Below are 144,179 nucleotides of genomic sequence, written 5' to 3'. Positions count from 1 at the left end.
GAGCATCTTGGTTCTCCAAGATCGATTTGAGGTCTGGATATCATCAGGTAAGGGTGCGAGATGAGGACATCCAGAAGACAGCGTTCAGGACGCATTATGGACATTACGAGTGTGTGGTGATGCCTTTCGGGCTCACCAATGCCCCAACAATGTTCATGGATCTCATGAATCGAGTGTGCAGGCCGATGTTGGATCGGTCGATGATCGTATTCATCGACGACATTTTGGTATATTCGAGATCTAGAGAGCAGCATGAGGAGCATTTGAGGGAGATCCTCGGAGTTCTGAGATCGGAGAGGCTTTATGCCAAATTCTCCAAGTGTGATTTCTGGTTGTGAGAGGTCCAGCTCCTAGGGAATCTCGTTAACCAGAAAGGGATATTGGTCGACCCGGCCAAAGTTGAGGCAGTGATGGGTTGGGAGGTGCCGAGGTCACCCTCCGAGATCAGGAGTTTCTTAGGATTGGCAGGTTATTATCGGAGATTTATCAGGGATTTCTCTAAGATTGCAGTGCCACTCACCAAGTTGACCCAGAAGGGTGTCGCTTTTTCATCGGGCCCCGAGCAACAAGCCTCCTTTGAGACGCTTCACCAATAGTTATGTGAAGCCCCTGTGTTAGCCCTTCCGGAGGGAATGGAGGACTTTGTGGTATACTGTGATGCGTCGATCTTGAGGTTGGGAGCGGTGCTAATGTAGAGAGGGCATGTGATCGCATACGCATCGAGGCAGCTAAAGCCTCATGAAACGAGATATCCCACCCACGATCTAGAGTTGGAGGCAGTGGTGTTCGCCCTCAAAATTTGGCGTCAATATATGTACGGGGTTCGGTGTACGATATACACGGACCATAAGAGCCTGAAGTATTTGATGGATCAGCCTAACCTAAATATGCAACAGAGGAGGTGGTTGGATGTGGTCAAGGATTATAATTGTGAGATCCAGTACCATCCGGGCTAGGCTAATGTGGCGAAGAGCGCCCCATTGCGAGATGTATGTTTGCGATTGACCGTGATGGTTGCGGTGTTGGATACCATTCGTGGAGCATAGGCTGAGGCTGTGAGGTCGGAGAACTAGAAGAGAGAGCGAGTTGTTGGGGTGGTATCGGAGTTCGTTACCGATGGTCGGGGGCTTATAACATTTCAGGGGCGTATATGGGGTGCCAATCTCGATTGTTTCAGATCAAGATGTGCATTTCACTTCCAGATTTTGGAAGAAATTCCATGAGGAGTTGGGTAAGAGGTTGCATTTTAGTACCGCATACCACCCGCAAACTGACGGACAAAGTGAGCGGACGATTCAGATGCTCGAGGACATGCTTCGACATGTGTGCTAGACTTCGGCGGAAGCTGTGACACGTATTTGCCCTTAGCGGAGTTTTCCTACAACAACAGCCATCATTCTAGCATTGGTATGCCGTCCTTTGAGCTGTTATATGGGATGAGGTGTCGGACCCCCATTTGCTGGGGAAAAGTAGGACAGCGTGTGATGGGAAGTACAGAGATTGTGCTGCAGACGACAAAGCAGATACAGTGGGTCAGACAGAGATTGTTAACCGCTCAGAGCCGCCAGAAGAGTTATGCAGATAGACGACGATCCGAGCTTGAGTTTCAGGTCGATGACTATGTTCTCCTATAGGTAGCTCCTTGGAAAGTAGTCATCCGATTCAGGAAGAGGGGTAAGCTACGACCCCGTTATATTGGGTCGTTCAGAGTAATCACGAGGGTGGGCAAGGTAGCATATCACTTGGAGCTACCTGCTGAATTAGAGCGGATTCATAATACTTTCCATGTGTCTCAGTTGAGGAAGTGTATAGCCGACGAGTCGGCGGTAGTGCCATTAGAGGACATTCAGGTGGATGCGAGCCTGAACGCGGAAAGACCAGTTACGATTGTGGATCGGAAGATCAAGGTTCTGAGGAACAAGGAGGTGCCTCTGGTTCAGGTCCAGGGGCAGCATCGGAAGGGGTCGGAGCTTACGTGGGAACCGAAGCGTGAGATGTGTGTGTAGCATCCGAAGCTATTTCAGGTATGAGACTTCGAGGGCGAAGTCAGATTCAAGTGGGGGAGAATTGTAACATCCGGAATTTCAGGTATTATATTTATTCTTTTTATTTTGAGTTTTGAGGAAGAACTCGGCGAGTTGGTGCGTAGACTCGCCGAGTAGAGACGCGATTTCTCATCCGGATTAACGACCGGACTTGGCGAGTCAGTGCTGTTTAATGAAACCCTAATTTCTTGGGTTTGGGGCCTATTTAAAGGGCCTTATGGCCGTCATTTGTGCTCACCAGCCCCCAGAGCGAAACCCTAGTGCACTTGTGCGTTTGGAGTAAGAGAAGGAGCCATTATCAAACTTGTAGGTGTTGTCTAGCAAGGGAAAGGAAGTTTTAGCCAAGAGGAAGCAAGGGGAACAACTTCCTGAAGATTTGAGGTCCAGAACATCACATTTGAGGTACCATTTTCGAACCCTTTTCTGTTGAGGTGATGTTCATGTTGATTTAAGGTTTATTGAGCCCTTTTGTGGCTAGATCTAGTGCCCATTTGGTCCCTTAAGCGAGTGAGGTTCTGTATCTGGACCCTTGGAGGTCCAGAGTGTCTCTCTGTCCAAGATTTTTATGAATCCATGGAGGTTTTGGTTTGGGATCTTTGTGTTTGAGGTCAAAACACCATTTATGAGTCATTAGGTGTGATATGAGCGCTAAGATATGAACTTTACGTGATAAATAAGCTTGGAAGGACTGGATCTATGAGTTAGTGGAACAGATCTGACCTTAGAAGATCGTTTGGGGATGTGCATGGAATGCACTCGCCGAGTCCATTGGCAGACTCGACGAGTTGGTGCGGGTTGTTCATAGATTTCGAACCAGGGGTTGAGTAACCGAGTTGGGTGAGTGACTCGGTGAGTGGGAAGGGACTCAGAGGAAATGGGGTCCTCGTAAGGACTCGGCGAGTTGGGGTTGACCATTGACCATTGACCAGAGTTGACCGGTGTTGATTTGATAGGGTTAGTCAACCTTAGTTGGGAAAGTGTTAATTAGAGATGTATTGTGTTATAGGAGGACTATAGCTCGGGAGATCGAGCACTAGTGATTTCAGGGATTTACGAGTTACCGAGATACGCGAGGTGAGTCTTCTCACTATACTTTACCTTGAGTAGGTAAATAGAGTTATGTGATACAGTGCTTTATATATATTGTTTGTTGTGCTGCATTCTTCTATGTGATTTATGTTGTGCATTCTTGTAGAGTTAGAACCTGAGGGTTTACAGAGTTTGGGTGCACGGAACCACAAAGTTATAGCCTCGAGTGGCTAATATGTGTTATATGTGTTATTTTGGGGAACTCACTAAGCTTTGTGCTTACAGTGTTTTGTGTTATGTGTTTCAGGTACTAGTGATAATCGCGGGAAGGCGCCGACTTGATCAGTACACACACGGGATTTCATGATACGAGATCTTGGGATATTGTTATATGTTGTACATTGAGTTTCAAACAATGATGTTTTTATGATTTATAAATGAATTATGTTTTTATAAATGCGAAAAATTGTTTTGGAAATATACTGTGTTACAAAAATTCACAAGATTGACAGATTGAACATCGGAAGGGTCATTTTTTGCTTCATGAACGTTGAAGTTGATAACTTCACCATCAAATTTCATACTTAACGTTACGTTGTAGACACCAATATTTTTTTAGAAGTTATAAGAAAAGGTCTACCCAAAAGTATGGAACTTGAACTTGGAGAGTCATCATCTCCCATATCTAAGACATAAAAACTGGTCGGGAAAACAAATTCATCAACTTGCACTAACACGTCCTCCAATACACCTTTTGGATGTACCAAAGACCGATCGGTAAATTGGATGATCACACCGGTTTTGCTCAATGTTCCTACACTAATTGATTTAAAAATAGAATATGGTAGGACATTTATGGATGCACCTAGATCGAGCATGGCTCGAGGTACATAAAGATTCCCCAATTTGCTTGGCACAGTAAAGACACCGTGATCATTGCACTTCGGGGGCATCCTCTTTTGCAAAACCGCGGATACATTTTCCCCAACTTTTACGATTTGGTTTCCTTTCAATTTCTTTTTAGATACACAAAGATCCTTAAGGAACCTTGCATATCTAGGTACCTGCTTGATGGCCTCTAGGAGTGGGATGTTAATGTGAACTTTCTGGAACATTTGCATAATCTCACTCTCCTCCCGTTCTTTCTTCGTGCTCTTTAATCGTTTGGTAAATGGAGTAGGTGTGGCTTTAGACTCAATCACGAAGGGATTTTTTTCGGTTGTTTTATATTCCTTCTTCTCTTCTTTGGTTGCCTCTTTCACCACTATTTCTTATTCTTTTTTATCAACCGACACTTTTGGACCATCTTAGCTCTTTTTGCCACTCAAAGTGATGGCACACATGTTGTGCCTTGGATTCGTTTCAGTTTGGGCGGGCAACTTTCCTTGAGATTCTAGTTTGCTTACGAAAGTAGCAAGCTATGAAACTTGTTTCTCTAAGTTCTTTTTTCTTGATTTTGTTTCTTGTTGGAAAATTTGGGTTCTAGTGGTCAAACTCTTCACTATGTCCTCTAAGGACATACTTGATGAACCTGCTTGTTTAGGAGGGTGTTGTGGCTGCCTTGGCTGGAAGTTATGTGGTTGAAAAGATGGTATTTGCTGGTATTGATGTGGTTGACTTGGTTGATAACTTCCATGTTGATATCCTCCCTAACCTTGATTGTTGTTCCATCTTTGATCACCCCGTGGCCGCTCATATCCCTTTTGATTTGACCCATGAAAGCCTCCAATGGCTTTTGCTTCTTCATAATCCTCATCTTGAAGTTGAGGGCACATGTCGGTTGGGTATCCCACTTGAGTGCAAATACCACAAGGGCGTGGTGTGGGTTGTATACCCTGTCTTTAGCTAGCATCATGACCACTTTTGTAAGCTCATACAATTGAGCTTCAATTTAAGGAGTTTAGACTTCCTTTACACCTCGGTTGCATCCGTGTACCATTCTTCATCATGACTTGAATGCATAAAATCTTCAGCCATGTTCTTGATTAAGTTGTGGATGTCGGTTGGAGTCTTATTGGGTAAAGATCCACCACTTGAAGCGTTGAGAAGTCGTCTTTGCATTGGAGTCATTCCTTCAATGAAATATTGCAGAATTTGGTATTCAGTGATTCCGTGCTTTGGACAACGGGAGCAAAGTTTATTGAATCTCTCCCAATATGTGTGAAAAGTCTCTCTCTTATTTTTCTTGATTCCAATGATTTCCCTCCATAGGGTTGAAGCTTTCATCTCGGGAAAGTATTTATCCAAAAATAATCGTGCAAGATCTACCCAAGTAGTAATCGTCCCTGGTGGGAGGTCATAAAGCCAATCTTTTGTTGCATCTTGCACTGCAAAGGGGAATGCCCTAAGCTTGATTTGATCCTCCGTGACATTGTATGGTTTCATGCCCACACACACAACATGGAACTCAGTGAGGAACTTGAGAGGATCTTCATTTTCCAGGCCTCTAAAGGTTGGAAGTAAGTGGATGAGCCCGAATTTCAGTTCTAGGTTGGCGGATGTCGGAAATGTGATTCAAAGAGGTTTTTGAGTAACCTCTTGCCTCGACCATTGACGGAGAGTTTGTTCGGGCGGTGGGTTTGGAGGTGGATTCCCTCCATGGTTATCTCCCATGGTGTGAATAGTGGTTAAAGTTTATGTGGGTGTAGTGTTTGGGATATTATAAGTATGTGAACATGGTGGAGTGGCATTTTTGGGTGAGGATGGTTGAGATGAGAGTGATAGGCGTACTATTTCGGATACGGACACACTTGAGAGGGGTATGTCATCCCAAATGTTGATTGCTGGAGAGTTAGATGATGAAGAAATCCCAGAGCTCGGTTTCTTCTTATGAAGCTTGGCTTGCTTCCTTAACTTCTTTGCAGTTTTCTCTATCTCTGAATAAATTGGAAGTGGTGTACATGTACGAAAAGATCTAGGCATAAACAATTAGTAACACCGTGTCCCCGGCAACAACGCCAATTTATTAGGCGTGTCAAACCCAACAAATTAAGGGGTACGATATACTCCAAAAGAATCCCACTATATTGCACTAAAAGGTAGTACACGGCAAGTAGGGTCGATCCATAGAGACACAGGACAATCGGTCTAATACCTCTTTGTGCAAGGTGCTTGTTCACAAAAGATTAAAGAGGGGGGGTGAGGGTTTGAATGCAATGATTAAACAAACAAATTAAAAACACAAGTGATCAGCTAAATGAGCGAATTAAATTCAGAGTTTGTAAGGACTCCAACTTCATGTATGACAACTTAGCAATGTGATTCAAAGATGGCATGATATTTGTTTAGTTCTATCTAAGTTGTTACTTAAAAGTGTTAACAAGCTCTAACACTTCCCATTCCCCACATTAATTAACCAAAACAAGCTCTTTAATTAACCCTAGCCTTACTAACCTAATATAAAAAAGCTCTTAGAGTTAGATTAAAAGATTAAATGAAGCTTTACGTGAATGTTCCCAACAACACCCAATACTCCTCACAAGCTCGGGAGTGTAAGAGCGTATGAATAAGATTTACACTAAATTCATTCAATAAAGATCAATTTAATGCTTGTTACTTGTTCAATTTCACAAAATAATTACAGATTTTTGAAAAAAAGATAACTTGAATGACCTAACCCTAATTCAAATGGCCAATAAGAATCACAATTAGAATCAAACATTAGATTAAAGCAAAATCAAATTCACTAGATAGAAATTAAGAACAAACATCAGGTCATATGATTGAAGTCACTACCAAGAAGTCAAAACATGAAATTGGAGAAACTAGGGTTCTAGCCACACATGGCTAGAAAAAGATCACAAGTTTAAAAGATGGAAATAATGTGCAATTACAACTTACAAATACTAGAAATAATGTTTCCAAATGATTACAGATCAAACCCTTGCAAAAACCTTCGAAAATATGTTATGATATGATGTGTGTGTGTAAAAATGACCCTCAATTTGTAATATGAAAGATAGGAAAAACTGTCAAAATGTAGTTTTTGGGTCGAACACGGCCTGTGTCGAAATAGGCTAAACTGACACGGGTCGTGTTCAGCAGCCAGCACGGTCCGTGTTGATTTTCACTAAACTGACACGGCCCGTGTTGAGCATGGTCAATAGCTTCTACTTGGTCAAACACACCTCATGCCCACTTTTCAGTGTAAATTCAACACACCCCGTGTACCTCTCTGACTCCAATTTCAAACTTGATTTTTCCAACTTTTCCGTTCTTCCCCTGATCATCCCGAAATCTTCACTAATGCTTCCCGGCACTTCCCAAATCGCGTTCCAACCTCTGGTTTACCTGAAAAAGACATAAAAGTGTGCAAATAAGGTTGTTCTAGAGACTAACATGAATATGATGAAATGCAAGAAGAAGGAAGAACAATTATGCTAAATAGATGTATGAAAATGGACTAAAAGGTGTGCAATAAGGTGCACAAATTGCACCTAAAAATCACCATACTGAAAGGCAACAACCGAATGTCAAAACATAACAAAGGGTTCTATCATACTAAAATCTTCTTAGAATTTTTTTTGACTTTCCTTGATTTGAGTACGATCACGTGCTTTCAGTAGTACGAGTCCAATACTACCTTACATGCCTATATGTGATTTCCTCAAGAATCATCATGAATCCTCTAAGTCACTCCCCTATGACTACATTCATAGGTCCTTGTGCTAAACAGCTTACATAATGTACTAATGTACTTCCTAATCTCTTTTATGAACTCTCTTCTCACACGTGCCTGTAAGGTCTCTGTTGATACCAAAAACCACTCCATGAATGCAGGTCACACATAATCGCAATAAAATAAATGTTCAAATAGATGTTTGTATGATAAGGCCTTAATCATACACAAATAGGCAATAAGGTTGAATCAAACATTCTAAGGCTATCCAGTCTTAACTATGTACTACCCTAGCACATTCATCAAATAACTTCCAATATCAACAAAACCCTAAAGCACCTAAGTAATCCACATATAACAAGCATATAAAGACATCTATCTTAACGACCATGTACATTATGAAATCTTGAGCAGATCCTTAGCCCAATTCTAGCATGCAACTCATGTAACAGCATACTAAAGCATGACATTCATATATGTGTGTTTTGGGAATTATTTACTTAAGCTCGACTGATTGCATGCATCGCACCCCTTTCCTTTATAAAAAAACTTTTTAATTTAAAAAAATTCTTAATTTTTTTTTTAATTCCTCAGGAGTATAGATACATTATGAATTGCCCCCGAATCCCTCAAACCAAGGCTCTGATACCAACTTGTAATGTCTCAAAAATAATAACTAAAATATTCATTTTTCAACCACCAAAACAATACAATCATTTGTTCAAAAGCCAATCATAGAATAATGTATTCGCAACATCAGAGTCAAAAAGATAAATCAATGATGTGGAAGTAAAACACTAAGGGATGCAGTGCGATTAGGTCGGGCCCTTCCCTTTGGAACCAAAAATACCTGAAACATTTAAACATAAAACCATAAGCACAAAGCTTAGTGAGTTCCCCAAAATAACACGTACCATACATAACATCGGGCCCCTCTTACAAAACTAATGACCACGCCCTCATACAGGCCCCGCCCACATCATGGGCCCAGTCCAACATTGTAACACCCCAATTTCATAAGTGCAAGTTCAGGGTACTTGGTGTAATTAAGGAGGATCGACTCGGCGAGTGGAGTCGCAATTTTGGTCACGTGTTTAGTGACCAACTCGGCGAGTCGGCAGGCCGGACTCGGCGAGTCCGTGCTGGAATGAGAAACCCTAATTCCTAGGGCTTGCATCTTATTTAAGGAGCCTTAAGCCCCCATTTCGGCCCCTTATCACCCCTCTAAGGACCAGAAGCCCTAAAATCATAAGATAAGAGCCTTGGGAGCATTTTGGAGCTTGGATAAGTGATTTAATAAGGAAATCTTCACGACTAAGGAGCTTTGATCAAGGAGGCTTGAGGAGATTTGGTTTACTCTTCAGTTGGAGGTTGTTTCGAGGTAAGGATTCGTCATCTTGGCTTTATTCCTTCTAGATCCACCTTTTTGGAGCTTTAGGGTTTGTTTGGAAGAATTTATGTAGAGATCTTGATGCATGAGTTAGATCTGGAGTTGAAACTCCAGATTTGAGTTCCATATGGATTTCTATGTGAAGAAATCCCTTTGATTAACCATGCAAAAGCCAGCCCTAATGAGTTAAGTTACATGTTAACTTGGTTTTTGATGAATGGGTCATGGAAGCATGTAAAGGTAGCAACTTTATGTTGCTAATGAACCATAAGGACCCTGATCTAGTGTTTGGAGTAAGGGAGTGACTCTGTGACTCAAGATTATGGAACTTCACGTTTGGACTCGGCGAGTCTGAGAGATGACTCGACGAGTCGGACTAGAGATTAGGAACGAGTCGCGTAGTAACTTGGCGAGTCACATGGGTGTACTCGACGAGTTGCATGAAGATAGGTAAGAACTCGATAAGTTGGAAGAACAACTCGACGAGTCTGTTGAATATTGCCTTAGACTCGACGAGTCTGGTCATCGAGTCCTAACCTTTTTCTGGTTGAACGGTGAATCGGTTAGTCGAGGGATGACTCGGTGAGTTGAGCGAGAAGAGACTCAAAATTGTGGGACTCGGCGAGTCGACGGGGCGACTCGGCGAGTAGAGTCACACGGGAAGGTTGACTTTGACTGAGGACTTTGACGTTGACCAAGAGTTGACCAGTGGACTTCCAAGGGTACTTTGGTAATTATTTGTATTTATTGAGTTCAGGCTTTTGGTATTGATCAGTGGTGGAGTTCGTTTCGGAGGTTGGAGCAGCGTGATCTTATCTCTTCAGTCAGCAGTTGCGAGGTGAGTTATCCTCACTATATCGACAGGGTCTAAGGCACCAAGGCCGGCTCTTTATCGGATGGAAATTGGGGTAGTTGTTGTGTTATTGATTTGCTATATGTTTGCATCCTGGTAGTTAGGATGGTATATGTTAGAGACCTGGTTAAGGTCGGAATCCTGGTATATAGGATGATGCTATGTTAGTGACCGGTTAGGTCGGTGTCCTGGTTAGAGTGTGCTATGTATGTGATATGCTAGATCGGTTGATTAGTGATGAATTGATATATGATTATATGTATATGTGCACATGGTTGATTGACTGGGGTTGGGTTGAGGTGGGTCCTGCTTTGTGTTGTAGGTCAACATACCCAGGGCGGACCGGATATCCCGAAGGCCCAGCGAGCTGTCTGGATAGGCTGTAGGCCCCACGAGGGCGGACCAGACGTACCGAGGCTCGGAGAGTGTACCAGGCCGAGTGAAGGCCCGACACGGGCACACCAGTCATACTGTAGACTCAGAGAGTGGACCAGGTGGGTCGAAGCCCCGGTGCGGGCGGACCGACCATATTGCATACTCGATGTATGTTGCTAGACTCGGATGGTGGACCAGGTGGACTGAAGGCCCGGTGCGGCGTACCAGTCACACAGTAGACCCGAAGTGCATGGTTGTTCTGTTCATGATATGATATGTTATGAGTATGGTATATGTGGCTGGTATTTTGGGGGAACTCACTAAGCTTTCGGGCTTACAGTTTTCAGTGTATTGTTTCAGGTACATCAGGAGATCTTGGCAAGGCGAAGGCGTGATCGTACCGCTCCTCATGTTTTATGTACTTATGTCGTGGTTCTGGGAAATACTCTGATAATAAATGAATTGAAAACCTTTTTGTAATGAATTAATGAATATGGGTTGTTTTTGAAAAGTTTAAATTGGTTGAAAAATTTTGGATGTTACAAGTTGGTATCAGAGCCTTGGTTTGAGTGAATTGGAGGAACATTCGTGTGAATCCAGTCTCAAATCAAGGAGAGTTTTCAAAGCGAAATTAAATATGGTTTTCAAAAATAAGTAAAAGAGGACGCAGAGGGTACAATCAGCCGGAGCCAGTAAGTTACCCCAAAATGTTAGAACAACATGCTAGTGTTAGGCTAGGGATCTTCAGGAAGTGCATGATAGAGTTGCCTAATTGTGATACCTGCTAGCCTAGGGTCCCAATTTATGAGAGTTTCAGTGTTCCTCTAGGAGTGAGGATAGAGTGCTTGCTATATTCGTTAGTGCTTGCAGCGTTGTGATGATACTTGAGACAAATATGGTAGGTGTGGAAGGTAGTATGGGCCCGTACTACTGAAATCACAAGACCCATATGTGTATCAAGGAAGTCACAATCCCTGGGTGGTTGATTAGAGAGTCATTATGGGTGGTTATGCAAGGATTCTGAGGATCTCTTGGTGTATTGCAAAATGGCAATTACGAGATGTTTTGAGGCAGGATCCGGTTCGGAATCAGAAGCGGGAGAGGGTGTTCAGGAAGGGTCAGCACCACCCGAGGTCGTTGGCCAGATGAGTACGGACGAGTTGGATACCAGGATTCGTGAGATCCTGCATGATGAGATTGCTGCTATGTTCCAGGCTGAATTGCCGGAACTATTTGGGTCGATCAAGACCGCCATGGTTGAGTATTTTGATGAGCGCTATGCAGCTCTTACGGAGACGGCTGCCACGGCGGCTATAGTGGCTATAGCAGCGGCAGGAGGAGGAGACGCTACAGGTTTTTTCAGTATCGAGACTTCGACAATACGAACCCCCCTACTTTTGATGGAGTTCAGGATCCGATCGTTGCAATGCGATGGTTGTCGGATGTGGAGGGATGTTTCTTCACATGTTCATGCCCTACTGATCAGAGGGTGAGGTGTGCTCTGAACCTGAGGCTCAGGGCGAAGGATTGGTGGAGGTTGACTACGGGGTCTTATTCTGATGCGCAGCGGGCTGCAGTTACATGGGATCAGTTTCGGAAGATGTTCAACACTCATTATGTTCCATGAATTGAGAGAGAGAGAGAGAGAGGTTGGCTCAGGAGTTCCTGGAGCTGAAGCAGGATACAGAGTTGGTGACGAAGATCACCAGGATGTTCACTGAGAGGGCGATGTTTTGCCCGGAGTTTGCTTCAGAGCAGGCTTAGATGTCCCGATACCTGAGTATGCTCAATAGGGGCATCAAGAAGTTTGTATCCATGCAGAGATGTGATACCTTGTTAGAGTTGCAGAAGGCCGCTAGGCGGCGTGAGTTGGAGATTGAGTTGCAGTTGAGAGAGCAGAGGCAGGCCCCGACACAGTCGCAGCCAGCGCCGAAACGGTCCAAGACCGTTGATTCTATGTTGGGAGATCAGGGCATCCGCACTTGTGGGAAGTGCGGGAAGAGTCATACCGGAGCTTGTAGGTCCGGTGGTGCGTGTCGTAAGTGCATGAGAGAGGGGCATTATGCGAGGGATTACCATCAGTCAGCCCCAATTCATGATATCAGGATTTGTTATCAGTGTCATCAGGTTGGTCACATGAGGGCCAACTGCCCACAACTTACTGTAGGACCGGTGCAGGCTCTAGCACCATCCACTTTGAGGATTATAGGTGGAGGTCAGGGTGGAGCAGAGCCCCCGAGGGATCAGGGACGTGCTTTTTAGCTTACAGCAGAAGAGGTCAGGGCAGAGCCGGATACAACTGCGGGTATGTTTCCTTCTTGATATCTTGTTATCTTATGATTGTTATGGAGTAGTTCATATCTGCTAGTCTCGTTTTCATGATTCATGGTATGGTATTCCTTCATATTTCCGTCGGGTTTATCATATGATCTAGGGTTTTGGTGTTGGGAGACTTAGTTGGTTATCATCCTTGGGGATTGATGGTGGGGAGTTAGGCTTTTTGGGTCTGAATGTCGTGTTTAGCATTTGCAATTTGAGGAATATTCAGCTGGGGGTCGAACCCCTTTAGAGTTTGAGATGTGCGATGTCGGAAGGTGATTTTGTGGAGGTTGCTCGTTTCAAAATCAGATCAAGTATAAGAGAATTTATTGAGTAGGGTTGTGTAAGTGATGTCGGTTGGGTCACCGGTGGTTGGTAGTCAGTGCTCTAAGTGGGGAGAACTGGAAAATTCTCAGGAGGATCGATAGCATGAGAGGTCAATTAGTTGTTTGGGTTTCAGCAGTATTTCAGTCAGCCAAGAGCGTGGGCTGGTATGAGTAGGTCAGATGAGTGGGGCGGGATACAAACCAAGGTTGGGCCTAGGGTTAGGCCGGGATTTTAGTATATAGAATGGAGTTAGAGTTCGGAACCCCAAGAGGGCAAGAACAGTATGTACGGGAGAGATTCCCAGAAAGAATGATTCAGGGTGACGTAAGACAGTCTTGAGCGGTCCGGACAGACTGAAGGCTGGCAGGCGTACCAGTCAGACCGAAGGCTCGGGGAACGGTCCAGACAGGCTAAAGGCCCAGGAGGGCGGTCCAGATATGCTGAAGGTTCTCAGAGTGGTCCAGATAGGCTGAAGGCCTGGTAAGGCGGTCCAGTCATGCTGAAGACTCTGTATGTGTTAGGGGGTCGGTACGAGGAAAATGAGGAAAAGCGTCACCAGGGAATAATAATTGATATGGTCTGGCCCCAAGTATTTATCATGTTAGTGGAAAGCAGTTCATGGACCCGAGAGTCCTTGCGAGCATATTCGGGGTATATGGAAGTTCGAGAATAGTAGTTGCTCTACATGGATAATGTAGAGTGAAGTGTAGCTCAATGGCACGTGCAGGTGCAGTAAGGGTTGTTGAGTGGATTTCCTGGAAAGGAAAGGCATGTAGCTCCGGAAGGAGCATGGGTACTCCAAAAAAGGAGGAAGTGGAGGAAGTGGATTATCGACAGTGCTTTAGCTATGGGTAGTGAGTATTGGGATTGTACCAGTGGTATGGAAGCACATCCGGATTGGGTGTCTGTTGAGATTGCGGAAGGATTTTCGGTAATGTAGAACCAGAGGAGTTCGGAGGGGATGCAAGGAGGGAGACTTGGATTTTCCAGTATGATTGTGATCAGGAAGTTATGTATGTAGCGGAAATTCATCCTAGGGATGTTGAAGGTATCGTCAGTGTGTCGGGTTTTCCAGCCCGAGGATGTTAGAGCAGGTTCAGCATGCGTATGTGACTGCAGGGGAGAGCTCATGGGAGTTGCTCAGGAGCTGAAGGATGTGCCATCCTGTCAGCTCGGAAAGAAACGAGTTGGTTTCGGAAAGGAAAGCGGGATGAGTCCCATAAGTGAATTCGATAAAGGATATGCCAGTCAAGGAAAGGGGTAGCAGCTTGGTACCGGGTCAGGACTTGGTGGTTCATGGTGATATTTAGCTTGGTAAGGGTCAAGTGATTGTTGTGAATTGGAGTGATGAAAGCATCATCCGGTGATCATTGGTTAATATGGGTTGTTATCGGAGAAAGAAGCCGGTAGCCGGCTTGAATCAGTTTCCGTAACTCTGGGAGGGAAGAGTTGGACTTTATAGAGGTCCGATAGCAGTGTTCGGAGGAACCTGGGTTGGTTGAGACCAGGAGTTGTATTGAGGGAGTTTCACCTGGGATGTGTTGCTGCAGGCTTTGAGGACGAAGCCTAACTTAAGTGGGGGAGAATTGTAACACCCCGAGTTCAAAAGTGCAAGTTCAGGGTACTTGGTGTAATTAAGGAGGATCGACTCGGCAAGTCAATAGATAGACTCGGCGAGTCAATGGATAGACTCGGCGAGTCAATGGATAGACTCGGCGAGTCGAGTCGCGATTTTGGTCAACTGTTTAGTGACCAACTTGGCGAGTCGGCAGGATGGACTCGGTGAGTCCGTGCTGGAATGAGAAACCCTAATTCCTAGGGTTTGCATCCTATTTAAGGAGCCTTAAGCCCCCATTTCAGCCCCTTATCACCCCTCTGAGGACCAGAAGCCCTAAAATCATAAGAGAAGAGCCTTGGGAGCACTTTAGAGCTTGGATAAGTGATTTAAGAAGGAAATCTTCAAGACTAAGGAGCTTTGATCAAGGAGACTTGAGGAGATTTGGTTTACTCTTCAGTTGGAGGTTGTTTTGAGGTAAGGATTCGTCATCTTGGCTTTATTCCTTCTAGATCCACTTTTTTGGAGCTTTAGGGTTTGTTTGGAAGAATTTATGTTGAGATCTTGATGCATGAGTTAGATCTGGAGTTGAAACTCCATATCTGAGTTCCATATGGATTTCTATGTGAAGAAATCCCTTTAATTAACCATGCAAAAGCCAACCCTAATGAGTTAAGTTCCATTTTAACTTGGTTTTTGATGAATGGGTCATGGAAGCACGTAAAGGTAGCAACTTTATGTTGCTAATGAACCATAGGGACCCTGATCTAGTGTTTGGAGTAAGGGAGTGACTCTATGACTCGAGATTATGGAACTTCACGTTTGGAATCGATCAGTCTGGGAGATGACTCGGTGAGTCAGACTAGAGATTAGGCATGAGTCGCGTAGTAACTCGGCGAGTCACATGGGTGTACTTGACGAGTTACATGAAGATAGGCAGGAACTCGACGAGTTGGAAGAACAAATCGACGAGTCTGTTGAATATTGCCTTGGACTTGGTGAGTCTGTTCTTGGACTCAGCGAGTCTGATCGTGGAGTCCTAACCTTTTTCTGGTTGAACGGTGAATCGGTGAGTCGAGGGATGACTCGGTGAGTTGAGAGAGAAGGGAATCAAAATTGTGGGACTCGACGAGTCAACAGGGTGACTCGGCGAGTAGAGTCACACAGGAAGGTTGACTTTGACTGAGGACTTTTACTTTGACCAAGAGTTGACCAGTGGACTTCCAAGGGTACTTTGGTAATTATTGGTATTTATTAAGTTCAGTCTTTTGGTATTGATCAGTGGTGGAGTTCGTTTCGGAGGTTGGATCAGCGTGATCTTATCTCTTCAGTCAGCATTTGCGAGGTGAGTTATCCTCACTATATCGACAGGGTCTAAGGCACCAAGGTCGGCCCTTTATCGGATGGAAATCCGGGTAGTTGTTGTGTTATTGCTTTGCTATATGTTTGCATCCTGGTAGTTAGGATGTTATATGTTAGAGACCTGGTTAAGGTCAGAATCCTGGTATATAGGATGATATTATGTTAGTGACCGGTTAGGTTGGTGTCCTGGTTAGAGTGTGCTATGTATGTGATATGCTAGATCGGTTGATTAGTGATGAATTGCTATATGATTATATGTTTATGTGCACATGGTTGATTGATTGGGGTTGGGTTGAGGCGGGTCCTGCTTTGTGTTGTAGGCCAACATACCCAGGGCGGACCGGATATCCCGAAGGCCCAGTGAGCGGTCCGGATAGGCTGTAGGCCCCACGAGGGCGGACCAGACGTGTCGAGGCTCGGAGAGTGGACCAGGTCGACTCAAGGCCCGGTGCGGGCAGACCAATCATATTGTAGACTCAGAGAGTGGACCAGGTGGGTCGAAGGCCCGGTGCGGGCGGACCGACCACACTACAGACTCGATGTATGTTGCTAGACTCGGAGGGTGGACCGGGTAGACTGAAGGCCCGGTGCGGCGGACCAGTCACACAGTAGACTCGAAGTACATGGTTGTTCTGTTTATGATATGATATGTTATGAGTATGGTATATGTGGTTGGGTATTTTAGGGGTAACTCACTAAGCTTTCGGGCTTACAGTTTTCAGTGTATTGTTTCAGGTACATCAGGAGATCGTGGCAAGGCAAAGGCGTGATCGTACTGCTCCTCCTGTTTTATGTACTTATTTCGTGGTTCTGGGAAATACTCTGATATTAAATGAATTGAAAACCTTTTTGTAACGAATTAATGAATATGGGTTGTTTTTGAAAAGTTTAAATTGGTTGAAAATTTTTGGATGTTACAAACATGCATGCAAGAATCACAAATACAATCTAACATCCTATATAGTATACTGAAAAAACTCACCTCACATGTGTATTCAAATATACCATAGCTCGCTAAGTCAGGAAATCGGTGCTATAACCCACATAACAAAACACCTAAGGCCAAACCTTAGTCTACACTCTAAAACTAGCAATTTGACCAAAAGTCAACCAGGTCAAAAAGTCAACTTTCAAAGTCAACTCGAGCCGACCTCCAATTCGTGGCCAACCAATGGCCACATTGTGGCCATTCAATTTGATCACAATCAAAATTCGCAACCACATCATAACAGGCACGCCACCACGCCGTAGCAGAGTTCAGACAAAACAGTTGCGTCATCCTTCTTCGCCATGTTGTGGCACCCATCTTGCCACATCCTGGCTACTGCACTATGACGACTTAATGGATTGAGTCCTTAATTCCGTAAATCTCCTTATTCATACTTTCCAGAAAGCTTATTGGGAACCTAATGATCTATAAAAATTCGAATTTTATGGACATGCATGACCCATGAGTGCCCTTCACTCGACTAGGTCAAAATGATGAAAAAATGACCTAAAACTCATGCATGGCTCTCAAAACTCATTCAATTTCTAGATCCAGAAGGTATAGTGACAAAGGGACCAATGAGAGCTATAAAGTTGCAAACTTTATCTCATCTGACCAACCCAAACTCAAATATGAGCCAAAATATGCTATAAAACCTAGATCTATGAAGAGAGAACCAAAAAACTGGAAACTTAAGGACTTACAAAGAGTCCAGAAGGTGCACACAAGGAGTAGAGACAAGCTGCTTGACTATCTATGCACAAGGGCTCCTTCTTATTCATTCAACGATCACAAAACTACCAAAAATGAGCCAAGAACTTCAAAATGGAGGTTGGGTTTATCAAAGGTGCTTTGGAGGTGATGGAGGCTAATGATGAAAGAAACCCCAACTATCACTTCCTTTAAATTGGGCTTAAGGCCCGAAGTTTAGGGTTTGACAAAAACGAGCCACCACGTCATGGCATATACATGACACCCATCTAATGAAATACGCGATATTGGCAGAATCTCATGTCGTGGTGATCCTTCCACCATGTCGTGACCATTAAAATTCTCACAATTGGAATATAAAAATCATACCTGAAATCCGGATGTTACAACTATTATAGTTTAAGTATAAGCATTAACTCTTGTAAGATCCTTTTATCAGGTAATGGGGATACTCTAAGGTCTCTTCGATGGAAGTTTGATTTTCCCACTTCACTCCAGTCACTAGCCCTGCCTTCAGCATCCCCCTCCTTGCTGATCATTTCTACCAATTTAAAGCCCCAATTAGAATTCTTTTTATCCAGGCATAAGTCGAGCTACAAGAAAAATTCCAGCTGCTACGATTTAGTAGTGGTGTGCTTTGTAATTTGTAATTTTTTAATATGGTATGGTTTACGGTTTGTAGTTATAAAACCAACGATTCAAACGTCATTTCATTGCACTCATGCGATTATATATATATATATATATATATATATATATATATATATATATATATATATATATATATATATATATATATATATATATATATATATATATATTAACTTTATATGATTGTCCGCCCATAACTCATCCAATATACCCATCAACTTCGATTCTTGTCGACGTAATTAATCCATATATATACTTTTCTATGACTGTAAACCCATAATACATCCTATATACCCATCAACTTCGCTTTTTGTCGACATAATTCGTACAAGAATTGATTACACTTTTAGTTCATGGCACCTTCGTGCACTTTTAGTTTATATTTTGAAATTTTGATACGAACGTTTAGAATCGTAAACGAATATTAACAAATGTTATTTTATGTTTGGGCAAATTATATAAAAAATACTAAGTTTATTATTCTCTTAATTAAATCATTAATTAGATAAAAATGAATGTTTTTGTTTGACGTCTTCTTCTAAACAAAATTCCTACTAGAAATAACATTTCTTTTAGAGGTTTGGAGATTAATTCGATTTTATGCCCTATATGCGACAAGCAACTGGAGAGCGTTGATCATCATTTTCTTGGGTGTGATTTATTGCATATTCTTTGTAGATGGTGGAATTTTTTAACTCCTATTATCCTTTCTTTTAAAGATTGGATTGACTGGCATACTTCTCTGCGTTTGTTTTCAGTTTGTAAGGAGTTTTTGGAGGTCGTTTTCTGCACAATGTGGTGGTCTATTTGGTATTTTCGAAATTCTTTGGTTTTGGTAAAATAAAGCTGAAAATTGTTAATTGTTTGATAAGGTAGCCTCCCGGGCTAGTAATAAATATCGGAAAACTAGTGTCAGTTGAGTTGTCTGGCTATAGGATCATATTATGTCTATTTCCTCATTGTAATTGGTTGTTTTGTCTAGCTTCTTGCTAACTTCCTATAAAATCATTATCGTTCTAAAAAAAAGTTAAGTCATTAAGTTTATATTTTTGGTCCAAATTTAACCAATTGATTGGTTTGGTTAAAGGTTTTCATGTTTCGTACTAATAGGTTGGGCAAAAAGCCGATGATGCGTTCACATATGATCTGAATTGACAAATAATTATGTTAAGTTGAACCCTTGCGTAAAGATATACTCACTCTTATTTATTTCTTATTTTTTTTTCTCTAAGAATCACAAGTTTGTACAATGAGTTCCCAATGTCACTCAAGTGGTTTATAATCCTATAGTGGTTGAAGCAAGACAATGAGTGTTTCTTTTAGAAGATGTTACTCTTGTCAACTTTCTTTGTTTTGCTTACACCATTTTGAGATAATGAATCATTTGAGCAAATTTTGAAAAAGCATCGTACAAAATCATAATTTTCTAAGAGTATAAAAGAAAGAAAAAACTACGAAATAAGGGTTCACATAAATTTTGTAGATATAACTTTATTAATTAAACAAAATTGCAAGAATGGTCCCTATGGTTAGGTAGAAATTATCACTTTTGGTCAAAAAGGTTTAGACTAGCAATCATGATTCAAATGTTTTTTTTGTTATTTTGATCCAATTTACTTTAAACTTTTTTTTGTAATAACGATTTTGCTTTTTGGTTTTTGCTTTTTTCAGTTTTTTTAATTTATTTAAATACTTTTATAATTAAAAGAAAAATAAAAAAGAAAATACATCTCTCTCTCTCTCTCTCTCTCTTCGTCTCTCTCATAAACACCTAAGAACATATTCGTAAGTTTAAGAACACTCAAGAACATCTACCATCATCACCACCGTTCAACCATCGTCCGCCACCACCACAGTCTGCCACCTTCATCTCCACCTAAATCATATTTGAAGAACACACACACATACGCACAGAACCATATCAAATGTACACACACATACACGCATGAAATTAGATGGACACACAAAAAATCAAATGAATACACATACGCGCACAAAATTAGATGAACACACACACACAATCAGATGAACACACACACGAAATCTGATGAACACACATATACACATGAATCTGATGAACACACACATACATACGAAATTGATGAGAGGTTTGGTTTCGTCAAGGAAAACCTACAAATTGAATTCAAACACTAAAAAAACTCACAGAAACGATCAAGGTTTCTAGTGGATCTGAAGGAGTTCGAAGATCGGAGGCGTCCACTGTCGGAGGTCTGAGCGCTTGATTTTCAGGTAACAAATAGGTTGAGATCTTCATTTTCCGGCTACAAACATGTGGTCTGAGCCCTTCGCCGGAGGTGAGGGTTTCATTTTGGTGTAGATCTGAAGGGATTCGACGACGTTGTAACTCGAGGGTCGTAGAAGGTGAGAGAGAGAGTAGATGTGGTGAGGGTTTTCATGAAGCTATGCTAAGGGTTTCTAATGGCGGCAGACAAGTATAACTCAAGAAACCCACTTTAAACGGATTCAGTAAAGAACACAGTGGTAGATCTAAAGACAAAACGACAGAGGACGAAATAGATATGAAGACAAAACGATGGCTCCGACGACCACCCTCCCTTCTCTAATAGGTTTTCAACCCAAAACAAAGAACATATATATTTTCTTCAATGGAGAAATCGATGAACATGTTTATATGGTCAGCGTCGTTATAAGTAAGTGGAAGAGGTCAGCGGAGAGGGCTTCTTCGTCGGCCATCAAACTCACCCCCTTTCGTCTCCAGAAGAATCAATTCATAGGCATCGATTTTTGCTCATTTTGAGTTTATACGCGCACACACACATAGGTATTTCTTTTTTATTTTTCTTTTAATTATGAACTATTTAAATAAATAAACTGAAAAAACAAAAACAGAGTCATTCTTACAAAAACATTTAAAGTAAATTGGATCAAAGTGGGAAGAAAATAAAACTTTTGGACCATGAGTGTTATTCCAAACATTTTTGGTCCAAAGTAACATTTTCATCTCATCATACGGATCATTTTTGCAATTTTGTCTATTATTTATAGTAAAGTTCGGGTTTATAATTTGACAAGAAAGTCTTAAACTTTATTTTTTTGACAACAAAATCCTAATTACCAACTAACTGTAAAAAATGATAAACATGTCAAAAATTATCGGTAGTTAGAACTTTACTGTTAAAAAAATAAAAAATTTATGATTTTTGTCCAATCGAATAAAATATTAAGATTTTAGTGTATATCCTAAACGAATATTATATTAGATATTATATATAATTTTTAATTGCAAATTGTTACATCCCGTATAAATAGGTATATATCTATTTAGGTCATTCCATTTCTTAAATTCCACATGTGAAATATTCAAGAAGAGATAGTGCTTTGTCCTAGTCAATTCATCTTTTGTATTATTTAAACATTTGATACGTGCTAGTAACTTCCGGACAAGTTATTAATTGTTATTGTTAATCCATTTTTTTGGCGTCTTTATTTATTTATTTATTTGATTTTTTAGTCTATCTTTCCTTTCTATAAATAAATGTTTTTTTTTTTTTTGTCATAGTTTCATTTAATTTGTTAAATATTATTTTATAGTTATTTTTAATTAATTTTTTTTACATATCATTTTATAAGTTTTTTTATTTTATTAAATTCACCAAACATTTTAATATAATAGTTGAAATAAATATAATAATAAATGGATATCAATTTCATTAATGAACTTATGTTTTAATTTCAAAATTTTCTAAAATTAAAGCTCATTAATTACTTTTGTTTATTTAAATTATTTGTTTAAATTTAGAAGATAAAAAACATTTTCATTATAATAATTAATTATTTTTTATTTTCTTATAAATTGAAATTTCAATAATATTTTGATATTTGCATTGAACTTTTTTTTTTTTAAATTAACACATGTAATACATGAATCTCACAACTAGTTTTTTAATATTTATGATTCATTTTAGAAAATGTATCTACACAATAATAGGAATTTAAATATAACCCAATCCGATTGACCGTTCGTTTTTAAGGCACTCGATTTTATCTTACATCCGATCAGACATTATGAGTGATAGTGTTATATGAAGATCAAAATGGTCATCTCATGGGAAAAAAAAAAAAAGAACGAACTCTACGATTAACTTTCTATCATTATAAACTCAAGTGGATATCTTTTATTTTGCAATGACTTGACTTATAGAAGAAGTTTGCAACTCTTTTACCTACATCAATCTTATTTCACAAACTACCTAACATTGATACCAAAATCCTTGAAATAGATGTGTAATTTTTACATGAACCTAAAACATCTTAAATAGACAAACATTTTACAGTTTGCGAAATAATGGAATCTCGCTAGTTATTCTTGAAGCCCTGTGTTTCCATTTTCTATATAATTATTAGCCAAATTGTTATGCTAAATTAATATGAGTTTGTCATGTGAATACATGATCATTGTATAATAAAACTTCAAAAAAATATAAAATTATTTCATAATATTCTTACTGCTTTCTTGCTTATTTTGTGATTACCCCAATTTTGAAAACAGGTAAAAGACATTAATTTTGACATCAAATAGACGTGGGGGGATATATGTTTCCTGTTCGTCGGTGGTTGTTGAGAAATGAGAACGTTGGTCACCTCGTTTTAAACATGCATGTGGATGAATCTAGGAGGTGACAGTTGTGTTTATGGATATCTTTTTGACTCGTTTACTATTTTTCTAATGGAAGAATCTGGATGATATGACACGTGTCATAAGTAACTGAACCAACTACTTATTTATAGGAGGTTGTTAGATTTGGGCGGTGCAAGTTATCCCGCAAGTTTAGCAATAATCTCCAGACTCGCATATCTTTGGAGAGTTCAGGGGCTTCCTCGCAAATTACCAGATTAACCCGTAAGTAATTATATATTTACATATTCATTTATATAATTTAACATGCGTAAAAATTCAAATAAATAATGAGTCCAATGAGTTATATGTAGTTTAATATTTGTATATCACTATGATTTTACCGGCCGCACGTTGCAACGGTAGTAACATGTTTAAGTTGAATCTTGACGATTGTACTGATAAAAGTTACATACTGTGGCATTTGTTGGTAGATTAATATAAAATGTCGATACCACTAAATAACTCTAGTTTATACCTTCAAATGAAAATGTATTATATGTAATCAAAATCATAGGTAGGAAACGTACATAAAAATAATCACAAAAGTGTACACAAAATTTACATCAAAATGTAAAGAAACTTGAATTTATATCAACATATATGTAAAAATAAGCAAGTAAGATTATTTTATTAAGTCCACACATAGAAGTTCAAACAATAAAAAACCTATTATATGTGATCGATTGATTTGTAGGAGAAATATATAAAAATAAGCATGAAAACATTAAAAAATTACATCAGATTATAGATAAATTCGAATTTGTACCAATACACACATAAAAAACATATATATATATATATATATATATATATATATATATATATATATATATATATATATTAATTGGCGAATGAAAGTTCTAAATACTAACAACCTCGAATTTATACTGAGTCATACATTAACATAAACACATTAAAAATTAGTTTTTTTTTTAGTAAATTACTAAAATCATCCCTGTGGTTTGGTCAAAATTGCACGTTTGGTCCCTAACTTTTTTTTGCACTCGGATTGTTCCTGTGGTTTGATTTTGTTGCGTTTTTCGTCCCTGTGGTTTGATTTTGTTGCATTTTTCGTCCCTTACATACATAAAGTTAGGGACCAAACATGTAACTTTTACGAAACCATAGGGATGAAAAACGCAACAAAATTAAACCACAGGGACGATCCGAGTGCAAAAAAAAAAGTTAGGGACCAAACGTGCAATTTTGACCAAACCACAGGGACGATTTCAGTAATTTACTCTTTTTTTTCAGTTAATGAATAGGAGTTAATAAGAAAAATTAGATTATACAAAATTCAAAATCGAATGGGTTAAAACGATATTTTACAAAGTTTAAATCCATATGAATGATATCACACTTTACAAAGTTTAAAGCTAAAAGGGACAAAGGAAAAAAAACATAAAAAACTTATGGTGGAAGTGACAATATACAAAGTGCGAAATCAATAGATTAAATGATATTTTATAAAATAAAGGGGTCTAAAATATCCTTTTATAAAATAGGGTCAATAGCAAAAGAAACATAGAAGAAAAGAGTTTAAAATGGAAAAGTAAAGAAAATGAAATGGATGAAAACCAAAAGAACGAACCACCAACATTAGTTTTTAGAAGATATATAATTATAATAAAGTATTCAACCATAATATATTTCTATAAATACTTTTATTTTAAAATCATTTTTACATATTTATTTACTTTTTAAATTTGTTTAAGTTTTTTGTTTTATGTATATGTTTTTAGCATGGGATGGGATGAATGGGTCGCATCTTTAAAATAACTAACAACTTTTTTATTTTTGTAATTCCATGCTTTTTAGTTTTTTCAATCAAAACATTTATTACGTAATATTCAGTATTAATTCAAATATATTATTGAGACCATCTTATTTTTATCTACATAACAATATAAACTTATTTCATTCCCGGTATATATTAGATATAACTTATTTTCAATCTATAGATTTATTTTTTATATCATTAAAAATATTTTTTTTTCTATATATCATTATAAAATACTTTTTTCATACTTATACACAAATCTTTGACACCATCGCATGGATATAACATCTGGCTTAGTTTACAATTGATAACTTTATGGTTGAAGATGAAAATGAGGTGTGGTGACACGTGGGAAACTAACTCATCCAATTCTCATTAACTTGTACAACGTATTGCATAGGAGAGGTGGAAGCTCTTTCGTTCCTACAAATGACGCGTGTGTCCCCTTCACCGGCGTCCTATTGGTTCTTCCCATTTTGGCTTTTGCCATGGATGAAAAGGAATGAGTTATGAATTGAAATCTATTTTAATTTTAAAAGAAAAAAAACTATGATATCTTCACTAAAAAAGTCATATATGTAGAAGTATATGATCCAAACTATTAAACTATAATTTTTTACTTTTTCTTTTGATGCACAGATTCTTTGAATATTAAGAATTACTTCGTCACATTTACTCGTTCAATTTAAAGGAATATAGAGAGAAATCGGATTCGGGACACGTGTCGAGTATAAGTCATCCACTGGTCGCGTTTGTAGAAGGTGATTGAGTTGGCGGTGGACGTTATCTGATTATCTGTATGTGAGAAACATGACACTGCGCTTCATGGGGTTACGTCAACTTCTGACTTTTTGCTTTTTAACCAATAATAATAATAATAATAATAATAATAATAATTAATTAATTAAATATGCTCTTTGGAGTCCGGACTTCCAGCCTACGGCCCATTCCATTTGCTCTCAAGAAAGTATGGTTTAATCTGGCCCAAACTCGGCCCATTACATGAGCTCTCAAGAAAATATGCTTAAATTCGGCCCAAGCCACTGTAGACTCGCTTACTTCTTTAAAGAAGCCTAACAGGCTAACATGTGATATAGCGATTTTGCCATCACAAATGAAAGTATTTTAACTTTAATATAAATTTGTTTTTATCGTTATAAATCATTCAACTATAAATGGAATGTTACATCAACGTCGTATTTTTAAGTATGTCATTTATCTTTAAGTAGATTACTGAAATAGTTCGTGCACTCTTTGACTTAGTTGCATTTTTTTTTTTCTCTATTATTTTTTGTTTTGTTTCATCACTGGTCCCTTAGGTTAACAACTGTTAATGTACTTCTGTTAACTCATCTTGTGTGCATTGAACATGATGGCAGTATGGTCATGTGCCCTTCTTTTTATATTTGTAAGAAAATAAAGAGAACAAAAAAACCTGTATTATGTCGAAATAATCCCGAATTTGTAAACGTGGGTTTTTGTTTTTATCTATTTTATTTTGACCAAACCAAGGCCATATTGGCCACCATTTCCTATTTTGTTAGTAGAAGTCTTTGGTGGATAGTTACACCTTCAACTCTATATCCCGATTGTGATGTGTTATCGTGGTGATACAATGAACACTACACAGATCAAGTGGTCGAAGTGAGGTAAGCCCACTGCACGAGAAAGTGTTGCCACACCACTTTTTTTTTTTTTTTTTTTTTTTTTTAGAAAAGATAAACAATATATATATATATATATATATATATATATATATATATATATATATATATATATATATATATATATATATACACACACTACATTCTAGATGACATTCACATTTTTCACACAACCAACACTTTCAATTGATAGAAAACCATTCAAATTTTTGGTTTCCAAAAATAAATCCAAACGATTAGGTATGCAAGTTTGACCCGTGGTTTCGGGTACCCGTGGATATCCGACCCGAACGGGGCGGGTATTCCCCGTCTAACCGGGTAACGGGGCGGGGATAGGGCTGAAATTTCATAATTGAAATGGGTACGGGATGGGGATGTGTATGGTACTATCTACCCGTTTAAAACCTACAAGCCAATTAGTTTCTTTCAAGCAATTAGTTCCATTCGAAGACATGTTATATTTTTAAGAACACTTGCACCATTATCAATCGGTTTCACAAAAATAAAAAATACAATGCCAAAACCAAAAAATGTTGTGGTGGTGGAATCCATGGAAGAAAAGAAAATGAAGATTTGAATTAGTCTTCAATCAACTATATTTTATGCAAAAAATTAGGAAACTCTAATTTGAATGAGCTTTTAAATTTTGAACGATTTGTCGAAAAGAAGTGTTTCAGATTTCGAATGCACCAGATACCAGAGAAAATATATTTTAGGAGTATAAGTTGGGTCGAAATTAATGAAAATACTAATTCAATCCCTAAAAATAAGGAAATACTAATTTAAATGTGTTTTTAATACTTGTATCCTTAGCATTATCATTTGTAAGATATATATTATAATATTATTATATTAATAGTTGGTTGTAGTTTAAAAACTTGAAGATTTTAAAAGAATATTATTATTATATTGATTCTATTTATAGATATATGGTAGTATAGATATATGTTTATAGGAATTATAACTCATTAATATCTACCAGACTCTTGGGTTCGTTACATTTAAAATGTAAAAGCAAAACGTTTGGCGTTTCAAGATATCCCACTAAATTTCCTTACATTGGTCTGATTGTTTTTTCGTTAATATTATTTACTGCTCAACGATCATACTCACAAAAAGATTGAATATATTGGCTTTAAAGGAGATTTTATTTACTATTAAAAAATAATCTACTTTTTAATCCACTAAACCTCACCAGCTTTAAATAGTTTGCAACTACCGTTCAAAATTCCCAACAAAATACATACCGTAAAATGGTGCGAATTTATAGACATTAAAAGAACAAAGCATTCATATTAATATTAAGTTAAATTATTTAAAAAACGTATAAAGCAAAGGGAGCTGATCCGTACACAACAATTTTTTCCATACACAACAATTGGTGCTTTAAAATGTTGTATTGTACAACTATATAATGCATGAATTGTTGTGTATGACAAAAAACTGTTGTGTACGAATTACTTCCCTAAAGCAAAACTCAATTATAGAAAGTGTATGAAGAATAATTATGGTTATTTTTAAAAGTATAAATTAAATCATAAAACTCGTTAAAATTTTAGAAATGAATGGGACTGTTTTTAAACATTATTTATCAAACGAGTATCTATCGGGTCCTCCGAATCTGGTGGATATTTTTTCACCCGAACCCGTTGGGGATAATGCGGGGCGGGGGCGGAGATGAGTGTGGGGCTCGGAGATCGGGTGTGGGGACGAGTATTACAGACTCCGTTAATATCCGTCCCGTTTGCATCTCTACAAACAATTCTCAATTTACTGCTCGAAACAAATCATATGGTTTTGATGACTAGAACATAAATCATTCAAAAAAATATTACAGTTAGTCTTATAATATAGTGTTTTAATTTAATTATCGGTGTTTTAATTTAATTATCGGTTTTAGCTATGTAATCGTTGTTAATTAAATTAATTAACTAAGTTTCTTTTATAAGTTTTATATAATTATATTTTATTAACTTATAATTTATTTAATTAAAATAAATAAATAAATAAAAATTTGGTATGGCACCCACTAGTTTTACGAGGTGATGAGAAAATGATGTAGCAGGCTAAAAATATAGTATGATTTGGTATGATTGTAAGATCCTTATTCCCGCTATGTAATTTAATATGATTTTATTATGTTTTTCGTTGAAATTTGAAAAACTGAGAATCTGGAATTTATCGTAAAAGACGCGAGAGCCTTTTAATAGTCGGGCATGCCCCCGCCCATGGGTTGAACGTCTTTTTAGGGTCTGGGGGTATTTAAGCATCATTAACCTCTAGGGTTTGATCATTCTTATCCTCCATGACTCTTTCAACGATTTCTCAGAAAACCTAACCCTTCCTCTCTCATTTTTGAGCTTGTGGTTGATTTATAAGTTTATTTTTCCCATTCTTGAGTGAAGCTTGAAGATCACGAAGTTCTCCTAGTATCTTTGAAGGAAGGTTCAAGCTTGGTGTAACATCTCAAAAATCATAACAATTTAAACTTCACACAACAACAAATTACTAAAAAGAAGTGTTTACAAAACCATTGTTTCCAAAACATTATTTAAAATCAGAGTCTATGAAGATCCAATGTCATAAAAACAGGAAGATGTGCACGATCACGTCTTCGCTTTCTCATGATCCTTTAGAGTACCTGAAACTATAAACTGAAACCGTAAGCACGAATTCTAGAGAGTTGTAACACCCGAAATCTAGAAGGTTAATTGTGGAAATAAATCCCCTTTTCTAGGGGCCAACACATCGAGTTGATGGTAGGAAACTCGACGTGTTGGAGGCCTTTAGGTCGCGTGTTTTTATGAACCAACTCGGCAAGTTGGTGAAGGGAACTCGACGAGTTGGACGCTGATTGAGAAACCCTAGGGTGTTGCTCCCTATTTAAAGACCTTAAGTTCTTTGCATGGCCTCCTTACAAATCTCCTCTGTCCAAAAACCCTAAAATCAAGCCTTATCTTCCATTGGTGAGTGTGAGAGCTTAGGGATAGCCTTGAGAGCTTATTTTTGGTGCTAGTTGAAGGAGCTAAGGAATTGGAAGTTGCTTAGCTTGAATAAGAAGTCTTGGATCCATAATCTCTGTCTCATTTGCCAAGTTTTTGAGGTATCAAGCTCCCACCTTTCTTATTAGTTTATTAGATCTCTTCTTGGGTTAGAGTTTATGCTCCTTAGCCATGGTTGGGTGGATATTGGGGATTAGGACGTCCCAAATGATTATTCCTTCAAATCTAAGGTATACATGACCTCTTTTTGCATAAAGGTGCCAACTTTATGGATTTAAGGGCTTCATGCATTCATTAACTCTTTCATTTAGCCCCATTTGAGCAATTGAGCTTCTCCTAGGCTTGCGTGAATGTAAAGTTGGCAACGTCACGTGGTTTTCCAGGTCTATGGTGTCAGTGATGGGTTTTAAGCATTCTAACACTCCTAAGGTGTGCATGCAACCCTAAATACCTTGGATCTATGTTTTCTCTATTATACATGTAAACTTGAGCTTTCCAATGTATTACCCTAGCTAACATACAAAACTTTGATACTTGGGTACTAAAACAAGTTAGATGACATACCTTTTGTTGTACTTGGAAGCCTTAGACCTTTAAGAACTTAGTGCCCCAAGTGTTACACCTCAAATGGAACCACACAACACCACCAACAATTGAGGAACTTGAGAGGAGGTCACTTGCACTTGTAAAATTGGCTAGCCCTCTTGTGTTTCCACTAGTGCCAATTTCATGAGCTAGAGGAGTTCTTATATAGCGTGGCAAACTAGGGTTACACCATGTAAAACCTAATGATTGTCCATATCCCTCATGCTCCATGGGTTAAAATCTCCATGAAGTATCCATGGGTTACCACATGGGTTTAGCCCAACATGAAGAACTATGGATCATAAGCCCACTTTATAAGAATTAATGATTTACCAAATCAACCCCTTATATTTAATTAGTCTATTTTGATCACAAAATTAATTCCAAATTAATTCCTGATCAATACTAATTAAATAATATGATTTCATATTAATATATTAGAGCTTATAATATATTAATAAACCATAAATAACCTCTTCTCAATTATCCATCCTTCAGATTGTTTCGGTGTCGTGCAACCCAAATAGACCATGATCTTGGGTCAAGTTCATACTAATAATAGTTATGGGCTTAGACACCTGATCCAATAGTCAGATTTGTATTTTAGGGTTTTTTTTTATTTGATGATTAAGTGCTTAATGATTAAGTTATCACTCTTTTAAGTCTAGGGTTTGGGTTTGGACCCATTTAGGTGGTTCCTAGGGGTAAAGTTGGAAATTTTACCCTTCTTGATCTCATTTTGGTCGAGATTTGAGCTTTGGAGCTCTTAGATTAAATAAAGGCATCTTAATGCATTAAGTTGTTGGTTCTTGGGAGAACTCGACGAGTTTGTTGGTCAACTCGGTGAGTTGACTTGGTTTTTCCCGATCTATGCAGTTGATGGAGAAACTCGGCGAGTTGATGGACAACTTGGCGAGTTGGGTCACCTTGAACCGTTGACTTCAACTTTTGATTTATGTCTTTGATCAAGTTTGTCCCAAGGGGCATTTTAGGTAATTTGAATTGTATTTAATGGAATTATGGGCATAGGATAAGGACCATATAGGGTTGGGCCCAATTTGGGAAAATTAAGTCGTTGTTTGATTATTGGGCCTTTAGGCCTTTCAGATTGTAGTTTGGGTCATGAATTTGGATAAGGCTAGGTTAGGGGTAAAATGGTCTTTTTACCCTAGGTATGGAGTTGTGTTTATAGATTGGAACCTAATTGATAATTGGGTGTTATTTTGATTTTATAGTTCGAAGGCGTTGTCAAGGCAGCAACTAGGGAATCCATTTAGTGAGCTTCTGCATTCGAGGTGAGTTTCCCCACTGGGTTTATCGGGTCGAAGGCACCAATGTCGGTCCATGTTTATGCTATGTTAGTATGCTACTGTCTTCGTGACTCTTGCATGTGTATGTGTCTATATGCTTTCCGGGCTAAGGTCCGATGTCGGGCGGGCCCCAATAACTGTTTGTATGCGATGCATCTGTGTTATATGTGTATGTGTTTAATTGATATATGTTATATGCATGCTGGATGGGGACTGATTCACTTCCGAGCTCAACTCGATGAGCGTGAGGCCTATTACATGATTATTGTATGTATGGTATGTGGTATTTGGGGGACTCACTAAGCTTTTTGCTTACAATTTTTGGTTTATGGTTTTAGGTACTTCTGGTTGGACAGGGAAGGACTCGACTTGATCACAGTGCACCTGTCTTTTCCGCAAAATGTGACATTAGGAATAAACTCTGGTAATTGTTTAATTTTTAAACTCTTCCAAATGTTGGATTAAAGGTTAATGAATGTTTTGGGTATAATAAAAAACGAAAATTTTACCCTTGATTTTTGGAATGTCACAAGTTGGTATCAAAGCCTTAGTTTGAGGGATTCGGGCATACTCTCGGGTATGCCTAGACTAAAACTGAGGATTTGGTGAAGATTTTTATAAAAATAAACATTTAAATAAAAAGAAATTTCTAATCAATAAATGGGTGTGATGTGTGCAATCGGTCGAGCTCAGGTAAGTAGTTCCCAGAATATCAATACATGTTTTTATGATATATGATATGATTATGAGAATTACATGTTATAATAGGGTTAAGGATATGCTCAATATTTCATGTTAGGAGAAATGCCTTTTTATGTGCTTGATTGTATGAGCTTTAGAATTCCATGCTAGTATTGATTCCAAATAAGTGGATTGAATAGCTTGATTAGTGTATGCAGGTTAGATTTTCCGTTGTCTGAATGATGATTGCTTTATGTTTGTGGGACTCTTAGTGGCGTGAAATGACTGTTAAGTGAATATGATAAGTCACATGCGGTACAAGTTAAATAATCTTAGAGTGATGGATCTGACCCTATTGCGCAACTCTTATTTGGGTCCAATCATTCTAGGGTTGAGTCTTTTACTCGAAGTATTATCTGATCTCTGTTGCATTTGACTAGATTCTTGAGGAAGCCAGTTGACATTGGTGGGAGTCTTTCAGCAGCTGAGGGTTGGTTGAGGTCGAGAACCTATGAGACTCTAGGATGTGCTTGAGTAGGTTTATTGACGCGATTTAGTGAGTTTTTGGTGCATCAGTTTGAGAAGGTGACTTAGAGGATTCGGGAGGATTCTTGAGGAAAGTATGGATAAGTGTGGAAGGTAGTATTGGGCCCGTACTACTGAAAGCATAGGATCTATAATTGAATCGAGTAGAGTCTTAGAGAATCTAGGAAGCTTGTGGGGTGATAATTCATGGTTATGTTCTGATCATGGGTATGGTTACTTTTAAGAGTGGTGATGAGCACGCATGGGGAAGGTTTAGGGTTTGGTCCTGGCTCAAGTGGTGAGCTAGTTAGTGGAAGGACTTCTAGGGTTTTGAGTTTGCGTTGAATTTAGGAAATGGAAAGTGTTTTCCGCCCTAGTCCCTACCCCATATGAGCCAAGGTTCGGTTCGTCTTGGATCTCTTGTATTGGGTGGCAAGGAGCTGTTAGAAATTGATTGTGCGATCTATTGTGCTTTCTGAATTGGAGATTGTGTCTTGGGAGGAGTTTGTGACCCGATTTAGGGCAGATGTTTCTCCAGCTATCGCAGTTCATCCATTGGTGAGTGAGTTGGTGAGTGTGTCAGGGTGCCAGACCTTGAATGATATGACTTCTAGATCCCAAGGGCGGGAGATCGATTGGATCACCTTGGGAATAGAGGGTCAGATCAGGTGCATATAGTGGAGGGTCCCGGGAAAAGACCCAAGGTATCTGATCAACGTTTGAGAGGCCAGCAGGGATGGAGTCAGTGCAAGTCATGTAAGAAACTGCATGATGGGACATGTCGTTCTAGAGGTTTGGGTTGCTACAAGTGTGGTAGGATTGATCATGTCAGCAAGGATTGTCCTCAAGGGGTGAACCTGTTATGTTTTCTCTACAACTAAGTGGGCCATAAGAGGTTCGTTTGTCCGAGGAGAAGGGGAGGAGCAGTGAGTGCACCTGCTCCGACTATTTTGTGAATATCTGATAGTCGTGAGAGTAGGGCGGGAGCCCTAGCTGAGAGGAGTGGGTCATCGTAATGTCAGACGGGGGAGGTCCGTGCTCTGACAGAGAATTTTGCAGGTATGTTATCTTTTGCGTTCTTTTCAATTGTTATCAGTAGTCGTGTGCTTATGATGGGTTATATCTTTAAGATATGTTATGTGCTAATTGCATGCGATGAATCGTTAGTGGGTTAGTAAGGGTTGTATTTGGTTGGCGGTTTCCAAGTGTTCGGTCGTTATTCCGGTTTTTGGTCAGGATCGGATCAGGGCCATTGTGTGGAAGGTCTGTGGTTAGGTTTCATCGGTTGAGTTCTCCAGTATCGTCAGGATTCAGTGGTTTTTCTACTTGTGATTGGTTGTCTCGTAGGGGTACCAATGGAAGTGATCCATTGCTGAGGTTTTGGTTTGACATCAGTTTTGAGGGTTTCAAAATTTGGGTATTGCATCGTTAAAAGTGGTTAAGGTTATCAGATGCTAGAATTTTCGGAAGTGTTCTTCTGGTCTTCAAGGGTAGTGCGACCTTTTGGGTTGGGCTAGTGATGGATCACTAGCATTGGTAAGAGCTGGATGTCAGCGGTTTGATTATTGGAGGGTAAAGGGGATTAGGAACCCTTCAAATATTGAGAGATGAGAGAGATTCATCGAATCTAAGTCAGGAAGAAAGTATCAGAATTCTGGAAGTTGGATTGGTTGAGGAACTCAAGCAAGTTTTGCAACCTGGTCAGAAGTGAGACGACCCAGGTGGGACCTAGTGGAGATTGTTGGGTCAAAGTTTTGAATCTTGAGTTTTAGGATTGAGTGTTTAGTCAGTATGTGACACATAGGGGTTTATAGGCTAAGTAGCCTTGTTATTTAGACTCTTGAGAAACTGGTGGTTGGACCAGGTGTGTGGCTGGTAGTCTTAGTGATGGGTTGGGAACCTTTTACCTTCTGGTCAAGGGAGGGGTGTCTTGAATCAGAGGATTTTGAGCGAACTACAAGTGTAGATCTTTGGGTCTCGAGTTATGAGATGGGTACCGAATTGGTTCTTAGTAGGAACTCGCGTTGGGAGTCGCGAGTGTCTATATGTAAGGCTTTCTGTTATGTAGGTTTTGAAATAAAGTATAAATATGTCGAGGGAATCTATGGGAAGGTTCTGGGGTAATGAATGGTTTCAATTTATTGGCAGATTAGGCTCTTTGTGCTTTGGTGTGGTCCGATCTGTGAGTGGTCAGGCTAGTATAGGGTTCTAGATTTTTCGATAGGTTTCATTATTTGATTGGTCAAATATTTCTTTAGGCAGTCATACCACGGTGGGTCAGTTTGTAAGGTTGTGGAAAGACCGGAACATGCATGGAACCAGGAAGTGGTGGGTCGTGGGAGACTGGGTACGAGGTAAGACTACAATTAGTCATGTAGCGTTCAGTTTAGCATTGGGTTGAGTGTCGAGATGATTCAGCTGAATATTTCTAGTCAAGGTTTATTTCAGAAGCTACGTAAGGCGACTGTGCAAGTGTCTTTTGACTCAACAGCAAGGTAGGAATTCGGGATTTCAGATAGTTAGCAGACCAGTTAGAACTAGGGAAGTCTCGGCTGCTTGTGGGGAGCATCCAGGAGGTAGTGTGGTGCTTTGGGAAGTAGTTGTTATTTGAGGTTTCATGTGGGAGCGAGGTAACTAGTTGATTGGGAAATGTTAAGTCACTCGCAGTGAGATTAAATAATCTCAGAGCAATTGAGTTGACCTTGTTGCGCAGCTCTCGTTTGAGTCTAACCGTTACATGGATGAATCTTCTACTCAAAGGATTATCTGAACCTTTTGTCGAGTATAAGTGTTATGTAGTTATATATGGTGTAACACCCTAATTTCAGATTAATTTAAATAGTTATAATCATGGGTCAAAAATAACTGTTTGAGGTTATAAATTCAAATCTTTGAATTCCAATAGATAATTTTATATTTCAGGACTAAGTATTAAGGTATATGAAATGAAATTATAATTACTTGAATGTCAAATCAATAATAGTTGGAGTTATGAAGAACTGGATAGAGACTTGAGGACTTAAAAGTCGTAATATTGCGAAGAGGGTCAATAAAGCTATTGTTTCAAACCTAGGGACATAAAGGGAAGTGTTTTGGGTTGAATTGGGGGCCTTAGGGCCGAATTTTATCAGCCACTTAAGTTAATAACCCTTAAACACAACTTAACCCTAATATCCATTTTGCTTGGAATTCCCGTTTTTGAAGACCTTTCAGCAGTGTTCAGACGATCCTAGGAGATTAAACCGTTGTATCATCAAGAAATTTTGAGTGAATCTTACCAATACATATATTGAAGCTTTGACCGTTGGATATTTAATCTCAATGTCTGGAGCTCGAGTTATAGGTCGTCGATTGTGATAGAAATTTAGGGTTGTTGTCAAAATTGTTTTAGGTGCAAGGCTTGTATAGAGCTTTCAATCTCAACAACCTAGTTATGATTTTTTTGACCATTGAATAGAAACATCGTATAAGTCCTAAGTATAATGTTCTACAAACCTAGAATATGTTAATCGAACTTGAGACTTAATGGGTTGAGTGGATTGAATCATAACCCTAGTTTTATCTTTCTGGAAAAAATTGACCAATGTGTCCATATATTTGAGAGACCATATCTCGATCATGAGAAAACCTTTTTAGTCGAAACAAAATCCCATTGTTTCTTTTTTGAGTTCTATACAATTCATTAGTTTTGACCAAAGTCCAAAAATGCCACTAACTAGGGTGAAATTGACCATTTACCCAGACTGGTCCGTAGTGAACTATTTTGTGATGCAGTTTTGTAAAAATCACCAAAAATTGTAGACAAATCGTCCAGAGGTGTGCAGATACTACTTTTAAAGCTAAGCACCTGAACTTCATGCATATAAAACGTTTTTGAAAAATAAGGTGTTTAAAGGGGGTAAAACAGATCCCGAACAGACCATAACTCTTATGTATAAATCTGAAAAAAATAACCCATGAGTCATTATACTTTTGAGATATCAAAAGACCATAATTTAACTCTATTTGGTATTATCAGGAATCTTGAAGGTTGAACTGGCGTAAAGGGTGTCTCGAGCTACTTTGGAGAGTGTTTTTGCTATTGGAGGTGAGTTCCTCACTTCATAACCTTAAGGTATTATATGCCTACTGTTAGGTCGGGTGAGACTAGGAACTATATGGTTTGTAGTTAAAGTAATACTTGTTGCATTAGTTATATTTGATGTACTTATTTTTTCTGTGGAATGTGTATGCATGATATGTTTGGGCTCGACGGCTGAATACTGAGTCGATATGTTTGGGATCAACGGCTAAATACTGAGTCGATATGTTTAGGCTCGACAGCTGAATACTGAGCCGACTAACTGAAGGCCATTGTGCCAAGTCAGGGGGGCCGAAGGCGGAAACGCCAGGTTCGTGGACTCGACGGCTGAGTACCAAGTCTTTATTTGGGTGTTGTCTGGGATGTGTTCCCAAATAGACACGACATGTATGATCTTAATGTTTATATATTATATGTATGCTTGCATACTTGTTGATGGCATGGAATGTAGGAGTAGGGTGTAATACTTCTATTGTTATGTTGTGTTGGAATTCACTAAGCGTCGTGCTTACCCTTTCCTTTATAAAGTGATTATTACATGTACATATGGTATGGATGAGGCTTTAACTTGACTGTACACTAGCGTTGTTGAAGATTGGGTCCTTGTCACAGACTCTTGATATGGAATTTTAAATTAAAATATTAGTTTTCCGCTTTTGTTTTGAGGTTTAAATGGATTAATATTATTGGAAGTATGTTTTGATTTTGAAATGTTATTTGAATAATTGAAGCTTAACAATTTTGGTTAATTAATAGATTTAATGGTTTTTATTATAAATATAAATGTTTTCAAAAGTTCAAATTTATTGTAATTTTTGGGACGTTACAAATGGTCAGTGACTTTGTTCCCTTTAAAGCAACATTGTAATCGAGGCTGGAAGCATTTTGTTTGGTATGAAACTTTGTGAGGTTGGTATGGTGGCGGCTCGGTGTGGGAAGTGTTGGATTAGATGTCTAAGCCCATAACTATTATTGGTATGTACTTGACTCGAGAGTAGCATGGTCCATTTGGGTTGCATATCATCAGGACAATTTGTTAGGATGGACTTTTGAGAGAATGTTATTTATGGTTTTTTAATATATTATAAGTTATAATATATTAATATGAAATCATATGTTTTAATTACTATCGATCAAGAATTAATTTGGAATTAATTTAGTGATCAAAAGAGACTAATTAAATCTATGGGGACTAATTATGAAAATTAGTTATATTTATATGTGTTGGGCTTATGATCCATGTTGGACCAAGTTTATGTATGGATACATAAAGAGTTGGGCCACATGAACCATGGATCATAAAACCCATGGGTATGGATTATGGGTTATACCCATGACCCTTGGAATCCTACATATAAATAGGTTACTCCATAGCCAAAATCACCACTTCTTTTCTTAGAGAAATATGGAGGTGTTTTGGTGCATGGAATTCTCTCTCAAGAGCCACCTTTGTCCTAGGTGTGTTGTGATTCCATTCGAGGCATTTCATACTATTGGTGCTAAGCTCTTAAGGCCAAATACATCAAGACTTCAAGCCACATAAAAGGTATGTTTCCCTAACCAGTATATTATATGGTTTATGTCAAATGCATGCTAGTTATAGGTTTAATGCCTTGGAAACCATTTGCATGTATAATTAATGAAAACATAGATCCAATGTATTTAGGGTTGTATGTGCACCATAGGATGTTGTATTATACCAAAACCCAACAGTGGTATCAGAGCCATGGGTTGTTTTCTACTATATTTGATGCAAATGTATTTTTTTTCAAGTTGATGGAAAAAAAAAAGAAAAGAAAACATGAAGTTTGTCAAATTTTATGATAATTACTTGATTTTATGAAAAACTAATAATTTGTAAAATTTGAGTCACTTTACTACAAGAGTTGAATTAGATCAATTTATTAAAAGATAGAATGATATGATTATTTTATTTGTTTTAAAAGTTTGAGCTAAGTGGTTTTAAGGAGTTACAAATTTTGTCATAAAATTTTAGAACTCAAAAGTTTTTTTTTAAAGTTATGATCTTAAGAGTTTTGAAACTTCCATAAGTTATGGATGTGAAATGTCTCATTTATTAACTCTTTAGGTTATGAAGTCCAACAGTCTTCAAAGGATAATTATCAAAGTTTCAAGATTTGTATTAGTTTATATGATTATCTAATTTCTTGAAAATTGTTGATATGAATTATCTTTACTTAAGAGTTTAATCTAGATCATAGAAAAATTATTTGATTATTGTGTTAGTTGGAATATTTGATCTTAATGGTTTTTATGAACTCCATAACTTGTCCTCACGTTATGGAAAGTGAAGAGTTTTTCTTTTTAAAGTGTCATTAAGACTTATAGGTTATGAAAATAGAAGAGTCTCTATTTTTAATGTCATCATTAAATGATTTAATGTCTTCCATAACTTGTCCTCAAGTTATGGAACTTGTTTTTTTTTTTTTTTCATTAAACCTTAATTAAACTCATAAGTTATGAAAAATCCAAGAGTTTTGAAAGGTTTCAAAACTTGTCCTCAAGTTTTGGAATTTGTAAAGTTACCCCCCATGTATACTTTAATTCCAAACTAGACCTTAGAATTTTAAAAGTTAAAATTCAACCATTATACTTTTTAATATTATAAGTTAATAGTATTTATATATATGTATAAGAGTAAAGTCAGTCTTACCGTTAGTAGGCCTCATTCACGAAGCCGGTCTATAAGGGGGTATAAGGTTACAGCCTATAAAATGGTAGTTTATGATGGGTTTTGGTCATAAGACATCCTATGTGCTCATACAAACCCTAATGCTAGGATCTAGGTTTCTCTATTGTACATGCAAGTTATCCAAGACTATAAACCCTAATTCTAGCATTCGAATAATCATATTAACATGAGAATAGGATTATAATGTTACCTTGATTGTTATGTAGCAATAACAACCACAAATCTCCTTGAATTGACTTTGGAATGCTTAGAGTCACAAGTGTCACTCCTCTAATGGTTCACAAACACCATAAGCAAGAGGATGAAGAGGAGAGAGGATGGAGGCTGCCAAAAATGTGTGTAAACCCTTACCAGAACATTAGCCACGTTTTTTTAGCCTTAAGGGGTCTTTATATAGTTGGGCTATTAGGGTTATCTAACAAGGAAACCCTAATTTGGATGCTTAAGCCCTAAGCAACCCATAGACTCCTTTAATTAAGCCCATGGACGATTTCCTTATGAGTTTCCCATTAGAATTCGTCCATCCCTTAATATAAGGCAATCCATGGCCCAAATTGCAATTATCCTATAATTACAATTCCAGTCCCTTAAGTTTAATTAATCTCTTTTAGTCACAAAACTAATTACCAATTAATTATTGACTAATATTAATTAAACAATATGATTTCTCCTTTAATATATTATTCTCATAATACATTAATAAATCATATTTAATCCTTACTCTCCATAAATCATCCTATCAAGTTGCTTTGGTGAAGGCAACCCAAAAGGACCATGCACCATCGGGTCAAGTACATACCAAAATAGTTATGGACTTAGACACTAATCCAACAGTCTCCCACTTGGATAAGTCTAACAACTATTCTGCGTATGACTTCAGATCCCGATCTGCAATCGTAGCTTTCCAAAGCCGCTGTCAACTCTGATCCTATCAGATACGCGTGTCCTTAGATAAGGGATCATATATTCCTCCATTCTTGATATCGTCTGAGATATGATTTCTAATCATTCTCTTTGTACTACTTCTCGATTTCTGATTTATGACGACAAACTAATTGAACAAATCAAATTAGCCCTAGCCCGGCCGAGCATTTACGTAAACCATCGAGGGGCCCAAAGATATCGCTTTTATCCTACTTTGGATAAAAGGAACGGATAAACTTTGATACAATGCTTGCTTGCACTCACTAACCAAATCACACACAACAATATGTTTTATAACACCAAGTTACTAGTGCGTTTACATATTATCAATATGCAACCGATTAGCAAGATACAACTCACACATCTCGGTTTCAAGAATATAAGATGTTATCGTCTCACTAATCACTCGAGATAGTGATCCAAGTGAGCGTGGGTTTAATCCAATGCTCAAATCATATTCATAAGCACTCATGAACGTTGGAACAAACATTTTCTTATGTCTAATACTTTTCTAGACAATCCACACACCAATTCATGACAGTCTTCATTCATATCTACTTCCAACATATGAACGACTGTGGCCCGTTCAAATAATTCGATTATTCTTAATAAACTCAATTATTCTGGAAGTCAAAACATGCAAGGTGAAACACAAGAATAATACTAATCCCATATGGCCTCAAACCTTTGAGTATAAACAAACCACGTTTTATTTATCACCATATCGATTACTCATTATTTGTCGTTTCGGGTAATCAACTTCTTACTTGAATTCCAACACTTGTCCCATGCTCCTAGCATGCACACAATGTTTACCTATGGTTCTTACTTTTGTGAAATAGACAAATTGAACATGTTTCCAATCCTTCTCATTTTACAACTCCAAATCCTTTTTCATAAGTGTAAGAATATCAAATTCTCGCTACTTATAGAATATGCTAGATTCTAACACTTTATGCAACGATCCTTTCGTAATGTCACTGCACCAAAGTCACAAAGACTATTGCCAATGATATTACAAATTCCTCTAACGTAGATTGTTACAAGACAATTCCTTAGATATGATGTCTCTCTCTCAAAGTACATTCCTTTGAACATCCTTTTGCATAAAAGTTTCTAATCTAGACATAAATTTTCAATATCTACTTCCCAATATGGACACACTTCCATATTTTCCATATGACAACTAATTTCTTAATAGAACCTTATCTATTCGTAATGATATCGATATTGTCCATCCAATATGGAAACATTTCCATAATTTCCAATACTATACTTCCAACTACTCACAAGCGACCAATCCTCGTCGAACTTTGGATTGTCCTTTGATAGTTGTTTAATTATTTTAGTCAAAACCGATTCTAGTCCCTTTTCCCTCTAAATGTGCTAGACATTTGGAAAATTTTAGAATGGTCAAACATTAAAGCATTTGCAATCGATCCTATACCCGAAGCGTATGGGACACGACGCATAATGTTTTATTTGCTATGTTCTCAAAATTCGAATTGTGAAGAGGAATGCCGTAATCATAATCGAAACTTTAAGAACACACTATGTACCCTTGACTAAGTTTATTAACATTTCTCAACCTAATCCTTTAGATTTGAAATGAAGCATAATATTCTCTCCCTTAATTATAGCAAAACAACCTTTCAACTCTTACAACTTTGCAAAGTATGACTCTTGTTTTCTATAATTAATATTGCCAACTATGCAATACTTGCCTTAATAATCATACAATCATAACATTTATGCTCCCACTATCATGATGATTATTATAAAACATAACACTTATGCTCCCACTAGCTTCGACATGTATTCATAAACATCTTAACTTTTAGAAAAACAATACTTATTGAATTTCTTAAGTTCATGTTTCTAATACTTAGTGCTTTGATAATCTTTTATCAAGGTTTCTTGAACTTATACACCTTTGCCTTAGATAGTTCATATGTGTGTCTTAACAATTAAGACTAATTGCCAAACCTCACGGTTCAAATTATGGAAAGGGATGCCGTAACCATGATCGAATTCGAGAATGCAATTTTACAATCACTATCTTTTAAAATCTTTCTTAGTGAAAGCATTTTCTCACAATCATTTTCATGAAGGAGGAAATCTTATGACACTTAGATTTAAACGGTGTATGTGTTCCTATCCATGTGAATTTGTTAAAAACCAAAGTTTACGACAAATTCAAACTCATATGGATCGAACTTCCTTAATCTTGATTTCTTGCCTTATGGTAGCACAGCTGCCCACCACGTCTTCCAAGTAGTTAAGCAACTCACCTTTTCCTATCAATGTACTTTCCATTGATCAAGGTCCTTGCCTTTTATGCATTCAAATGAGAACTCATAGGACTCACATGCATAATTAACTCGATTGGATTTGCACAGAAACAAAATAATGTCTTCACGATAGGTTGTAAACCTCAACTCGTGTGCTAGTGATGATCGATAAGGTTTATTTGATTTATTCTTGAAACTTTTCAAGACTATTAAGACTCCCACTGACTCCTTGACATATATGATTCTCTTATCAAAACATTTCTTGACAAACAAATATTCAAGAGTTAGTGTAGCTTTTATCAAAACAAAACACTTCATAATTTTGGTCTTAGTTGGTCTTTGTCTTATCCAAGACATCACAACTTTCCACAATTGATGAATGTTATAAACCTTCTTAATACTATTCACTCAATGTCACAATCTTGACTTTAAGACTTGTTTTGGATCGAAGTATGATTGACTTCTTGATTTGACCATTTCTTCAATTTTTGATTCCTCTTCTTGGACATACAATTGTACCAAGACTCACTTAGAGGATCAATTGAGATATGGTTCTTAATCATTAAGACCTATCATAAAGCATAAAAGCTACTCTCCCTTCTTCTTAGAATGGAGAAACTCTTATCTTTCTGCCTACTTGATTCTTCTTATTCATTTTGCTATTGATCTAAACCCTTTAATCAATTCAAAATTACACTTAATCTTGTAAGTGTAATCATATTTACTAAGCCTTTAGTAAATCATGACGAATATCTTTGTTACTCTTATGGTGAACTTGATCAACACACAACTTTGTGTACTCGATCTCATAGTCTTTCACTTGACACTTTGTCAATGAATTAGTCTAATTTCCAAATATGAAATTTCTCATTCATCGTGCAACCAGGTTGTATGATTCCAAGTTTCTGTCCAATTGAAACTTGGGCGATGAGAAACTCTCCCTATTTGGTAAATTCTTGACTTTCCATAACACAATAAGAAACAAATCCATTATTGCTAATAATTTTAACATCAATTTTTCATACACGCCATTGTAAGGATAAATAAATAAAATTTAAAATCAAAAATTTATTTTATTGCGGAAAAATTTGTCCTTACAATGCAACTCATTGAAAAACTTATGCTAATACATCTTTCTTAGCAATCTAATTCTAACTCTAAGTAGTAGCTCAAGAATCTAATCTTCGAGAAACGCGATCGAAATCCATTCCTTCACGGTTAGATTCTGCTCAGTTCTTCCCTTAAGCTTCTTTTCTTTTCTTTGATCCTTCTAAACATCAATTGTAATCTTATCACATTATGTATTCAGAATCTAGAATGAAGCTTAAAAGAGTTAGTCAATGGATTTTACCTAAATTAGAGCCATACATTTCGACTCTCCCATCTCTTAGATCTCTTAGGTAAATAGGGCAGCTTCGTCTCCAATGCCCCTTCTCTTGGCAATAAAAGCAAATTGACTCTTTTTGGAATAGGACATGGAACTACTTCAGACATCGCCTTTCTCTTATGATAAATCTTTTCAATCATAGCATGTCTTTCGTTGCCATTGTCTATATCCATAGAGGTCTCGAAGGCAGATTCACCAATCAACTTTGCTTTTCTATTGTGCCAAACCATTGCTGATTCAGCAACAATAAGCATATAGGTGAGATCTATAAGGGTCACGTCGCGGTTCATCATATAGTACTCTCTTACGAACTCACTATATGAGTTAGGAAATGATTGAAGAACCTAATCAACAGCCATCTCTTCACCGACAACGGATCCCATCATTCTTAACCTATCAATGTGTGACTTCATCCCTAAGACGTGTGCACACATCGACTTGCCCTCTTTATGTTTACTTGCCAAAAGGGCTTAAGTGATATTGAACCTTTCAATTTTACAATCTTGTGGGTTAGGGAGAATAATTGGAGGAGGAGGAGGAAGTGAAGCATGATTTCTTGTTCCTCGATCGAATCGTGGAATATCATCTTCATGTGGAACGCTTGTTCCACAGGATTTGAGAAGACCGTAGTTGTCGAACTTTGACATCGGGAGAAAAATGAATTCAAGTTAGTTGATTGATTTAGTCCTTGGTAAATCACCCAAATGAAATTCCAAGGCTAGGACCCAACACAATATTCTACAACTCGGGAGAGGGATGTCGTAACCCAAATTGAAGAACATTTGAAGGTAAGTGAATGACGATTCACTAATTTCCACCATGAAAAACGAAAAAGAAATTTAAGTTTTAAATCTATGAAAACTCCTAGATCCTTTGAGATTCATTGAACATTTCAATGGCATGTTTAAATCTCGATATGCCCCTCTTGTTTGTGACTGGGATGCCGAGGATCACAAAGCGGGTGTGAATAACCATGCAAACTACATGGTGCCCTCACATGTTACAATCACCTATTCGATGTGCCGGTAAACCACACACGCTCCACCGAACTATGACAAATATTGAGTCACCCTTTGCTACCTTTGCTTAGAACCATTTAGTGTGCCGGTAAACCACACACGCTCCACTAACGTCTTCGCAAGGGCACAAAGTGTAATTTCATGGAATTGCATCAATTCACTTTTGCCTAAGTAACTAAGATTGGGAATTTGAAAAACATTTAGTTACTTTGTATTTCATTATACTTATAATGGAAGGTTTCGTCCTATCCTACCCGTTCGGCTAACGACCCTCCACTAGTCAAGAGTGCGGTGGGTAAGAGTGGATACCCATTCAATCGCCATTTTATAGGCAATTTCCTTAAACACCCCTTATAGACCAGCTTCGTGAATGAGGCCTACTAACGGTAAGACTGATTTTTACTCATACATATATATAATGTTAGACTTTTAATGTTATATATAGTATAGGGTGTATTTTATACTTTTAAAATACTATATGGTTAACTTTAACAATTACACTTTTTATTCAATTAAATGGTTAACCTAAACTTTTATGGATTTATTAAACCTCTTTTAATTATACTCCTTAATTAATTAATAAAACCATAAGGGTGTGATTTGAACTTTTCAAAACATTACTAGGGTTTTAGAATTTAACATTTCTAATTAAACCTTTAATCAACTTTTAAATTCCAAAACTTGAGGGCAAGTTTTGAAACCTTTTTCAAAACATTAGGGTTTTAACTATTTAAATTTCAAAACAACAAAACTTTTAGGTTCAAATTTAAACTATAAAACGTAAATGGTAAAATATGAAACTATTCATAACAACAAGCATCAAATAACAAATAATCTAAATTAACATTTAATCACATAATTATCTATATTTGATTTATTTAATGATTTCTTGCAAAACAATTTATCAATTTACTCAAAATAATTAATCAATTATCTTATAAGGAAACAATTATCTTGTTAATTGATAATTATCTTTAATTAGATCAAGAATATAGTCATATATATCATAAAATCGGATTTATATTGATCTAACATGATATGGTAACTATCCAAATGCAAAAACAGCAAGAAATCCCGAGATAAGCATTATCTGATGCTCGAACTCGCCGAGTACTACACTGTACTCGCCGAGTTGAGGGGTACTCGCCGAGTTCCTCAGCCATAAAGCCCAAAAAATGATTTTACAGTTATACAATGCATCAATACAATTGAAACCAAGCTAGGCTCTGATACCACTGATGGGTTTTGGTCATAAGACATCCTATGTGCTCATACAAACCCTAATGCTAGGATCTAGGTTTCTCTATTGTACATGCAAGTTATCCAAGACTATAAACCCTAATTCTAGCATTCGAATAATCATATTAACATGAGAACAGGATTATAATGTTACCTTGATTGTTATGTAGCAATAACAACCACAAATCTCCTTGAATTGACTTTGGAATGCTTAGAGTCACAAGTGTCACTCCTCTAATGGTTCACAAACACCATAAGCAAGAGGATGAAGAGGAGAGAGGATGGAGGCTGCCAAAAACGTGTGTAAACCCTTACCAGAACATTAGCCACGTTTTTTAGCCTTAAGGGGTCTTTATATAGTTGGGCTATTAGGGTTATCTAACAAGGAAACCCTAATTTGGATGCTTAAGCCCTAAGCAACCCATAGACTCCTTTAATTAAGCCCATGGACGATTTCCTTATGAGTTTCCCATTAGAATTCGTCCATCCCTTAATATAAGGCAATCCATGGCCCAAATTGCAATTATCCTATAATTACAATTCCAGTCCCTTAAGTTTAATTAATCTCTTTTAGTCACAAAACTAATTACCAATTAATTATTGACTAATATTAATTAAACAATATGATTTCTCCTTTAATATATTATTCTCATAATACATTAATAAATCATATTTAATCCTTACTCTCCATAAATCATCCTATCAAGTTGCTTTGGTGAAGGCAACCCAAAAGGACCATGCACCATCGGGTCAAGTACATACCAAAATAGTTATGGACTTAGACACTAATCCAACAGTTTAATGGGTTTCCACTCTCACCCACCGCTTCCTTGACTGGTGGAGGATCGTTAGCCGAACGGGTAGGACAAGGACTATAATTCTCCCTTCATTAAAAGTATTAAAGATAAATACTAAGTAACTAAACCTTTTATAAATACCCAATCTTAGTTACTTAGGAAAATGTGAATAAGGTGCTAATCCATGAAATTACACTTTGCACTTTGTTTAAGTCGGTTAGTGGAGCGTGTGTGGTTAACCGGCACACTAAATTGTATTTAACAAGGTAGGAAAAGGGTAACTTAATGTTTATCATAGTATCGATGGAGCGTGTGTGGTTAACCGGCACATCGATTGAGGGGTAAACACTTAAGGGTGCCAAGTAATTTGCATGGTTACTTCACACCTTGTTTTGTGATCCTCGGCATCCCAGTCACAAAACCTGAAAGGTACACTCGAGATTGAAACATGCCATTGAACAGTTCAATGAATCTCAAAGATCTAGGAGTTTCAAAACCAATTAAAACCTAATTATTATTTCATTTTTCATGGTGGAAATTGGTGAATCGTCATTCACCTACCTTCGAATATTTTATAGCTTGGATTACGGCATCCCTCTTCTAAGTTATACAATAGTTTGTTGGGTCCTAGCCTTAATATTTCATATTGGGTGTCATATTAAGGACTTTAAATCAACTATCTTGAATATCTCCCAAAAGATGTCTAGTTTAGACATTTATGATCTTCCCAAATCTCTTGAAACAAACTTTCCTAATGAAGATGATGTCCCTTGGAAATCATACTTCTTTCACCTCCTCCAATTATTCTCCCTAACCCACAAGTTCTTGAAAAGTTTAAGATCACTGAAGCCCTGTTGGCAAGGCAAGGTCTAGGTGTGGCCACATCTTGGAGATGTAGTCACATATTGACAAGCCGGGAGAGTTGGGTGTCAAAGTCTTGAGAAAGTTGGTGGTTCAATCACTTTCTAAGTCACATAGTGAGTTCCTTTGGGACACCTATGAAACAGACTATGACATGACCCTTAATGATCTTATCTATTTGTTTAGATCAACTTCCTTAAAACTTGATGGACATTGACAATAGGGACACAGGAAATCCAAAAAAGCATTCTCTTCCCAATGGAAAGGGATCGGCCATAGTCAACTCGGTTGACCAAATGGTAAGGAAAAAAGCTAAGTCTGTGATAGTCCCGTGTACCATTATCAAAGGGTCCATATGTTTATATTTCCAAAGGAAGGGGCAGTGGTTGCGAAGTTGCCAAATTTACCTAAGGAGGTTAAAGTCAACAAGTTTGACTCTACTTCAGGTAAAGTCCACTATCTAACTCTGTTAAGTTTCTATTATGAGATTCCTAATACATGATGTGACTGGGTCACATGGTAATGTTTTAAGAATCAAAGAAAAGTGAAGAAACTTAAAGAAAAAATACGCTGAATCTGATCGCATAGATGGATTTCTATCGCGTAGTTTGAAGATCGGATTCTTGAGCTACTTCTTAGGAGTTATGAGATATTTCTTAGGAATAGATAACAACAAGTTTTCATATGGATTTTAAGGATAAGTTTTCCCGCATAGTTTCAAAATAAAATAAAATTTTGATTTTATTTATTTTAAAATATCCTTACAATGGTATTTGAGGAAAAAATGTTGCTTAAATGATTCCATTAATAGCAAGAGTGGAAATATGAAATTGGTTCCTTCATTTGTGGTAATATCTAAATTTACCAAATAAGGAAAGATTCTCATCACCCAAGTCTCAATTGGACCGGAATTTGGAATCATGCAAGTTGTATAGCATGATGAATGAGAACTTTCAAGTATTGGAAAATTAAGACTAATTACTTGTTCACATGGATGTGTGAGTCAAGTAAAGGACTAAGGGGTCGAGTACACATTCTTATGCATTGGTCAAGTCCACCACAAAAGATCAATAAGATTATTCGTCATAATTTACTAAAGTTCAGTAAATATGGTTATACTTACAAGCTTAAGTGTAATTATGAGACATTGGAAAAAGGTTCCAATGTAAGGCAGAGCGAATAAGAAGAATCAAATTAGGCAGAAGGATAGAAGTTTCTCAAATCTGAAAAGATGGGAGAGTACTTTCGTATCAGTTTTTATGATCATCTTAATGATTTAGAGACCTTATCACAATTCATCCTATAAGTGCTTTCTTATAGCTAAGAAGCGGAACTATGAATTGTTGAAGTGGTTAAATCAAGAAGATGATTCATACTTCGTTCCAAAAACAATTCATAGAGTCATACTCCAAGATTGTAACTTGAGTGACATGTCTCAAAGAAGGTTTAAAACACTTGTCAAATGTAAGAGTAAAAGTTTTATACTCTTGTACATTTGAAATTGGTAAGTTGTGATGTTTTGGATAAAACAAAGACCAACTTAGGCCAATTGTGTGAAGTGTTTGTCTTGGTTAGAATCCACACTATCTCTTGGATGTTTGAAAAGGGAGTCTTATAGGTCAAGAGGACAGTGGGAGTCTTAAAGGTCTTGAAAGTCTCAAGAACTAATCAAGAATAGAACCTGAAGTTCTTCACTAGCACACGACTTGAGGTTTATAACCTATCGTGTTGACATATTCTGTGCCCATTCCAGTTAAAGTTGGCTTTGCATATGAGTTCTTAGAGTTCTCAATGTGTTGCAAAACAACTTGGAAGCAATGGCAGGCCCTTGAGCTGCCAGGTGGCAAGAAGTTAAGATTGAGTTTAGTCCATATGAGTTTGGATTTGTCATTATCCTTGTCTTGTGACCATGGTTTTGACAATTCACATGGATAAGAACACATACACCATTAAATCTAAGTGTCATAAGGTTGCTCTTCGATTCATGAAAATGATGGTAAGGAAACTCTTTCCCTAAGCAGATTTTGAGTAGATAGCAATTGTGGGAATGACAAAAGGTCTAAACATTATGATTACGGCATCCCTCTTCATAATTGTTTAGACACACATGTGAGCTATCTAAGAGAGGTGTATGATATTGATAAAGTCTTATCAAGGCAATCTAGTATCAGAAATCTGAACTTTGGTAAGAAAGTCAATAAAGTATTGAATTCTAGAAGTTCAGTTGATTTCTGGGTACATGTCAAAGCTAGTGGGAGCATAAGTGTTATGCTAATAATCATCATGTTAGTGGGAGCATGATAATTATGATAAGTATTGCAAGTTAGCAATGTTAATTATAGAAAACAAAAGGTTTCAATTGGGAAAAGTTGTTTTGCTATAATTAAGGGAGAGGAAATTATACTTCATCTCAAATCTATAAGCTTAGATCGTGAGGCTTTAATCATTTAGTCAAGGAAATATATATGAATTTCATGTTGGAATGGGTCAACATAAGGAAATTCTGTATATGGGTCCATTATTTGCGTTCTTAAATTCGATTATGATTACGGCATCCCTTTTCATAATCTGAACTTGGCAAATAGAAATGGAAATGTTATAGCAAAAGACTGGTTTAGTCTTTATGTGAGACATCATGAATCGTGTCCCATATGCTTTGGATATAAGATCGATTACATGTGCTATATTCATCCATTCTAAAATTTTCCAAATGCCTGGGGCATTAAGAAGGGAAAAGGTTTAGAACTGGATATGACTAAAAGGATTAAACAATTATCGAGGACAATCTAAGGTTTATCAAAGATTGGTTACTCAAGGACAGTTGGAAGTATAGTGATAATTCTGGAAGGACTATATTGACATAATCTGTAAGGAGGCAACTCTTGTTCAAAAGTGATAGTCAAAATGGAATCTGGAAATGTTTCAAAGTTAGATTTTCAATCTGTTTAAGATTAGGAAACTTAATGCAAGAAGGATGTTTCTAAGGAGCTGATCTCTTTTGGAATTCTCTGTAATGGTTGTTGTCAAGTATGTCTGACTTTATGCATAATCATTACGAGAGGATCAATGCATATAAGTTTAGAATCTAACAGATTTCAGTAAATGACATGAATTTGGAATTCTTGTATTTGCAGTAAGGATTTAGGAGTGTGAAAAGAGAATCATTGAAGTTATGTTCAATTGATCTAGTTCACAAAGTAAAGATCATAGACAAACATAGTATGCATACTTGGTGTATGACATGACTAGTGTTTAGAAAACATAGTGTACATGCTTGGAGCATGGGACAACTATTGTTTTAAATTCAAGAATATAGTTGATAGTTGAAACAATATACAATGAATAATGTGTAATCATATGGTGATAAATAAAAGGTGTTTTATTTATGTTCATAGGTTTTGATACCATATTGGATTCAATTATTCTTGTGTTTCATTTTGCATGTTTTGACTTCCAGAATAAACTAGGTTATTCTTCCGGAATGACTAAGTTATTCAAACCATCCACAGTCGGTCATATGTTGGAAGTAGATATGAATCAAGACTGTCATGGGTTGGCTTGTAGAGGTCTAAGATGTTGGACAAAGGGCTACAACACTCATGAGTGCTCATAAGTTCTGAGTATTGGATTCAACCCGCGCTCATTGGAATCACTTCATGGATTTTATCACGAGTGATCATAAGACGATAATATCTTATATTCTTCAAACCTAGAGATATGAGTTGTTACTATGAGTTGGTTGTACATTGATTGCACGAAAACGCATTTGGTAACTCGGTGCTATAAAACGTGCCTTTGTGTATGATTCAACAAGTAGTAGAACAAGCCATAGGAGTCGAAGTTTATCCATTCCTTTTACCTTTGGGATAAAAGCGATATATGTGGGCCCCTCGATGATTTGATGATGACAAATGGAAGTGCTCGGCCGGGCCAGGACTGATTTGATTTGTTCAATTAGTCAGTCGTCATAAATCGGAAATCGGGAAACAACAAATGGACAGAGAGAATGATTATAATCCATGTCTCAGTCCATATGATATTTAGAATGGAGGAATATATGATCCCTTATCTAATGGACGCGTCATTGATTTGTTCAGAGTTCGACAGCGGCTTTAAGAGCTACGATTGCTAGTCGGGTTATGAAGGCGTACTTGCAATAATAGTTTTAGACTTATCCAAGTGGGAGACTGTTGGATTAGATGTCTAAGCCCATAACTATTATTGGTATGTACTTGACCCGAGAGTAGCATGGTCCATTTGGGTTGCATATTATCAGGACAATTTGTTAGGATGGACTTTTGAGAGAAGGTTATTTATGGTTTATTAATATATTATAAGTTATAATATATTAATATGAAATCATATGTTTTAATTAGTATCGATCAAGAATTAATTTGGAATTAACTTAGTAATCAAAAGAGACTAATTAAATCTATGGGGACTAATTATGAAAATTAGTTATATTTATATGTGTTGGGCTTATGATCCCTATTGGACCAAGTTTATGTATGGATACATAAAGAGTTGGGCCACATGAACCATGGATCATAAAACCCATGAGTATAGATTATGGGTTATACCCATGACCCTTGGAATCCTACATATAAATAGGTTACTCCATAGCCAAAATCACCACTTCTTTTCTTAGAGAAATATGGAGGTGTTTTGGTGCATGGAATTCTCTCTCAAGAGCCACCTTTGTCCTAGGTGTGTTGTGATTCCATTTGAGGCATTTCATACTATTGGTGCTAAGCTCTTAAGGCCAAATACATCAAGACTTCAAGCCACATAAAAGGTATGTTTCCCTAACCAGTATATTATATGGTTTATGTCAAATGCATGCTAGTTATAGGTTTAATGCCTTGGAAACCATTTGCATGTATAATTTGTGAAAACATAGATCCAATGTATTTAGGGTTGTATGTGCACCATAGGATATTGTATTATACCAAAACCCAACAGGAAGTGTGACAGGGAGTCAGACCATTGAGAATTTAGGTTTCGGATTTCAGGTGAGGTAATATTGGTTTTTATTCAAGAGATTGAGGATTCATTCTTCATCGGGCTTGAAGAACTATTCTAAGGATGGTTTCAGTAGATTTTGATAGTCCGTTGTAGGATCATGGCTGGAAGTTTTATGTTGGTATGTTATTCGTTGAGAGTTTGGCATGGAGTGTTTTAGCGTGTGGAGTCTGTCGGGGAGTCATACTATTATAGATTTTAGGTCTCAGAAAAGTATAAGTGGTTTGCATGGGCTGAAGGTTTGATTGTTGTTGTCAGGATAGGAGTTTCAGTTTGGATTTTAGTTGTCTTGGGAAGACTGTTTTATGTGCAGAAATTTTGATTGTGTTCCTCAAGTTGTTTGCTTTGATTTGAGTGTTAGTAAGGATTGATTTCGAGGATGAAATATAATTTAAGTGTGACAGAGTTGTAACATTCAAAATCTAGAAGGTTAATTGTGGAAATAAATCCCTTTTCTTAGGGTCCAACACGTCGAGTTGATGTTGGGAAAATCAATGTGTTGGAGACCTTTGGGTCGTGTATTTTTATGAACCAACTTGACGAGTTTGTGAAAGGAAATCGACGAGTTGGACGCTAATTGAGAAACTTATCAGATGCCACCTGCAAGCTGATTACGAGTGCTAGCATGCTTTCTGCTACGTTGTTGTCGAGCGCCATCATCCGCAACCTCGCTGCCGGACGTCGCGGGCAGCCGGAAGAGCACCGATACCAAAGTTTTGAGTTGTGATCGGCGAGATGTAGGTCGTAAGCAACCAGGAAGTTTCTGGTATTCCTAGCCGCCACTCCTCTGTCCTCACCGTCGTCCTTATCGGTGTGTTTGACGTTGTGTACTTCATTGTTGTTGCCAGTGGCATTTGGCTGCTGTTGTCGTCAATTCTGGCGACGTCAACCTCCTAGGAGGTGGCTGGGTGAATGTATGTTCGAGTATATATGTTGCTGTAGGTGTTTGTGTTGTTGTATGAGCCATTTTTCTCCAGAAAACCAAGGAAGACATGCCACCACCACCTTGAGGTGGTGGCTGCCACATTATGTCACCACCAGCCGCCACCTTGGGTGACTGTGTGCACTTGTGTGTGATTGGACTGCGATTTGGGATGCTTTTGAGGTGTTTTGGTTTAGAATCATAACTACCACCACCACGAGGTGGTGGCTTCCGCTGTGAGCCGCCATCGACCACCACCGCCCGAGGTGGCAGTGGGTGGTGCCCGACTTAGTTAAACTCTAATTGACCCAAAACTTAACAATTGGACTAATTGGCTTGTGTTTGGGTTGGAAACCCTAATTAGGGTTCAGAAAATCCTAATTTTGGAGATGTTAGTTTTGGATTTGTCGGGACCCATGTTCTGGACCAGTGGATTGAAGTTATGACTTATGCCCGAACGCATCATGTGATTGACCTAGTAGAATGATGGACTTAATGGATTAAGTCCTTAATGAGTTAAGTAAGAACACTCGACCTTGATCATCATTTTATGTGAAAACCCTAATTATGTTGGGTTTTGAGTTGGGATTAGATGTTTGGATTCTTGATGAGCCACCTAAGAACAAGTATATGGACTGGTATATTTGGATGGACTTTAAGGTAATGCCCATGTAAAGGGATTAGGTCAAATTTGGAAAATTAGGCCATAATTGGGCCTTGGTTGATTATTTGGCTTTTGGGTCTTCAGAGTGTGAGTTTGGGCCTTGGTCTTGGACCAAGCTAGGTTAGGGGTAAAATGGTCCTTTTACCCTAAGTGTGTATTTATGGTTATGCATTGAAACCCAAATGGTTAATTGGGTTTTGTTTTGATGTTGACGGTTAGGGGATCTGTCAGCCAACAACCAAAGATTTATTCGCGGGACTTCAGCAGTACGAGGTGAGTCTCTTCACTGTTTATATGGGTCAAAGGCACCAATGCCGGCCCATTTGGTTTATGTACAGTATGAAGACTCAGGGGGTTAGCCCTTGGCATTATGTATGAAAGACCAGGAGGTGGCTCCTGACACACTGTATGCAAGACCGGAGTCTGAACTCTGGCAAGTAATTGGTTTAGTAGTATAATTTATATGCTAATTGTCTTTGTGATGCTTGCATGGAAGACCAGTAAGTGGCTCTTGGCAATTGTCTGTAAGACCCAGGGTTGTGGCCTCCGACCTGGCAAGAAAGACCATGAGGTGGCTCGTGGCATAATGTCAAGTCTATGTGCACCACATAACACATTTATGGATTATGATATATTTTTGATATGTATGGCTCATGGTTATGAATGACATGTATGGATTAGTTGATATGTACGGTATGTGGTATCTCAGGAACTCACTAAGCTTCGTGCTTACAATTTTCAATTTTGGTTTAAGGTACATCCAGATTTCAAATGAAAGAGCTCGGGACAATCGCAACGCATACACCCATGATTTCCGCAATATGTGATCTTTGGGATTAGACTCTGATATTTGTTTTATTTGAAATGTTTTTCAGTATTTTATACAAGTTGCAATAGTGTTTTGGTTAAAATAAAAATGAAAATTTTACCCTGGATTTTTGGGATGTTACACCGTACTTACTCTCTAATTCCTATTGGCCGATTTTATTTATTTATTTGGTAACGCTAACGTAATTGGAAATGTGTGTGTGTGTGTGTATATATATATATATATATATATATATATATATATATATATATATGTATGTATGTATAATTTCTTTCCCCCGCTATAAATACCAACCCAACCCAACATTATTTTAACTCAATTCTATGCATTCTCTTAAAAAAACACTAAAACACAATGTCATCATCTTCGTCGTCCAATTCGACGGCTCACGGTGATGCATTATTTGTCGGTTACGTGATGACGAAGAGTGTTGCATATTTTCAAAGCCGACGAGGTCAAACTTCACATCCACAGACTAAACCAAGAAAACCATCTTTGCATAGAAATTGTGAAGCTGGACACAATCGTCTTATAGAAGACTACTTTGCAAATGATGATGTGTACACTGAAAAGTTTCAAGGACGGTTCCAGGTGAGGAAGGAGATATTTTTATGTATTGTTGGCAATTTTGAAGGTCGTTTTCCATTTCCAATGGAAGTTGGATGATAAATGCAAAAGAGGTTTCACTCCAATTCAAAAATGCACGACTGTAATTCGTCAGTTAGCATATGGCATGGCCGCAGACAAATGATACGAGTATTTAACGATGTTCGGGCGTACCGTACGGGAAATGTGTGTACAAGTTCTCCAAAGCTATTACTTTGGTGTACGAGCTACAATATTTGTGCAAACTAACTATCAATGATGTCCACCAGTTGTACACAGTGCATGAAGACAAGCATGGGTTCCCAGGAATGTTAGGTAGTATTGATTGCATGCATTAGGCTTTGGCATTGTGCCCCAATGTATGGCGTGGTCAGTACATTCGAGGCGACCACAAAGAGCCGATGATTGTTCTAGAAGCAATCACATCACATGATCTTTGGATATGAAATGCATTCTTTTGTCCAACTGGTGCAAACAACGTCATTAATGCTCTTGACCAATCGTTGGTATTCAATGATATCTACCTTGGAAAGTCGAACGATGTACCTTCTCAAGAAAATGAGGCATATAAGCGCGAGTACTATCTTACCGACGGTATATCTCCTCCATTATCTGTTTTTATGAAATCGTTTACATGTCTGAACGACGAAAAAAGAAAAAAGTTTAAAGAGGCGCAAGAGTCAGCTAGGAAGGACATGGAGCGAACAGTTGGTGTACTCAATAGGTGTTGGCAAGTACTAGTAGTTGGGGCATGGTCATATGAAGTGAAAATGTTGCAACACGTAATGTATGTGTGCATCATATTGCATAATATGATTCTTGAAGACGGAGGAAGAGCGATATGTCGATACAACGAGAAAAAAGTTTTGCCAAATGTCGAAGGTATGCAAGAGTATAGGGCAAATAAAAGAGAAGTATACGATAATGAGATTCATCACGCCCTTTCGTGATTATTTGGTGGAGCATGTTTATAGGGCTCACATTTATCCGCCGATAGAGTATTGGCACAATTATTTTTTTGACGAAGCAGATGAGGATTTTAATATGTTCATCGATAGCGAGGATTTTGATGACAATGACGAGAATGACGCCGATGAGAATGGAGATAACGAATACGACGATTTCGAGTGAAATATTTTGTTTTTTTATTCGGATTTTAATTGTGTTTTCTAGGTTGTGTTTTTTAATATTTGTTGTTGGTTTTTTTTTTTAATTTTAAATCTTGTTTATTTAGTTATTTTAATGTAATTTTTTAATTATTTAAAAAAATGAAAGAAGCTTCCCGCACACACCCTAAGGCCGGGCGAAATGGTTGTGGGGAAGACCCGCGGGAAGCTTCCCGCTTGGCAGAACACCGCACCATCGGCGCGGGGAAGGGGTGAGGGGAGGCTCTCCCGCGTTCTCTCTTCGTTTGTGATTGGCTAGACTTTTTTTTTTTTTTTGTGAATGAGTTGTTGATTAACAGTGTATATATATATATATATATATATATATATATATATATATATATATATATATATATATATATATATATATATATATATATATATATATAAGCAACGACTAAATGCATTTAACACTAAATTTTTTTATTTTATTTTTACCCTTTTAAACACCTATAAATACATAACTATTTACCATCAAACAACATTCAAACAAACCTTCTATTCTTTCTATTTTTTTCTCAAAAAAAAAAAAAAGAATCCTGACAATCAAACATCAACTTTCGATCGAAGGGAAAAAAGCCATGATTCGAGTTTAAACATCCATTCTCGAAATATTTTTGCTATCGATCATCATCACAATGAGTTTATCGCCCCCAATTCGATACTCCCATTCAATCTCCACTACAATTCCAATACAAAATGTTGGACAATATTACCCGATCCAAGTTCAAAATGTTTCACTACAAATGTTTTCAAACTTTGTTGTGTTTCCGGATCAACAATCGCCGAATCAACCTCAACCCCAAACCCAACAACAACGCCAACTTGTCGATGAGTTGGATGACTCGGAAGATTTAGAGATGGTTCCCGAAACTCAACCAACACCACCCCCGCAAAGACGTAAAGGGAAAAAACAAGCACGTGAGGGTGTCGCACAACCGGGAAGACAAAAGCCGACAACATGGGTTCCACACGAAGAGCTAGTTTTGGTCAAAGCTTGGGCTGATATTTCTGAAGATTCGATTCAAGGAAACACACAACTAAGAGACCATTTTTGGTTTCACATTTTATAATGGTTTCAAGAGGAGCTAGGAAAATGTGTCGATTACCGTACGAAACATCAACTAAATTCGAAGTTTCGAGAAATAGCAAAGGGGGTTTAAAAAATAAACGGGTTGTACAACAACCTAAAAACCCAACGAAAAAGCGGCCAAGACAACGAACAAATACTTCAAGAAGCTTTGCAGTTTTACCTTGAGGAAGTCGAAAAACCATTCAAGTGGCATGATTGTTGGAAATTATTGGTCCGATTTCCTAGGTGGAAAAAATAGGAGCAATAATTTATTTTTGGAGTCCAACAATCAAAGCGAACGAAACCGGGCTCTAGTGGTTACACAACCTCCTCCGATGCTCGGGTTGGTCTAGATTTAAATCAGGATGACGAACTCGAGCTAGAAGAAATTGTACGCACAATGGGTAGGGACAAAACGAAGAGAAAGGGAAAAGAGACTTCTTCGGGTGCATCTGATTTCAACATGGACGTTGACGAAATGCGAAAAATAACAACGTCGTTTGATCAATATAATCTTAAATTTTCCGAATGTTTGACTTTCGACAAAGAAAAAGAAGAAGCAAGGAAAAAGGATCGGACGGAGAGATAAGAAATGGAGGATATGAAATTTTTGATGGAAAATACCGATCATCTCTCGGGACCGGCTCTCGAGCTCGTGATGAAGAAGAGGGAAAAAAATCATGAAAAAATATTTTCCGTAGGTCGTTGTTGGTTTGTTTGATTTTAGTTTGTGTTTTTGTTTTTTTTTCTAGTTTTTTAAAATCTTATGTTTATTGTAATTTTTATTTTAATTAATGAAATGCATTTTTTTAATTAAAATTTTTGGTTATTTTTAATCTAAAAATTATAAATCATGAAAATCAATTAATTTTATTTAAAAAAAATAGTAAGTGAAACCCTTCCCATCAATTCCTTGGGTTTTAGGTGAGAGAAAGAAAAATGAGAGAAATAATGTTATGACTCACAAAAAGTGAGGGAAATATCTCTCCCATACCCTCGGGTCTAACATTTGGTGAAGAAAAGAAAAATAAGAGAAATGATGACTTGACAGATAAAAAGTGAAGAAAGCTTTCGGTACGCACCCACCTCCTTGATAACTTTTGGAATGAAAAATACTCGCACAATAGTTTTTCTTTTTTCTTACTTGTAAAAGGTTATTTGATATATTTTATTTTCTTAAATTGATAGATTTTATTCGGAACAAAACAAAATAAAAGGATAAAATTGATATTTTATGCATTCAACACAATCAATCAAATACTAATCATATGTAATGAGACAATAAGGTTTCATAGACAAATATAATTAGTGCTTTGATCCAGTCATGTTCATACTCAATCATATTTTATCCGATCAAACCGTCTTTAAATTTTGCACAACAAACGAACAATTGTCTCGTCTAAAATAAATTATGTTTTGGATAATATACCTCATTTAAGTTAGCAAACAAGTTGACGCGAAATCAATTTCGATTTTTTTTGTATTTGATAATGTTTTTTTTTTTTTTTTTTTTTTTTTTTTTTTTTAAACATTTTGATTTTATAAAATAAATAAGAAAGCAAAATGAAGATGAGCGCAAAGAAAATGGAATAAATCAAAGATAAAAAGATAGAATGAAAATTTGAAAATGAAAAAAGTCAAAGATAAAGATAAAATGCCCTTCATCCGATAGTCATTTGTTGACACTATTGGAGATTTAAATAAGGTGAAATGGACTATTTTAGATAAAATTGAGAAAAACGTTTCTCCAGGTACTGAACATGCGCTGTAATGAATATTTAAAGGACTGAGTTTGTACTATTACTCCTCTACATAACAATTATACGGGACCCACTTTGTCTTGCTTGCGTGGCGATTACCAAAATCTTGTTTTTATTTTATTTGTTTCTTTTTTCGTTGAGTAATAATTTATTTTATTTATAAATGATTTCCCCATAAAAACAGCTGAGAAAACCAAACTCGTCCGAAAATCAGAATCCCTCTTTTTTCTCTCTCCTCTCACCATCATCACCGGAGTTTCGACGTCCATGGCGATGCCAAGAAATCGACGGACAACTTCCCTCCGTGACTCCGATAGTCGACTCGGTGAGTCCGACAAGATTGATGGAGCCGGTAGTTGGGACGCTATTGAGTGGACCAAGATCGATGTAATATACTCTTCTTCTGCCTTGTAACCCTAGGGTTTTATTACTCAATTTTTTTAATTCCTCACCATATCACAAATGTATCTTCGATCTTGTGTAATTGAATTCATATCTGGTCATATTTGTTTTTGTGGAATTCACAGCAGCCTGTTTCAAGGCCTGTTCCTCATGGATTATCTGATTTTTTGTACGAAGCTGAGGAGGTTATCGCTGAGGTAAGATTTTGACTTGATTAACTTTTCAATTGACTAATTCTCAGCCTTGTTTTTTCTTTTATTATTATCTACATGCTTTGTAGTTTATATTATGTACATATTAGTGCCTTCCTTCAAGGACAACTTCAATAAGTATGCAACCAAGTACATCTGGAATACGAACTTCATATGGAATCTGTTGTAATATAAAGCCAGCCTGTTCTAGTTTTACTTACGTACTTTTGTATTCCTTGCCATAAAGTTCAATTTACTAGGAAAAAAATTGTTGGCAATTAATCTCAGTTTCCAAATTGAACAGTAACTCAATTTCCATCCATAATCAAATTGTGGCCTGTTTTGAATAGAGATTAACAGGCCTGCAGATGACTGTTTATCTCTATGTTCGAAGACAATACTTACAATGTACATGGTAACATTTACATGAATAGTTTCTCCTTTTTATTACACTGTGTTCTGTTATCAAAGGGATATGGATGCTTTCTTAGTTAAAACAACTAATAGAAAATGGATTGAGTAGTCCTTGTTCTCTGCTTGTTAATCTATGTCCATATGATAATCTTGTATGCTTGCTCCTGAAATTTTATAAACATAATGAAAATATTTTTCTGAGTTTTTGTAATTTGATTTTAGGGGTATGGCGTTCTTGTTAACACTGATGAAGCAGGTACCTTGTTTGTGACCAATTTTCGTCTTCTTTTTTTGGTAAGTTATCCATTACTGAACTTTTTAGTTTATGCACTCCTTCTGCATAGCAGTTATACTCATCGTATTTTCCCAGTTTGTTTAAAATCCACACACTTTAAATCTATATAAACAACTATCTATGTATGGGATTGACCAAAAAGGTCGATATTTTGCTAGTAGTGCATTGAAAGAAATTTGCATCTTTGTTTGTTCCAATTAGTGGTAGGCCCATATGGCATTAGATAATAATATAAAATTTGAAAGCTAGCAGATAACCATTTTAGGATTGTGTACTCAACATCGTGTCACTCAAGGACATGCATTGTCTGCTTATATCAATTTGCATGTTTGCTCTTTTGCCTCCTATAATACATCTTATAATATTTGGTTATATTAAGTATTAACACTATGCATCTGATGGTATTTGAAAATGCTCCTGTATGTTATATCTAACTTTTTGTTGTTTTTTTTTTCTTGAAGAGTGAAGGGTCCAGGGATATTATCGCACTAGGAACTATACCATTGGCAACTATTGAAAAGTTCAGCAAAATTGTAAGTTATGCATTATGTTTATGTAAATTTAGTTTGATATTACAGCTTCTGTGGTTCCATATCATTTCTTCACTTAACAATGCAAAATGTGGGCAAATTTGTGATCTCTAATTCCAATAATTATCTTTTCTTTCATGATATACTGATTTTATGAACAATCTGTTATGAGAATATAGGTTACAAAGCAACAATCAGGTCCTAGGCAATCTGACAAGATTCCTTCACGAAGGCTTCTTCAAATCGTTGGTATGATACAATACTTTATTTTTTTTAAACATGTTGTAATTAGTATTAATTTGTTCCAAATCGATGTCAACCAAGAAATCACATATCCATGATGCTTTTTGTTTTTCAGGAAAAGACATGAGAATTATTATATTTGCTTTTCGCCCTCGAACCAAACAGGTAATTTTCAATTATCTGATTTAAGATCACATTATTTATTGATAAATATATTCCATGTGATTTGGAATTTTGCAGAGAAGAGCTGTCTTTGAGGCATTACTAAGGTGTGCAAGGCCTCCAAGGCTGTGGGATCTTTACACTTTTTCTTCTGGGCCTTCAAGATTCAGCAATACAAGCCCTAGAGTGCGTCTGGTGAATGAATACATACGCCTCCTTGGAATGGAATCACATATTCCATCAGTAACCTCCATTGAAGATGGTTCATTCACCTTGTCTAATGATTGGTGGAGAATCAGTGACATCAATGCAAACTATGACATGTGTCCAACTTACCCTTCTTCTTTACTATTACCAAAATCCATCAGGTAACGCATGTATGTCAATATGTCAGTTGTTTTCCCAATTCCCACTTTCCAATTGTTTCAATCTTGTGTTAACTTTGTCTGCTTGTTGATTTTTAGAGATGAGGATGTGCTTCAAGCTTGTAAATTTCGTGCACGTTGTAGATTACCTACAATATCATGGTGTGATGCACGTAAGAAAACACATTTTTGTTTGAAAAATTCTTCAAAATTTATATCACTGGCATCTGATTGATGCTCTAAATTGTAATCACATGTAGGCACTGGAGCTGTTCTTGCAAGATCTTCCCAACCACTAGTTGGGCTGATGATGAATATGAGAAGGTAATGCTGCTATTACTGTTTACTACCCCTGAGAATGCATGGGTAAAATTGTCTTATAATTTTTTTTAATGCAGCAATGCTGATGAAAATCTGGTGGGTGCTCTCTGCACTCAACTGTCTGGTGGAAAGACAGGACGCAGGTAAAATCATGAATTTTCTATGATCAATTGCTTCACTGGTTAGTATATTCTTTCTGATCTAATAAAATTAATATTGTTTTTTTTAGGAAGTTATATATAGCGGATGCAAGACCTCGGAAAAATGCATTGGCAAATGGGGCAATGGGAGGCGGATCGGAGTCGTCTTCCAATTATTTCCAGTCTGAGGTCTGTCAAAGGTTTGAGCTATAAATAAATATGTTTTTTGTAAAAATGTTAGTCTCCATAGTTTTAAATTGCTAACATTGGGTTATGTTTTTAGATTGTGTTTTTTGGGATAGATAACATCCATGCTATGAGGGAAAGCCTTGTTCGCCTCCGAGACTACCTGGATACACATGGAACCAAATCTTCAGATGGAATGTCATCGTTTTTGGTATAATTGTACTTTTTTTTTTTTTTTTTTTTTTGGAGTTTGAAATTTCTTATATCTATCTTGAAATGATTAATGTTTGAACAGAGAAATGGTGGATGGACATGGGGTGGAGGTAATTTAAGCAGTATGTCTGCTTCTGTATCGACACTTGGTGACAGTGGTTGGCTAATACACATCCAGAATGTTCTGGCTGGATCTGCTTGGATTGCTGCTCGTGTGGCAATAGAGTCTGCATCTGTGCTTGTTCATTGCAGGTAAAGTTATTTTGCTTTATTATCTTTTTATAAATAAAAGGTATTATATTTATATGATTACAAAATAAATAAAGTATATAATAATTGTTTTTGTACAGTGATGGATGGGACAGAACAACACAGCTAGTTGCACTTGCAAGTTTGTTGCTTGATCCATATTATCGCACCATAAAGGGATTTCAGGTATTCAATGGAAATATTGTTCATGTCAAAATAGGATATAAAATTTTAATACTTTTATGCATGTAGGCACTTGTGGAAAAAGATTGGCTTGCATTCGGGCATCCATTTTCAGATAGGGCAGGAATGGCAAGCTTATCTGGGAGTGGTTCAGAATTACCCAGACAGTCTTCAAGTACAAATTTCCCATCATCACCCATGCGTCAAACAACTGGTTCATTCTCATCACAATCCCCAGCTTCTACACAAACACAAACACAGACTTCAAACAATTATTCTCCAATATTTCTTCAGGTCTCTCACATGTATCCATGTTCATATATTTTATTTTATTTATTTATTTATAGATCGTTACTTAACGTGTTCGTTAATGTTGTATCTCACAGTGGGTCGATTGCGTCTCCCAGTTATTACGAATGTACCCTTTTGCATTTGAGTTCTCATCGGTATGTTTTTTTAATGAAGACAGTAATAATTATTTGTTGTTTTTTATCATGTAACATGTCTTGCATTGCAGGTTTTTTTGGTTGATTTTCTAGATTGCATGCTTTCATGTCGTTTTGGGAACTTTCTGTGCAATAAGTAAGTATAACTTTCAATTTTACATACCAAGCATCACAATTTATAGTTTTTTAGACGCCTACTAAAGTAAAAGAGTTGTGATTTTTGTAAATCAGTGAGAAGGAAAGGGAACAATTTGGTGTTTCTGAGGCGTGTGGGTGCATGTGGATGTATTTAGATGATTTACGTGCTTCAGGGGGAAATTCTCACGTGCACTACAACCTCTTCTATGATCCGTCAAAACACAATGGCCCTTTACTACCACCAGCTGCCGCCTTAGCCCCGACCTTGTGGCCCCAATTCCATCTCAGGTGGTCGTGTCCTTCAGAAGCTCAAGCTGGTGAGGTGGAAGCTCAGTGTAGGAATATGGTAGAAAAGATCTCTGAACTTCAAAAGGTAAATTTCACATTTGAAATTTCACAACCACCTCCATTTTTTATCTATATTTATAAAGCTTTGGTAATAAAATGATATTATATATTTGTATGAACAGGCAAAGGACGTGGCTGAGAGGAAAGCAAGAGAAGCGATTGCATCAATGGAGGCAGTGAAAGCGGAGATACGAAACGAAAAACAAGTGAGCAGTTCAGCCATGAATCTGGCAAGAAAAGCAAACAGAGAAAACGATATGATAAAGAGAGCCATACAATCACTCGGGTGTAGGATTCATGTTTCTGGGAATGATGACTGTACAATTGACATTGAAACCAATGTAGCCGACATACCACAAAGAATAACATCATCTTCAATGAGGGAGACAGGAGGTAGTGAAGAAAAGACGGATATGCCCATCTCGGTTACCATAACTGCTGATAACAACAATGATGTGTCTGAGAACCCGATTCTTAGGGTTTGTGAGTCTTTGTGCCCGCAAAGGACACGGGAGGGAGGGTGTAAGTGGCCTGATGCTGGTTGTGCTCAACTTGAGAGCCAGTTTGTAGGTTTGAGAGCCAACTATGATGCTTTTGACCGTTTGTCTATCTATGATAGCTACTTTCAGCCAAAATGACAAATGACAAATTTACCCGTTAGGAAGAATAGGCGACATTCGGGATATTGTACAGTCTAGTCTGAGGGAGAAACAAGAACAAAAAAACCACTGGATAAAGAAAAGTATCAAGCCCTAGTTTGAAAGGGAAAAACTTGCTAAATTATATTCTTGGATGATGTTTGGTTTTCGGAATGAATTAATTGTACAGGAGGTGCTCGTTTCTCATGGCTCTGTTTTTGAGGTGGACGGTGGGTGGTTGTGTACACTGTACAGATTGTTGTTGGTAGGTAGGTACTAGGTACTAGTTATTAGTGTAGGGGTATTAATTAATTCTGAAACTATAGATGTAAAAGTAGTTCATCAACATTTTTGTTGGTTAAAACTTCAAAACTTAAAACAAGCAACTCATACTAGATATTAATGTGCTTATGTGCTGGTTTCATGCTCTTTTAATTTTGTATTTTATGTTGCATTTCGATATATAAAGCATAGGATGTATTAAGGATTACGACCAACGATTAAATTCCGGGTTTTATACATGGTAAAAACAAAGAGTACACTCCTCCTTGATTATGTGCCATTTTACAAGTAAACTGAATCCAAAGACCATTTTACATGGCTATTCATCGGCTCCTGATGCTGATGCTGATGCTGCTGGTGGTGAATCTTCATTTGATGGCTTCTTCTTATTTGCCCTTCGCTCTTTCCATCTTGCCAACACCCATCTCAAAACGAAAAAACCTCCAATTGCGTAAACCTGATTTCAAATATCATCTTTATTTATTAATGATCAATGATGAATGATGATGCAATAATCCTACATCACCTAACCATAATTGCAGTATGAAATTTCAATAATATCTTCTACTATCTTTGATTGTGCTCAAAACAGCATAATTCTTTTATTCCCACTGGATTAACGAGTATATTTTCTATAGAAGGTTGAGAGATTGATTACCTTCAGATAGATGAATTCAAAAAAAGTGTTACGCATCCATTCATACCTGCCAAAGAACAACTGGATTGGTATCTTGCTCCAACTCTTCCGCTTCGACCTTCAACGGAGGAACTGTCGTCGTCCGAGCATCAGGAAACCTGACAACCACCGGTTTCGACACCTCTGGCTCCACCACTTCACTACTGCGAAAAATTGAATCTCCGCTCCCTTTGCTCTCCGTTTCCACCTTCACTACGTCTTTCTCCGCCGTTGGTGGTGGTGGAAAACGGGAGTTAACAAATTTAGTGAACTTCGAGATGACCGAAAGCAAAGGATTAGGAGGCCCACTGGATTCGTCCTCGGGTTTGCGAACCATCGAAGCTCCTTTCTCCGCCATTGTTTTTTCAGTTTGAAGAAATGTTATGTGTGACTGTGAGTGTGAGCGCGCGCGTCAAAACGGTGGAGATTCCGTAATGGAGATGCCTGGAGGTGCGTTTGGTGAAGCTAACGAGGGTGGCACTCAGCCACTCGCTATACAAGACGCGTGTACAGCATGACAGGGTAATGCGGGCCTTAATTTCTTGTTCTAGGCCCATCTTTATTGGGTTTAATGACCCATTTAATAACTTTTATAAATATACAATTATAAAGTATTTTAAAAGTAAAAAAAATCGTAGAAAAGTTGTTAAATACTTTTAAAACTTATAAATTATTTTAAAGGTGATAAATATTGAAACTGAGTTTTATTTTTGCTATTTATTTAAAAATTTGTGAAAACATCATTTTTGTGATTATTTCTATTAAAAATATTTTTTATATAATAAATTAGTTATATTTCAGTTTCATAAAAAGCTGTGGAAATAAATTTATTTCAACGGTTATGTGGAATTTTAATTAATTTATTTATTTATTTATTTTTTGAAACTGCAAAATAGTTAATGGATCCATTTTATCTCTTTCTTTTCTATTTCGTGTACCAAACAATCTCTCAAATTACAGTATCCACGTCATCCAGTATCAAGTTGGGAAAAAACCTTGGAAAAATAACAATTTTGTGGGGACCATAAATAATCACGCATGAGAACTTGTCCCAGTGCCACGTGTACTTGGGTTTATCTAATATGAATCCATCTTCCAGAGCTACAAATGTCGAACTCAAAGTTTAAAGCTCTAAGGATTTGCATCTTCCGCTTAATACTTGTACCTTTTTTGGAGATTCAGCCATTTCAGACGTGAAAAAAGGACCTCTCTCTTTCTCTGATGATCTGGATCTTAATCGGCGACGGTTCTCCCTCCACAAACAGAAAGTCTGCTTTTCATCAGACTCGTCATTTCGCACTCTTAACACAACGATCGCTTATTTTTTCCAATTTGCTGATAATTAGTAGTTGTTTGTAGTAGTAAATTCATCGGAGAAAATGCATTCCCATCACTTGCAACTCGAGGAACCTATCCGAATGGCTTCAATTCTCGAGCCTTCTAAACCTGTAAGGATCAAAGTCAAACCATTACAATTTCGATTTATTTTCATTTTTTTTTTGCTGTTCTAAGCTCCCAGGTCAATAATTTTCAGTATATTTCAGTAATCGTGTCTCTGATTGCTTGAATTTCGAACTTGTGAGATTGCCAGAGGTTTTATGTAATAATTTTCGGTATTAGATTAGATGTTATTGGAAAAGTTGAGACTGTTGTCTTTTAATTTTCCTTTTCAACCTTTTCCTAAATGTAAACGAGACGCCTGCTTGATTACTGTTGTCTAGAGCTTCTTTCCCGCCATGACGAAGATCGTCGGAACCCTGGGCCCGAAATCGCGATCCGTTGAAATCATTTCGAGCTGCCTTCAAGCTGGGATGTCAGGTGATCTTCACTTTCTACTGTTTAAGTCAGAATTTAGAACTACCTCGGGTTTATAGGAGATGCATTTTGACTTCACGGTCAAATGTGTCAAAATTTTGAATTTTGACTTTCTCAGGAGTTTATATTTACCTTTGAAGATTCAATTCTCTATTAATACTTCATTTTCCTGCAGTTTAGCATATTTTGGTTGTATTCATTCAAATATCCAAGCATCTGACTCAGTTGCTTATCATGTGAAAACACAAGATGAAATACATCTATGGTTTTGGAGGATTTTGCTTTGTGTTTATCCTGTTTATGTTATGGAAAGTTGTTGAACTTGTATAGCTGAACTAAAAACTGAAAATGCTTTCATTAATTTGACAATTTTTCCATAACGAACTTGCTGATGTATTGTCTTAAGTGTTTAAGTGTACTACAGTACTGAATAATCTATCTTGGAGTCATGTTGTCCCTGAAACCTTCTTATCTCTCTCTTTTTGTATGTGTAGTTGCAAGGTTTGATTTCTCATGGGGTGACACGGAATTTCATCAAGAGACACTGGAAAATCTTAAGCTGGCTATCAGGAGCACAAAAAAGCTATGTGCTGTAAGTTTGTTTCCTGCACCAAAAGAATGAAAAACTATCTGTCTGAATATCACTCACTTGTTAAGTCAGAATATGATAATTATATATAAGTTTATTTGCATCCTTTCTACCAGGTGATGTTGGACACTGTGGGTCCAGAGTTGCAAGTTGTGAACAAAACTGAGCATCCTATTTCTCTGGAAGCAGAAACCTTGGTCATTCTCACACCCAATCAAGAAAAAGAAGCCACTTCCAATCTTTTACCAATAAACTTTAGTGGGCTTTCAGAGGTAAATAATTATGTTGAGATTGTTAAGCTTGATTCAGAATATGAGAGCTTCAATATAAACTTTATGATATTGCTTGGACTTTTATCTTTACAGGCAGTGAAGACTGGTGATACAATATTTATAGGTCAATATTTGTTCACAGGAAGTGAAACAACTTCAGTATGGTTGGAGGTAAGGCAAAATTATAACCTTGGATGATTTGCAAATTATCAAATTTTGATTTATATATACACAGGTAAATGAGGTGAAAGGAGAAGATGTTGTTTGTTTGATAAAGAATTCTGCTACTCTATCTGGTTCGTTATTCACCTTGCATGTATCCCAAATACGTATTGAGTTGCCAACTCTCACTGATAAAGATAAGGAGGTGAAGTTTCTCTCTCTCTCTCTCTCTCTCTCTCTCTTTTTTTTTTTTTAGTTCCATTGAATGTTTCTTATCATATACTATTTAAGTTGTAATATTTATGGAAAATTGAAGGTTATTAGCACATGGGGAGTGCGTAACAAGATAGACTTCCTTTCTTTGTCATATACCCGTCATGCAGAAGACATTCGACATGTAAGAACTCTTCTTCCTACCAAGTGATAATATTTAGGGTTTTTATTGGTTGAATAGAATGCTGATAATATATAGGATCTATTTGATTTAATGGAATGATGATTGAAATCATGCCAAGATAGTGGAATTTTAACACTGGTCTATGTATCATTTAATTATAATTTACAAAACTACAACATTAAACATGTTTCAGCAAAACCAAAATAAGAATATAATAAAAATATACTAGCATATCTTCTAGTTTTAAAAGCTAAAATTATAATCTTCTCCATTATTCTTGTGATTCTATCATGCAGGCTCGTGACTACCTCTCGAAATTAGGCGATCTGAGTCAAACTCTGATTTTTGCAAAGATTGAAAATTTTGAGGTGCGATGCCCACATTTTTCGAGCTGTATGTAATCAAATTGTCTCTGAAATACATATGTGAATTGGTTTTTATTGTAGGGCCTTACCCATTTTGATGAGATCCTACAAGAAGCAGATGGTATAATCCTTTCTCGAGGAAACCTTGGCATAGATCTACCTCCAGAGAAGGTTCATTTTATAACTCAAAACTTTAAGATTGAAAGAAGTATTGCTCAATTAGAATGAAAATATTTCAGATCATCCACACTTTCAAAAGTGGCCTCCTGTCTACACTAACTACTTCATGCTTTTTAACACATACTATATCTTAATTAATTGTAACTAATAAATATTTCTGTTTAGGTGTTTTTGTTTCAAAAGGCAGCTGTTTACAAGTGTAACATGGCTGGAAAGCCAGCAGTGATTACGCGTGTTGTGGACAGCATGACCGACAACTTAAGACCCACTCGAGCAGAGGCAACTGATGTTGCCAATGCCGTATTGGATGGTAACTTAGTTGCTTTATTTTATGGTGTTTTTCATTTTTTTTTTATTACGATGGAGAAAAAAACATGTTTCATTAATTTGATATTCTTTTTCTGGTTCAGGAAGTGATGCAATTATTCTAGGTGCTGAGACTTTGCGAGGATTATACCCGGTTGATACTATCTCCATTGTTGGTAAAATTTGTGCAGAGGTAGATTTCCTTAAAGTTTTTTTTTCCTTAAATAATACCATTCTAAGATTACTTTATTAACTCCTTTAAATCTTGTTTGCAGTCAGAGAAGGTATTCAATCAAGATTTATACTTCAAGACAACTGTTAAATATGTTGGAGAACCCATGTCCCACTTGGAATCCATTGCTTCCTCTGCGGTAGTATTCAATTCAAACTTTCCTTTTCGCCTCAGTTTTGGGTCTTTTTAATTTTTTTTTATTGATCTAGGTGCGCGCTGCCATCAAGGTCAAGGCTTCTGTTATCATCTGTTTCACATCATCAGGAAGAACTGCAAGGTCTGTATGTAAGCATTGAGAGAGAAAAAAAAATTGATGGGGTGAGAGAGGCTCGAACTCTCGACCTCAGGATCACTCTTTAGCTATGAGACCTACGCGCTAGCCAACTGCGCCACCACCCCATTGTGATTAACAATCTGATTTTATATATTTGTTATCGCAGATTGATAGCAAAATATAGACCAACAATGCCTGTCATATCGGTTGTCATTCCTCGGCTCAAAACAAATCAACTACGATGGACATTTACTGGCGCTTTTGAGGTACACACAACACATTATCAAATGGTTTAATTTATTTACTCACGTAAAATAACACATCTTCTATTTCTAGGCAAGACAAACTCTTATTGTTAGAGGTCTCTTTCCAATACTTGCAGATCCTCGACATCCGGTAAGATTAGAACACTTCTCCAAAATCTCTTTTTACTTTAGTGCCACATCAGCAATCATATATTCATATACCAAAGTCTTCTCTACTTTTATGAGAACTCAATGGAGGCACGATTTCTTATTTTATATTATTCCATTACTTGGAAACAGGCCGAGTCAACAAGTGCAACAAATGAGTCAATCTTAAACATCTCATTGGATCATGGAAAAGCCATTGGTCTCATCAAGTCACATGATCGTGTTGTCATTTGCCAAAAGGTTGGTGATGATTCTGTCGTCAAAATCATCGAGCTTCAAGAGTAAATCATATTTCTGATTCGGCTAATCAACAATTTGACATGTCTGTACAATAAATACACATATTCTGCAACTAGCCAGAAAGAAAAACAACCAGATTATGTTATTCCATTTGAAGTATTCATCACCCAGAATGATTCAACAAAACTACCTAATAATCTTCATGTATCCCTTTTTCCCCAAATGATACCAACAAACGAGACTTGTAACATAACATAACAAAAACATCAAAAACAGATCAACCAACAACAAAACGCTACAAAACAAACATCAAATAATGCTGTCTAATTTCTAAAATCTACCCATGTTTTGCTTGAAAATCCTTCATGAAAGCAACCAATTTCTCAACACCAGCAAAAGGCATTGCATTATAAATCGAAGCCCTCATTCCACCAACCGATCTATGCCCCTTTAATTGAACCATATTCTCTTTAGCAGCTTCCTTCACAAACTCACCTTCCAATTCCGATTTCTCAAGTGTAAACGGCACATTCATCAACGACCTCACAGATTTCTCAACCGGACACCTGTAAAACCCTTTGCTCTCATCAATCGCATCGTAGAGAATCTGCGCCTTCTTCATGTTATTCTTTTCAACCTCCACCAAACCACCCTGCGCCAACAGATCTTCAAACACCAATCCACACATGTAAATCCCGTAACAAGGTGGTGTGTTGTATAACGAATTGTTGTCGGCGTGGATCTTGTAATCCAACATCACCGGTGTAATCTCTTGAGCGTTTCCGATCAAATCCTTCCTTATGATCACTATCGTGACACCAGATGGACCGACGTTCTTCTGAGCTCCGGCGTAAATGATCCCGAATTTGGAAACATCCACCGGCTTTGAACAGAAGTTGGAGGACATATCAGCGATTAGAAGCGCGTCTTTGTTTTTAGGTGTCGGGTAGTCTTTGAACTCTACGCCGTGAATAGTTTCATTCGCGCATATATGCAAATACCTGGCGTTCGGGTTCTGATCCAACTCATCGAACGACGGAATCGCGGTGTATTTCTCCGATTTACCGGACCAGATCACCTTAGGCTTACAGTATTTTGTTGCTTCCTTGAATGCCTTGTCACCCCACGACCCGGTCACAATGTAATCAACGGGATCTTCGGGTTTACAGATGTTGAGAGGGATGCTGGCGAATTGGGTGGTGGCGCCGCCTTGGAGGAAGAGAACGGCGTAATCTTCGGAGATATCGAGTAACTTTCTCAGATCTGACTCTGCTTTTTGGATGATTGAGAGGAATTCCTTCCCTCTGTGACTCATCTCCATAACACTCATTCCAGCTCCCCGCCAATTGTAGAGCTCCGATTCGGCTTTCCGGAGAACATTTTCGGGCAGCGTGGCGGGTCCAGCAGCGAAATTAAAAACCCGATCTTGAGCGGAGGCCGAAGATGGTGGTGCAGCGACGGTGGCGGAGTATGAACATGTGATTGAGATGGGCTTGTTGGTGGCGCGTTTGATCGGGAAGGCATGGGTGGAAGGGGTGGTGGTGGTTGAGGTTTTTAAGATGCTAGGGTTTTTCAAGAGGAGGGTGTGAGGGGTATTGGCTGACATTGCCATGGCTGCCTTGAAATTAGAAGGTTGGATGCAGATTTTGAGGGCGTGTATGTATGTGTATATATAGGACAAAATATAAAAATAATAATTAATATATGTTTATATGTTTATAAAATCAATTACTATATATTTAAAAACAAACATTTTAAGATAATCGCATAAATGTATCGCATTATCTTTAATCACAAAAATGACCAAATGATTGTTCATAATTATAGAAAATGACTATGATTCACTGTGAATCATTCACATAATCTGAAATTAGTTTTTTAGGACCTAGATCCTATTGATTCGACCCATTTAGTTGTCGATCTATTAAAAAAAAAATCCAAAATATACACTACATCCCTTAACGGCATTCCATACCCTCTCTAAGATTTGGAAAGTTAATATATCTCACCATTATTAGACTCTGATATTTCTTATGGTGTTCAGGTTCTTAGTCTATATATGGCTATATGCACAAACTTAGAAAATCTCATTTAAAAATTACTTTGAGACTATTAAGATATTTGAAAAGCAATCCATGAAATTGGGTTGCTTTGTCTAAATCTAATGGGTTTGAGTTAAAAGGTTTTATAGATGCAAATTGTGCTAAGTGTTTATCCATAAGGAGGTCTGAAATTATTTATATGATTTAACTTCATAATTCACTGGTTCATGGAAGAGTAAGAAACGATCTACTGTTTCTAGGTCTTCTACTGAATCAGGTATAGAGTTCATGGTTTCATTACTTGTGAAATAATTTGGATTTTGAAAATTATGTTTGAATTGGGTATAAAAGATCTTACTCATGTATTTGTTTTTTTGTGAAATGATTCAACAATTAAATTGGCTCTTAATTTGATTTTTCATGTAAGTACTAAGCATTTTAAAATAGATCTTCACTTTGTTAGAGAAAAAATCTATAATGATGTGTTGAAAATGGTTAAGATCAGTTCTTTTGATCAAAATGTTGACATTCTTACTAAATCATTATGTTTTACACAACCTAATTTTTTGTCAAAATAAAATAGAGCTTATTGATGTTGTTAAAAAGAAAAAATAAATATTTCGATTGAGGGGGGTGTCGAAAATACTAGGTATTTTTTAATATTAAATCTCATATATATTAATTAATTATTAAGTTTAGGTGTTTTGTGTCCATATTACAATTCCTGGTTTTGTCGCATTAATCAAATAATTTTTTTTATAATGAGTTATTCCAGGTATTTTGGGAATGATGTGGATTGCGACTCGCTTCTTTCAATCTATAGGTATGACACGCGGATCTTATCCATGGATAATATCCAAGACCCGGGGTATAAATTGGTGAGATGTGAAGGGTTTCGTCATATCCAGATCATTTTTGTGCTCCTAATACTCTCTCTCTCTCTCTCTCTCTCTCTCTCTCTCTCTCACTTGTTAGGGTTTCATAATTGTAATGTTTTGTGTGATTTATCATCCTTTTGTTCTTGATCATTGTAGTGTAGGTTGAGTGTTTCATTCTAAGAGTATATTAGGGTTTTGTAGTGAGGTTTGATTTGTAAGTAACTTGAAAACCTTATGTTTCTTAATCCTCAAATGATATAAGAAACGTTGATGTTGGGAAAATTTAGTTTATCGTTTTTTCACAAAAATGATATAAAATTATGCAAAATGATAGGAGGACCTTATAATGACATTCACTCACATATAAGTTTTAAACAATATCAAAATAACCAAAACACAAACTAATTTAAAAAAACAAACAAAAATAAAACACTAGACTTGCAATTGTTTTCTTTAATTGTTTCTACATATTTGGGTGATAGTGAGTCATCTTACTCAAAAGCATTTTGCATTTCAATAATTTTCTCCTTGTACCAATTATTAAGTAGTAATTCATCATAAACACACAAAATACGTACAATCTCTATCACTATTTGAAAACATGAGCAACCAAATAAATACTTACATGGGTTTTTTGTTAGTCGAAAAAACTATAAACATAGCTTGAATATCACAATGGCATCTAGGAAATAGTTGAGTTTGAGTTTGCATTGGTAAGTTTGAGGCTTGAACAAGAGTGCATCGTCATTATTAGATTGGTTGCCATTCCCTCAACCCAAAATGCAAGTTTAATGAAAATGTTATTTGAAATATGAAATAAGCAGTTTGAATTTGAAATCATGTATGTAATGTAATATCATAGTTCATATTCTTTTAGTCTCGTATTAACGATCTTCTAACAGTTAGTGTGATACAAAATCAATCAGTCTAAAACGTTCTATTTTAAAAAGAATGGTCATTATATAAATTTCTTCAAGAAAAATGGTTATATTAGGTCACATTTCTAATTATTATTTTTATAATTATCCCAATATGTGATGTATATATGGTATATGTGTGTAATTATACATGTACGGTCTTTATTTTTTGTTTTTAAAAAGAGATAATGATTTAAAAAGGTAATATGTTTTTCGATTTAAAAAGTCTTTATGACCGATAAAACTAGAAAAATACATTATATTTTTAAATCATTATCCCTTTTAATCATTATATTTTTGAAGGAGTAATATATTTTTGAAATGATAAATATGAAGAAAAAAAAATCATGAAGAAATATGTAAAAATAATTTTGTGAGACCGTGAGACCAAATCTAAAAATAATTTTAAAATGCAAAATAAATGGAAAAATCCAAAAATTCTTTTTTTAAATATTATTTTCGGAACTTGAATTAACTAAAAAAAAATATAAAAAAATAAAATAAAAATAAAAAAAATCCGTTTTTTTTTTTTGAAAAATACGTGAAATATTCTAAATAGAATATTACACTGATATATTCTAAAAAATAATTTTAAAATGCAAAATAAATGGAAAAATCTAAAAAAAAAATTTAATATTATTTTCGGAATTTGAATTAACTAAAAAAAATAAAAAATAATAAAAAAAAATCTATTTTTTTTTTAAAAATACGTGAAATATTCTAAATAGAATATTACACTGTACATATTCTAAAAATAATTTTAAAATGCAAAATAAATGGAAAAATCAAAAAATTCTTTTTTTAAATATTATTTTCGGAACATGAATTAAGTAAAAAAAAAAAAAAAAATACGTCTCACGGTCTCACAAAATATGGGTGGTCTCAAATGAACCTAACCCTATATATATATATATATATATATATATATATATATATATATATATATATATATATATATATATATATATATATATATATATATATGAAAGGCAATATACCGTTGTGAACATAGACAGAAATGTTCCTTGAATTTTATTAAGATTGTAAGTTTTGGTCGTCTTTTTATTTTTATTCAATTTTGACCCATTTTTTAAGTCAAAAAACAGTTTTGTACCACTTCTATTTTTAAGTTCAAAAAAATAATTTAGGCAAAACCGGAATCACCTACCAGTTATTTTTATGCACTGAGAATAATTGTGATATATTATTATGAATTATGATGATTGTGAACCACAAATCTTATTGATAAATATACTTTCAAAACCTATGTCAAGTCAAAATATTAGATCTATTTTTAAATAGAGTAAAGTGTAAACTACTTGGTTGGTGAGGGGCCTGGAATAAGTAAAAGCAGCGGTGTGTGCCGTCGTTTGTTGGGTAGGTGAGAGAGTCACGTTCCCAAGAATACCCTTCCTTTCTACATAATTATCGAGTTTGCCATCCTTGGACTTTTATCTATTCAAATTACCAATTAAAAAAAAAAAAAAAAAAGACTATTTTACAAGGTTAATATTTTATTTAAAAATCGTTGTTGCTTCCTAATATTGCGATTGTCAAATAATTTGTCAAATAAAAGTAGTTTAATCCCAATTGTGGTACTTTCGGTTTCATTCATCATAATTATATTTTCTCTTCCAGAACACTGATTTATTTGTTTTTATACGACTTCAATTTATTTTACAAACAGAAATATTCCAGTTGTAACAAAGAGTTAGCTTTAATTTGATTTTACATTAACGTATAGTCTTGAAAGTTTTTTTGCAAAAAAATAATTTAAATATTATTCGAAAGGATCTTTCTTTTGTTTGTCACATACCCAAAACATGTTTTGATTGACCTTGACAAAAGTCCTTTTAGTTAGACCAGGATTAAATGTACCATCAATTTCGATATTAAGAGGTTAAAATAATATAAAAGCAACTTAAACCAACGATTCAAGTGTGTAATTACACACCTTGAATAGTCTATTTAAATTAATTCCAAGTTAAGAAACAAAATAGAGAACTAATAATGGTTTGATATCATTCGATAATGGTTGATTCCTGTAAGAACTAGACATCTAATTTAAAATTCGAAATTTCTACATCGAAAATATGAAAACATTTAGGCACTGGTAAATTTGGTGACGACCTTGGTACCTTCAGAAACAACGTGTTTAGCCAATTCAACCGGAAGAACAAGTATCACAGTTGTCTGAATTTCCCTAGAAGTGATGGTAGACTTCTTGTTATACCTCGCGAGTTTTGAACATTCCTGTGCCAATTTCTCAAATATATCGTTGATGAATGAATTCATGATCCCTATAGCCTATCCTGAGATTACGATATCAGGATGAACTTGTTTCAGAACCTTGAATATGTAGATCTTGTAAGTCTCCACCGACTTCTTGTTCTTCTTCTTCTTTTTATCGGTCGTTGATGCATCCTTTGGTAGCTTCTTTTCAACTTTCGGTTTCTTCTCTGCCGGAGCCTTCTCCACAGCTGGCTTCTTCTCCGACGGTTTCTTCTCAACCGCCTTTGGTGCCATTTTAAATGAGAGACGAATGGAAAGTTGGCACGCTTTTGTGTAGGTATGAGGACTGATGAAGTAAGAGATGATGATAATGGAAGTTGATGTTGCAAAGGTTGGTTTGTTGGAGAACTTCTAACAATTTACTCAAGCGAACTATTTTTTACTAGTGAATGGATTCTCGATTTCGGTTGTTTTTTTTAATATGTGTCACAACAAAAGTTGGTTTTATAAATTTGAAAAGATTAACAGATGACCAAGGCTCAAACCGTACCAAGCCCAAAATAATGTTGGTGTTTCGTGATAAACAACTCGCATTGGTTTTGTGTAGGTTTATGTTTGCCGTTCAAATTGTAGGTTTACCATTTTTAAAATAAAGAAGCCTAAAAAATCGTCAATTCAACTAAAAATCAAGCATCACAAGTCCCAAAAATCTCACACCATCATCATCTAAATCATTTATCTCTAATTAAATACAAGACACTAATGTTAGACAATTTGTGATCTTATACACCTTGAGTAGCCATGGTCATCATGATCTTGTCTCTTTTCCCGATTACATGTTATTTTTATAACATTTCCCAACAAAAATTATGGTTTTCACTTAAATAAATAAACTTGATTTCATCATCCATATGTTAATCAAGATCAAGATGTCATGATACATAACGGGTATTACAATCCTGATCTTCCTACATTATTCCTAATCTAAAACTTAAGCAACCCATGATCAATAACTACTAATACTTAAAAGTTCAGCATTGAAAATGGCTCAAGGAAAATTATAGTTTCTTCGACTGCAATTTTCGCCAAGTTAGATACAACAACTTTTTTCTAATCTTCAACAAACCCTGGTAATTCGATTTATTTTCAATTACATAAAAGATAAAACAAGGGCTCATAATCCAAATTCACAGTTATATCGTCATTACAAATGAGTTGTTATTTTAGGCAAAAGGGAATTAAAATAAACCAGAATGACGTACGAAAAATTCAAATCCATGACGAATTTGGGAAAAAAGGAAGAATTAACTCATCCGTTCCTATTCGATTGAATTATATACCTTCGCATTTCAGTAATTAAGATATGGACGTAATGAAATTAGAGGAAGACATATGCAGTCGAATTCAGTTATAGAAAGTGACATTAAAGCTGAAAAAATACTACTTCCATATCACGTAAAACTGGTGGATTACTGTAAGATTTCTACAAGCACTTCAAATTTTAAACCTTTACATCGAAAATTGCGGATAAACACCTTCAAGACATTTTTAAGTGCTGGTAAATTTGGTGACAGCCTTGGTACCTTCAGACACGGCATGTTTTGCCAATTCACCGGGAAGTACAAGTCTCACAGCGGTCTGAATTTCCCTGGAAGTGATGGTAGGCTTCTTGTTATACCTTGCGAGTTTTGAAGATTCCTGGGCCAGCTTCTCAAATATATCGTTGATGAATGAGTTCATGATACCCATAGCCTTTCCTGAAATTCCGATATCAGGATGAACCTGCTTCAGAACCTTGAATATATAGATCTTGTATGTCTCCACCGACTTCTTGTTCTTCTTCTTTTTCTTATCGGTCGTTGATGCATCCTTTGGTAGCTTCTTCCCCGCTTTTGGTTTCTTCTCTGCCGGAGCCTTTTCAGCGGCTGGCTTCTTCTCCGCCGGTTTCTTTTCTGCCGCCTTTGGTGCCATTTGTAGAGAGAACGAAAATGTTGTGTATGAACGAAATGGAAGTGAACCCGGTTGTGCTGATAAAACTTATTTTGCGTTGCTTAAATACAAACGAGATATGCGTTCTGATTGGTCGATGTTATTGACGCGGATAATCATTCTACACCGTGGATCTACATGATTACGGATTTGACGGTGTAGATGAAGTTAGTTCGTATTTGATTGGAATATTTCAAATATTTGCTGTCGCGGGAAAGAAATTGCTTAACGTGGGGTTCTTTTAGTTTTATTTTTTACTTTTTTAGTTTTTACAAAAAGCACCGACCTGATTTAGGGCTTGTTAACCTTTATTTTGGAAAAACCATTTTTATAACTAAAATGTTAGTGTTTGTTAAACTCTTTTTTAATTTATTAGTTTTTTGAAAAACCAATAAATCAATTGGTTGGATAGGCGACGGTTAAAGTTGAGATTCGGAGTCAATACCTCATCAACTTTTGTCAAATTCGTGAGGTGAATTTTTCTCAATGTACTTGCAGGTCGAAAGCACCAAGGTCAGACCATTGAATTAGATATCATGTTTTGTGATAGCATGTTATCCTGTTGTAGTGATTTGTTAGATCCATATGCTAGTATATAGGATTATGCTCTTCTTAGTGATCTATAATATATGTCTGATTGTTTGTTATATGTATATTTATTTGATATTTATATATCAACATGGTATGCGTGGTTAGGTTGAGGTGGACCAGCATAGACCGAATGCCAAGAGACCTAGGGCATCCCAGATAGACTGCAGGCATGAGACACGTACCAGGCCGAAGGGCTAGAGAACAGTACATATAGGTTGTAGGTTCGGTAAAGCGTTCCAGTCGTGCTGAAGGTTCTGTGAGTGTTCCAGATAGTCTGTAGGCCAGTGCGGTGTTTCAGTAAGGTTGAAGGCATTATATGCATGTTGTATGTTATTATGTTTATGTTTGTGTGGTAGTACTTTTGGGGAACTCACTAAGCGTTGGTTTACAATTTTGGGTTATGTTTCAGGTAATACAGATGAACGCAAGAAGGCGAAGGCATAGTCGTACACATCCTCTTGTTTATGACTTGTGATTTTGGGAGAATCTGGTGTTTGGAAAATGTTTTGAAAACTATTTTTGTAAACACTTCATGAAGTTGGGTTGATTTTAGAAGTTTAAATTTATTGTGATTTTTATGGATGTTATAAGTTGGTATCAGAGCCTTTGTTTGATTGAATTAGAGGAACACTTGTGTGAATCCAACCTCGGAACTAAGGGAAAAGGTTTTTAAAATGATTTTCAAATTGTTTTCAAAATAATAAAAAAGGATGTGATGTGTATGAATGGTCAGAGCCAGTAAATAGACCCTAATTTATCACGTTGTTATTTGATATTATGATATGTTAGAATAATATGCTAGTGATAGGTTATGGATCTTCACGAATTGCATGATATAATTGTTGGATTAGTGTCTAAGTCCATAACTATTTTGGTATGTACTTGACCCGATGGTGCATGGTCATTTTGGGTTGCCTTCACCAAAGCAACTTGATAGGATGAATTATGGAGAGTAAGGATTAAATATGATTTATTAATATATTATGGGAATAATATATTAAAGGAGAAATCATATTGTTTAATTAATATTAGTCAATAATTAATTGGTAATTAGTTTTGTGACTAAAAGAGATTAATTAAACTTAAGGGACTGGAATTGTAATTATAAGATAATTGCAATTTGGGCCATGGATTGCCTTGTATTAAGGGATGGATGAATTCTAATGGGAAACCCATAAGGAAATCGTCCATGGGCTTAATTAAAGGAGTCTATGGGTTGCTTAGGGCTTAAGCATCCAAATTAGGGTTTCCTTGTTAGATAACCCTAATAGCCCAACTATATAAAGACCCCTTAAGGCTCAAAAACGTGGCTAAGTTTCTTGTAAGGGTTTACACACGTTTTTGGCAGCCTCCAACCTCTCTCCTCTTCATCCTCTTGCTTATGGTGTTTGTGAGCCATTAGAGGAGTGACACTTGTGACTCTAAGCCTTCCAAAGTCAATACAAGGAGATTTGGGATTGTTATTGCTACATAACAATCAAGGTATGATCTTAAACCTAATTACATATTAATATGATTACTTGTATGCTAGAATTAGGGTTTATAGTCTTGGATTCAAAGCATGTACAATAGAGAAACCAAGATCCAAGCATTAGGGTTTGTACGAGCACATAGGATGTCTTATGACCAAAACCCATCAGTGGTATCAGAGACTAGCTTGGTTTCAATTGTATTGATGCATTGTATAACTGAAAAATTCGATTTTTTGGATTGTGGAGGCTGGACTCGCCGAGTCCATGGCTGAACTCGCCGAGTCCATGCCTGACTCGACGAGTCAACTCGTCGGATAATGCTTATCTCGGGATTTCTTGCTGTTTTTGCATATGGATAGTTACCTTATCATGTTAGATCAATATAAATCCGATTTTATGATATATATGACTATATTCTTGATCTAATTAAAGATAATTATCAATTAACAAGATAATTGTTTCCTTATAAGATAATTGATTAATTATTTTGAGTAAATTGATAAATTGTTTTGCAAGAAATCATTAAATAAATCAAATATGGATAATTATGTGATTAAATGTTAATTTAAAATTATTTGTTATTTGATCCTTGTTGTTATGAAAGGTTTCATATTTTCCCCTTTAGGTTTTATAGTTTAAATTTGAACCAAAAAGTTTTGAAGTTTTGAAATTTAAATAGTTAAAACCCTAATGTTTTGAAAAAAGGTTTCAAAATTTGCCCTCAAGTTTTGGAATTTAAAAGTTGATTAAAAGTTTAATTAGAAATGTTAAATTCTAAAACCCTAGTAATGTTTTGAAAAGTTCAAATCACACCCTTATGGTTTTATTAATTATTTAAGGAGTATAATTAAAAGAGATTTAATAAATCCATGAAAGTTTAGGTTAACCATTTAATTGAATTAAAAGTATAATTCTTAAAGTTAACCATATAGTATTTTAAAAGTATAAAATACACCCTATACTATATATAACATTAAAAGTCTAACATTATATATATGTATGAGTAAAAGTCAGTCTTACCGTTAGTAGGCCTCATTCACGAAGCTGGTCTATAAGGGGTGTTTAAGGAAATTGCCTATAAAATGGCGATTGAATGGGTATCCACTCTTACCCACCGCACTCTTGACTAGTGGAGGGTCGTTAGCCGAACGGGTAGGATAGGACGAAACCTTCCATTATAAGTATAATGAAATACAAAGTAACTAAATGTTTTTCAAATTCCCAATCTTAGTTACTTAGGCAAAAGTGAATTGATGCAATTCCATGAAATTACACTTTGTGCCCTTGCGAAGACGTTAGTGGAGCGTGTGTGGTTTACCGGCATACTAAATGGTTTTAAGAAAAGGTAGCAAAGGGTGACTCTATGTTTGTCATAATTCAGTGGAGCGTGTGTGGTTTACCGGCACATCGAATAGGTGATTGTAACATGTGAGGGCACCATGTAGTTTGCATGGTTATTCACACCCGCTTTGTGATCCTCGGCATCCCAGTCACAAACAAGAGGGGCATATCCAGATTTAAACATGCCATTGAAATGTTCAATGAATCTCAAAGGATCTAGGAGTTTTCATAGATTTAAAACTTAAAATTATTTTTCGTTTTTCATGGTAGAAATTAGTGAATCGTCATTCACTTACCTTCAAATGTTCTGCAATTTGGGTTACGACATCCCTCTCCCGAGTTGTAGGATATTGTGTTGGGTCCTAGCCTTGGAATTTCATTTGGGTGATTTACCAAGGACTCAATCAATCAACTAACTTGAATTCGTTTTTCTCCCGATGTCAAAGTTCGACAACTATGGTCTTCTCAAATCCCGTGGAACAAGCATTCCACATGAAGATGATATTCCACGATTCGATCGAGGAACAAGAAATCATGCTTCACTTCCTCCTCCTCCTCCAATTATTGTCCCTAACCCACAAGATTGTAAAATTGAAAGGTTCAATATCACTCAAGCCCTTTTGGCAAGTAAACATAAAGAGGGCAAGTCGGTGTGTGCACACGTCTTAGGGATGAAGTCACACATTGATAGATTAAGAATGATGGGATCCGTTGTCGGTGAAGCGATGGCTGTTGATTGGGTTCTTCAGTCACTTCCTAACTCGTATAGTGAGTTCGTAAGATAGTACTATATGATGAACCACGACGTGACACTTATAGATCTCACCTACATGCTTATTGCTGCTGAATCAACAATGGTTTGGCGCAATAGAAAAGCAAAGTTGATTGGTGAATCTGCCTTCAAGACCTCTATGGATATAGACAATGGCAATGAAAGACATGCAATGATCGAAAAGTTTGATCATAAGAGAAACGCGATGTCTGAAGTAGTTCCATGTGTTGTTCCAAAAGAGTCAATTTGCTTTTATTGCCAAAAGAAGGGGCATTGGAGACGAAGTTTCCCTATTTACCTAAGAGATCTAAGAGATGGGAGAGTCAAAAGTATGACTACGCTTTAGGTAAGAATCCACTATCTAATTCCATTAAGTTCCTATTCATTGATTCTTAATACATGATGTGATAAGATTGCATTTGAATGTTTTGAAGGATCGGTGAAAAGAAAGGAAGCTTGATAAGAGAGCAAGATGAATCTAATCACAAGAGATGGATCTCGATCTCATGGACTTGAAGATTGGATTTTGAGCTTAGATAGTTATGATAGAGTTGTTAGAAATTTTCCTTTTACATAGTTTTCAATAGATTTTGCATTGTAAGGACAAATGTTTTTCCGCTGCTTTTATAAATAAAATAAATTTTATTTGACTTATTTATTTGTTTACTTCCTTGCAATGAAATCGTTATGAAAATTGATGTTTGCATATTTCTACAACGAATGGATATGATTCTTAGTTATGGAAATGTCAAGAATTTACCAAATAGGGAGAGTTTCTCATCGCCCAAGGTTCAATTGGACAGAAACTTGGAATCACGCAACTTGGTTGTACGATGAATGAGAAATTTCATATTTGGAAATTAGACTAATTCATTGACAAAGTGTCAAGTGAAGGACTAGGAGATCGAGTACACAAAGTTGTGTGTTGATCGAGTTTACCATAATAGTAACAAAGATATTCGTCATGATTTACTAAAGGCTTAGTAAATATGGTTACACTTACAAGATTAAGTGTGATTTTGAATTGATTAAAGGGTTTTGATCAATAGCAAAATGAATAAGAAGAATCAAGTAGGCAGAAAGATAAGAGTTTCTCCATTCTAAGAAGAAGGGAGAGTAGCTTTTATGCTTTATGATAGGTCTTAATGATTAAGAACCATATCTCAATTGATCCTCTAAGTGAGTCTTGGTACAATTGTATGTCCAAGAAGAGGAATCAAAGATTGAAGAAATGGTCAAATCAAGAAGTCAATCATACTTCATTCCAAAACAAGTCTTAAAGTCAAGATTGTGACATTGAGTGAATAGTATTAAGAAGGTTTATAACATTCATCAATTGTGGAAAGTTGTGATGTCTTGGATAAGACAAAGACCAACTAAGACCAAAATTATGAAGTGTTTTTGTTTTAATAAAAGCTACACTAACTCTTGAATATTTGTTTGTCAAGAAATGTTTTGATAAGAGAATCGTATATGTCAAGGAGTCAGTGGGAGTCTTAATAGTCTTGAAAAGTTTCAAGAACAAATCAAATAAACCTTATCGATCATCACTAGCACATGAGTTGAGGTTTACAACCTATCGTGAAGACATTATTTTGTTTCTGTGCCAATCCAATCGAGTTAATTATGCATGTGAGTCCTATGAGTTCTCATTTGAATGCATAAAAGGCAAGGGCCTTGATCAATGGAAAGTACATTGATAGGAAAAGGTGAGCTGCTTAACTACTTGGAAGACGTGGTGGGCAGCTGTGCTACCATAAGGCAAGAAATCAAGATTAAGAAAGTTCGGTCCATATGAGTCTGAATTTGTTGTAAACTTTGTTTTAACAAATTCACATGGATAGGAACAAATACACCATTTAAATCTAAGTGTCATAAGATTTCCTCATTCATGAAAATGATTGTGAGGAAATGCTTTCACTAAGAAAGATTTTAAAAGATAGTGATTGTAAAATTGCATTCTCGAATTCGATCATAGTTACGGCATCCCTTTCCATAATTTGAATTGTGAGGTTTGGCAATTAGTCTTAATTGTTAAGACATACATATGAATTATCTAAGGCAAAAGTGTATAAGTTCAAGAAGCCTTGATAAAAGATTATCAAAGCACTAAGTATTAGAAACATGAACTTAAGAAATTCAATAAGTATTGTTTTTTCTGAAAGTTAAGATGTTTATGAATACATGTCGAAGCTAGTGGGAGCATAAGTGTTATGTTTTATAATAATCATCATGATAGTGGGAGCATAAATGTTATGATTGTATGATTATTAAGGCAAGTATTGCATAGTTGGCAATATTAATTATAGAAAACAAGAGTCATACTTTGCAAAGTTGTAAGAGTTGAAAGGTTGTTTTGCTATAATTAAGGGAGAGAATATTATGCTTCATTTCAAATCTAAAGGATTAGGTTGTGAAATGTTGATAAATTTAGTCAAAGGTACATAGTGTGTTCTTAAAGTTTCGATTATGATTACGGCATTCCTCTTCACAATTCGAATTTTGAGAACATAGAAAATAAAACATTATGCGTCGTGTCCCATACGCTTCGGGTATAGGATCGATTGCAAATGATTTAATGTTTGACCATTCTAAGATTTTCCAAATGTCTAGTGAATTTACAGGGAAAAGGGACTAGAATCGGTTTTGACTAAAATAATTAAACAACTATCAAAGGACAATCCAAAGTTCGACGAGGATTGGTCGCTTGTGAGTAGTTGGAAGTATAGTATTGGAAATTATGGAAATGTTTCCATATTGGATGGACAATATTGACATAATTATGAATAGATAAGATTCTATTAAGAATTAGTTGTCAAAGGAAAACATGGAAGCGTGTCCATATTGGGAAGTAAATATTGAAAATCTATGACTAGATTAGAAACTTTTATGCAAAAGGATGTTCAAAGGAATGTACTTTGAGAGAGAGACATCATATCTAAGGAATTGTCTTGTAACAATCTCTGATAGAGGACTTTGTAATATCATTGGCAATAGTCTTTGTGACTTTGGTGCAGTGACATTACGAAAGGATCGTTGCATAAAGTGTTAGAATCTAGCATATTCTATAAGTAGTGAGAATTTGATATTCTTGCACTTAAGAAAATGGATTTGGAGTTGTAAAATAAGAATGATTGGAAATGTGTTCAATTTGTCTATTTCACAAAAGTAAGAACCATAGGTAAACATTGTGTGCATGCTAGGAGCATAGGACAAGTGTAATAATTCAAGTAAGAAGTTCATTACCCGAAACGACAAATAATGAGTAATCGATATGGTGATAAATAAAATGTGTTTTGTTTATACTCAAAGGTTTGAGGCCATATGGGATTAGTATTATTCTTGTGTTTCACATTGCATGTTTTGACTTCCAGAATAATTGAGTTTATTAAGAATAATCTAATTATTCAAACGGGCCACAGTCGTTCATATGTTGGAAGTAGATATGAATGAAGACTGTCATGAATTGGTGTGTGGATTGTCTAGAAAAGTATTAGACATAAGCAAATGTTTGCTGCAACATTCATGAGTGCTTATGAATATGATTTGAGCATTGGATTAAACCCACGCTCACTTGGATCACTATCTCGAGTGATTAGTGAGACGATAACATCTTATATTCTTGAAACCGAGATGTGTGAGTTGTATCTTGCGAATCGGTTGCACATTGATAATATGTAAACGCACTAGTAACTTGGTGTTATAAAACATATTGTTGTGTGTGATTCGGTGAGTGAGTGCAAGCAAGCATTGTATCAAAGTTTATCCGTTCCTTTTATTCAAAGAATAAAAGCGATATCTTTGGGCCCCTCGACGGTTTAGTGATGACATACGTAAATGCTCGGCCGGGCTAGGGCTAATTTGATTTGTTCAATTAGTCTGTCGTCATAAATCAGAAATCGAGAAGTAGTACAAAGAGAATGATTAAAAATCATATCTCATACGATATCTAGAATGGAGGAATATATGATCCCTTATCTAAGGACACACGTATCTGATATGATCAGAGTTGACAACGGCTTTGGAAAGCTACGATTGCAGATCAGGATCTGAAGTCATACGCAGAATAGTTGTTAGACTTATCCAAGTGGGAGACTGTTGGATTAGTGTCTAAGTCCATAACTATTTTGGTATGTACTTGACCCGATGGTGCATGGTCCTTTTGGGTTGCCTTCACCAAAGCAACTTGATAGGATGAATTATGGAGAGTAAGGATTAAATATGATTTATTAATATATTATGGGAATAATATATTAAAGGAGAAATCATATTGTTTAATTAATATTAGTCAATAATTAATTGGTAATTAGTTTTGTGACTAAAAGAGATTAATTAAACTTAAGGGACTGGAATTGTAATTATAAGATAATTGCAATTTGGGCCATGGATTGCCTTGTATTAAGGGATGGATGAATTCTAATGGGAAACCCATAAGGAAATCGTCCATGGGCTTAATTAAAGGAGTCTATGGGTTGCTTAGGGCTTAAGCATCCAAATTAGGGTTTCCTTGTTAGATAACCCTAATAGCCCAACTATATAAAGACCCCTTAAGGCTCAAAAACGTGGCTAAGTTTCTTGTAAGGGTTTACACACGTTTTTGGCAGCCTCCAACCTCTCTCCTCTTCATCCTCTTGCTTATGGTGTTTGTGAGCCATTAGAGGAGTGACACTTGTGACTCTAAGCCTTCCAAAGTCAATACAAGGAGATTTGGGATTGTTATTGCTACATAACAATCAAGGTATGATCTTAAACCTAATTACATATTAATATGATTACTTGTATGCTAGAATTAGGGTTTATAGTCTTGGATTCAAAGCATGTACAATAGAGAAACCAAGATCCAAGCATTAGGGTTTGTATGAGCACATAGGATGTCTTATGACCAAAACCCATCAATAATTGCTTGGTTATATGATGTCTAATAACCTAGGGTTCTTTATTATATGAAGTTGACATCATTACCATAGTTGCTTGGAGTATGTATCATAGGTGTACACTTGATGACCTTCCAGCTAAAGACCAAGCAACTTCAAGTATTCCGATTCTCCGATGGAAACCTCGGAAACCTCCCAATGTGACTGCCTCCAGTCACCCAAAATCTCATTCGGTTGCACAAGCAAATAATTCGACACTCCTAAAATAGCACTAATTCTTTATCTGCAAATAATGGACCATCGCATACTTCATTCTCTGAATCCTCAACCAACACCCAATTGCAAGAATCGGCATATGAACAAGAGACACCACTCTCACACTCGACTCGCAACATAGAAAACGAAGGTCATCTTCTCGAGATACTCCCCCTGGTTACCTATAACTGTTGTTAGAATACGCATTACCATACTCGATTGAGGTGCATCATTTTCCTCATCTGTCATAGTCCCCACTGATGACTCCCTCCCGACATAAGAAACAACTCAAGGCACTCATTCCACAAAAATCCCTTCATTGCTAATCCACGGGGTCTTCCTATAATCTCTGAAATCATAAGCTCACTCACCCTTCCTTCCAAAATGGAAAACGGGAATAACATAATCCTCATCATAAAAATTGTCATCACAATCCATAGACCAATCACTCAACTCATAATGCAATCCTCCACAATGCATCATCTTCACTTCCTTTTTGAGTCATGCGACTCCAACTAGCACCTCACTAGTGAAATCCCTCGAGATATAAACTCAAATTTTCATCACAAGATATACTCCATTTAAGATCGACCGACATGGACCTCTGGCCCCATAATTTACCATATCCACTCTCAGTCTAAACAACCACATCCGGATAACCAGTAAAGACGGAAACACACTCTGCTACAAATCATGGTACCCAACCCTTGTTATCTCCCCTCTACCTGCTACTTAGAAACTATGGAAATCTCCTTGTTTCAGGTATGGGTCCTTTGCTTTTGTTAGTACGGACCCAATACTACATTCCACATCTACCCACACTTTCTTCAAGGATCGTCCAGGATTTCCTAAGTAGCAGCTCCACTTTCCCGATCGACCAATCCCATTCCACATGCTCGCTCCCCAACGGATACTCACCTCTAAACAACGCACTCATCAGACGGAAATTACTCCCTAGGCTCTCCTATGTTCCCACACTTCTCTTCCATCAGCTGCTGCAAAATTCCTCGCAATGTCAAATAGCTACTTCATAACTACGATCACTAAATAGCTAACTCGCATCATCCATGAGAACCACAAAGCATAAATCAAGCAACATTCGGGCATCGAGCAACCTCCACCAACACATAAAACCACTATAGAATACATCTCCAATTGCTCTATCCACAACATAAAAGGCATCACCGAGCTCAGACGATCCTACCTCTCAATTCCCCGAAGATCTCTACTCATACGTATACAACACTACCAACTCACATAACAAGGCAATAAGGCATCTCTCCTAAGCAAACACACTAGCATGCAATTTTGAGCAGATCTCTAGCCCTAAACTAACATACAGTTCTATCAACTCATAAAAAAATACATAATCAAGTAAGGGTATTTTGGGAAATCACCGCTCGGGCTCTGGCTGATTGCACACACCACTTCAGATCTGCTTTCAAAACTCTTTAATCTTTTTGAAAACTCGTGTGATGAAAAATCATTCTCTTTTGAAAAGTTATCAACTCCTCAGTTTGAGTCCAGACATACCTGAGGGTATGGTCGAATCCCTCAAACCAAAGTTCTGATACCAAATTGTAACACCTCAAATTTCAAGACAATTTTTTTTTCATTTTTAATTCTCAAAATATTACTCATAAATTCAAGTCATCACATATATTGTAAGTTATTATCAAAACAATATCAGAGTATCTCAAAATCCTCAAATCTCCATAAGTCGACAGATGTGTACAATCATGCCTCCGCCTTCCCGAAATCCACAAAAGTACCAGAAACACATTTTACACAAACACTGTAAGCACGAATCTTAGTGAGTTCCCCAAAATACCACTTACACAATAATGAGCCTCTCATGGTTATATCTCAATATGGACCCTCCGGTCATGTGTCTCAGTGAAGACCCTTCGGTCTCATGGCTCGGTATGGACCCTCCGGTCATGTGTCTCGGTAAAGACCCTCCGGTCTCACGGCTCGGTATGGACCAGTGAAGACCCTCCGGTCATAGCTAAACATATATACAAAATAACATAACTACATAAGTCACAAAGACAGAATGCATAATAATTGTTAGGTGCTATTTGTGCACCTTTTTGCGCACCTTTTAGTCCCATTTTATGCATATATTTAGCACAATTGTTCTTCCTTTTCCTTGCATTTTATCATATTCATTTTAGTCTCTAGAACAACCTTATTTGCCCACTTTTATATCTTTTTCAGGTAAACCGGAGGTTGGAACGCGCTTTGGGAAGTGTCGGGAAGCATTGGTAAAGATTTCGGGACGATCGGGCGAAGAACGAAAAAGTTGGAAAAATCAAGTTTGGAATTGGAGTCAGAGAGGTACACGGGGCGTGTTGAATTTACACTGAAAAGTGAGCACGGGGCGTGTTTGACCAAAATAGGAGCTGTTGACCATGCTGAACACGACCCGTGTTAGTTTAATGCAAATCAACACGGGGCGTGTTGCTGAACACGACCCGTGTCATTCTAGCCTATTCGAACACAGGCCGTGTTCGACCCAGAAACCAACTTTTGGCAGTTTTTACTATCTTTCATATTACGGGTTAAGGGTCATTTTTAGAAAAGGAGAACATATCAGAGCACCATTGGAGAGAAGAATTCGAAGCTTTTTGCAAGGGTTTGTCCGTTAATCATTTGGAAACATTAATTCTTGTTTTTGTAAGTTGTAATTACACTTAATTTCATCTTTTAGACTTATGATCTTGTTCTAGCCATGTGTGGCTAGAACCCTAATTTCTCCAATTTCATGTTTTGACTTCTTGGTAGCGACTTCATTCATATGACATGATATTTGTTCTTAATTTCTATCTAATGAATTTGATTTTGCTTCAATCGAATGTTTGATTCTAATTATGATTCTTATTGGCCATTTGAATTAGGGTTAGGTCATTCAAGTTATCTCTTTTACAAAATCCGTAATTGTTTTGTGAAATTGAACAAGTAACAAGCATTGAATTGATCTCTATTGAATGAATTTAGTGTAAATCTTATTCATACACTTTTACACTCCCGAGCTTATGAGGAGTATTGGGTGTTGTTGGGAACATTCACATAAAGCTTCATGCAATCTTATAATCTAATCCTAAGAGCTTGTTTAGATTAGGTTAATAAGGTTAGGATTAATCAAAGAGCTTGTTTTGGTTAATTAATATGGTGAATGGGAAGTTCTAGAGCTTATTAGCACTTTCAAGTACCAACTTAGATAGAATTGAACGAATATTGTGTCATCTTTGAGTCACATTGCTAAATTGTCATACATGGGGTTGGAGTCTTTTCAAATTCTGAATTTAATTCACGCATTTAGTTGATTGCTTATGTTTTTAATTGTTTGTTTAATCATTACATTCTAAACCCCCCTCTCTTTACTATTGGTGACCATAGTACCTTGTGCAAATAGGTATAAACCAATTGTCCTGTGTCTCTGTGGATCGACCCTGCTTGCCTTGTACTACCTTTTAGTGCAATATAGTGGGATTATTTTGGAGTATATCGTACCCCTTTATTTGTTGGGTTTGACACTCCTAACAATAACACATACAACAAATAAGACCGTCCGGTCAATAATACAAATAAGACCCTCCGGTCAATGATATAAATAAGACCCTTCAGTAAATAACATAAATAAGACCCTCCAGTAAATAACACAAATAAGACCCTCCAGTCACTCATGCATTACCACACAGGTAAGAATAATGAGAATACTCACCTCTACGCTTCACGATTAACCCTACATTGTTGTTGCTGCTGCTAACCACTCCCAATCTGAGCCAAACACCCAACGCCATAATCAATAACTGAACAAGGCTAGACTCCAGCCCTAAGCCCAAAATAGCCCATATAAGCAAGCATACTAATGACCCTAACCTATTGGGCCCACCAAGGCCCAAAACCAAAGGATTCATAAGGGCCCACTAATGGCCCAGTTTTCTAAATTGGGCCCGTCCCTATATGGACCTAAAACTAAGCCCAATAATCCTTAGTCCCAAAAAGTTAATTTCAGATGCCCCAAACAATGCAAATTAATCCTTAAGACCCATAAAAACCACCTTAACACATGCATGGTCCATTCATAAGCATCAAGCAAGCACCTTTACGAACTAATGACCTCATAGATACTAAGAGTAGCAACTCAAATCCCCTAAAGTGGTAGCAAACCACTAGATCTCATCCATGAGACCAAAATGGGACCAAAACTCATATAATACTAGATATAAGTTTCAAATGAGCAAGGTTGGAGCTTTATACCTCTAATAAGCTGAAAATAAAGGAGAGAGTTCAGTTCTACAAGCCTCCCCTTTGATCCACCAATTTGCATCAAGTCCTAAATCTTGAATGAACACCAAAACCCATTAAAACACACACAAGGAGGTCACAATACTCTTGGGTAAGGCTATGGTTCGTAATTAGGGTTTTAGAACCATGGAGGCTGATACATAAAGGAGTCTTGAGGTTATAATGATCTTTATATAGTGCCCAAACCCTAAAAATAAGGTTTGGCATCTTGATCATTATGACCGCATACCTTTAGGTATGACGGGAATACCGAGTTCATCCACGTGTCCCTTTGCTTGACACATGGGACTAATCTGCCAACTTATTCCACCAAGGGCCAACCTTGCTAAAACTTCAAACTATTATAACTCCTTCGTTATAAGTCCGTTTCCAACGAACCTTATATCCACGGAAAGGTGGCGAGAAGCCCTACATTTCTCGCAATACAACATAGCCTTAAAACTCCTCGATCAAAAACCCAAGATTCATAAAAGATCAAGTCAATGCCTTCACCGATACTATTGGGCTCTAAAGCACAAACCGAACCATTTCATCACACAACCGACCTTATCCATATCTAAAAAGGGCCTAAACCTTTCTTGTTCAAAGCCTTAAAACCTTCTCATACTTGGATTACGGCCCACGAACCTTGAATCGCAAAAACGATCCAAAACAGAATGTTACATGGGGTATTTTGGGGGAACTCACTAAGCTTTGTGCTTACGATTTGTGTTTAAGTGTTTTTCAAGTACTTGTGGTTTCAAAAGGAAGGGCCCGACTTGATTGCATTGCATCCCCTAGAGTTTTTTCTGCATTGATTGTTTATGATTTTACTCTGATGTTTTAAGGATACTTTAACACTGATAGTCTTTTGGAACAATGAATGAATGGTTTTGACTTATTTAAATTGAAAATTTTACTCGGTATTTTTGGGAATTTACACTGCTAAAAACTTGGCAGTATACCCTAGTTACTACCTTAACAACAATGCTAATCGACATAGTAAGACAACAATGCCTTCAACATCTTTTGGTTGCTTAGCCTAGCCCTTGGCTGGTTAGGATAGAATTGAGTTAGCCCAAGGCATGACCTAAATTCCATTTGACCCAACCCTATAAATAGAAAACTTCCTCCTCCATGAGAGGGACTTCTTCCACCTTTAGACATGATCCGACATTACACACAATCCCCCCCCCCCCCCCGGCACCAAGATGATTCTCTTTGGCTATGAGAAACCATCTCATTTCATACACCAATCAATCTAACTTGATCGTCGAATTTTGTTCCTGGGGCATGATCCTTGGGGTGCTTTTAACAACTATGGTGGAAACATATCTTCTAAATATGATAAGTGTTCAATAGTTCAAAGGCCATTGGTGTAACTTTGATTTAGTATATATTAGAAATCATACGTGATTAGTAATTGACATATGACAACTATTAAACTACAACTGCTTATTTTCTTTAGCATCAAGCAAGTCGACGATTTCCAAAAGGGTTTAAACACTATTATCTTAATCACCATTACAACTCATTGTAATCTATTTTTCCTCAAACTTTGTAAACACTATAGGTTATATTGGATTGATTCTCAGCTTCCTCCGTCTCTGGTTTTTCCCATTTTGGGTTTTCCACGTAAATCCATGTGTCTCTTTTATTTACTGCATCATTGTTCTCGTTGGTCGTTGTTTACATCTGATATATTAATTATACTCCACTTGAACTAATATTATTATAGTTATTTAGATTATTGGTGTGTTTTCTATTTATGTCTGCTACAAGTAGTATCAGAGCTTTTGGGTTGTAATATTTGTTTAATGGAATTGTCTTAACAATTGGTTGAGCATCTCTACGATGAAGTACGATATTTCGTTGTTGGATCAAAACACTAGGTTTTTGTTGTGGAAAGTAAAGATTAGAGATATACTCATACAAATGGATTTACACAAGACACGTTTGGGTTTAGGTAGGGTGCTCATTACATGGCCAGAAGAAGAAAAATAGATGGAAGATCTAAAAGCTTTGTCCCAAATTTGTTTGCATTTGTCAAACGATGTCTTCCAGGATGTTCTGAAAAAAAAAAATTAATCGCCTTCTTTATGGCTAAAGTTGGAGCAACTATTGATGACCAAAAGCTTATCAAACAAGTTGCACCTAAAGCAATGATTGTTCGATCTCAAAGTGAGTGAAGAGAGTTCTTTAGCTGATCATATATTCACATTCAAAGAGTTAGTCGGTAATATGGAAAATATGGATGTTGAATATGAAGATGAAGAATTAGCTTTATTCTTATTGTCGTCGTTGCCCGAGTCTTACGGTAATTTTCGTGATACTATCATTTATAGTTGTGGCACTCTATTGTTAGATGAATGATAGCTTTAGGTTCAAAAGATAAGAAGAAGCACATTACATGTGGTGGTTCAAGTGATGTGAAAGTCATAGGTTTAAATGTTAGAGGAAGAACGACGGAGAGAGGTAAAACCCTCAATCTTCCAACATGATGAGATCCAAGTCTAAAGGCAAACGAAAGTTGTGCAATTACTGTCACAAGAAAGGACACATGATTGATGAATGGTTCAAATTAAAGAATAAAGGAAAGGATAAAGCAACAACAAATGCTAAACAAGATAACACTTCAAGTGAAACTGATGTTGGAGAGGTTGGTTGTGTTGGAGAACTTCTAATAGTTTACTCAGACAAAGACGAATTGGTTTCTACTAGTGAATTGATACTCAATTCCGATTGTACTTTTCATAAGTGTCACAACCATAGTTGTCAAACTTGTACAAGTCACCAGTCGACTCAAACGATTCTGGCCATTTGTATCCTAAAACGAGACCTCTCATACTATGACTTGGATTTAAGTTTGAATCGGTCAAAATTCCAATTCAGTGCCTAACTTGTACCGAATCGAGTCAACTCGTGACTCAGACGAGTAATGTATCCCTCGGGTAATATCATGATCTAGCTGGTAATTAGGTTACCCGGTGGTTAATAACTTCATTTTTTAGAGCATGTTGAGTTTAAGGAAATAGAACATATGCAAACTCTAAAAAATATGGACATTACAAAGAGAAATAGAGGGAGGGAAGAAGGGAGAGAGTTTTTGAATGTCGAGTCACAAGTTGATAACTATGGTCACAAAAGAGTTGGTTTTTCACATTTGAAAAGGTTAACCAAGGACCAAGGCTTAAACCATAGCAAACCTAAAATATTGTAAGAGTTTAACGATTGACAGCTCACATAGGTTTTGTACGGGTTTATATTTACCGTTCAAATTGTGGGGTTTACCATCTTTTAAATTATGAGGCCTAAAAAATCAATAATTCAACTAGAAATTGAGCATCACATTCTAAAAATCTCCCAGACCATTATCACATCAGCCATTCATCCCTAATTAAATACAACAGAATAACAGTAATGTTAGTCAATTTGTGATCGTATACACCTTGAGTAGCCATGGTCATAATGATGTTTTTTTTCTGTTTAAATGTTATGTTTATAACATTTGCACAAAAATTATAGTTTTCGCTTAAAAATTGAACTTGATTTCACAATCCATGTGTTAATCTGATATATAATGGGTATGACACAAATAAAACTTTGAGAGCAAATTTGTAGCCTCTACCATCTTTTTAGGATACTACAATCCTGATCTTCCTACATTATTCCTTATTCTAAAACATTAAAACTCGGCAAGCCATGATCAATATAAATAGTAGTAATACTTAAAAGTTCAATATTGAAAATGGCTTGTGGAAAATTATAGTTCCTTCTACTGCAATTTTCGCCAAGTTAGATCCAACACCTTTTTCCTAACATTCAACAAACCCTTGTAATTCGATTTATTTTCAATTACATAAAGATGAAATAAGGGTTCATATCCAAATTCGCAGGTATATCGTTATTTCAGATGTATAGTCATTTTAGGGAAAAGGATATTAAAATACACCAGAATGATGAACGAAAACTTCAAATCCATGACGAATTTGGGAAAAAAGGAAGAAAAAGCTCATCCGCTCCTATTCGATTGAATTATATACCTTCGCATTTCAGTAATTAAGATATGGGCGTAATGAAATTAACGGAAGACATATGCAATCGAATTCTGTTATAAAAATCGACATTTAAGTTGAACAAATACTACTTTCATATCATTTAAAACTGGTGGGTTACTGTAAGATTTCTACAAGCACTTCAAATTTGAAACTTTTACATCGAAAATTGTCGATTAATAACTTCAACACATTTTTAAGTGCTGGTAAATTTGGTGACAGCCTTGGTACCTTCAGACACGGCATGTTTTGCCAATTCACCGGGAAGTACAAGTCTCACAGCGGTCTGAATCTCCCTGGAAGTGATTGTAGGCTTCTTGTTATACCTTGCAAGTTTTGAAGATTCCTGCGCCAGCTTCTCAAATATATCGTTGATGAACGAGTTCATGATACCCATAGCCTTCCCTGAGATTCCGATATCAGGATGAACCTGCTTCAGAACCTTGAATATATAGATCTTGTATGTCTCCACAGACTTCTTGTTCTTCTTCTTTTTCTTATCGGTCGTTGATGCATCCTTTGGTAGCTTCTTCTCCGCTTTTGGTTTCTTCTCTGCCGGAGCCTTTTCAGCGGCTGGCTTCTTCTCAGCCGGTTTCTTTTCTGCCGCCTTTGGTGCCATTTTAGATCGAAAGGGAATGTTTTGTATGCACGAAATGGAAATGATCCTGGTTGTGTTGATAAAACTTGTTTTGGGTTGTTTATATACAAGCGAGAGATGCGTTTTGATTGGTGGATGTTTATTGACGCGGATAATCACTCCACACCGTGGATCTACATTGATACGGATTTGACGGTGTAGATGCAGTTAGTTTGTATTTGATTGGAATATTTCAAATATTTGTTGTCGCGGGAAAGAAATTGCTTAACGTGGGGTTCTTTATTTTCACTTTTTATAAACAAGCATTGAACTATTTTAATTGATTTTCTATTATTATAACGAGTATTTTGTTATATGCGTTGCGGCAAACCAATCCGTATTCATGAGTGGAGACAATACGGGTATACATGTGTGGAGGCAGTCCTGCCAAGATTTCTCAAACTCCTTTACTATTAATAAAGTGGCGAAAGCAAGAAAAAACAAAATATATCATAGGTTGCAGGATGAGAATTTGGTCCGGAAACTCAAATCGAACCCAAACCCGAACTAAATTAGGTTCGAATAAGCAATTCAATTCAATTCTCACTTCTCATGAATTTATATTAGGTTTATTCAGTTCGGGTTACCCAAATAAGGGTTTATTCGATTCTAAATACCCGACCCGAAATTGAAAAGCCGTTTTTTTAATAGTATTTTTCTTGCTGCACTGAATGAACAACATTCAATCGATTCGATCGTGTTTTTCCGTGTCCCTCATTCTGTGATCGAGTCGTACATTCAATACAAGAAAACAAACCCTATTGTTTCATATTACCGAAGTCGACTTCCTACTCAATCGTATTACCGAAGTTGACTTCCTACTCATTTGTATTACTGAAGTCAACTTCCTGCTCAAACATTCCTATTCAGAAATAGAGTGTCGATCCTTTCTCTTTATATTCACAAATCGACCATTCCTTCTTTGTCTTATTCACAAATTAATATCTTGTCTAGTCATGGAAAATTGTATTAGGTTATTTTTTGGTTATTCGGGTTATAGATTCCTAATACGGTTTATTCGGTTCTTTTCGGTCATATTATGTCCTTGATCATCTTGTACATATTATTCGAGTTATTCGGGTAATAACTGAACTAAACTGGATCGCTTAATACCTGAACCGAACTGAACCCAACTGAACCCATATTGGTAATTAGATTCGGTTTTCGGTTTATGCAATTACCCTTATTCGATTTTTGGGTTATCCGTGTTCAGGTCGGTTCGATCCGGTTTCGACTCGAATAACATCCATATGTTGCATTTTGCATGACTCTAGGAAAAAATGGTTAGATTGGAATGATTTATGGATAATTCTTGAGTTGGAAAGTTGGGACTTCATGCATTACCTTTTTGTGTCATGCTTGAGTATTGGTCATTTTGGTCTCGTATAGAAATTAGGGATTATGATCTTGGTTGCTTGGGCTTGAGAAATGGATAAAGTTGGTAACTTTATCCATGCAAATCATTAGGTGGTTCAGACTTGAGCTTTGGCTATGGACATTAAGGATTCAAAGTTTATTATATTAAGTTGCTTTGGACGTAAACTGTGGTGCGGCGGGTTTTATATCGCGACACTGGCCTTGAGATCCATTTGTGACTGTATTGGCGTTTAGTGGTTGTGGTGTGAGTCTCCTCACTATATTATCTATGTTATGATGTTATGATTGGATCCTCTGTGTGTTGGGTGCATGTGTAATACTATGACATGTTAGTATATTTAGTTAGACCAGCAAAGTCATAATTGTGGATTGTGGTTTGAGGATTGTTGGTTTTTTGCTTATTGATTGGTGTGTTATGTGTTTTGTTGGGCTCATGACAATATCGTGGTAGGTCATTAGCCAAATAGTGCTCAGTGGATCGATGACAATAACGGGACAAGTCACAAGTCAAATACTACCCGTGTTATGATAACGAGATCGAAATTAGGCGTAAGTTAAAGAGGCTAAATACTTTTATGTATAATTACTATTGTGATTTTGTAATATTTTGAGTAACTCGCTAAACTTTGTTCTTACAGTTGTGAATTAAATGCTTTGAGCTTGTGCTTCTGGCAATAGGAAGGCTCCAACTGGACCATGACGCATGCGCATCTCCTATCTATTATGTTATTTGGCTTCCACATTTTTCTACACATTTTACCGTGATATCATGATTTGAGCATTTTGGTACTTCATATTTTTATAAAAAGATGGTTTTGTAATGTTTAAATTATATTTGAAAAATGAAAATTTTGGTTGGAAAATTGGGACGTTGCATGATCTCAATCCTTGTTGATGACTTCCATTCATCACATGTGCTTCATTCTCCAATATTGGAGTTACATTTCAAAGCTTAAATTTGGTGATTCTTCATCCCATCCTTCATTGATTATGAGATATTGCTTTACAAGCTATAATTAATTCGATGAGAACATGCTTAACTCTTCACGAGGCCAACATCGACTGCTTCAAGGTCGCTCATGGAAGGAAGACATCGCAATAGAGGAGGTTCTCTCTAACTCTCAGTCAATTCTACTGATGAAATGAGAAAAGGGGTTGCATCTTATAAACATATTTTTAGTTTCTACAATCCTTTTAATATATTTTGATAAAACGGTCCAACCAACGAGCCTTAAATTAGCGAGTAAACCCTTTTAGTCTCCCCCCCCCCCCCATTCATACCATGAATAATACGGTCCATGAGTCAATTAAGTGAGTGATCTCTCTCTCTCTCTCTATCTCTCTCTCTCTCTCTCTATATATATATATATATATATATATATATATATATATATATATATATACAGAGAGAGAGAGAGAGAGGCTCAAATGTTTCCAGCAACTATTGTGTGCATGAATGCACCAATACAAATTTAGGAAATAATAAGGGTTATTTAGTAATTTGATATATAAATTCCATAATTATTCCATATAATCATGCTAGTCAAATTGACTTTTAACCTAATTTATCCATGTTTTTATTTACAGTCGTTCTTATTCCCTCGCTTCATTTGTGTGTGTATGTATGTGGTCGAACATGTTCATCATCATCGACAAACGCATGCTACCGCTTCTTCTTCCTGCCTCTCCACCTTTGGCTCCGTAATCAATCAATGTCGTCGTACACTACAGAGTCTTCCCCATTGCCCATTGACGACAGGCTCTCCCTATTCCTTGAAACGTTTACAACACAAATTCATTACTCGCAACCTATATCTAAGCATGTATTGTTTGCTTTTTGGAGCCAAAACTTATCATCTCAAAGTAATCGATATTCCGCTGAGCCACCTTAAATTCCGATTAATGTGTCTTTTAACTTTCATTCGATAATACTCAAAATTCAAAATTACACAGATAATCATGGATTGGTTCTTGATATCATTGATCATTGGGAGATTCAAACGGCGATAAAATCTGCATTTTGTAAAGTTGAGTTGTGTTCTTTTGATGGGTTAATTCAGTTTTGGGCACCCGTGGAATCCAGCAGTAGACGCCTTCTTACAACTTATGATCAACCTTTTGCCCTAAAATATATTGACTATGGGCTCCAAAAATATAGGTTATTATATCGTATTGTACATTAATTTAGGCATCGAAGCTTTCCAAAATACTTATTGATTTGGAATTTTCGTTTACAAACAATAACATTTTGTCATGGCCTCCATGTGTTCGATAAAATGTCTCAATGAAAAAATAGTTAATAATCTTTAATGGCTTTACTTCTTTTTGTTCCTTATTCTTTTCAGAAGTATGTAACTTAATTTATACTTGGTTGGATGCCATTTTCATAAAAATAGGTTGATACTAGTTTCTTATTCTATCAGAATTTGTAGTTAAATACATTGAGCATATCGAGAATAAACACAGGGAACCCGAATAAGCAAAACAAGTTTTCAAATTGGTATGTGATGAATCGACAATTTAAAAACCCCTGGTAAACCTCATGATCCTCGATATTATGCAAGACCAGTTCATGAAGTAGCTCGTCAAGATGCTTATGAGGTTATTGATGATATTTTATTGAAAAACTATCAGGTTCATCTTATTTGTTTTTATTTGGTATTGAAAAACTTAAACTCTGATGTTCTCTAAAGAATTTATGTTTTTTTATTTATTATTTTGCTTCCGATTTCACTAAGCCTTTCAATGGATTCCGACTTGTTTGATGATAATGCATAACAAGTGTTTGTTGAAATGCCTAACAATGTATGCATTATGTCAGGATTACTTTAGTTCAATTTGTGATTTTGAATTCCAATTTGTATTATCTTTTGTTATTGTATATTTGGAATCTAAAAAACTCAGTTTATTCCTCATGAAATATTTGGTTACCCATTGTATGTGTGTATGTGTGTGTGCGTGTGTTTTATCTCATTTAAGGTTACGTGATCGTCATTAAAAAGTTCATAATAGCCATGAATGCAACCTTTGAGATGGAATATTTGCATTCCACAACCACTTGCTTGTACATTGATATCCACGGTAATCTCAAAATACATCTTTGTGTTAAGATGATATTTTCATGCATTTATATTTCAAATGTTTTGTTTGTTGGGTATATTATTGCTAATACAAATTCTTTAAGAATATTCAAAACCATTATGCAATAATAGCTTACTCTGTAAGAATATTATTGTTGTATTATGATAAAACTGTAGTTAATTAATTGTATGTTTAATGTGCAGTTGTTACAAGTGTATCACTACAAATTACTTGACAATGAACTTCTGGTAGAAATGACTTGTAGAATGGCTTGAAAATCTGATGGGAAAGGCTTGAAGAATGAATTAAAGAATGATCACACTCACAGTTTTTAGAATGTTGTTATTTTTTTTAAAAAACATACCAGTTATTATTTATGAATGTTTGTTATTATTCAACTAATCACACTTATACAATTTAATTATTTGGTATATTATTAGTTCAAAAATCGAATTTTGTATAGTCTTTCAGAATGTATTTACTAGTTTACGGTTGACATTCTGTCATAATAAAATCGAAAAATATATTTACTAGTTTATGGTTAAAATTCTATCATTGTGATAGAATAAAATCAGATTTTTAATTTTAAATTAATTTAAAATATTTATATTTTAAAAAATAAAGGAATTAATCATCCCTAAATTTTAAAAAATTTAATTTTTTAATATAGGTTAATTGACTAAAATGCCTTTATGCTCAAATTTGTGTGATTATATGGTACATGTTATCATATTTCACTATCATAGATCCTCAGATCATGTCATTTGATTATATTTTATCAAATGGTACAAATTTGTGCATTATAGCACACAATAGTTACTAGAAACAAAATAACCTAACTATATATATATATATATATATATATATATATATATATATATATATATATATATATATATATATATATATATATATTAAAAAAGGAATAGATTTACTCGAGAATTCAAACCTTCAATATTAGGTGTTACACATTCTAACTTAATTATTATTATAAAGTTGTCAATTTATATTTATGACTTAACGATTAAGTCGTTTTGACTTCACAAGAGCTTAAAAAAGGATCTATTATGGTAATTCCTCATCCCTTTTAACTGGTAAGCTTTGAATGGATTCCAACATTAACAATAAACTTCCCAAACAATCATTAAGGTCTTATTTCACCTCCTAATTATCCAATTAATCTTATGAATTCCAATTCCATTGGAATCATAGGTTATAGTAAGTGATTATAGAGTTGATGCAACTCAAAACTTGTTTCACAACATTTACTTACAATACTTCCAAATCCTTTTTCCAATAACCTATTCATCCAAATATGACCAATTACTTGACCTTGTTCCTCATTGAGTGATATTTCCAACCAAATTTAAATCAAACTATTAGAATCATAATCAGAATCACATGGCTGCCATTGAACCCATATAGTAAGTCTATACTCCCTTTACGAATCCAAGCAGTGACTTTTATGGTGTTTTATGATTATCTAACTTGAGATTTGATTATAATCCACCGTAACAACGGACCCAATAATAAAAAATCACTAAAATCCGTTTACAATTGAATTCCACCATGGATGAAGCTCCAAAGTTCCAAATTCCCACCAAACCCCATGATAAGAAATTAGGGTTTGAATGTTTGATTCCATGGAATTTAAGAGTTCAAATCCAACATTTAACACTAGATTCAATCATTAATCATCATAATAGAATCTAATTTTCGGATTTGGATCCAAACCCTAAACTATATATTGAGTTTAGAAAATCAGAGGGTGAGTTTTTACCCTGTAAGTATGAGTTGATCTCTCACATTCAAACCTTGACTCCACTTTCAATTATTTCACTCCAGTCATCTAAGAATTGCTTGGAATCATCCATGAATACCGTGACAACCTCATCCCTCCCATCTAAGTTGTGTTTCTCCTAAATGGAGAGAAACAATCAAGTTTATCTACATACATCCTCATATTACATTATGGCCCCTCATGTGTGATTTCTCTAATATGGTCACAAATTGACAACTTTTTTTAATGGAACTTTATATGTATGAGCCTCATAATTTTCCAATTCATATCAATACGGTCATGACTAAGTAAAAGTCCCTTTAAGTTTATCTTATTGGCAATTTTGGTCATCCAACTTCAAAAGTTTACTCCTAGGCCGTTATATTGACTTGGAAACAAATTAGTACATTAATACTTCCTAAATATTCATTCTCCATATAATTTTTGACTTTCAAGTCCTATTTTATCAATCAAAGTCAATTCTCAACTTTCACAATTTGACAACTTTGATCCTTATTCATTAAAAAAAATTCACTAAAAAGGAAAAATCTTTTAGGCCTATTTTGAAGATTTTATAGATTCTCAACCATTTTAACTTTGAACTTTGACTTTTATTATTTGATATCTGCAACTTCCTTTTCCTTTGCATTTGCGAACAATGTATTAAATATGGGGTTATAGTGGTGGCAGGCTTACCAATTTCATGAGAATGTTTGATACGGTCTTAGACTTAACTCAACACCACAAGCACATGGAAGATCCATTGACCACAACCGGACCGGAAGTTGTCAATATAAAGGCTCCAAGAGGTTCAAAATGAATTAGTCAATCACATTAAACACGTGATAATTTAGCTAGTGGGAGAAATAGTTTTCCAATTGCATCACCCGTGTTCTCCAATAAAATGCATTTAGTTTAAGGTAGCATTTTCTTATTAAAGTCATGTAATTTCATTTGGAAAAAAACATGCAGAAAATTGTTCAAAGTCTTGTGTGTGTTCTTTAATCTATCTTCTTGGAGGCTAACCCACTTAAGGGTCCTATCATCATTATCATATATGTAAAAGTGTTCAAAGTCTTGTGTGTTATTCTTCAATCTTCAATCTATTTTCTTGGAGGCTAACCCACTTAAGGGTCCTATCATCATTATCATATACGTAAAACTGTTCAAAGTCTTGTGCATTCTTCTTCAATCTATCTTCTTGGAGGCTAACCCACTTATGGGTCCTATCATCGTTATCATATATGTAACGTTAGCAATTGAAATAATTTTGGCTTGCAATTTGTATATCCATGCTTATATGCATTTAAAAGTGAATTTTGATGTTTAGAGGTACATTTTGCAGTGAATAAGTCATTTTAGTATGAATTAAGGAGGATAGGTAAAGTCATGTCGTTGAATGTTGCACCGGGGAAACGGGAAGGTAAGCTGGTGGGACAAGTAACACGACGATCTTTGTACCCATGATAGCTAGCTAGCTTGTTGGAGTAAAAAATTTATGCATCAAGTAAGTTTCAAGTAGATATGCCATGCCAGTCAATCTTGGAATTTTGTTTGACATGAATTTTAATCGAGGTTGTGGTGTTGTTTATTTCAAACTGATTTTAATATACAAAGTTTGTTGCTATAGTTGGTTTTTGGTGATCATTGTCTTTTTATCTATATTGGTGTTAACAAATGTTTTTCTTCATATATTTCTTTCTTTTTTATAGAAGATAACTCACGATTTAGTGCAAGTACTTGATTTAATGTTGTCATGCAATTCGAAAGTCAAGGCAGAAAGGGTAAATCATTTTTCATTCAGCACAAACATTCAAAGACACGACCAAACAATATATTTTCATCCATATGCAATTTCATTAAGAGTATCTGAATCATTTAGCCACGAATCAACCAAATCATTCAATATTCAGAGTAGCAAAAAGGTTATCAAACAGCCTTAAGTAAATATAAAACAACTATATATAATATATTAAATACATAACCTATTAAGCTCCTCAAGTAAGAAAAGAAACAATTACTTAGCCTTTTATCAATATCATACTTAATTTTACGCAAACAACAAAACTACATGAGTGCAAGAAGTTGTAGCTAGTAGAAACAATAACTTCTATTTGTATATAAATGTCAGTCAAAATAACTAGATACTTTTAAAGGTAATCTTGTAAATTTGTTTACGAAATCTATGAGCTTTTTGTTAACATGAAAGGTAAAACCTCCTAAACCGAACTATTTTTTTTTTTTTAATTTTTTTGGTAAAAGCTCCCAAAAAATTTTGTGACTGAACACAAACCGTCTATTAAACAAATAATAAATAAATATTTTGTGGCTAATCAAGAAACTTACAACACAACAAACAAACCCTACTAAAATTAATTAAGAAAGCCCAACTTGAAAGCAAACTTTAAGAATCAAGTATTAGATTAAGAAGAAAGTAACCAACTATACAAGGTATGAGAACTTGTATGAGATGTTGAAGCTTCTTCTTGAAATGAAGATAAGAAATAAATTGTCCTTTTTTAACCAAAAAAAAAAACCCGAGTGAAAGAAATCTAGCTATTTGGGTATGGAAAAAACAAGGCTGTTAAACTCATCCAAAGAGGCAACAAAAATCTTTAAAAAAAAGTTGTTTATAAACAAAGATAATGCAGCAACAAAAACAACAACAAGCATTAAGGCAAAATCAAAACAACCAAATTTTATTTAAGTCCTGCTATCCCTCTATCAAACACATAGTTGAAATTGTTTATATATGAAACTGCCAGCATATGATCCTTATAATCACCACTGTATCAAAACATGGACAAATTGATAGCCAATAATGTTGACATCCAAAAGACCAAAGAGATAACTTTTTCATAAGCTTAACAAAATCTTTTCCAAACAATAATAATAGGAAATGAATGATAACAACAACCAGATCTAGCCATGAAAAAGCAATTCTTAAACCAATCCTAAACAAAAATCAAAACCCTAATCATAATAGATTCTGGGGCAAAGCGAAACTGAATTCAATACACAAGGATCAGAAATCATTCAGCGTTTAAGGAAATCACACAACTAATTCCATCAAATTTTGCTATTTTCATACGTTATCATTTTATGTTCATTGGAGGAAATAGATAATAAGACACATTCAAGCCCAATGTATTCGAACCAAATTAGGCATCATCGTCCTCAATGATGCTAAAATAACATACTCATTGGGCAATAAACTCGATTAAGAAATGTTTACCTAATAGATTCAGTAACTATCAAATGCAACAGAAATATCACTCAAAATAAAACACTTCAAAAATAAATGTGAACTACCAGTAATCAAAGTCTATCATGATATTGACGAAGACAACAAAATTTAAACCAGAGACAACTCATCTTATACTTAGAAGCGGAGCTTCGAGAAAAACCAACGGTTTTTTCCAGTCTTGAATCGTTCCTCAAGCCGTGCTTTGGTCTCCTTGCAAGCAGTAACCTTCTTGTCACGTGACTGAAGCGCATCAACGGTTACAACGTCCTTCAGATCTACGTCGAGGGTGTACCTCGTCGGCATGATGTGATTGTAGTTAACGAGCTTGATGAACGCCTTCACACGAGATTTCTTCGCTGTCTTCTTTGCTGAATCCTTGCGAATCACCTTCTTTGGGTACTTTGCGATTCCGGCAACGAGGCAGTGGCCGTAAGGTCGGTCACGAGTGCCGTCGTCAAATTGCCTAACGATGACCGCCTTCCTGCCGGCAAAGCGTCCATTAAGGACAACAACGGCCTTATTGGGCTTCAAAAACTTCACCATCTCCGATTCCTCTCGATGTCCGCCGCCGCTGCTCACGCAAAAGTATGCACCAAGGGTTTCGAAAACTCGACTGACCATTTCTATTTATAATGTAGTTATTAATAAAATTACGGAAATGCCATTAGGTCTTCTCTTTGGTCTTATGCAGTTTATACCCTTGTTCTTTCATCATGGTGCAGACGAGCACCTTGAACTTTTAAGTGTCTCTTCCATATTTGTTTCCTTTTTAACCATACAATATCTAAATCTATTAAACTGTAGTTCATATTAAAAAAAAATAATAATAATAAAAAAAAATCAGCATTTTAAATAAAACATATGATATCTTATAATCTAAAAAACTATTTGGCAGTATTGTTTGTATTTAAAAAACAATAAACGTATTACTTGAATGAAATCCAAATTGATTGAATATATGATACTATTTTGTCTGAATTGTTTGAAAATGAGATCCCAAACTTAAGTAAGCTTGTATGGGACTCAGGGGCGGACGCAGAAATTAGTAATAGGGGTTGCATAATTTTTTTTCCCATCAGACATAATATAAAACATTAAAAAAAAATAAAAAAATTTCGGTCAAACATAATATAAAACATCTATTCATCTGATACAAATTTTTTTTTCTGGTTAAACATAATATAACAACGATATACTAGAATTTAAAGTTGTTCTCTTCGTGCAGACATCTTTTGAAACCGCTCCATTACTTTTTCATTCTCAACTTTCGCAAGTGCTTCGGTCTCGACATTACACAACAATGCGTCGTTCAAAAATTCATCGTCAATTTTGTTACGCAAGTCGGTCTTCAAGAGCTTCATCTTTGAAAAATATCTTTCTACACTTGCGGTCGCTACAGGTAATATCAAAGCCAACTTCAATAGCTTATAAACCAAAGGATAAGATCGATGCTTCCCCGTATTAACCATTAAACGAGAAAGGTCAGAAATTCCTTTTAAACTACCGAAGCGCTCATCTTTGATGCAAGAGTGATAAAATATCTCAAGTTGTCCTTCAAGGTCTATCATATCTGAATCATCAAAGTCATACTTGTATAACTTACCCAACTTTAATAACTTTGATTTGTCAAATTGTGCAAATGAATCACAAGGGCTCAAAGCACCCATGTATTCTAGTAATTGGGTGCTTGTTTCACTAAATCGATCCTGATATTCTATAAGTTGCATATCTACCACCGTGTTGAAGATTTCAACCTCAAAATGAAACCTATTAGTCTTTGTAGTCCTACGGTTTCTCGCACCAATATACAACTCTTCCATATCCAAAGTATCAATTTCGTGTGTTTCACAAAAAGAGGATACTTTTGGCAAAATGCTAGCAAACCCTATGTTTCTAAAAGATTGCAATGCCTCCATTGTCCCTCTAACCATCGAAGCCGCTTCTAAAATGTCTAGATCTTTTCTTTGAAGTTGCTTTGACAATGTACCCGTGACGTGTAAAATGTCATACATCATATGTAAGTAAAACACGAACTCATATGATTTAAAATATGCTAAGATTCCAGATGCTTGTTGACGGTTTGCCAATGACCCTCCCTCCTCTTTCACAAAATCTAAAACTACAAGAACATCCGTAAATAACTTTATCAAACTTGTGAGTGTGTTGAAATGTGAACCCCATCTTGTTTCTCCCGCTCGAACAAGTGTAGTCTCTTGATTTAGCCCTCTTCCGGTTTCAAGTTCACCACTACACAAGCCTTTTTGCACCCTTTCTCTTGCTTGCTCTCGTAGTAAGTCTTTTCTTTTACACGATGCACAAACTACATTAACCACCAACGAAATTTGCTCAAAAAAGTCACTAACATCATCATGCTTCTTTGCTACAGCCACAACTACTAATTGAAGTTGGTGTGCAAAGCAATGTACATAAAAAGCCGTGTCATTCTCTTGTAATATCAAAGCTTTCAAACCATTGAATTCCCCTCGCATATTACTAGCCCCATCATAACCTTGTCTTCTTATCTATTAAAATTTAAAACAATTAATATATATATATATATATATATATATTAAATTGAAATAACAAAAAAAACTAAAGAATAAATTACCTGACTAAAACTCAACTTATTACTTGTAAGTACTTCATTTATGGCGTTTTTGAGTGTCAAAGAAGACGTATCTTTCACGTGCACTAGACCTATGAATCTTTCTTTCACAAAGCCAAGAGTATCGACATAACGCAAAACAATAGCCATTTGTTCCTTTTTTGAAACATCACTAGATTCATCAACTAGTAAAGCAAAAACATCTTGACCAATCTCTTCACGAATACTCAAAAATACTTCTTGTGCAAAACATTGCACAAGTTCTTTTTGAATTTTAGGGGAAATTAGTTGATTGCTTTTTGGAGCATTTTCTAAAGTATTGTTGAAAATATCTTCACTAGTCTCTCGAATGGCTTTTAACACTTCAATGTATAGCCCTCTATTTTCTGAGTTAACCGACTCGTCATGACCACGAAATGGTAAACCGGTTTTCAATAAAAGTCTAACAACAATAACAGAAACACGTAATCGAGCTTTATATTTATGATCCTCTACTTCGGTTTGCCTCCTAAAGACTACATTGATAGCTTGTTGTTCCCTCATTAAAAACTCACACTTTTCTTTTGCTTTGTTGTGAAAACTATCAATACCACCCACATGAGTCCGAAATGCATCCTTTTTATTCCAAGTATCAAAACCTTGAGAAACAAATGCATCTCTCCCTCCTTTTTGTCCCATGAGGTCCCCACACAAATAACAATATAAACAATATGCACTATCCTTTTTCACACTATATTCCAACCAATCAAAGTCATCAAACCATGAAGGAACGAATCTTCTAAATCTATCACCTATTTTTTTTTTAGGAAACTTATGTGCCCTTACTTGACACGGTCCTTGAAGCAAATATGCTCTTCTTACATCATCTCTTATATTTGGTTTGTAACTTGTAATCAATGGCCTATCCGCCGGGTCCTTTGGAAGATCCTTCAAGTCAACATTATCATTAGGTTGGTTAGAGCATTGTGTTTGTGGAGTTGCATTAGAAACCGAAGGGATTGATTGATTGGTGATTGATGTTTGTGGAGTTGCATTAGGATTAGAAACGGAAGGCATTGATTGATTGGTGATTGGTATTTGGGAACATTCTTCACCACTTTCATTAGGATTAGGTCTTTGTCTTTTGGTAAAAAAACCACTTAGTTTAACCTATAAAAACATAACAATGACTTCAATAAAACAACTTGCTTTCACCTAATCAAACAATAAATTCAATAAAAACATAACAATTACACCTAATCAAACAATGACTTCAATAAAACAAGTTATTTTCACCTAATCAAATAATAAATTAAATAAAACATATCAATTTCACCTAATCAAACAATCAATTCAATAAAACAAGTTGCTTTCACCTAATCAAACAATAAATTCAATAAAACATATCAATTTCACATAATCAAACAATCAATTCAATAAAAAAACATAGCAATATAACCTAAGCAAACAATATAACTTCAACAAAACAAATCAATTTCACTCAAATCAATCACTAACTTCAAAAACACATCAATTTCAAATATCTTAATGAATTGGTAATTGGTAAAACTTACTTGCTTCATTGTGAAATCGATCAAGACATCAAGTATTGTGAATTTTGATCCATGAAACCATTGAAATCGATCAAGCCTCAGCCCTCAAGGTCGATTGATCGATTGAATTTTGGGGCCAAAAGAAAGTCGATACTGTCGTGACTCGTGCGTGCCTACAGCCTCCTGCTTCGGCCTTCCCTTCGTGCGTCCCTCTATTCTTATTTCTTCGATCGTGTGTTTTTTTTCCTTTCAATCGATGGATGGATTATAATTTGACAATTAGGATTATTGGGCTATCTTTTTTAAAAGCAATTAGCCCAATTGCTAATTTATCAAATTAAGTTTCATTTGGGTTTTAGGGCTTTAGATAATTGGACTAACTACAATTGAATAAAACATTTGGCTCGTTATTATTTTTTTTTGTTCGGTAATTCCCGAAAGAGTGACAATATTTTTTTTATGTACTTGCACAATTATTTTAGTAGGCGCACGATTTTTTTTACGTAGTGTCACAATAGGTAAAAATTAAAAAAAAAAAAATTCTACTTCGTACGCGGAAGCTAGGTGTTGCCGGTGCCACACCGGGCACCTAGCTAGGACCGCCCATGATGGGACTATGAACATGAAAAAATAATACGTGTATAAAGAGGAAAATGTGTTAAGTATAGTCGATGGAAATTTAGATAGTGTGAAGGTAAGTTGGTGCGTCCGACAAATCAAACTAAAATTGTATTGTTTTTGTTAAGGGCGTGCAAAAAAACCGCAAAACCGAACCGAACCGGCCGATCTAAAACAAAAAAAAAAATCGGATATCAACGAGTCAGCTTTGGTTTGTATACTAAGGTATCCACGGAAAACCAAATCGAACCGTCTGATGACCGAGTCAGCAAAAAATGTCTGACCTGACTCGATCAGACATATATCAAACAGGGCCTTATAAGTTGTTAAATTTATACACAATTTAAACTCACTAAATATAGTCTTCATTATCTCATAGACATTTGTTTATATACTTTAACTAATAAAATTTCAAATCGCCTACTATCGACCATAATATTATTTGATTTTGTAATAAGATCCATTTTCAATACTGAGCATGGTCATTCCCAAAATATGTTTGGAATGACCATGCTCGGTATTGAAAATGGATCGTGTTACAAAATCAAATAATATTATGGTCGATAGTAGTCGATTTGAAACTTTGATTAATTAAAGTATATAAACAAATGTCTCTGAGATAATGAAGACTATAGTTATGGCCCTGTTTGATATATGTCTGTCTGATCGAGTCAGGTCAGACATTTTTTGCTGACTCGGTCAGCTGAAGTTGTTTGATAAACAAAATTTACATGACTGACTCAATCAGCAAGATCCGAGTGGGAAAGAGGTAAGGAGTTAACTAACTGAGAAATAAAGAAAGGTTTTCCAAACTTACTCATGGGCTTTAAAATTCCAACAGTGAAAAAGAGGATGATAAGAATTGAACCCATCACTTTGCACTCACAACACAATATATTTACCACCAAATTAGAAGCTTTCTTTTGTTATAGTTGTTCAAACATTTTATATATTGTATATAATAATAATAATAATAATAATAATAATAATAATAATAATTGCATAGAAATGTATATAGGATCAGGGTAAAATGATCATTTTGCATCAGTCAACACATTCAATCAGATGTACAATCAAACAACATGATTTCTTACTCGATCAAAATTTCTTACTGAGACAGATATTTCTTAATCATCATTTTTTCAATTAGCAGCTATCAAACAGGACCTAAGTTTTACCTTAATTACGGTAGAAGAGATATATAACAATTAACAATTAACATTTAACAACAACATTTGATGAAGAGGTCTAACATTTGAAACGTGACAAATGAATTAGTCAATGAATTGGGACTTTTTCAAAATTCAAATTCTAACAATTAACAACATTTATTTTCTTTTAGTTTGGGTTCTTAGTTTTAAACTCCATTATCCACCAGTTTTTCTTCCATTTTTTTTTCTCTTTATTTGGACATTATACACCATAGATCATCATTGTTTTACTTTTTACTTGATTTATTAAATAACTAGGTGTGAGACCCATGTATTACATTGGTTTAATTAAAAAAAAAACAAATATAAAATTTTAACAATTTAAAAAGTTTGAATTTATAAGAAAAATGAAAAAAAATTGAATTTATAAGAAAAAATGAAAAAAATTTGAATTATTAAAATTAATGAGACTTTAATGTATTGAATACATTACATATATAAACTCTTTCTAATAAATACTTTACATATATATTACTTTACACATTAAATGTGGAATTTTAATTTAATAAAATAAAAAATACAATAAAATGACAAGTGGAAAATAGAAATTTTAAAAATTCTAGAAAATGTCATGTGTCCAAATAAATGAGAAGAGGACATGTGGCAAAAAAAACATTCATTTATTATAGGAGATTTGATGAAATACTAACTTATAGTAAACAAAAATTAAGATAATGTTTGTTTTTTGTCTGCAGATCTATTTGACCACTTCTGTCTGCGTCGCGCAGACCACGCACAGACATTAGCCTTCGCAGATTGTTTGTTTGTTTTTTTTTTTTTTTTTTCTGAAAACTATAGACATAAAAATGTTTGTGCACCCTCTTCTTGACGTAAATGTGAATCAGAGTCTTCTAACATCTTCAGACATCTTCTAGGCTCTAGCCTAAAAAAACATATATATCTTTATTTTTTCAAGTTTTTTTAATTTATATTTTTTCCAACTTTATTAATGATAAACAATTTGAAAAAAAAATTACAAAACTTAAAAAAAAATGTTCGACGATACAAACATGATATTTTTAACAAATTTATAAATAAATATTTATTACAAGAATAATCGTTGAAGTTGTTTATATAAATATAAAAAAATATTAATATATTCTTACATTTTTTTGCCAAATTTTGTAAAACATTATTTAATACAGTATCATCAATTTATCGAGAAAATATTTATGGTACGTTTTTAATGGATTTAATTGAAAAAATCAAAGTTTATTTCCATCCATTTATGTATCAAATTATTTGATCACTAATTATAATGTATAGTTATAACTTTGCAACAAAAGTTGTTGGTTTTTATCAAATATATATGTTATTTCATACCATTTTTATTTTTATTTTTTATACAATAATACATAAAAGTTGATCTATATTCGTTAATTATTTATAACAAGTTCATAAAAATATTAAAAAATCACTTCTAGTTTAAAAAAAATCAATTTATTTAGATTTCAGCTTATTTTTGTAGCCCACATATATTAAAAAAACAAATTGTGTTATTTTTTTCAGAGTGTAGACGTTTGATCCGCCTCTTCTACTGCATGGGTCTACAGATATGGTCTGCAAACTGAAGACATTATGCCTCAGAAAAAAACAATCACCTAAATGTAACAACCAAATAATAAGACATTAAAGTCACTAAACTACATCCAAACCCCTCACTCTTTGTTATATTATATTTGAAATAAAATCTTCTTATAGTAACAAAAAAGTTTTTTTTTTTATCACGTGTCGCCCTATTAGTCATTTTAATTAATATCATATCACTTGTCTACCTATTGATTCTCTATTTTAAATTTCTCATTCTAATTACATTAAATTAATAACATTAGAATAAAAAATAAAATAAAATTAATACAAATTATAAGGTAACATAATTTCATGTATTTATTTGAATCAACTATTATAATATTATATAATAAAAAATATATATTAATTAATAATTTATTTAAAATAATTAATTCATAATTTTGCGTTTTTACTGTAAAAGTTTAATTAATTTTCTAATCATGATTTCCACAAGTTATAAACTATTAAAAATTAATAAAAAGTAAATATTTGGATATTTGATATCTGAAATACCCAAAAATTAGAAAATTATCATCCTAAACCAAATCCGAAAAATTGGATATCCGAAATTTCAAATGATTTTGTATCAATTTTTTTGATTTTTGAATACATACATTTTAGAACCCCTACAACTATGTAACTATCTATATGACTATTATTCTAACTCCGCCTTGAAAGTCTTATAACACCATTACCACATAAGGACATGAACTTTTCCTTGGTCATATAAAAACATGTCTTAACGAAAGTGACTCTTCTTAAGGATCAAAACATTTTGTTATTATTCAACATTCATTACAATCTCACTTTTCTCCATCTAAATATATTTAGTTTATAGTATTATCAAATAACAAAGTGATATGTGAACAAATAGGAGGAGATAACTATAAAACTTATATATTTACACTCTATAAGTACCCACATATACATGCTTGTAAGGACAACGAGAGCATAAACCATAGTTTTGCAAACATCATTTTGCCACTTACATATATACATGTGGACTCGATTTTGTGGATACTTGTGACTTTTCTAGATGTATAGCTGTTTCTCAAACTAAAAATTCTAGCATGTTGTTCCTCGCATCCATGGACCTATTGTGGACATCATCAACTGTTTTGCTTAAGTTTTTCTTTCTCTGGAACCTTAGGATGCTTGAAGTGGAGGGATGAAAGACGTGTGAGAGTTGATCTGTTATCCCCCAAGATGCGTGAACGCTACCCCCACCTCCGGTGGGTTGGATGTGGCGTGAAGCTGGAGACGGAACAAGACAGATGATGTGATTGGATATTCTCCATTTGATCATCGTTGCATGTGAACATTATATATTAAAAGAATTAATTAATTATTTATTACTCAACCTTCTCTCTCTCTCTCTCTCTCTCTATATATATATATATATATATATATATATATATATATATATATATATATATATATATATATGTGTGTGTGTGTGTGTGTGTGAAATGAAAAAATAGAGTGATATATATATATATATATATATATATATATATATATATATATATATATATATCACTCTATTTTTTCATTTCAAACACATACCACTTTTCACACACAAAAAAATATATTCAACAAAAAAATCCCTTTATCAAATATTCTTATGGATCCAAACCAAAATACCTCACCCACCCCGAACACCCAAAACACTTCAAATGATTCGTTAGCAAATATTGGCTACATGCAATTGTTATCATCCCTCATTCAACAACAACTTCTATTCACCAATCTTTCATACCACCCACACTACTACCAACAACAACAACCACCACAATTCGTTCAACCCCAATTTCAAGCCTTTCAACAACAACCTTCTCCGCAATTTCAACCCTAAACCTCCCAACACCAACAAACTTCACAACCATCTCAAGTTCCATTTTCTCAATCTCAACCCGTAAACCTCGGAAATGACGACGACGACGAACGAGTTGAAGAAACACAACCAAATCGTAGAAGGCAAAAAAAACCCAAAAGATCTAAGGAAAAAGAAAAATATGCAATGAACCGAGGAGGATGAGGAAACTTTAGCTAAAGCTTGGATTTCATATCACAAGACAGGGATATCGGCAACACGCAATCGGATCAAAGCTTTTGGAATCGTGTTTTAGACCATTTCAACACGTTATTAGGAAGGCAAACGAGTCACACATACGACTCGATCAATGCAAAATGGCTTGCACCAAATTTAACGGTATGTTCGATAATCTTAAAAATATGCATTGAAGTAGTTGTAACGATTTCAACATTTTATCAGTCGCGTTGTGCCAATACAAAATGACCAACAATGGTAAACCATTTCCAACCAAAAAGCATGAGAAGTTTGTCACAATGGTCAAAAATTAGTCATTTATCTGGAAACGACGCATTCGAGATCTACCATTGGTTCCAACAAAAGGTCGAGAACGTCCTAGTCGGACATTGGTGTTAACCTCGACCTCAATGATGAATTCAACGAAACCGAGGGGGAGGGTCTACCGGACGTCCAACTTCGTCGACCACCGGTAAGGGAGAAAATGAGAAAGGGGGCAGGGCGTCTTCTAGCGAAAAGTCAACAAACGAGGACGAATTAACAGAGAAAATCGATAAAAATCAAAATTATTTATAAAAAAAAAATTGATTCAACGAAGGAACAACGTCGGCGACAATTAGTACTCACCGATTTTCAAATTATAAACACGGTGCCGCAACCGAATCTCGATCCGGAAAATTTAAGGGTGTTATTGAAAATTCAACAAGAAGTTCTCGATAAATATCGCAAGTAGAGTAATTTAAGTTTAATTTTCTATGTTATTTTTATGTTTTTTAGTATGTTAGTTTTCATTTTCTATGTTTTTATATGTTTTCTTTAGTATTTTAGGTTTAATTTTCTATTTTTTTAAGTTTAATTTTCTTTATTTTTTTAATTAATGTAATGTGGTTTCAATTAATATAAAATATTTTATTATGTTTTAAATTATGTTTTTATTTAATTTAATCATTAAATAATAATAATAATAATAATAATAATAATAATAATAATATAATTGTGTAGTGGTGACAATTTGTTATGTCTAGTGGGTTGGGGGTGAAGTTGACGTGACACCACTTTTTTGATGGGTTAGTGGTGACCACTCCCCACAGCCTTATAATACAACTCGCTTTTTTTTTGTTTTAAGATTTTTATAAAAACTTCATCTCATATATACTATTTAACTAAAAAAATTATGATATTACACTTAACTACTTATTATGAACACCCATTGCGACTACTACATTGTTCACATCATTTTGGGCACTGGTGTGAGGACATGATCTCTGATGAAGGATGCCTAGTTTGGTGAGGAATGATGATACATTGCGAAATTCACCACCCCAGTCTATTTGGACTCGCTTTAATTTTGTAAAAAATTATCTTTCAACTGTAGTGACATAAGTTGTAAAGATAGCATAGGCATCCGGTTTTTGAGATAAAGGAAAAAAACACATATATCTAGTATGATGGTCAACACATAGAAAAAAAATGTCGATAACCATCAAAAGAAAGCATGGGAGTAGGGCCCCAAACATCACAATAAACCAAATCTAGTATATTATTGCTACGAAAGGAAGTAATAGATAAAGTAAGTTTTGAAGATTTGCCTAGTTGACATGATGAACAAAAGTTTGGCAACGTTTTATTTGTGACAAGAAGATAAAAAGTAGAAAGCATAAACTAAAAAAGATGTTAATGAGGATGTCCAGGCCGCCTATGCCATGTTGTGGAAGATGCACGAGTCATAGAGAAAGCTACGTGAGGAATGTAATGAAGTTGTGGGAAACGTAGCGCATAGAGACCGTGCTCACTGGGGACCGTGAGAAGTGTGGTGTGTGTAGCCTCGTCCTTGATAACAAAAAAAACTTGAGTGAAATTCAAAGAAAACGTTATTATATAGACGAAAATTTTGGACAAAAAGAAGTTGTTTAGTGATATCTGGTACATGAAGAATATTGGAAATATGAAATGTTTTAGTGGGATGTGAGAAGAGCCAATATGTAAAATAGGGAGTCCCTTATCATTGCCAACATAAAGGTTGCACTACAAGGATCGTATGCTATGCAGACGACAATTTTGAGCTCTGTCCAGACGACTTGTCGTCGGTAAAGCCTATAGAGACAACATTTAGTCTGTAAAAAGTCGTCGGTATAGCTCCGTCGCTAAAAGTTGAAAATGTTGTCGGTACAGGTGTCGTCGGTATAGCATACTCTGTCCAGACGACAAGTCGTCTGGAAAGGGTCGTCGGGATTAATTTTCGAGAAAATTAGAAAAAGTTTTATTCTCATCCTATAGAGACGACTTGTCGTCGGTAAAAGTGTCACGCTATAGAGACGATATGTCGTTTGGATAAGTGAGAGCTATAGAGACGATTTGTCGTTTTGAAAAATGAAAACTGTTTTTACAGTTGGAAAGCTATACCGACGACATGTCGTCTCTATAGCCATTTTTTTTATATATCATCCACCAGTTTTGTTATATATACCATTTAAAACAAATCCACATGGGATATTTTCAGAATAATATAAATATAAGATAACATGTGATTAAAATCCAAAAGGACTTAATAAACATAACATACCTTTCAAATTCTACTACATAACAAAATAACAAAAACAAAAAAAAACAAGTTTTTAACAAACATTGTTGTCATTACCATTCTAGTTTTCCTCCTACTCATCATCATCACCATCATCATCAACATCATCAAACAAAATAACAAAAAAAAACAAGTTTTGAACAAACATTGTTGTCATTACCATTCTAGTTCTCCTCATCATCATCCTCATCATCATCATCACCACCACCACCATCAACATCATCATCATCATCCTCCGCGAGTTCATTTGATGTTTCGGGGTTATTTTGTGGAACCATATTGGGATTAAACTGGAATTGTGGCATTGGTTGTGGTTGGAAGTTTGGAATGAAAGACGTGAAAGTGTTATTAAACATTTGGTTCATTTGTTGCATTTGTTGCTGCATGAATTCCATTTGTTGGGATAATACAGCAACTTGGGGATTATCTGAAGATTGGGATGTGGAAGCATTGGAACGCTTGGTATGTTCATTTGGAAATAAATTATTGTTGATGCTTGGTTTCCTTCCAATTCCGCGAATATGCCCACGTCTCTCACCGAGGGCACGAGCGAGGCATTGTTCTTCATTTAACTTTTCGTTCTCCCCGAGTTGTGATTGCATCACCATCTTCTCTCGTTGAATGTTTTCCTAAGATAAAGAAAACAATAAAAGTATATTAATTAAAAAAATAACTAAATTTATACACTAAAATAATAATATTATACCTTAAACTAACTAAAATAATAATAACATATTTATCAAACAACTTATTAACTTTTTTTATTACTTACCCAAACGACTTCTGCTTGTGGTGTACACCATCCCCGACTTTCTTTAAATCGCATCTGTCTCCAACCGTCGATATGTTGCGGGTCTTCTCCTCTTTCTCTCTATAATAAGCCGAAAACAATTAATATATTTAGATAAATGTTAATAAATTTTTTATAAAATACAAATAAATTTAGTTACCTCCTCACGTCGTCTGTCTGCATATGTTCTACTTCCATGAGAACTCGTAATTTGAAGTCTGGACCTGCTTTCTTTACCTTCTTTGCACTGCTTCCTATAACCCTCATCCAAAAAAAGAAGATCAATCATGTTATTCCAAGCTTCCTCATCCATATCATCTGGTGGAGTTTGTCTTGCACCTTCCACATCATCATATCCACCAACACTATCAAAATAATCTTTCACGTCATGTTTGTGGTGTTTATAAGCTCTTTGGCAGTCGCCCTGTACAGTCGCTCGAACGGCTTCCCACATATTTGTACCCCGATACATATCAAGATCAAAATATGTGTGCAATAAAAAAACAAATTTAATTAGTAAAAAAAAATTTAAAAAGTATAAAATATTTCACATATAAAAAGTATTTTGTACTTACTTCAATTTCATGATACATAGCTTCATAGTAATGGAAAGGAACACGTCTCCAATTCCTATAATGGAGTGGTACATGATTTGCCACAAAGTTTAAGATAAACTGTAACGACCCAATTTTTACGTCCGAAAATTTTATTTTAAAATATTACTTTAGAAAACATTAATAAATAAAAACATTGTTTGATCACACCATAACACATCGTAACCATGTTCTAAAAGGTCAAACCATACATCCCATCAAAATATCAGAGTACAATCCCAGTAAATCTCGTAAATGCGGAAACCGAAGAGTGTGTGTATGACGTGCCGCTACCGCGCCGGCTCCTTCCCCTTCGATGCAGAGGTACCTGAAAACAAAACTGTAAAAGTAAGCACAAAGCTTAGTGAGTTCCCCCAACGTACCACATACCATACAATCACATAACATACGCACTGCCAGGCTATTCTGGGGTGCATGACTACCCGGTACGGCCATTCTGGGGTGCCGACCTACCCATACAGCCATTCTGGGGTGCCGTCTTACCCGTGTCAAGCCATTCTGGGGTGCTGACTACCCATGTCAAGCCATTCTGGGGTGCTGACTACCCATCGGTCCTAACAACCGATCCTCGGGGACTGGTCCCCTTCCGCTACCTCTATCGCATAACATAATAGACCAACATACAAGCATATCATCACATACAGTCAGATAATTCTGGGGTGTCTGACTACCCAGCGGTCCTAACAACCGAACTCTACTACTATTGCATATAACGTATCATGATAGCATGTAACATAACAGGTAATAACAAACCTAGATGATATCACAAAGACAATCATCTATCATACATCTCCTATTGGTGGGCCGGCCGTGTGGCCTTAGACCCACTACTACTGGAAGGTAACTCACCTCAAAGTAGCTGCTGAACTGATCGGGAACTAACTGACTGCTGCTGCTCCGGGAGTCCTCCGGCTGCAATTCCCACAACGTACTCAATCAAACACTGCTAACGGTCCTTTAGGTAAAATGACCATTTTACCCCTGGTCTAGCTCTAAGCCAATGCTAGAGTCAACTTTCAGTTGACCCGACTCGCCGAGTGGATCACCACTCGCCGAGTCCCTAGCAAACCATTGTCCTGGGTCCCTGGTTCTACTCGTCGAGTCGGGCTATGACTCGACGAGTTCACCTTCTAACTGTCATTCAACTCCTTCATCCTACTCACCGAGTTGTATGAACAACCCGTCGAGTTCATCTTCATCTGAAGAACACTTTATGCTAAGACTCGCCGAGTTGTATGAACAACTCGCCGAGTCTGTTCTTGATCTATGAAGATTGCCTTGGACTCGCCGAGTCAGGGCATTGACTCGCCGAGTCCTAACATGGGTGAGTTCAGCTCCCAACTCACCGAGTCACCCCCTGTGACTCACGGCTCAACTCGACACATCATGAAGGGACCAAATCGGTGACTCGCGACCAGACTCGCCGAGTCACCTATACGACTCGCCGAGTCGTCGCCATGCATCCACCAAATACACAGATTTACTCGATTTCAGTCCATGCCATTCATAGATTTGGACTTCTAGGACCCAAATCACACGTAAAGTTTCCAACTTTACGTGTGGATATTCACTAATGTGGATTTTAGGGTGCAAAATGCCTCAAAAGGGTAGATCTAGGATGAACAAGCCACATGGGGCCATAAAGCTCACAGATCTGAGCTCCTGGAGCTCAATCTTGCCTAGATCTAAAGGTTAATCCACTTATTACGAAACATTAAGCACAAACAAGCTTGAAGAATTGCTCAAGAGTGTCCCAAATGAAATCCTAAGCATAGAAACAGGGGAAAAACGAGATATACCTCAAGGAAAATGTTGAAATGACACAAGGATGACTGATCTCCTTCTCCTCTTCTTGATCTACTCCTCTTTCTCCTCAAAACCTTCAAGAACACACCAAGAACACTTCAACCTCTCAAGGAAATAAGGGAAAACGATGTTGGGGGAGTTCTGGGGGTGAATGGGGACGAGTTGGGGCGGAATGAGGGTTTAAATAGGGTGCAAACCCTTGAAACTTAGGGTTTCATTCAGCAGCGGTGACTCGCCGAGTCCAGGATATGGACTCGCCGAGTCGCCCACTTAAACATGTCCTGAGTCTCGTCCCTACTCGGCGAGTCGGACCTTATGACTCGCCGAGTCCAAGGCTAAAATAGGGCAATGCTTAAATAAAATTCACATACCGGAAACCAGGTGCTACAAATCTCCCCCACTTATTTTAGACTTCGTCCTCGAAGTCTGTTGCCCGGTCCTGAAACAGCTCGGGGTAATGCTCCATCATCTCGTCCATCGGTTCCCAAGTCCATTCCGAACCCTTGCGGTGCTGCCATTGCACCTTTACTAGCTCTACCCTCTTGTTTCTCAACGTCTTGGTCTTTCTGTCAAGTATTGCGACTGGGCGCTCAATGTAATTCAAGCTGTCATCAACCTGAATATCCTCCAACGGTACTACTGCTGAATCGTCCACCAGGCACTTCCGCAGCTGCGAAACATGGAAGGTGCTGTGGATCTGACTGAGCTCGGCTGGCAGATCCAGCCTATACGCCACCTTGCCCACCCGGGCTGCAACCCTGAACGGCCCGATGAATCTTGGGCCCAACTTGCCCCGCTTCCTGAATCGAATGACACCTTTCCAAGGTGAGACTTTCAGGAGGACCATATCCCCGACTTGGAACTCCAAGTCGGATCGACGTCTATCGGCGTAGCTTTTCTGCCGACTCTGAGCAGTCTAAAGTCTGCTCCGAACCTGCTGGATCCTCTCGGTCGTCTCTAGCACCACCTCGGTGCTTCCCATGACTCTCTGGCCAACCTCCCCCCAACATATTGGGGTTCTGCACTTCCGCCCATACAACATCTCGAACGGGGGTCGGTCAATACTCGCGTGATAGCTGTTGTTGTTGGAGAACTCAGCCAAAGGAAGATAGGTATCCCAGCTACCACCGAAATCCAGTACACACGCCCGCAACATGTCCTCCAAAGTCTGGATGGTCCGCTCACTCTGACCATCTGTCTGCGGGTGAAAGGCGGTGCTGAAATGCAGACGAGTGCCCAACTCGTCATGAAATTTCTTCCAGAATCTGGAAGTAAAACGCACATCCCTGTCCGAGATTACCGATACTGGCACCCCATGCCGTGCCACAATCTCCCTGATATAGATGTCGGCCAATTTTTCGGCCGATATGCTCTCCTGAATCGGAATAAAGTGAGCACTCTTGGTCAATCTATCCACGATGACCCAAATCGAATCCACTCCCCGTGCGGTCATGGGAAGCTTTGTGATAAAATCCATCGTGATATCTTCCCATTTCCACAGTGGAATGTCCAACGGCTGCATCTTGCCATGCGGCCTCTGATGTTCGGCCTTGACCTTCCTGCAGGTCAAACACCGCTCGACGTACCATGCCACATCCCGCTTCATGCAAGGCCACCAATAGTCCGGACGAAGATCCCTATACATCTTCGTCGCCCCGGGATGAATAGAAAATCGGGACTTGTGCGCCTCCTCCATCAAAGTCTGACGCACGCCACCGTGATACGGCACCCACACCCTACGGTGTAATGTCAAAAGTCCTCTGCCATCATAATCAAAGGAGGAAACCTGACCCACCACACGCTCGCTCTTCCGATGCTCTTCCTTGATAGCCTCCTGTTGAGCCTCCCGAATCTGCTCCAACAGGGGAGTCACCACAGTCATCCTCAAACAGACGTCCCTGATCGGCACCGTCTTGCGGCTAAGCGCATCGGCCACCACATTGGCCTTCCCCGGGTGGTAAAGGATCTCGCAATCATAATCCTTCACCACGTCCAACCACCGCCGCTGCCTCATATTCAGATTCGGCTGGTCCATGAGGTACCTCAAACTCTTGTGGTCCGTGTAGATGGTACACCGAACCCCGTAGAGGTAATGCCGCCAAATCTTGAGGGCAAAGACCACCGCCCCCAACTCCAAATCGTGCGTCTGGTAATTTGCCTCGTGAGGCTTGAGCTGCCGCGAAGCGTAGGCAATGACATGCCCCCTCTGCATCAGAACTGCGCCCAACCCGGAAATGGACGCATCGCAGTAAACCACAAAATCCTCTACGCCCTCAGGCAGGGCTAGGATCGGTGCCTCACACAATTTCTGTCTCAGCATCTCAAACGCAGCCTGCTGCTTGGGTCCCCACCGAAAGACCACGACTTTCTTCGTCAGTCGTGTCAGGGGCACGACTATCTTGGAGAAATCTTGGATAAATCTCCGATAGTAGCCTGCCAATCCCAGGAAGCTCCGAATCTCGGATGGAGACTTCGGGACCTCCCATCTCATCATGGCCTCGACCTTGGCTGGATCAACCAGAATCCCGTTCTGGTTGACGAGGTGTCCAAGAAATTGCACCTCGCGCAACCAAAACTCACACTTGGAGAACTTGGCATACAAGCTCTCCCTCCTCAGGGTCTCCAATACCTCCCTCAGATGCTCCTCGTGTTCCTCCCGAGTCTTGGAATAGACCAAGATATCATCGATAAAGACTATCACAGACCGATCCAGCATCGGTCTACACACGCGGTTCATGAGGTCCATGAACGCGGCAGGAGCATTGGTGAGCCCAAACGGCATCACCACGAACTCCTAATGACCATAGCGCGTCCGAAACGCAGTCTTCTGCATATCCTCCTCCCTGACCCTCATCTGATGATACCCCGAACGCAAGTCAATCTTGGAGAACCAAGATGCTCCCTGAAGCTGGTCAAATAGGTCGTCAATCCTTGGAAGCGGGTATCGGTTCTTCACCGTTACCTTGTTCAGCTCCCGATAATCTATACACATCCGATGCGACCCATCCTTATTTCTTACAAACAGAATCGGTGCTCCCCAGGGTGAACTGCTCGGCCGAATAAATCATTTGTCCAACAGCTCCTGCAGCTGCGTAGACAACTCCTGCATCTCGGGAGGAGCCAACCGATATGGTGCTTTGGCTATCGGAGCCGCATCGGGAATGAGGTCAATCCTGAACTCCACCTGTCGCTCCGGAGGTATCCCAGGTAGTTCCTCCGGGAAAACATCAACAAAATCTCGAACCACCGGGACCTCGCTCACGGTCGCCTTACCCGCCTCCCGGGTATCCATCACATACGCGACATAACCTGCGCATCCCTACTGAAGGTAGCGCCTAGCCCTCGCTGCTGAACATACAGTGGGTCCACACTGCGGCCGCTCTCCATGAATCACTAACTCTCCCCCGCTTGGGGTCTTGACTCGCACTAGCTGCTGTGCGCAATCTATCACTGCCCCATTAGGGCTCAACCAATCCATACCAATAATCACCTTGTTCCCACGCAATGGAATGGGAACCAAGTCTACCAGGTAACGCTCCTCAAACAGTCGCAGAACACAATCTCGAAACACCATCGATGCTCGCACCGATCGATTGTCAGCAATCTCTACCTCTAACGGGCAATCTAACTCGCCTGAAGTCTCATGAAATCTCTTGCTAAGGGCAAGAGAAACGAACGATCGGGATGCACCCGAGTCGAACAGTACCTGAACTGGGATGCCGTTCACATGGAACGATCCTAATACACATGTATATACACGGAGCACATATCAATATCCTAACAACGTAAAATAAAAGATAGAAGGAAGGAATCATACCCGTCACCACATCGGGCGCGGCGCGTGCCTCCTCGGCAGTCAACTGAAATGCCCGACTCCTCACCACTGGAGCCTCTGCCTTGCCTTGACGGCCATCCGTGATCCGCAGGGTCGCTGGAGCTGGCGCCTTCACTGGCGCTGAAACTGTCAACATGGGGCAATTGGCCTTCTTGTGGCCCCTCTGGTTGCAGTGGAAACACAGCAACTCCGATGTCTGAATAACTGTCGCAGGAGCAATGCAATCCCTGCTGATATGCCCAAACTTGCCGCACTTGTAGCAGCCTGACGATCCCATCCTGCACGCCCCCTCGTGCGGCCTGCCGCACCTCCTGCAGCGGCTCGGTCCCGACTGGCCTTTCGGCCTCCCATCTGATCCCTTGGGCTTCTTCCCCGAAGCCCCTGCTGCCCGACTGTCCTCAAGTTTTCGTTTCCGGATGTGCTCCAAATCTATCTCTCTCTCCCTAGCCCTGGCAATCATGGAGTCCAGGGTAGGGCAAGCCGAAAAGCTAACATGCTCCCGAATGTCAGCTTGTAGCATATCATGGTAACGAGTCCTCCTCATATCCTCGTCACCTGCATACTGGGGCACCAATAAAGCCCTCTCCCGAAACTTGGCGGTGATCTCCGCCACGGTCTCTGTCGTCTGTCTCATGTCTAGAAACTCCCTAGCCAGCTGCTGAAGCTCGACCGCTGGTGCAAACTCCGCCCTGAACCTAGCCACAAAGTCCGACCAGGTCATTGCCTCGATAGCCGAGGCTCCCAACGAGTCACCCACTGACTCCCACCAATCCCGGGCTTGGTCCCGTAAACACCCTGCTGCGTACCTCACCTTCGACCCCTCAGGGCAGAAGCTGGTCAACTGGGCGGACTCAATATCCGCAATCCATCGCCTGGCGACAATGGGGTCCTTCACCCCATGGAAATCTGGCGCACCACTGCCCCTGAAGTCCTTGAAGGACAGTGTGCGAGATCCCGACTGGCTAGAGGCCAAGTCGTTCCTGAATGCCCGTAGGCGATCCTCCATCAACTCCACGATCCCTTCCTTGATCGACCCAAAGATGATGGGGGTCGACTCAAGGATGCCCCTAGTGATCTCCGACATGATGAACTCACGTAGCCTCTCATCAATCGGCTCGGTGCCTAATCCCGAACCTGACCCCTCTCCTGACCCGCCATCTGTCGGTCTCGGTCGAAGTACCACCATTCTGCAAAACATCATAATAATCATTAGTGGTACTGCTACTTTCTGAGGGATCTCAACTACTTACAGGTTCCTTGGTCTCGTCTAGGCCTTCCTCGGCTCGGGTACGGATCCTCTGCTTTCAGTAGTACGGGCCCATACTACCTTCCACATCTATCCGTACCTTCTCGAGGAATTCCTCGACTCCACCAGCTCCCCTTTACTACTGCTACTCTCTGTTATTCTCATCCTAGGCTTGCCCTAGGGAAAACTCAAGTTCAACACGACTGGTCCTCAGCTGCTGTAGGTCTCCTCATAATGCCAGTTAGCCACCACCTAAACACCATCACATGTGATGAGGATTAGATAATCCTTCAAGTAAAAGATTCGTCCCTACAACGGTTGGACTCAAACAAGAGCTGCGCAATAGGGCCAGTTCCAATACTTTGGGATTATTCAACCCTGATTACATGTGGTGTGACGTGTTTACCTAGTGGCTAACTCCCATTACTCAGAATCCCACCAAGCACGAAGCAAGCAGCATTCGGATAAGGGAAAAACAGACTCAAGCCAAAACTATTCTTATAACAAGAAACGACACTTAACATAGGATGCTAAGCTCGTACTTTCATGCATAACCTAAACGGCTATCCTACTGCTGTCTACTCAATTCTAGCATGCAATATTCATAAAGTTGTAACACATAAGCAGGCACATAAGGCATCACTCCTAGATCCTTAGCCTATTCTAGCATGCAGTTCTACGTAAGCTGATAAACATAACATAAACTTGTATGGGTACTATGGGGAATACTTACTTGAGCTCGGCCGGTTGCGCACGTCACACACTTTGCTCTTTCTTATGACTCTTTTCCGGGTTTTAAAGAACAATTTCTTTTGGAAAATCTTTCAATCCCTCGATTTGAGTCCAAACACTCCCGAAGGCGTGTCCGAATCTCTCAAACCAGGGCTCTGATACCAACTTGTAACGACCCAATTTTTACGTCCGAAAATTTCATTTTAAAATATTACTTTAGAAAACATTAATAAATAAAAACATTGTTTGATCACACCATAACACATCGTAACCATGTTCTAAAAGGTCAAACCATACATCCCATCAAAATATCAGAGTACAATCCCAGTAAATCTCGTAAATGCGGAAACCGAAGAGTGTGTGTATGACGTGCCGCTACCGCACCGGCTCCTTCCCCTTCGATGCAGAGGTACCTGAAAACAAAACTGTAAAAGTAAGCACAAAGCTTAGTGAGTTCCCCCAACGTACCACATACCATACAATCACATAACATACGCACTGCCAGGCTATTCTGGGGTGCATGACTACCCGGTACGGCCATTCTGGGGTGCCGACCTACCCATACGGCCATTCTGGGGTGCCGTCTTACCCGTGTCAAGCCATTCTGGGGTGCTGACTACCCATGTCAAGCCATTCTGGGGTGCTGACTACCCATCGGTCCTAACAACCGATCCTCGGGGACTGGTCCCCTTCCGCTACCTCTATCGCATAACATAATAGACCAACATACAAGCATATCATCACATACAGTCAGATAATTCTGGGGTGTCTGACTACCCAGCGGTCCTAACAACCGAACTCTACTACTATTGCATATAACGTATCATGATAGCATGCAACATAACAGGTAATAACAAACCTAGATGATATCACAAAGACAATCATCTATCATACATCTCCTACTGGTGGGCCGGCCGTGTGGCCTTAGACCCACTACTACTGGAAGGTAACTCACCTCAAAGTAGCTGCTGAACTGATCGGGAACTAACTGACTGCTGCTGCTCCGGGAGTCCTCCGGCTGCAATTCCCACAATGTACTCAATCAAACACTGCTAACGGTCCTTTAGGTAAAATGACCATTTTACCCCTGGTCTAGCTCTAAGCCAATGCTAGAGTCAACTTTCAGTTGGCCCGACTCGCCGAGTGGATCACCACTCGCCGAGTCCCTAGCAAACCATTGTCCTGGGTCCCTGGTTCTACTCGTCGAGTCGGGCTATGACTCGACGAGTTCACCTTCTAACTGTCATTCAACTCCTTCATCCTACTCGCCGAGTTGTATGAACAACTCGTCGAGTTCATCTTCATCCGAAGAACACTTTATGCTAAGACTCGCTGAGTTGTATGAACAACTCGCCGAGTCTGTTCTTGATCTATGAAGATTGCCTTGGACTCGCCGAGTCAGGGCATTGACTCGCCGAGTCCTAACATGGGTGAGTTCAGCTCCCAACTCACCGAGTCACCCCCTGTGACTCACGGCTCAACTCGACACATCATGAAGGGACCAAATCGGTGACTCGCGACCAGACTCGCCGAGTCACCTATACGACTCGCCGAGTCGTCGCCATGCATCCACCAAATACACAGATTTACTCGATTTCAGTCCATGCCATTCATAGATCTGGACTTCTAGGACCCAAATCACACGTAAAGTTTCCAACTTTACGTGTGGATATTCACTAATGTGGATTTTAGGGTGCAAAATGCCTCAAAAGGGTAGATCTAGGATGAACAAGCCACATGGGGCCATAAAGCTCACAGATCTGAGCTCTTGGAGCTCAATCTTGCCTAGATCTAAAGGTTAATCCACTTATTACGAAACATTAAGCACAAACAAGCTTGAAGAATTGCTCAAGAGTGTCCCAAATGAAATCCTAAGCATAGAAACAGGGGAAAAACGAGATATACCTCAAGGAAAATGTTGAAATGACACAAGGATGACTGATCTCCTTCTCCTCTTCTTGATCTACTCCTCTTTCTCCTCAAAACCTTCAAGAACACACCAAGAACACTTCAACCTCTCAAGGAAATAAGGGAAAACGATGTTGGGGGAGTTCTGGGGGTGAATGGGGACGAGTTGGGGCAGAATGAGGGTTTAAATAGGGTGCAAACCCTTGAAACTTAGGGTTTCATCCAACAGCGGTGACTCGCCGAGTCGCCCACTTAAACGTGTCCTGAGTCTCGTCCCTACTCGGCGAGTCGGACCTTATGACTCGCCGAGTCCAAGGCTAAAATAGGGCAATGCTTAAATAAAATTCACATACCGGAAACCAGGTGCTACATAAACCTTGTCAACATTTTGCCATTTTCATTTATGAATCTATAGGTCCCCCCAACGCTATCAATTTCCACAGGTAAAGGTTGACCACTGAGCTTGAACTTTTTTCGCATATTTAAGCATCTTCGTTTTCCACGCCGACGCATGGAGTTTGCTACATTGACACATAGAACTAAAAATTTAGAAATTTAAAACTTTAAAAATATATCCAATATATTTAAGAAATTCATGTAACTTACAAGATTGACAACCCGTCGGTATCTTGCCTGCACGCTCATGTGGAGGTCGTTCCCCGTTGTCTCCTCCATGCCCCCTCGCAACATGTGTAGCCATCTGTTTAATAAATATTAGAAAATATACTAAACGTACTTTAAAAAAATAATAAACAATATTAAGCAATCAAAATGTATAACAACCGTAACATACCATCAATCAGAATCATCACTAGAACAATATACATGTACAACATCATCATTAATAAATTCGTCATCGTTTATGAAATCATCATCATTATCTGAAGAGTATGTATCACCACCATCATCATCATCATTAAAGAAACTATCATCGTTTATAGTAGGAGCCACACTTGATTCACCATCATCATTATTATCTAAAAAGTACATATCATCACCGTCAACGGAGTATGTATCATCATCATCATCACCTAAATCGACAGCCAAGGGAAAATTATTTGATCGAGTGTCATTCACCACATCTATCTCATTAACACCGATACTTGGGTGATCCCAAAGTTTTCGATGATGAACATCTTCCACAACTCTCCAATTACTGTTTCGAGTAGGATCTTGGAGATAAAACACTTGTTTAGCTTGAGTGGCTAAGATGTATTGTTGATCGCCATACCATGTTTTACCGACATACCATTCATGACTGGTATCGATAACAACCATATTCTTTTTACTAATTAAACGTCCATTATCTAATGACGCATTGAACCATTTACCACGAAAAAGTACAACTGAATAACCATGTAAATATTGCAACTCTATGATGTCCACCAATTGACCATAGAATGGTGTACCGTCTACTCCTAATGTAAGAATGCCACTATTTTGAGTAGTACGTTGGAGATCACGGCTAAGTACAACAAATCGAACACCATTTACTATGCAAGCAGTGTAAGAAGTTGCATCTAACGGACCATGTGCCAACGCCTTTAATTCGTTAGTACAGTCCGAAGGTGATTCTCTTTCGAGGCGATAAATCTATAAGGAAATATAATATTGTACATTTAAGTAATAATATAAATTAGTTTTATATTATAAATTAGAATATAAGGTATTTACCTTTCTTTTGAACCATGGAGGAAATTCTGTTTTCAAATCACTTTCAGGAGATTCTGATTTGAATTCGCTGGATGTGAGACAAAACAATTAGAATATTTTGAAGATATGATAACACTATTGAAAAAGTAGTTAATAGATCACAAAACTTACGATATGTAACCTTTCAGCTCATCCTCATCACAGTTGTTTAGTACAAACCAATGTAATGATTTTTTGGCATCTTTACAAAGTTCGGCGAGCTTCTTAGTGGACATCGGTCGACATTGTGATGAGAACACAGTAAATTGCCTTTTTGGAAGGCCAGGATCCTCGTTTCTATCAACACGATTGAATTTGGTTTGCATACCCTCAAGATACATAGAGCAGAATGTCAAAGCTTCGTCTGCAACATAACCCTATGCTATTGAGCCTTCTGGCTTGGCTTTGTTTCTGACATAATTTTTAAGTTTTTTAATGTATCTTTCAAAAGGATACATCCATCTCATGTGTACAGGCCCTCCAAGAATGGCTTCTTCAGGTAAATGAAGAATAAGATGAATCATGATGTCAAAAAATGCTGGAGGATATATCAACTCAAGATTGCATAAAATCTTCACCACTTTTTTTCTGGCATTTCTCATATCGTTAACATCTAATGACCGTGCACAATTTTTTTTGAAGAATGTACACAAGTCAATGATTGTTGTTGAAACATTTTCTGGGAGAAATGCTTGAACCCCTGTAGGCAGCAATCGTTGCATGAGGATGTGATGATCGTGAGACTTTAGCCCAACCAAATTTGATGCTGTATCATTCACCTTCTTATTAAAGTTCGATCCAAAACCATCAGGTAGCCTCACTCCTTTAATGAATTGACAGAATCGTTGTCGATCAATTGGTTTAAAAGAGTAATCAGCTGTGGTAGTATTATTTTTTTCTTGTTGTCTTCCTTATTATTATTGACTTTCTTCCTCTTGTTGACTTTCTCTTTTGGCCACTGATGTGGCCTAATGCCCATATTTTTCAAGTCTTCTCTTGCCTTTTTTTTGTCTTTGGTTTTTTCATTCATCAATGCAGTATTTACAAAACTCTCATCCACATTTTTCTCCACATGCATAAAATCTATATTGTGTTTTAGCTCGAGGGAAGACCAATACTCAAGCTCAAAAAAGATACTACGTTTCGTCCAATTCAACTCTTTTTTTCTTGTTTCATCATTGTGCTTTCTTGTTGCACCCCCATGCTCAGGATGTTTCCCTGGAATACGATCAGGGAGACAAGCCAATTGCTTTAATATAGCTGTATTGCTAAATCGTCTTGGATGTGGCCTTCTCTCAGGTTGACCATTAAACAATAAACTTTGCCTCCACTTATGGTTCATATGCAAGAATCGTCTATGACCAACATAAGACATCTTGTTGGTGACATGAATTGAAGATGTGTCTGCGTTACAAGTAGGGCATGCTAAATAACTTTGACCACTCCATCCAGACAAACTTCCACACGCTGGAAAATCATTGATAGTCCATAACAACATCGCACGCATGTTGAATACGGTGTTGGTTGACGCATCTCTCATTTGGACTCCTTCAGACCACAACATTTTCAACTCATCCACCAAAGGCCTCAAGAAAATCAATGTCCTTTGATGGTGATGTCGGGCCAGGAATCAGCAAAGTTAGCATGAAAGAAGACTCTTTCATACATATCCATGGTGGTGTATTGTAGGTAGTTAATATAACCGGCCAAGTACTATAAGTACTATTAAAGTTGCCGAATGGATTAAATCCATCAGCAGCCAAACCTAGACGAACATTTCTAGCTTCTTTAGCAAACTCTGGATATCTTTGATCAAAATCTTACCATGACTTCCCATCAAACGGATGATACATCATACCATCTATTGAGCGTCCAGTATTATGCCAACTCATATCTTTAGCTGTGAATTTGGAGCTATACATTCGTCGAAGTCTTGGAGTCACAGGAAAGTATCGCAACACTTTTTGTGGTACTTTCTTCCCCTTTGTAGTTGTGTCCACCCATCTACTCTCCTTACAAATCGGGCAATTTTGCATGGAACCATTCTCCTTCCAAAACAAAGCACAATCATTTTTGCAAGCGTGGATCAATTGATATCCTAACCCTATCTTTCTCAACTTCTTTTTAGCTTCATAGTGTGAAGCTGGAATCTTGCTCTTTGGGAAAGCAGCTCTTAGTAACTCTACAAGTTGATTAAACGAACTATTTTTCCATCTATTGATCACTTTAATATGCAACAACTTTGCCAAAAAGTTTAAGGCAAACATATCGTTACATTCAGGGTATAACTTGGTATTGAGCTCCTCAAACAAATCATCAAATTCCGGGTCTATACCTCGCCCCTCCTCGTCTATATTTTCTTCATTTGTATTTTGTTCCGCCATAACATCATCAATTACATCAAACATCTCATTACTTGTGGGCGTGTTTACTGGAATGTTTGTTATTGGAGTCGAATTGTAGCTTAAATCCGAAGAACTGACATGTTTCTCACCGTGATGAATCCACGTAGTATATGTTTCTAGAAACCCAATGTCATGTAAGTGGGCATAAACCGTAGGCAAAACATGTCTATACGAATTCACACACGTTTTGCACGGGCACCACACTTTGCCTTTGGAGTTGACATGTTTCTCAGCAATCTTCATAAAGTTTTTAAGACCTTCCAAGTATTTTGAAGACATTCGGTTCTCTCTAATCCAACTCTTATCGATCGTCATTGCTGTTTCATTATTAAAAATTATATTATATATATAGTTATCGAAAGTTAGATTGTATTTAGGCTATATAAATAAATATATACCTAAGAATAGATACAGTATTCACAAGTATACAAAAATATATGTACTCGAAAAGTAAAAATCAAACGGATTGGATAGAGTATTCACAATGGTTATGCAGAAGAAATTTAAACTAAAAATCAACGATTCAACGTGTTTTAATAAGAAAATCATATCAATTTGATTTTATAATTTATTTTATTTTAATATTAATATTAGTTTGATTTTAAAACTAATTTAATTTGATTTTATAATTAATTTGATTTTGTTTTAAACCATATATAGTTTACCCTTAAGTTTTTTTAGAGTTTCTAGTTGTTTCAATTATATCATTGTAGTTTTTTCCTTTATTTTTCTTATTCATTTTTATATTTATATATGCTTTTATAATTAATTTGATTTTGTTTTAAACTAATATTAATTTGATTTTAAAACTAATTTAATTTGATTTTACAATTAATTTAATATTTTGTTTTTATTGATTTTTTTAAAAAACTAAATCACATTTACTTGCTAGTTCTATATCATATTTACTTTATAATTATTTTAAAATTACTAAAAGTACGTTGCTATTAATAACCTAATTAAGCTAACGATGACATGACCAACATTAAGTCACTAACAAAATTAAACACTCAAATTGTGAAGTTTGTTTGCTAATTCTATAAGGTTGCATATAAAATCAAATTGTGAAGATGATTCCTTGAATTTCGTTAGTTAAGTATTGTTTTTATGTATTAATTCAAAATATAATGTCTATATAAAGCTTACCCTTAAGTTTTTTTTAGAGTTTCTAGTTGTTTCGGTTATATCATTGTTGCATGCTCTTTGTTAGTGTTTTTATAAATTGTATGTTTATCTAGTTTAAGATTTTTTGATACTATTGGAAAACTAAATTAATGAGTGTGATTGGGTTCTTATCACACTAATGCATTAAAATTATCATCTAATGCACTATTTGGAAACTAAATTAATGAGTGTGATTGAGTTCTTATCACACTAATGCACTAAAATTATCATCATTTAAAACCATTCATATCAATGCAATTTAAAGTGGTCCTTATGTTATATATATATATATATATATATATATATATATATATATATATATATATATATATATATATATATATATATATATATATATATATATATATAACATTTAGATATAACTATCCCTTGAAGCACATCTAATCCACTAAAATTATCACCATTTAAAATCATTCATACAATGCAATTCAAAGTGGTTATTATGTTGCATATACATATCATGGTATATGAAAAAAAAAAATACTGCATCATCTCCTGTGGTATGGTATAGTTTAAGAAAAAAAATTAAAAAATCAATAAACTAACCTCAAAATATGGTCAAAAAACGGAATTCCTTTTCTATGGGTGGTGAATCTTCTTCCCAATCAATAGAGAGAAATGGGGCTGTGATTTAGGGCTCCATATTATTACAAATAAAGGACCAAAAATTTAGAAATTAAGAAGCAATCAAGCAACAAAACCCTTACCTTGGTGGAAGATGAACTTGGAATCAACTTCTAGCCCATGAGATCGCCGACTGCAAGTGTGAGAGAGAAAACTGTGAGGCGACTGCAAAATGAAAGTTGATTCTGGGTTTTGTTATCAGGGAAACCCTATACAGACGACATGTCGTCGGTATAGGTCGACCAAAACGCCGTCGTATAGCTTTAGTTCATTAAAAAAAAAAGATTTCACGCGGATCGGGGCCCCCTTTTTCAGACGACATGTCGTCGCTATTGCCTCGAAAAACGACATTGTTTCTATGTTCTGCAACACGGATTAAAAATAAAGGGAAATTAAATTTTAATCAACCTATACAGACGACAAGTCGTCGGAATAGGTTGCCTAAAACGACATCGTTTCCATGTTCTGCGACACGGATTAAAAATAAAGGGAAATTAATTTTTTATCAACCTATACCGACGACAAGTCGTCTGAATAGGTCGCACAAAACGACATCGTCTCGGATTTCTGCTACAAGGAAATAAAATAAATGGAAAATATTTTTTTAGAGCATTTTCCAGACGACAAGTCGTCTGTAAAGCTTTTCGATATACCGCCAATTTTTCATCTTTTCCCGCCGAGTCTGTACCGACGACATGTCGTCGGTATAGCCCTTCTGATCAAAGTTTAATGGTCAACATTTTTTTCCTTTGTACCGACGACATGTCGTCGGTATAGGGTGACTTTTGCAGACGACATATGTCGTCTGGATAGATGTCGTCTGCACAGGATGGAATTCTTGTAGTGTTGTCACCGCCGTGATAGGTGCGAGAATCATCCATGCTAGCGAGGTCCGATGTGACGTGGCTATTGGCACCGATGTCTGGAAACCAGGTGGTAGATGAAGAAGCTGTAGATACATCTGCAAAATTCGTTGTAGGTCTGTTGCGAATGCTTGAAGGATCACGATGTGGGCATTGCGATGGAAGGTGGCCAATGCCACATCAATTGCAGGCACCAAAAACTATATTTTGGGTTGAGGCCCTACTAAATGGGTGTGTACTGTTAACTCGGTCGCGATGATGGTTGCCTCGGTAAAAGCCACGTTGACCTCTGTTTCCACGGGTAGAGTTTAAACGTTGTCTGGAGCCATAAAAAACCTGTTAGGCAGCAGTAGGTGATGTGGTGGGCTGTATTTGAAGGCCGAGAGCAGCAAGTTGAGAGGCAATTGCAGATAGCGAGTCGTTGTGGGTTTTTGCAGTTTCTTGGGTGGTATGGAAGGCATGAACCACTAGTTGGCGAGACTTTGCAATCATAAAGTCATGATCACTAATTAGAGCATGAAGTTCAATGAGGGTAGTGGGGCATTGCCATGCTGTAATGGTGGACTTTAGACTATTGTATTCGTCTCTAAGACCCGAGACAACAAGCATAACCAGGTCCTTATCTTTGACAGGTTCACCAATGGCTGCAAGAGCATCAACATACTCTTGGGCTCGATTGAGATAGTTATCAGCGGTTTCAAGAGAAGACCAGAGATCATGGGAGATGTTACCTTGTACATGGAGAAAAGCAGATTCAGAGATCGTAGAGATGATTAACATACGAATATGGGCATCGTTGGCAATCCAGATGGTGTAGTCTGGATTTACACGTGGTGCTGGTTTGGGATCAGCAGCAGTGGCGACATCAAGGGGTATGTCTTTGTGTGGGCATGGGATTGTGCCATCAACGTAACTGAATAGTTTATGAGCGAGAAGAAAAGGTTGGATCATATTTTTCCAATAACCATAGTTAGTTAGTGTGAGATTGAAGGCAAATTTATGAGAATTGTGAACTTTCTTTTCATCTGTTGTGAAGCTTGCGATGAGTGTCATGATTGCTGAACAGAGAGGGTGGAGGAGGCCCGATGCTAACCTTGATTGTGAAGGAATCGACGCTTGATTGCTTGAAGGAGACAACCCTAATCGTTTTTCTTGTATACTAGGCAATAAGAACCCTCGACTCTGATACCATAATAAGCCGCAAATATGTGTTTGTATATTGATTTTGATAAACGATTACAAGCTAACTATATATATGTATAATTGACTATTATACTTTAGTACCCTCTAATATATGGTGATTCTAATTGTGTCTATCATGAAACCTTTGCTAAATCCACCATGCATGGATTTGGGGATGGTGTAGATCACCTAAAATTAGAGAAGGTTAGTGGCGGCGAATCTAATTCACCGCCGGAGAACAAAACGTCGGAGAACAAAGAGAGGTGGGTGGTGAAAGGGGAACGCCGAGGAAGGGGCGATCGAGGGAGCGAAGGAAAAGGGTGTTCATAGGGGATGTTGAAGCAATGGAAGGGATGAGTGTTCATGGGTGGTGATCGGTGACACTGTATAGGGAGAAAGGGAAGATGAGCAAAAGAAATGGGTTGTGCGAATGTGTTCTCAAATTAGGAGAGAGAAAAAAAAGGGGGGTAGATGGGTATATTTATTTATTATTTTTTCTTTTAAATGTAATTAATCCAAAAAAAATGGGAGAATTTCATATATGCCCTTCTTAAACTTCAAAATATCATATTTGCCTAGTTTAATTTATCAATATCAAATTTACCTTTCATAAACTTTCAAAATATCATATTTACCCAAATCATTTTTTATAATGTTTTTAATATTTTATAATCATTTTTATACCTTAGAGTTATTATAATAATTAAGAAATTTAATAATAGTATCCTTACGTCTATGATAATGGAATGTGAACTTGTAAATTGTTGGAATGTCAGCCTCTTGACAGATAAAAAGATTCATCTTTAACCCTTTCTATGGAATGTATATTTTGATTGTTTAGTTTTTGTTGTTGTTGATTATTATCATTTTGTAGATGATGGATATTTTAGATATTATCATTGATATTTTGATGTTTAAAAAGTACATATACGATATTTTGATATTTCAGAAGGGTATATATGATATTTTGATGTTTAAAAAGGATATATATGATATTTTGAAATTTTATGAAGGGTAAATATGATATTTAGAAAGTTTATAAAGGGTAAATATGATATTTAGAAATTATGTTGGGTAAATATGATATTTTGATGTTTAAGAAGGGCATATATGAAATTCTTCAAAAAAAAAAAATCATAAAAGATATTAAAGTCATTTTACCTACCTGGCTCAGGAAACAATCAAGCAAAATTTGAAACCGTAAAAACAGGCAGTGTAACACTTTCTAAAAATATCCTAAAAATAAATGATTATAATTTTTAAATTCCAAATTCTTGCAAACCCACATGCTAACCGCTGACAGGCCACAGGAATAGGAAACTAAGCAGCTAGCCCAAAGATGGTAACCTTGGAAGCCCAATCCAAGGCCTGGGTAGGGTAAGCCTGTTAGGCTGTACCTCTATTAGCCCAACAATGGCTACACACTCATACTCATACTGATACAGTTCTACGCTACTCATCGTCTCTATAATTCTATATCCATATACCATAGCCAGACGTCTTCACCGAAAACACGAGTCAGACAAGACCACTGTGTACGCCTTCGGTGTACACGTTCTGCTAAATTTTTTTTAGTTCCTGTTTTTTGTCCTTTATAGTTCGTTTGCTAACCTCAATCTCTCACAATTCTGGAGTTTTCAATCTCCAGGTGGATAATTTTCATCTTGAAGCTTGATGGGCCCTCTTACATTAACTATTAACTCAAAGAACTCATCAATGTCTTCACCAGGTAACTTCAATTCGTCAACATTTCTCAATTTTGGCATAATTAATCCTATAATTCCATTAATCATCTTAAATTGAACGACCAAGGGTCCAATGTCCATATCCAGTTAAATTCATTGATGAACATGATAACATTACTAGAAAATTAACCGATTGGTAGATAAATAGTTGATGATATGAATACAAACCTAAAGCCCCACGTTTCATCACTCATAAATAGGTGTGTGGTTTTGCAGATGTATCTAATGCGAAATCACAAAGGTTGCAGTTAATACCAAAAAAGTCTTTTGCATCAATCAGCTCAGGGGAAGAAAATCCAGTTGATTTCTTACGAACCTTATTTGGTATTTCTTAAATTTGTTTACTTCAATCGATTGTTCTTAAAGTATATTGTTAATCCTTTTACTAAGACCCAATTGAGAAGTTGTTGATGTGAGTTAAATGATATGAAAAACTTTGTTGTTACAAAGTTATAATTATTCATGTGATAGTGCAGAGGGTTTCATAGCAGGAGGAACAGCTGGAGTTGTTGTTGAAACAGCTTTATACCCAATTGATACAATAAAGACAAGATTGCAGGTATACCAATTTAAATCAACTGTTTGTTGTATAACAAAAGAGTAATCATCTTTGAATTACTTTAGGGAAAAACAAAAAATTCTAACATGTAAAAAAAAAACTTTAACATGATATTTTGATTGTAGGCAGCTCGAGGTGGAGGAAAGATTGTTCTTCATGGGCTATATTCAGGATTGGCTGGAAATCTTGTTGGTGTTTTACCGTAAGTATTGACTTGTGTACGTAAATGACTATTTTACCCTTTTGTTTGGAAGTGATGCTTATAACAAATTACTGAATCTATAGGGCTTCTGCTTTGTTTGTTGGTGTTTATGAACCTGCAAAAAAGAAACTGTTGAAGATGCTTCCTGAAAATCTTAGTGCTGTTGCACATCTCGTAATTCTTATTCTATCAATTGGAAAATAGTTAAATACATCTTCTTGTTTACAAGATTTAAAAAAAAAAAAAAAAAAAAAAAACTATTTTTTTTTTTTTAAAGTTTATGATGACTTTATTCTTTTTATTTAAAAAATTTGCAAAATGTTATGTAGACTGCAGGTGCTGTTGGAGGAGTTGCTGCATCTCTAATACGCGTTCCAACAGAGGTAAACTTATTATTTTTCATCAACATTTCCATTTCTCGATTACTTCTTTTATAGGGTGAATTTACTTTTTTACCCTTTTAACTTCTTGAGTCTTGACAAATAGGTTGTAAAGCAAAGATTACAAACCGGTCAATTTTCTTCAGCTCCTGATGCAGTTCGCCTTATTGTTTCCAAAGAGGGTTTTAAAGGTCTATATGCGGTATGCATCTTTCTATTTTTGTCACCAAATTGCAGAAAATAGCAATGTACTTATATAACAACTTACTTACATTTCTATACTGATAATAGCAATATATATATATATATATATATATATATATATATATATATATATATATATATATATATATATATATATATATATATATATATATAATATGAAACTTGTAAAATGCTTACAAGTTTAATGTAACATATTGCTATTATCAATTAAGAAATGTGTAAGAAATTGTTGCTATTATGTGTATAAAAATATAAATGCATTGTTATTATTTATTAAGGAGTTTTAAAACCTTCAATTGTGAATAAATTTAGGGATATGGATCTTTTCTGCTACGAGATCTACCTTTTGATGCTATTCAGTTTTGTATATATGAGCAACTTCGGATTGGCTATAAGTTGGCTGTGAGTATTTATTTAAAAAAGACCAAAATTTATATATATGATAATAGCTAAATTACGAAATTGCCCCTTGCAAACTTTTGATTTGTTTTTAAAACATCCACCAGGCACGTAGAGACCTTCATGATCCAGAAAATGCTGCAATTGGTGCTTTTGCTGGTAAGTGGTAACCCTTCCCTCTCTCTCTCTATATATTTTCATTGTTTGTGAAATTGTCTAAAATACCCTCCAATGAATGAAGGACAAATAGGTAATTCTTGAATTATGTTTTGTAGGGGCGATTACGGGAGCGATTACTACTCCACTTGATGTGATAAAAACAAGGTTGATGATTCAGGGATCAGCAAATCAGTACAAAGGGATATTTGATTGTGTTCAAACGATTTTGAAAGAAGAGGGACCTCCTGCCCTTTTAAAGGTATGTTTGTGAAAATTACTAAAATACCCCCAGCCTATGTAAATTTTGAGTTCTGAATTTGTAAAAAAAATAGGGTATTGGACCACGAGTTCTGTGGATTGGAATTGGAGGTTCGATTTTTTTTGGTGTTTTGGAGAGAACAAAGAAAATTCTTGCAGAAAGACAGCTTCTTCAACCTTCTAATGATCAAAGTTCTGATACCCCAAAGCAAGATTAAAGAAGCTAAAATGTAATTTATTTTTGTATGAGAGAATGAATTAGTGAAGATTTGCTAAAATAGCAACTTTTCTATTGATGTTGAACGCTAATAATATTGTGTATCTTTTCAATATTATTTGTCTAATCTACATTTGCTACAAAAAACGAATTACACCACAAACCAAAAATAAACAAATCATGAGAAACACTTTTATAATATTAACTAACTAAAAAGTAAATACCTTCATAACAAGAAACCCAAAACAAAAAAGAAAGAAATATAAAATTAAAACAGTGGAAAGAAGATGGATGACTTTTGTTAAATAAAACAATCATATTTTTTTTCTTAAATAAAACAAATTTCCTCAGCAGAATCCAACTGTTCTTTAGGATTCCCAAGGTCCAACATTAATGTTACATGAAAAGAATGTGTAAACAAACCAAATAGAATAGAAAAATCATCGGTTTTGAAGAGCTTCAATTGCTTTTTTCCATTGATAAGCTCTCTGCTTTGGATCCTCAAATGACATCACTTTCTTCGGCTGCATAAAAATCAATCAACAAGATAACAAAATATAATCCATATAACTTTTTACAACATGTAATGAGAAATTCTTTGGGGCAATCTCGTGTTAAATTTTTAGGTTGAGTAAAAAGGTGACATAGGTGGAAAATTGAAGGACTCACTATGAAAATTTTGAAATGTGAAGGGCTGGAAACTTGGATGCTAAGATCATTAGGATCATCTGACCATATCATGTTCCCTTTTCCAGCTAGCTTTGAGGGGTCCACATATATCAACTTTGGCTTATTGGTCAAAATAAGTTGAACTTTTTTGCTTGATAGTTTTTGCAGCTTCTTCACCATTGAAATCATGAGAATAGATTCACCTGGCTCCAAAAATTCTTGCCTGTTGACAAGTCAAAATATCTTACTCATCATTCTTCATGTGCCATATAATGAGATCATACTTTGTAAGGAATAGCAATGTATATTCTACCATTTTGAGTCAAATGAGTCTATTGTAGCGAGTTTAGTTATATGGCTAATATCAGAAGAAGATGTAACATCGGAAAAGGTATTTCCAATTCCGATTCCGGTCCCATCACCAATATGTGCGGGATTCCAAGAGGAATCCGGTGTGTCATCACCCCCACTTGTCCTACCACCCGTGTGACTCTATATTCCAAAAAAAAATTATTATTAACAATGACTTTGGTCTCCACAAAGATTTAAAAAAATAATTTAGAAATACCTTTTCAAATACAAGTTTGGGAGGATTTCGTGACCTTATATTATGCCAATCAATTCCTTGAAAGAAAGGATGATTTTTTAATGAATTATAACCATCACGCCCTGCACCAGGTCTTTTTATAGGATCAGTATCCTGCATTTTTTTTTTATTTTTGTGATTTAAGTTGTTAAAAAGAAGAAAAAAACATAAATAGAAGAATAACAGGATTTGAATGTAAATGTTACCAATAACTTATCGATGAGATCTCTGGCATCATGAGAAAAGTAATCTGGAAATCTGACATCACGGGCGATAATTCGTTGAAAAATGAGCCACTCACTTGCATCTTTGAATGGAGAAGTTCCAGATAGCATCTGAAACAATGTGCATCCAAGTGCCCAGAGATCATTTCTGTTTACAAGGGGCATAAAAGTCATTTTCCACAATATGAAAACAATAAAGAGTGAATGATAAACAAGAACAATCAA

At 36.5% G+C, this 144,179-nt stretch overlaps 11 protein-coding genes, 1 non-coding gene and 1 pseudogene across 15 annotated transcripts in view; 3 read left to right on the top strand and 10 right to left on the bottom strand.

Annotated features, from left to right (window-relative positions):
* Positions 1-59,966: 59,966 nt before the first annotated feature.
* Positions 59,967-65,676, top strand: LOC145011260 (phosphatidylinositol-3-phosphatase myotubularin-1-like). 2 transcript variants are annotated; one of them, XM_078969945.1, is made up of 19 exons: positions 59,967-60,170; positions 60,314-60,382; positions 61,013-61,084; positions 61,547-61,618; positions 61,795-61,864; positions 61,974-62,023; positions 62,099-62,388; positions 62,485-62,558; positions 62,646-62,709; positions 62,784-62,849; positions 62,936-63,035; positions 63,130-63,243; positions 63,328-63,497; positions 63,596-63,680; positions 63,747-63,971; positions 64,064-64,123; positions 64,195-64,259; positions 64,355-64,634; positions 64,732-65,676. In XM_078969945.1, the coding sequence occupies exons 1-19, from the start codon at positions 60,051-60,053 to the stop codon at positions 65,245-65,247; spliced, it is 2,562 nt and encodes an 853-aa protein (XP_078826071.1). In that variant the 5' UTR covers positions 59,967-60,050; the 3' UTR covers positions 65,248-65,676. The 2 variants fall into 2 exon arrangements, with proteins under 2 accessions (XP_078826071.1, XP_078826070.1); XM_078969944.1 differs by having other exon boundaries at positions 60,311-60,382.
* A 33-nt stretch (positions 65,677-65,709) lies between these two features.
* LOC145011264 (uncharacterized) lies at positions 65,710-66,682 on the bottom strand. Its single transcript, XM_078969949.1, has 2 exons — positions 66,234-66,682; positions 65,710-65,986 (listed from the first exon to the last, which is right to left on the bottom strand). The coding sequence occupies exons 1-2, from the start codon at positions 66,561-66,563 to the stop codon at positions 65,849-65,851; spliced, it is 468 nt and encodes a 155-aa protein (XP_078826075.1). The 5' UTR covers positions 66,564-66,682; the 3' UTR covers positions 65,710-65,848.
* Positions 66,683-67,326: 644 nt separating this feature from the next.
* Positions 67,327-74,652, top strand: LOC145011261 (pyruvate kinase 1, cytosolic-like). 2 transcript variants are annotated; one of them, XM_078969946.1, is made up of 17 exons: positions 67,327-67,473; positions 67,565-67,653; positions 67,927-68,023; positions 68,515-68,612; positions 68,726-68,881; positions 68,975-69,052; positions 69,117-69,248; positions 69,360-69,440; positions 69,737-69,808; positions 69,887-69,976; positions 70,151-70,295; positions 70,396-70,484; positions 70,567-70,662; positions 70,733-70,800; positions 70,964-71,063; positions 71,134-71,193; positions 71,343-71,636. In XM_078969946.1, exons 2-17 carry the CDS (start codon positions 67,585-67,587, stop codon positions 71,493-71,495), a joined length of 1,584 nt encoding a protein of 527 aa, XP_078826072.1. In that variant the 5' UTR covers positions 67,327-67,473; positions 67,565-67,584; the 3' UTR covers positions 71,496-71,636. The 2 variants fall into 2 exon arrangements, with proteins under 2 accessions (XP_078826072.1, XP_078826073.1); XM_078969947.1 differs by lacking the exon at positions 67,327-67,473 and adding an exon at positions 74,268-74,652 and having other exon boundaries at positions 67,480-67,653; positions 71,343-71,450.
* TRNAM-CAU (transfer RNA methionine (anticodon CAU)) lies at positions 70,838-70,922 on the bottom strand. Its single transcript is given in 2 exon segments — positions 70,838-70,873; positions 70,885-70,922. It is a non-coding gene; the product is annotated as a tRNA-Met (tRNA).
* LOC145011263 (phosphoserine aminotransferase 2, chloroplastic-like) lies at positions 71,570-73,110 on the bottom strand. The gene has a single exon (XM_078969948.1). The coding sequence runs from the start codon at positions 73,060-73,062 to the stop codon at positions 71,788-71,790; it is 1,275 nt and encodes a 424-aa protein (XP_078826074.1). The 5' UTR covers positions 73,063-73,110; the 3' UTR covers positions 71,570-71,787.
* Positions 74,653-77,323: 2,671 nt separating the features above from the next.
* Positions 77,324-77,951, bottom strand: LOC145010891 (histone H2B.3-like; annotated as a pseudogene).
* Positions 77,952-78,942: 991 nt separating this feature from the next.
* On the bottom strand, positions 78,943-79,565 carry LOC145012243 (histone H2B.3-like). Its single transcript, XM_078971039.1, has one exon. The coding sequence runs from the start codon at positions 79,488-79,490 to the stop codon at positions 79,068-79,070; it is 423 nt and encodes a 140-aa protein (XP_078827165.1). The 5' UTR covers positions 79,491-79,565; the 3' UTR covers positions 78,943-79,067.
* A 17,673-nt stretch (positions 79,566-97,238) lies between these two features.
* LOC145011865 (histone H2B.3-like) lies at positions 97,239-97,842 on the bottom strand. Its single transcript, XM_078970614.1, has one exon. The coding sequence runs from the start codon at positions 97,778-97,780 to the stop codon at positions 97,358-97,360; it is 423 nt and encodes a 140-aa protein (XP_078826740.1). The 5' UTR covers positions 97,781-97,842; the 3' UTR covers positions 97,239-97,357.
* Positions 97,843-107,157: 9,315 nt separating this feature from the next.
* On the bottom strand, positions 107,158-107,891 carry LOC145012603 (large ribosomal subunit protein eL27x). Its single transcript, XM_078971401.1, has one exon. The coding sequence runs from the start codon at positions 107,824-107,826 to the stop codon at positions 107,419-107,421; it is 408 nt and encodes a 135-aa protein (XP_078827527.1). The 5' UTR covers positions 107,827-107,891; the 3' UTR covers positions 107,158-107,418.
* Positions 107,892-108,485: 594 nt separating this feature from the next.
* Positions 108,486-111,450, bottom strand: LOC145009475 (uncharacterized). The gene is made up of 3 exons (XM_078968165.1): positions 111,442-111,450; positions 109,892-111,037; positions 108,486-109,805 (listed from the first exon to the last, which is right to left on the bottom strand). Exons 1-3 carry the CDS (start codon positions 111,448-111,450, stop codon positions 108,486-108,488), a joined length of 2,475 nt encoding a protein of 824 aa, XP_078824291.1.
* Positions 111,451-133,892: 22,442 nt separating this feature from the next.
* LOC145009474 (uncharacterized) lies at positions 133,893-134,792 on the bottom strand. Its single transcript, XM_078968164.1, has one exon. It carries the CDS (start codon positions 134,790-134,792, stop codon positions 133,893-133,895), a length of 900 nt encoding a protein of 299 aa, XP_078824290.1.
* A 4,959-nt stretch (positions 134,793-139,751) lies between these two features.
* Positions 139,752-142,590, top strand: SAMC1 (S-adenosylmethionine carrier 1). 2 transcript variants are annotated; one of them, XM_078967369.1, is made up of 12 exons: positions 139,752-139,866; positions 139,980-140,060; positions 140,293-140,400; positions 140,553-140,635; positions 140,761-140,837; positions 140,921-141,011; positions 141,167-141,220; positions 141,324-141,419; positions 141,755-141,844; positions 141,949-142,000; positions 142,117-142,259; positions 142,333-142,590. In XM_078967369.1, the coding sequence occupies exons 2-12, from the start codon at positions 140,006-140,008 to the stop codon at positions 142,474-142,476; spliced, it is 993 nt and encodes a 330-aa protein (XP_078823495.1). In that variant the 5' UTR covers positions 139,752-139,866; positions 139,980-140,005; the 3' UTR covers positions 142,477-142,590. The 2 variants fall into 2 exon arrangements, with proteins under 2 accessions (XP_078823495.1, XP_078823496.1); XM_078967370.1 differs by having other exon boundaries at positions 139,771-139,879.
* A 181-nt stretch (positions 142,591-142,771) lies between these two features.
* The window catches only part of LOC145008760 (3-phosphoinositide-dependent protein kinase 2-like), a 3,385-nt gene continuing 1,977 nt past the window's right edge, over positions 142,772-144,179 (bottom strand). Inside the window, exons 7-11 of the mRNA XM_078967368.1 lie at positions 143,937-144,102; positions 143,713-143,844; positions 143,458-143,636; positions 143,145-143,367; positions 142,772-142,999 (exon numbers count right to left, since the gene is read on the bottom strand). Of these exons, the coding sequence (XP_078823494.1) occupies positions 142,916-142,999; positions 143,145-143,367; positions 143,458-143,636; positions 143,713-143,844; positions 143,937-144,102 (784 nt within the window). The 3' untranslated portion in view covers positions 142,772-142,915. The remainder of the gene's footprint in view (positions 143,000-143,144; positions 143,368-143,457; positions 143,637-143,712; positions 143,845-143,936; positions 144,103-144,179) is intronic.

The sequence above is a fragment of the Lactuca saligna genome, chromosome 8 (genome assembly GCF_052625555.1).
Source record: "Lactuca saligna cultivar CGN05327 chromosome 8, ASM5262555v1, whole genome shotgun sequence".
NCBI classification, from domain to species: Eukaryota; Viridiplantae; Streptophyta; class Magnoliopsida; order Asterales; family Asteraceae; genus Lactuca; species Lactuca saligna.
Note: the sequence above shows the minus strand (reverse complement) of the source record. Positions and strands in the feature narration are given on the sequence as shown.

Bases quoted from the DNA above. Each gene is read 5' to 3' on its own strand.
- LOC145011260 (XM_078969944.1), top strand. From the start codon at position 60,051: ATGGCGATGCCAAGAAATCGACGGACAACTTCCCTCCGTGACTCCGAT. The intron at 61,085-61,546 runs GTAAGTTATCCA...TTTTTCTTGAAG, and splicing joins ATTTTCGTCTTCTTTTTTTG to AGTGAAGGGTCCAGGGATAT. The intron at 62,850-62,935 runs GTAAAATCATGA...TGTTTTTTTTAG, and splicing joins GGTGGAAAGACAGGACGCAG to GAAGTTATATATAGCGGATG.
- LOC145011264 (XM_078969949.1), bottom strand. From the start codon at position 66,563: ATGGCGGAGAAAGGAGCTTCGATGGTTCGCAAACCCGAGGACGAATCC. The intron at 65,987-66,233 runs GTATGAATGGAT...ATTTGAAATCAG, and splicing joins ATCCAGTTGTTCTTTGGCAG to GTTTACGCAATTGGAGGTTT.
- LOC145011261 (XM_078969946.1), top strand. From the start codon at position 67,585: ATGCATTCCCATCACTTGCAACTCGAGGAACCTATCCGAATGGCTTCA. The intron at 67,654-67,926 runs GTAAGGATCAAA...ACTGTTGTCTAG, and splicing joins TTCTCGAGCCTTCTAAACCT to AGCTTCTTTCCCGCCATGAC. The intron at 69,053-69,116 runs GTAAGGCAAAAT...ATATATACACAG, and splicing joins CAACTTCAGTATGGTTGGAG to GTAAATGAGGTGAAAGGAGA.
- LOC145011263 (XM_078969948.1), bottom strand. From the start codon at position 73,062: ATGGCAATGTCAGCCAATACCCCTCACACCCTCCTCTTGAAAAACCCT.
- LOC145012243 (XM_078971039.1), bottom strand. From the start codon at position 79,490: ATGGCACCAAAGGCGGCAGAAAAGAAACCGGCGGAGAAGAAGCCAGCC.
- LOC145011865 (XM_078970614.1), bottom strand. From the start codon at position 97,780: ATGGCACCAAAGGCGGCAGAAAAGAAACCGGCTGAGAAGAAGCCAGCC.
- LOC145012603 (XM_078971401.1), bottom strand. From the start codon at position 107,826: ATGGTGAAGTTTTTGAAGCCCAATAAGGCCGTTGTTGTCCTTAATGGA.
- LOC145009475 (XM_078968165.1), bottom strand. The intron at 109,806-109,891 runs GTAATTTATTCT...AAATTTTAATAG, and splicing joins ATAAGTTGAGTTTTAGTCAG to ATAAGAAGACAAGGTTATGA.
- LOC145009474 (XM_078968164.1), bottom strand. From the start codon at position 134,792: ATGACGATCGATAAGAGTTGGATTAGAGAGAACCGAATGTCTTCAAAA.
- SAMC1 (XM_078967369.1), top strand. From the start codon at position 140,006: ATGGGCCCTCTTACATTAACTATTAACTCAAAGAACTCATCAATGTCT. The intron at 141,420-141,754 runs GTATGCATCTTT...GAATAAATTTAG, and splicing joins GTTTTAAAGGTCTATATGCG to GGATATGGATCTTTTCTGCT. The intron at 141,845-141,948 runs GTGAGTATTTAT...AACATCCACCAG, and splicing joins GGATTGGCTATAAGTTGGCT to GCACGTAGAGACCTTCATGA.